Genomic DNA, 111,418 nt, shown 5'->3' on the forward strand with positions numbered 1-111,418 from the left:
GCCTATTTTCATTCAGATAGCGACGGATGGTGCGACTTGAAACTATTGTACCTTGAACTTGAAGATCAGCTTGTTTTCCTTGGTTCTTTCTCGACCATAAGAGAAATCCTTCTGTTCAACCTTGGGCCAATTTTCCTCTTGCGACCACGTCCGGAGATGTTGGCAACAGTTCCATGAGCCTTAAACTTCTTAATAATATTGGCAACAGTGGTCACAGGAACATCAAGCTCCTTGGAGATGGTCTTGTAACCTGAACATGAATTCAGTTATTTTCACAACTTTTTTTGTTTTGTTCTACTGCAAACCAAACATAGACATGCATTGATAATAAAATATATTTTAATTTCAACACTGTTCAGGGTGAATGGTGCATTATTTTAATAAAACCCAATAGTTTCGGCCACATCTGTATAAGCTTCAGATCAACCTTTAAATGCATTTTTGCTCAAAATGACTGTGTGGACACACTGTGGACTTTGGCCCCCATCACTTACATCAAGCACATTTGAAGGGAATCTTTTAATAACCAGTATGACAGGAAGAATGATTACAGCAAGGAAAACCTCTTTCACTGTTCATATGGGTACCTGACAATTGTTTTAAGACAGACTTGAAAAATTGTGAATCTGTCCTTTAATACCATAGCATTAAATGGCATTGAGCTTAGTCAGTTTAAATGAACACATTTGGAAGATGTCCGGTGGTGTTGATGACGGGGTTCAGTTTATGCTTCAGTTTATCTGATGGTGCTGTAGGGATACATCTGATTTGAAAATGATTGGGGTCGAAACCGAAAGACACAGCAAAGACCAGGAGCTAAAGTGAAAATTTGAAAGCTGAAAAACTTTACTAGGAACTGTGTTGCACCTAAAATACCACAATAGCAGCTGAGAAAAACATGGTAGAAGATATAACCAAGCCTGAAGTATGCTGCTACCTGTTGCCAGTAGGCCACCTAGTGTTCATATGTGATGAATGTAGTTATTAACTAATAAAGACCAAAAAAAAAAAAAAAAAAGAAAAATAGTGAAGACAACAGATTAATTATGAGATGCCTTTATTGTACTTTTTGGAATCCAGTGACACCGACACGAGGAAATGGTCCTATCACTCCCTCCCCCTTTACATACACAACCTGAGAAGGAGGGGCTGCAGGGTGGGATGTACCGTGATCCCGTTTGTAGTCTTAAATTAAACATAGAGATAATAGCGAAGACACATCCAGGTGCATTTCCACAGACACGCACGACATGCATTCAAAAAGGGGAATTCAGGGAACGCAGTGACTCCTGGTTCACATGTACGCTTTGTCTCAACGTAAAAGACGACAAAATTAATACCATTTAAAAAAACAGTTAGCTGTCTTTATGGCCCATGATCAGTCTATAATTCAGGCTCTGTCAATTTTCCACTTACAGGAGAAAACAAAAAAGGCAAAGACACACTATTATTCATGGTAAAACTGGTTTAAATATGGAAGTGGATGGTTCATAGCTTTCATATTTAGGTTTTTTTTTTTTTAATTTTATTGGTATACTTTAATGAGAATACAATTGTCTCACTAAAAATCAGCTCATCTAGGTAAAACTAGGCCTTCTCCACTGACTGTCTCCCTGCTGTATCTAAGTAAAATATATAAATTCCAGTCAAGTAGCTCAGTGGGCCATTGGTCCAATCAGGAGTGGTTCACTTCAATCCTCGTCGCTACCGCTGGCCGAACGCTCCTGAAACAAACACAAAGGAGTACTTAGTTACTTTTGTTAACTAAGCGGAGTACACAGGGATGATGTGTCCAAATAATATATCAAATGTAGATGTCACAATCAAATAATACAAAAGAAGGCTTAAGAACTGCTACATGATTGAGTAAATTCGTACATTATATTGACTGCACCTGCTCGGCTATTACTACTCAACAGAGAGGATTGTAAAAGCTCTATATTTACAGAGAGGGCACATGTTGGTCTTGCACGAGTGCACCAGTGTGTCTCTCACCTCTTCCTGTTCGTCCTCACTGTCATCGTCGCTCACCACAGGCTTAGCCCGGGCTCCGCGGCCCCTCCGTCGTTGGCCTTTTCCTCCGCGATCTCCTTTTTCTTTCCGGCTCAGTTTAATCTTCACCTTCACCGAACGAGCTGACAGAGATCACAGATCATGAGCACATTAATATTCATAGAGCCTCCCCTTGATGTAGCTTATGTAAAAGTTGACTTGTAATTTACTGTTTCTGATACTTACATTCAGACTCGGAGCCTTCGTCTATCTCCTCCTCCTCTTCCTCACTGTCCTCTCCTTCGCTTTCGTCCTCCTTCTCAATCTTTTGTCTCACACTGGTGAAGACGGACTGAAGCACGATGGAGTCCTCATAGATCTGGAAGGTTTACAGAATGAGAGGAAGTTAGTCTGCAGTACATAACAGCTTTCTATGAGGAAGAAAACATCTTTTTATTTGTCTGAAGCATAACAGAGATTCAAATTATCTTTAACTTTTATTCATTTCATTGTCATTTGACTCTGATGAGCATTTTCCAGAAACTAACTAATACTGAAATCTTGTAAATGCTGGTGAATTTGTTGGGTTTTTTTTTTTTTTTTTTTACAGGAACTTTTTGGCAGATGTCTAAAATACAAAAATATATCAAACATTTGTGAGTGAAGTCGGAGGCTGACACCCACCAGAGAGCCCTCCAGGTTGAAAGTCTGGGCATTCTGACACAGCAGCATCACATCCTTCTCCAGGTCGTTGAGGCTGCGGTACTTATGGCTGCGGATCCTCTCCTGATGGAAGGAGGAAGAACACAAGGCAGCGGTCAGACATGGATTGTCAGACAAAATAAATAAATAAATATAGAAATAAAAACACAAAAGAACACATGTAAAACATTTTTTTAAAATCTCACCTTGATCTTCCTGAAGTCCACTGGTTTGCGGATGAGTTCGTAGTACTCTGGCAGCTCCTTGCGAGAAGGCAACTGGATGAAGACTTCGCTCAGCTGTCGTCCATTACTGCTGAAACAAAAAAAGCAGGGATGTTAGCACCATGCTGAATCTAAAATGACAACGTTCACTTTTTCTTCAAATTTAAGACATTCATAATAATTTCTGATGCCAACAGTGATCTTCTTACCCATCCTTGTATTTGATGACAGCATCGACAATCTTCTTCATCTTCTTAGTGAGTGAGGGAGGGTTGGGAGAGAGTTTCTCAGCGGGCGGGCGGCCACGTTTCTTAGCTTTCTTCACCTCCTCGTCCTTGTCCCGTCCTCGCCCGCTGCTGGAGCTGGGTGTGGCCGGGCCACCGTCATGGTCACGGTCTCTCTTGCGCTTTCTGGTTGTCTTTTTGTGACGCACTTCCTCCTCGATGTCCTCTAGATTACCCTCTTCTATGGCCTGTGGCGAGGAGGAGTTATCAGGTCAGACTCATTTTACATTGATTCAATGAAGTCACATTTTCTTGCTCTCAATCGATACTGATACGATATGTAACATCACACCTTGAGCCACTGTTTCTCAGTGAGCGAGTCGCTGTAGTCCACCTCCTTACGTTGGCGGGACCCTCTGCCGAACATCTTCTCCTCCTCCTCTTCGCAAGTAAGCCTCTCAACCTCAGCGTCGTCTTTCAAAATCCAGGCCGGCATATCATCTTCCTCCATCAGACGAGGTTTCCTCTTAGGGTTGCGGGCCTCCTCGCGGCGTCTGTCTAGATCCATGCGCTGGAAGATTACAAAAAGAACACAGCAGTGGGTTAGTGGAGTCAGGTTATAAAACGACAAAGTAGTGCGTTTATCTAATAACTGAAATGGAACTGGGACTGACCATGAACTGTTCAAACTCCTCTTCACTTCTGGCAATCATCTGATTGACAGTCTCATCATCGGGCACTTCGTCCTCCTCCTGCAGACGGATGAGACAGAAGGAGTGAGAAAAAGCTAAAGGCATATTAATGTGGTACATCAGAGCCACGTCTCTGAGCTAATGACTTTCACTTAGCCAATGGGGAACAAAAATATTAAATGCATATTACTATTTACTTTATTTAGGCATTGAAAATATCAGTTAAGTTTGTATTACATAACTAAAGCTTTGCATATTTAAGTGACTAATCACAGGATCTACATTTGAATGTAAGGACAAAAAGAGAAAAAAAGAAGGGGGGGGGAAAGCAGCAGAAAGAAGAAAAGGAGTAATAGAAGGCATTTTATGTTAGTGCAGAATATAAAGTATCATATTAACCATCAAAGATTTGTGTAGAAGTAGAAATACATAAGGGAAGAAAGGGAGAAGTCTGGATTGATGAAAGCTCACAAATCCTGAGAAAAGAAGAAAATAAGAAAAAAGACACAAAGGAGGGGAAAAGGAGAGAATGAAGAGGTGGGGCAGCACATAGGCGGATGTGGGTGGGTGGGCGATGTGGGAAGCGGTTCAGATCACACCCACCCACGCCCCCCTAGTGCGGCAACCTCCTCGAGCCCCGACCTCGTCCTGTTCCTCGTGCTCCAGAATGGCCTGTAAAAAGGCCCGACGTTCAAAGCCTGATGACTTCTGGTCGAACATGCCGGCCTGGATGACCTTCTGGTCCACGTTCAGTTTGTACTTGGCTGCAGCCAGAATCTTCTCCTCCACGCTGTTGACAGTGCAGAGGCGGAGCACGCGCACCTCGTTCTGCTGACCGATACGATGTGCTCTGTCCTGCGCCTGCAGGTCCTGTACGAGCAAGCGCACATGTCACTGATTAGTTCAGCTGAACCAAAGGAACACATATCTATCACGATTAACAGGTTACTTTTACTCAATATATTAGTGATGTAATGGTCCCACATTTGCGTTAATTGAATTTTATTTCACTGGATTGCCAACACAAGTATTTAACTGACATCTTTGTTGATGCAAACATGTAGTATATTTGTATTTACCTGATGTGGGTTCCAGTCGCTGTCGAAGATGATGACGGTGTCAGCAGACTGCAGGTTGAGACCCAGGCCTCCTGCCCTGGTGCTGAGCAGGAACACAAAGTACTCAGAGGCTGGATCGTTGAATGTCTTCAGCAGCATGCCACGGTCCTCTGCCTTAGTGGTTCCTGTGGTGGGGGGTGATTAGAAAAAAAAGATTAATGTGAATCCCAATTGACCCATATAATCAGGTGACACTGAAGTCCCTCAAAATATATTTATGTATCATGTGTCACTCTCCTGTAGAGCTGCAACCATCAATTAGTTGATCAACAGAAAATTAAATCAGCAGCTTTTTTTTGATCAATTATTCATTTTAAGCAAAAATACAAAAAATCTCTGAGTTTCAGCGTCTCAGATGTGATGATTTAATGCCTTTCTTTGTCGTACATGGTAGTAAACTGAATATTTTGATGTTGTGGACTATTGGTCGGACAAAACAAGACATCTGAAGAAGTCACCTTTGTCTCTGGGAAATGATAACGATCATTTTTCACTATTTTATACCATTTTATAGAAGAGTTGCAGCACTACTCTACTGATTTCTCTTTTCATCTACAAAATCATCAACAAAACTGAAAATGTATCACTCAAAGTAGCCTTGTTTAATCAAGTGAGTTCTACAAAGCTAGGCTCATTTAGCCAGCTTTACAAAAACTTGCAAGGATAAATTTAGTGGTATTCTTTATTTTTTTCAATTGTTGAAAAATCCCATGAAAAGACCAAAAGCAACAATAGGTGGATTCTACTAAAAATAACTGCCTGTGTATCCGAAGCCTGATATATCTTCTGACTCTATGCCATACAACTCTGTTGTTGTCAAAAAACTATTAAAAAAACACTTAAATGAGTCACATGGTTGCACTGGGTGACATGTTCCTTTATTACAATGAACCTGGGCGCTGTGGTTTAGTTTTGAGTCAATCCCACATACACCATCCTGCTGCTGATAATACTCACTAGCACACCAGCAGCTACTGCAACTGCAGATGAAAAATAGTCCCCAACAGCCTTATCCTTTAATACTGGTCATACCACACAGGTGGTCTCATGTGGCTGATCAACAACTACGTCGACCCATTAATTTACTATTCAGCTGTGAGCACGTTTACATGAAAGAGGTGGAATTTGTAACAAATAGCTAATGGCCAAAAGTTAGCCTTGGTCACAAGCATCTCACCGTCCAGACGTAGGTACTTGAAGTTACGGTAGGCAAAGTAGTCCTCCATGATGGTCATGAGTGAAGTCATCTGACAGAAGAGCAGCACTTTATGGTTGGTGGCCCTAAGCTTGGGCAGGATACGATCCAGCAGCTCAAACTTCCCAGAGGAGCGGTACAGGTCAGGACTGGACAGACAAGAGGAAGAATGTGAGGGAAAATGAGCCAGTATGCAACGTATATCCACATACGACACACATGTGCAGTACAAACACACACACATTATTTCAAGCTTTTACCTACCCGCTCACTATTCCGCCAGAATAACCAAGATGCTCAGAGAAAGACTCCTGCGAAACAAACAAGGCAAAAATGAAAACTTTTATCTGCATTGTACATTCATATACAAGTGTTTTTAGTCTTCTATTGTACTCAGGAGAAAGACTTTCAGTGACAGCTTGATTAAGGTGGAGTGTCGTACCTCGATGTGCTGGAACATGTAGGGGTGGTTGCAAATCTTTCTCAGCTGCATGATAGTGTTCATCAGGGTCTTCGTGCCACCTTTACCCTGGAGGATGTGAAGAAAAAAAACAAAACAGAAAATACACATTTGAGTTTTCAAAATATTCTTTAAGTTTCAAAAAATAACTGCAGTATGATTTAAATGTTTTTAAAGTAACGTGTCAACTATAAAAATTCCTTACCTTCTTGTCTTTCTCTGACCCGTCTGTGAGCAAGACTCCCTTGGCCTGCATGTGTCTGTACAAAACTCTCTGTAGGGCTGACATGTCGCACTTGATCACATACTCCACCTAGAAAAACAACAAGACGCGAAAAGCTCAGGAAACTCTCCAAATTACATCAAGGATGTTTAACTTTCTGGAAAAAAAAACACAATTCCAGATCATGAAAACATATGTGGGATCAAATCTTAAAGAGAGAAACGAGCCGAACCTTCTCAGGCAGCTGGGCCTCGACTTCCTTCTTGAGTCGGCGCAGCAAGAAGGGTCGGAGCACCTTGTGTAAACGTCGAATGATGAGGATGGTCTCTTCTTCATTCAGGTCAACCTTGAAGGGGAGAAAAAGAGAAGGGAGGATGAGACATTCAAAATCAAAAAAAAAAACATGGAGGTCTTTTTGAAAATATAATCTGCTTTGCTGTGGCCTTAACAAAAGCCAAATATGACCTCGACCAATCTATACACCCTCCAGACCAAAGCTCACCTTCTCTCCGGTCATGGCAAATGGGGCGTTGAACCACTGCTCGAAGGTGCTGCAGCTCTTGAAAATGGTGGGCAGGAGGAAGTTGAGCAGGGCCCAGAGCTCAGGCAGCTTGTTCTGCAGCGGAGTGCCTGTGAGCAGGACACGCCGGGGGGCCAAGTAGTGTGTGTTCAAGACCTGGGTCAGCTTACAGTGGTGGTTCTTCATACGATGGCCCTCGTCCACAATCATGTACTTCCAACGAAGCTGTGGGAGGAAATGATGTGCAGTTATGATTTATTACCTAGATTTTTAAAAAGAGACGAGACATTTTGGTTTTGACTTGGTTTGACAATGGATTCTTACCTTTGCTAGCACTTGCTTATCTTTGATAATGTACTCATATGTGGTGAGCAGCACGTTGAATTTGCCACTGCGCAGGATGGGAACGAATGCACGACGAGCAGCTGGAGAACCCTGAAAATAAACAATCATTTTTAGTTTATTTTCAACAATAGGATTAAATCTAATCATTTAAAAATCATTTTGTGATGACTAGAGCATAGAGCATGGTATGCCTCATCCTTGAAGAACTGAAAGAATAACCAAGTATGTGCAACTGACCTTGTAGGAGACCTTCACGACAGACGGCGCCCACTTATCAAACTCATACACCCAGTTAGATAGAGTTCTGCAAAACATAAGACACAAGTTTGGTTCAGAATCTTGCTTAATCTGCCTCAATAGAAAACAATGTTTCTATAATTTATCTTCAAGGCAAATAAGTGTTGTCAACTGCTACATGACGTAAAACACAACCCATTACCGCTTTCTAATAAGCACTCATTGTTTTTAACTTCCTGTTTTAGGCAACTACATTTTGATGTGTGTGGACTCACGAGAGAGGTACAATGATGAGGAAGGGCCCGTTGAGGCGCTTGTACTCCATGAGGTAAGTGATGAGGGCGATGGTCTGGATAGTTTTTCCTAGACCCATCTCATCAGCCAGGATGCCATTCAAGTTGTTGTTGTAAAGTGACACCAGCCACTCCAGACCTTTAATCTGAGCAGAAAAGGGACACAGTTAGGATCAGTCGATATAATTCATTAAAACAATCTAGTTGGATCACACTACGTATGAGCTGAAGTTACTCTACACGTTCTCTCTGTCTTGATTGATTACCTGGTACTGTTTGAGCTGCCCGTTGACCAACAATGTGGACTGTTTGTCCACTTTCTCTGTGACAGCGTGAGCTACGGCGTAGTAGGACTGCAAGCCTCGGTTGAAAGCTGCGTTACCGTACTCATCGTCTACATCCTGCTTGGCGTGCCTGGTGGAAAGAAGCAAGGGACAAAATAGAATGAGAGAGACGTGTTTGGCTGGAAGAAAAACAGCAAATGAAGACAACGAAGATACTGAGAGACAACATCAGATAACAAAATAATGCCTTAGAGGTATCTTTGCATCACTTAATTATGACAACTGTGATTCATTATTATGTATTGTATATCATAGACTAATAAGTCCTGATGGTTTCTTACTCGATGATGTGCCGGACATCCACTTCAGATACGTCTTCACTGTCGGGGTCAGGAATCTTCTTCTTCTCCTCTGCTTGAGCTGAAGAGGAATGAGGCTGCTCTTCATCATCATCCTGACAAGACAAGACAAGACAAGACAAGGGAAGGTCAGAAACTGCTAGAAAATAACAACTGACCCTTATGCTCTGATTTAGAGTTCACTGTGTCATATACCTCCTCCTCCTCTTCCTCTTCTGAACCACTGTCTTCACTGTCTGAACGTGGCGCTACTTCATATCTGCAAAGGAATAAAATGTTTTTGGAAGGGTTAGAAACACTTACAGTTTCTTTCTGTTCTGCTAAAGGACACATGTTATCCTTGAAAACATGACGTTCACTCATACAGCGCTCAGTGATACGCATTGTAACTTGTAACCTTGATTCCAGAACATCGGCTTCCAGCGTTAATATCAGAATTTAAATAAATTGCTTCCCATGCCATCAGCGCGACAGCATCAAGCTGACTGGGGTAACAGGAGGGATTTTTTCTGGATTGAGAGTGTCACTTCCTACATCAAATGGTCTGATTTAATAGATGGAGTTAATAGACATGACACTGACCCTGGGTTCATTTCAAGCCAGGTCTCCAGCTGGCCAGCCTTAGGTGCCTCAACCCCAGTCAGGATCTTTCCGCTGTCCACATGGATGACCTTCACTGGGAGGTCACTCATTTGACTGGTCTCATCTAAAGGCTGTGAGAAGAGAGGAAATTAAATTTAAAAAAAAACAAAACATTAATTGTCATGTGAAGTATATCATCATGCTGCTCCACATTCTGCACATTAAGACTGTAAATAAAGAAATCTTATTCAAATATAGGTGATGCTTGAAAATGATTTTCATCCTCCCGACTCACCTCTCCATCAGGTCCAAGAGCAGCAGCACCGCTCTCCACAGTCTCTGGCTTCTGAAAACATTAAAAATACATTTAAAAAAATGCTATCTAAACTCAGAAGACATATTACAAACGACCAACCAATTATAAACATTCACCTTCTTTTTCTTCTTCTTTTTCTTCTCTTTGAGAGCTTGAGCGGCTTTGTGGGCTCGCACCAGCTCGGTGAGGTTGGCCACATATTCGTCTGTCTGTTGTAGCAGGTAAGCCAGACGCTTGTCTTTCTTTTGGTCGATGAGTTTACGATAGCCCTCCTCATCTTCAGCCTGGGATAAGATACAAGAGATGTCAGATGTCTTTGTTAGACGAATAAAAGTGCACAATAACCATTTCTTCCACGTGTGACTGATCCTGTCAACCTATAAGCAAATACTGACTTATTTTGGTATTTGGGCGTCATGCTGGATGCACACACACACACTTTGGTGAAGTTGTGCAGAGTATGTAAAGATTTGTCTCACCATCAGCCTCCGCATTCTCTCTTTCTCAATGCGCTCATTCTCTTTCTTCTGCTCGCGCTCAGTGTTGGCATGATAGGTGGCGACAGCTTTGGTAGCCTTCTGGATCTTCGCTGTGATGGAGCGATGGTACTCCTTAAAGTCCTTGGCGTGCTGCAGGATGCTGTTGAGGTATTCCTATAAACAAAAGGAAACACAGAGCCAAGAGTTACATTTACATATAATGTGAATGTTTAAGGACATTTTCTCCTCTAACCTCTTCACTTGTTCCTCTGTTAAGATATTTCATTACTGTTTTTTGTCTCTAATGTGTTGCTGCTGTCAACAGGTCTGTTTTATATTTGATCTCAATGGGACTAACCAGTAGAGGTCACAACAAAATAAAGGTATGTATGTGTAAAGGTCACGAAAAATAAGACGGTGGTGTTTTCCCGCAGCATACCTGGTGTTTCTGACGACGTTTACGCTCTTGTTCAATCTTCTGCTGTTTCTCAAGCTTCTCAGTGATTCGGGCCTCACGTAGAGACTGGCGTTTGCTGCGCTTGTAGGCTTTAGCGTTAAGGGCAGTTTCCAAAGCAGTGTCACGACGCATGCAGACCACCACCTCCTGACGCAGCTATAGGCACACAAAAGTCGACATATTAGATACTTTATCTATTCCACCGGGGAGAAAACATAATATGACATTAACGGTTAAGTTAGCAGAAGTCAAGCATGTCCCACTGGCTGTACTTCATACATTTCCCTCAGATAACTTCATGTGTACCTGTCTCTGGAAGTTAAGCAGCCTCAGGGCCTTCAGCTCGATGTTGGCCTTGGTGCGAAGGTCACCAGCTAGGGAGCCGGGCAGGTTCTCCAGCTCCTGGATACGGTGAGCGATACGGGCCTGTAGCCTAAAAAATAAAAAATATATGTATTAAAAAATAATAATGACCAGGGAGCCAAACCACTATTTTCTCTCCACTTCCGGCTGATCATCCACAATGAGAAGAGAAAATACTCAAATTCCTCTTTAAAAGGTTTTTATGGATCGTTTTCTGATTAGGATCTTTCCTAATTTAACTTCTGTGACAAAACTCTACCATGGTTCAAATATTCTTTGTAACCATAGACAGTGTGTTATTATTAACAATGAGAATCTTTCTAACATGTAAAACAATTCGACAGGGTTCCGTCTTTGGTCCACTTGGTCCCCCACCCTGTCTCACCTGTACTCTCTCTCCTGGAGGATCTCCACAGGGTCCAGCCCGCGAGGTTTTTGGATGGGGGTTATTCGATTCTGCTTCTGGTGAAGCATCATGGGAGGGGGCTGGGCGGGCTGTCCTGGGGACTGCGTCTGAGGGGGCATTACTGGGGAGGCAGCGGGTGGCACAGAGGGAGGAGCAGGAGAGGGTCTGCCAGTGGGCTGAGGTGGAATCAGCTTCTGAGGAGGGTTGGATGGAGCAGCAGCATTCACCATTGGTCCTACAAGATATGAATAACAAGAGATCAGTGTTGCTGCATGTGCACATAAAACACACAGTGCTGAGGTTAGTGTCCAGACTAACTTTACCTTCAGGCCATGATTTGGGGGGTCCGTTGGTAGGTGGGCCTTGCATACCTGGGGGAACTCCTGCAGGTCCTGGAGGTGGCATATTGGGACCCACCATGCCTGAAAGCATACACATCTTATGTGAATAAAAAGTAAAAATAATACGATTTTAGCTTAAAAAAAATAAAAGAACAATCATGTGTTCAGCCACCAGGGGTCTCTGTTCAGCTATCAAATATTCTTTTGCAAAGAGGCACATTACAAAAATACACTAAAGCTTCCCTGAGGCCTTCCTCAACTCACCATGTGGTCTGTTGTAGTTGGCCTGAGCTGGTCCCGGCCCAGCCCCAGGTCCACCTCCAGGGCCTGTAGTAGGTGGCATGGGCTGTTGCTGCATCCCTGGCATAGGCCTCTTTCCCTGCACGGCCATCTGCAGGTGCTCTGGTAAGGGCTGACTGCGTGCCAGCATTTTGTAGGCCATAATCTGGGCCCTGAGTTGGTGCAACTGGTTTTGGTTGAAAGGAGTGGGTCCTCCAGTGTTGGCCGGCCCACCTCCCGCACCGCCTGGACCCTGGGGACCCCCGCGGTTTGGTTGACCCATTCCCTGGTTAGGGTCTCCACTGCCCTCCATAGGTCCAGCACCAGGACCAGAGGGACCTCCAGGCATCATGGGGCCAGAGGGAGGGCCGTTGGCTGGGACAGGGCTAGGTGCGTGCTCAGAGCCTCCCAGCGGAGAGGGGTAACCTGGGGAACAGATGCACGGACATGTCAAAAAAATGATTCAGTCATTGTGTTTTAGGAAGTTCTTAACATGATAAAGATCACATACTGAATGTGAGGAAGGTTTAGAAACTTGATCACTTGAAACTAGATCAAGAGACAAACATGGATTTTACATTTTAGTCAAATGCACCTGCAGATTGTATTTATTCTTATGACATTCCAACTATTTGTACACAGATTTAAGACTGTCAAGAGCTGAATTACACAAAACAGAAGTGAACAACCAGGAAGATTTAGCCATATTGCTAATTAAAACAATGACAATAAGCTAAGAAACATCGGTTTAGTCTCTTTAATTTAGGCTACAAGTAGGACTGAACAAACAACTCTTTACCACTATGTGACATTTCCATATAATGCATGCAACCACATACAGTAACACACATGCACTATTAGTCAACTTTAATATTTTATTGCTCTATATGTGTCTCTGTGTCTTTCACTATTCACTATTCTACTCTTTTGCTTCCTGACTGTGTGGTTTTGTAGATGCAGCTGCCTTTGTTATTGTCTGAAAAGGGAAACCCCCCAAACCCGCCCTCTAGCTGTTCTAACCACTGCCGTCTGTTCATGCTGCCAAACGAGCAGCAACACAAGAAGAGAAACCGGCTGGATGGGTTCACACTCACGAACAAAAAGGAAATCCATGTAGAGAAAGTTACGCAGATAAAATTAACCATCCGTGGACATCCTCTAATTCAGTTTTCCTTCACCCATTGCATGTTGACTACGTATGCAACTTATCAGAGGATTCAAACTGCAACGTTCATGGAGCTGCTACCACACCTCAAAGATATTTACATGAGACTGTATTTGCTAATGTTTCATCTTGCTATCTTTAACTTACAGCACAGGCTACATAAAGTACAACATTGTGTTAGTGTTACCTTGGGAATGTTGGTCCATGGGGCTCGGAGGGGGTCCCATCCCACTGTGTCCCCCTGGTCTCATGCCCATGCCCTTCATCTGGGCGTAGCGAGGGTCATCAGGCATTCCCTTCTCGTGCATGCCTTCCATGGGCTGCAGGAAAGACACAATAATCAAGCATGAGACAAATTCTGAAATGAGGTTGGAACATCTATTTAACAAGTGACTCAAGAGCTACATATTTTATGTAATTTTATTTTGTAAGCTTTTACAAAATATGAACTCCAGAGGTAATGATTAGATTAAGACCGTCAATAGAAGTTATCTATTCATTAACAGGCAATTACAATATAATTAGTAAAAAGGTGAAAAGTTAGTTTTTGCTGCATTATTAGAAAAAGGTTAACATACACCAGTGTATGTAGTAATGGTGTGAATCAATTTACTAATACCACTAATATATTATTAATTAATATAATATATATTAACAAAGGAATAAGACATAAAAACTGTTTTGTACTTTGTGCATCTGGTGCATGTTGTCCTGAGGATATCCTGAGGGTCCTTGTGGAGGGTGGGGGTGTCCAGATCCAGGAGGTCCTGGGCTGGGACCCATCATGCTGTGGGCTGAACCAGGGGAAGGACCCGGGCTTGGGCCCATCATGCCTCCTGGAGATGGCCCTGGGCCTGGGGAGGGACCGGGCCGAGGTGTCCCTCCCATCGGGGGGTCAGGAGTGGACATCTTTCAGGGGACACTGGGAATGTGTGGCAGCAGCAAGTACCCCTGTGGTGAGAGACGACAACAAGGAATCAGTGACCAGACAAGTGTGATTGTAACTTAAAAATGTTCCATTCAGACAGCAGGAGAAGTTTAAGTCCAAATCATAAAATAACAAATGTAACATAATCATGTTTGATTATTTTACTAGAATAATCTCTATCCACCCTCTTATTTAAAAAGAGACAGTTCATCCAAAACAACATCTAAATAAATTTTCATCTTTCTTGAAGTGCAAATTCAGCAGGCAGGTTAGATGTGATGTGCTGTGGGCTGGAGAAACAGATCAGTATATAATGAGCTCTGGGACTTGGTGTGTGATACTCAAAAGACCAAAGTATTCCATCTGAAAAACTAAACCATTATATCTCTTCCAAGCTATGTTTAGACAGTTAATCGCAATCAAAATGTATATGACATACAGTGGTGCTTGAAGTTTGTGAACCCTTTAGAATTTGGTCTGTTTCTGCATAAATATGACCTAAAACATGACCAGTTTTTCATGCAAGTCCTAAAACTAGATAAATAGACATCAATTAAACAAATGAGGCCTGCCTTATTTAAAGAGGAGAAACCTGGTTCTTCACTATCAAAGTCTGAGCTCCACAATATGTTTGTGGAAGTGTGTCAAGGCCCGAACGAATGAGATTTATGTGAACCTTTGAAGAAGAGTTATTGATGCTCACCAAGCTGGAAAGGTTAACAAAACCATTTCTGATGAGTTTGGACTCCACCAGTCGACTGTCAGGCAGATTGTGTACAAATGGAGGACATTCAACACCATCGTTACCCTCCCCAGGTTTGGTCGACCAATTAAGACCACACTAAGAGCAAGGTGTGTAATAGTCCAGGAGGTAAAAAGGGACTCCAGGGTAATGGCTAGGAAACTTAAGGCCTCTCTTGCAGTGGCTACAGTCAATGTTCATGAGCCCACCATCAGGAGAACATTGAACATCAATAGTGTGCATGGCAGAGTTGCAAGGAGAAACTCAGTATTCTCCAAAAAGAACATTGCTGCATGTCTACAGTTTGCTCAAGACCATGTGAATAAGCCAGAAGGCTATTGGAAAAATGTTCTGTGGACGGATAAAACCAAAATCATCTTTTTGGCTTGAAATGTTATGTTTGGTGACAAGCAGACACTGCATTCCAGCATACGAACCCCATCCCATCTGTGACGACTTGCAATCACTGACGCAGCAATGAGTTCTGAGTTGCACCCGCAAATTCTACAGAAAAATGTCAAGGTATCCGTCCATGAACTGAAGCTCAACAGAAAGTGGGTCATGCAGCAAAACAACGACCCTAAACACACAAGTCGTTCTACCAAAGAATGGTTAAAGCAGAAGAAAGTTAATGTTTTGGAATGGCCGTGTCAAAGTCCTGACCTTAATCCTATAAAAATGCTGTGGAAGGACCTGAAGCATGTAGTTCATCCAAAGAAGCCCACCAACATCCTTGAGTTGAGACTGGTCTGTAAGGAGGATTGGGATAAAATTCCTCCAAGCTGATGTGCAGGGCTGATAAACAGTAACCGGAAACGTTTAGTTGAAGTTATTGCTGTAAAAGGGGGTCACACCAATTACTGAAAGCAAGGGTTCACATGCTTTTGCCTCACACAAATATGTAATATTGGATATTTTTCCTCAATATATAAATAAATAAGTTTGATGTTTACTGTCTCATTTGTTTACTTTGGTTGCCTTTATCTAGTTTTAGGACTTGTGTGAAAATCCGATCACGTTCTAGGTCATTTATGCAGAAATAGAGAAGATTGTAAAGGGTTTACAAACTTTCAGGCACCACTGTATGTAGTCAACAAAAAATTATTTTATATTATTCTGGGGTGAACTGACCCTTTAAATGTGTTTCCCACCAAACCATAATTACTTCACATTATGATAGATGATCAGTTTTTGATAGATCACAGCATATGCCAGTAAAACAACAAATCTGATACATCTGATTACATATTACAAGATCTGACTTGTAAATATAAAATAGTAACCGCGTCAACAAAAGCTTCATAAAAACAGCAGGTCGCCAAGAGTTCACCAAACCTCATAACTTCATGGGTTAAAACCTTTGTAAATAAGGGTCAACAAGATACAGCTCTAGCTGACAGAGACAAGCGTATGCTAACATTAATTGAGACAACTCCTGTTTAAAGTTAACATTTTGTATCAGCTCAGTTGATACAATGTTTACAAGTACACGAAAACAGCAGACAGATTGGCCATTATTATCATTTTTAGCTTTGCTAACGTTAGCCGGGCTTACCCGGATTTCACTGTGAACGTTACATTAGGTCGGTTCACAGACTTTAGACGTCGTTAATGCCTCGTCTGTGATCACACGAGTTTTCTGGCATTCATTCGATGACCAATTCTTCATTTAAAGTCACAATTAATCGGTGGCAAAGCTACAAAGAACAGGAGCCAGACTCGGGTTAGCCTAGCTTGTTTAAACGCCTGTATTGTTAACACAACATAAGCTGATCGATGACGGCGGTTAGCATGCTAGCGAGCTAGTTGTGCTAGCCTAGCCGGGCCATGCTCTCGCAGGCCAATTAGGCACAAAAATGTGCTGTTTTGCGAGATGTTTGTCCAGATGCGGCGGCATGTGAAAGGTTAGAGCATCCCTCATCGCTGGAGCTGATTGATCCACCGCGCCTCCCGTACCCCCGGCACACGGCTCCGCTCTAAACACATTTCCAAAAACATTTCATTCATTGCTCTCTGTCGCGCCACGGCAGCGGTGCTGTAATGTCGGTGTCGTCTTTTTCTCAAACATAAAATACCCTACAAACACACACATATAACCCGGTACAGTCGCGCAAAACACACACAAAACTCCCCTTAATCTAGTAACAAAATTATAGTTGACTTACACAAGTGGTGAAAGGTGATGTTTAAAAACCTCACCGGTTGCAACGTCTCTTGGTTTTCCTCCTAGCTAGAAACAAAGAGCGACCTACCCAGTTGGTTTTTTTCCTCCACCCCCCTCTCTCGGTAGATTGTATCGCAGGGACCGGCCTGTGCAGCTCTGCAGCGCCCCCATCCACCGCTTCGCTCACTACCCGCATGCCCAGTGAAGGCTGCTGAAGGGAGGGGTGGAGGAGTCAGAAGCTGCGTGGGGGATGGGAGAACAAATCAAACACACGGTGTTGTCGAAGAGGAGAACAAGAATAACCATTTATCTGTGTTTTTAATTAAATGTTATATCATCCAAATACTCCAAGGAAGTTCAGTGAAAACTAATCTCAATGGCAACGTTAGTAAAACTACCCAATCACACCGCGCGACAAAACATGACGGTGTCCGCGCCATAACAAAATTCTCCAGGTGCGCGACATGAAAGGAAAGTGTCGAGCAACACTTTTTTTCTGTTGAACGACACTTATCAAAAAATATCGAGGCTGTTGAGAGATAACCTTCCACTGGTTTGCCAGCCAGTTTTTGGAGTTATTGTGTGGCAAGTCTCATTCTTGTAGGTTCATTAATTGATTGCAGCTTCCAACCAGCATTAACGTCCCAGGGTACATTCACTGTACATTACTGTAACAGCCCAGCCTCCGGTTACTCTGCTCCATATGTCCCCAGATTAGCCTGTAACCGTTCTTTCTCTTTCCTCCATGCAGTGACTATATAGGAATGACAACCATGAGAAGTGTATGAGTTCCAAATGACAATTGTAATTATACATAATTTACATAATATGAATTGTTTTTCCTCATTGTGGGACCCTGAAGAGCCTGGTAATGGTCTAAGAGAGAACCCCATGAGCTTTAACTCAGGTCTTAACAGCCAGCAGTGGAGCTCCTCCTGGTTGGTTGACCCCTCTCTGTTGGAGGAGACCTTCCAGCTGGTGCTGATTGCAGAGCACTTTTAATGAGTCGCTGGTCCTCCTGGGGGTCCTGCTGAAGCTGGAGCTTCAGGAACGAACCTGTCTGTCTCATAACTCACTCTGCCCAGGATGTAACTCCGCTGGATGATTCAAGCAAAGCCATGACTTTTTCCTCCAGCTGTTCTGGGAGAAGGCAGAGCAGTATGGGCCTGAAAGCTGAGGCATCAGGAAGGGGTTCCCCATGAGGAACTGAAGGACGCAGTAAGACCCTGGCAGACTGATTCAGACCCCCTCTAGGGTTATCAGGTACAGGGAAACATGACAAAGCAGGAGCAGAGATTCTGTACGCGACTTGTACGGCCTGAACTCTAGTACCATGTCCATTTGTACTGTACAGTTCTGAGACTATAGGGTAATATATGCAAGGGACTGTACACAAATTACTAGGGGTGTCAGGGATCAGAAAAGGCTTTATTATTTGGGAGAGTATTTTAACTTTTTCTCATCACAGATTTTTTTCCCCCATTTGGTGGCTGTAATAGGCCTAACTGTTTAGCCAGCTTTTTATTCAAAATAGATAATGGCTGTATTTTCACTTTGCAATAATTATATTATTTCGAGATATTGGGTGGAAGGTATTGCAGTTTTGCAAACCCTCTACAGGGTCCAAAGGAAATATTCATAAGACAGAAGGTGTTGTTTTTTACAAATTAAAAAAAAAATGTGTTCCCCTCCCAATGATTATCATACAGTCCCTAAAACACTATGCATTGTCAAATACATATCTTTTTATGATTACAGAATTACAAACATAATTCTGTATTCAAAGAAAAAGTTCCTTTCTCGTTCTTAAACAGTTTATTCAGATAAAAAGTAGCAGAGTAAAAACAGCTCAGGAGATTGTTTTCAGTGAATTGTGTCTTTTTCCTTCAAGAGTACATTCATAACATGACTACACTTAACCAGCTACTTCTCCACTAAATTGCTCTTTCAGTGTTTCACGTGTGTGTCCCGTTCATGTTTAGAATCCAATTTTCTAATCTATTCAAAGAAAGCACATCCTGCCACATGACATCAAACAGTGAGAGGCTGTGTATCTCATAGTAACACTTACCAACAGTGTGCCTGTAGGAAAAATGTATTATTCTTTTTCTATTTTGATTCACTTGAAAAGTGAAAATATGACATTCTGGATTTGTTCTTCAACTGAATAATATTAATTTAGACATTATCCTCTAAAACAATAAATAAAAATACAAGTTTGCACAAACAGTGGTAAAATGATGAGTAATGTCATTGGCCTAAAGATACATGACTACTTCATTTAACAAGGAGTCCCTTAAGGTTACTGCTTGAGGACATTGTTCCTCTGCTCAGTAGTTGCCACACAATGTAACTGTCATATTTGCATGTAATCAATGATCACTGCACTGCATCCTCAGGGCAGATTTGATCTCCGTTCATAATAGAACAAACTCGTCCAAGCTGTTGCAAGTGTCGACTCTCTTCCGCTCATTCTTCCTCTGGATGTAGGTAAATTTGTTGGTGGGTGTATTGCTTCCCTCCTCCTCCTGACTATGTCCTTCAGCAAATATAAACATGGGGTACGTCTCTGCGGATGTGGAGACAGCCTGAGGGGAAAGGGAATGAAAAATAACTCAACCAGTCTAGGGAAAATCCAGTTTCAATCTTTCATTTTGTTAAATTACATCAGCTACCTCGTTAACAACTCTGCGCAGCGATTCAAAGTCCTTTTGGCCTTTAGCGTAGAATCCTATGGTGCAGCTGGGGTCCATGCGAGAGAAAGACATTTTCCTGGGATATTTACAGTGAAACGACTGCAAGTGGTGTGAAGAGGAAATAAAAAAAACAATGATACTAATCAGATAACGGTCTCATTAGAGTCAGAGAAAATATTGCTGATGTGGATGTTGTCGCTCAACATTTATTCTCAATGACTGAGCGTATCCGTCAGTGGAAGAAACTAAACAGAAAGCTAAAAAGGAGAAATAGTACTTCCTCATACCACCAAGGGAAAGTTCTCCTTTGTTATATCCACTGTGGGCTGACAGTAGTGAGGGTCCAAGTACAACAGATGGTCATCTTTAGCAAAGCAAGAAAAAAAAAAGTGAAAGGACTGACATCAAACAGCTGAGCACAATGACTATGAGGTACACTGTACTGTACTGTACATACCTTGGAAGCCAACGAAGAACAAAGAGTGCTTTGGTTTGCCCCCAATGATGCCAATGCAGCATTGTAACTTCAAGAGTTTCTATGGAAAAAATATGAGGAATAAGTTTTTATTCTTTGTACTTGAAACTCACTATTTTTTGGCTTGTTCTCAGCTTTAGAGAGATAATTCTGTTTTCATACAACAGAGAATGCCACAAAGGAAGTTGGTGGTTTATAACAACCACACTAAGCAGAGAGCAAAACCTACAGTTAAAAAAGCCTTATTTGTACATTCTGCACATTTGAAGTTGTACTAATTTTTTCGGGGAACTCCCCAGAAACCAAACGAAGGTCCCAATTTGAGAACCACTGATTTAAATTGCTTAGTTTACATGGAACGCACATAGGCGTGACTGCATTAAATACTGTTTGTGTGTGAAGAACAGGATCAGGATACTTTGACACAAGCGATGTAGGCAGGATTGAGATCATGTCCTCCAAGTCGCACAGGAACCAGGAGGATGATGGACTTCCAGGGCTGACTGGTTGCAGCAGAGCTCCCAGGGAGAGGCTGCTCACACAACTTCTTCACATCCTCTATGTAGACTGGACACATAAAGAAATAAAGAGACCGAGGCACACACATGAAAGACAAAAAGTCAGTGTAGTCAAATGAATCCAATTATCCCCATTTCAGTCAAACTTAAGTTCAAAGCAGCTCTACTGTGTTTCTGAGCACAGCTGCTTTGCTGTGCCCGTCAGAACAGAGGGAACAAATACACCAATGAAATAAATGACTCACTGGTGCAATCTTGTGCAACATACACAGCCAGATTGGGGAGGTCCACTGATGCTGCCACAGCTTTCCTGAAACAGAATCAAACAGTGTTAAAGTAGGATGTTATATGACTAACTGAGCTGGTGTGTAATCACTTCAAGTCTCACCGTAGGATGTGTGCCACAATCGAAGGGCCGTACCAGTCCCCAGCCTTCTTCCCTGAGCTTTTGCCCAACTCCACCAGCTGATGTATCCCAAAAGGGGCTGTGGGATGGTCTGCAAACCATGACACCACCCTTCTGTGTGTGGACTCCATGCGTCTATCCAGGAGGGAACCCAAGCTCAGTTTTCGACCCCTCTTACGGGGCCCTTCTTTTAGGTTGTGTCCATGCTCTGCACCGGCTGTGGGGCGAATCTCTGGTAGATCCATGTCATCTTTGACCACATGGTGGCTCACAGACCAAGTCCAACCTCAAAATGACATAATGAAGGTAATATTAAGTATTGTATAGTGTTAACTAAATGAAATAAAACTCAAACTAATAAAACTCTTCTTGAAATTGGACAGATTTACTTTTTTTTCTCTTCCAGGGAACATGAAAAAACAGATGGAGTACAGCTTATAATATTACTATTATTTAATTACTGGGATGAGCAATTTCTTTTAAGTTACAGACTTACATTCAGTTGTGAATCCCATCACAAAAATATTGTATTGATTCTCTTTATTAGTAAAGTTACAATCTTATTAATAATTTTGACCATGGGTAACTTCTGGCTAAGTTCAGCAAAGTAACTTCTGTAAAATATATATATATTTTTTTTCTTTTGATGCAATGACACCCCAGAAAATAATTTTGTACATGTGTGAATTGTTGTCTTTGTTCTCTGATACCCAGCTTTGGCTGAAAGTTTGCCACTTGCAACACTGGAATTAACATTTCAAAATACTTATGTCTCAACATTTACTTAAATGTTGTATGCATTTTGAAGCCTACTTGCACCTGTATTCACTGTAAACATGTTAACACAATGGCAATGGTAGTTACTTTTCAATTACAATACATTAGTTACATTGTTACCAATAATGTCCCAGAATTCTTCATTCCTGTGGGATCAGACAGTTCCTATGACAGTATTTTTCACTACTACTACTACTGTGTGTATTCACTCTCTCAGATAGACAGGCAATATTGCAGCATGCCTGTGTGTGTTGTCACCTTGTGGCATCAGGTGTAGGAGCAGGCCTTGTGCCAACAGCATCTGCCCCGTGCGTAGAACACAACCCCAGCCGCTGTCAGTGGTCAGAGAGCAGCTCCCCAGCTGAGGGAAACCCCGTCTGTACGTCAACCACATGAGAGATGCAAAGGAGCGACGGAAGCTCTCTCTCTCCCCTGACATAGTTACAGAGCCCAAGTTAAAATTATCCCCTGCTTTTAGAAATACATGAATGAGATAAATTCAGAAGCTAGGAGGGCCTACTGTTCAAATGGTCCCCCTAGCTTTGAAGCAAAGAAAAACCTCACCTTGATCCTTGAGCTCATAGGAATTTCCAAGCATGATGACAGGAGAGCTCTTGCTGAAGTGGGATTTCTGCTTCAAGGACCAGCCTGATACATGTGAAGGAAAAAGAGAAACAATTTAATCTCAGAAAAGAAGAGAGAACAGATAGATCTGCTCTTATCACACAGTAACAATAAAGACTAGCTACAATGTCAGATAAGTAAAACAGACCATATTTGACACTGTTCCATGCTGAGACCAATTTGGATTTGAGTTTGCCTCTGTCCTCTGTCTCTCGGTCCTCCCTGCTCACTTCAAGGCACTGAGGCCCAGCAGAGTCAGAGGAGAGGAAAAGCCAGTCGTCCATATGGTCATCTGCAGAGGGCTGGTCTGCACAGCAAGCTGAGGAGGTGCTGGGATTCATAACAGCTGGGGCTGACCGAGATTGAGCGTGAAAAATTGCTCCTTAGCGCCATAGCAGCCTGTGCAGACACACACAAGTAGGAACATGAAAAAAAAAACCCAATTCTCATTATACATGTGACTCAACAGATGATGGAGCCACTTTCAGTAAATGACATTATTTTGTCTTGAAACAAATACCTTGTGGCACCTAGCTGGAACTGATGTGGTTAATGTTAAGCACAGCAAAGTCAATAATTCTCCATGACAGTGAGGAAAGAAGGAAACCATGTGACTGCACCCTGTGACTCAAGGAATTTCAGAAATGCCAGTTTAGCTGCAGCAGGAGAGGTGCTGGATCCTATTCCTCCCCATGTTAGGCCTGATGTATCTAAAATATCACCTTGGAGATATGGGATGGTGGCAACAAGGGACACTCGCATATTCAAAAACACAGTGTGTGCAGTTACACGGGTATATACAATATACATCAGTAGGGTAATACGTAAAAACATATCTTGCAAATGTATAACATGTCATAATAAACCGTGTATCAAAAATGTTTCCCATTTGAAAATATAGTTTAAAACTGAATTTAAAGAATTATATATGTGCAAAAATGCTGAATTTACTGTGTAGCTCTTTTGTACACAAACATGCTTCTTTATTTTATATTACACAATAAAATCCACATTCATGTAACTTATCTAAAAACCTAAAATGACGAACTTTTTCAAAATGTTTTTAAACTGCTGGTAAAACAAAATGGTTATTTGTCCTTTTTTTTACATGATAAATTGATTGATGAACTAATGAAATATGGTAACTGTATGATATACATGACATTTATAAGACATAAGCTACTAAAACAAAACTTAGTTAGAATACAAAGCAAAACATCAACAGAGCCGCCATAAAAAAACATAAACTGTATATTTTACAACCTCTACCCTTCGTATGACTTTTCAATAACATTACATACTACCAACTAAATATAACTCAAGGTCTGCAAACATTTTGTGAGCATAAATATCACCTGTGTGCAAATTCTCTATATGTCATTCCCAGCCTTTCACGTCTGAGCATCGTACTTCAGAGCTCTTATTGAATTATTAATGCGAGACATTCTTCTTTTTACCTTCACTCGGGCATTATCATTTTTTCTCCTTTAATAAGAGAGAGACTTTGGTTGAATTTCACTGAAGAAGCCCGTCTGTTTCTCGTTTCATTGGCATCAAAGAAACTGCGCTTGATCTTCTCAGCGGAGTGGGTCAATGATTTTGTACCGTCTTCCTGTTTATACAGGTCACGTGTTGGCACCGCTGTGATTGGCCAACAGATGACCAATGATAATAGGCCCCCACACAGTCCCACTGCGCGCCTCCCAGACGCTGTTTTCACTTCTATTTTCATTACAAGTCTGTTCTAAAAAAAAAGTCAGACAAAACTCCGAGGTGTTTCTTTGCATTTTATTACATTTCTGCACTATAGGCCTTTTTGCATTGGTTTTTCACAACGGTGGCTTGTAAATATGTAGCACTGTTATGGACAACAACAGTCAGAGATTGTTGTTGTTGTTGTTGTTGTTGTTGTACAAAAACACTTGGACAAAGATGGACATGACAGCAATATCACAACTTCAGACTCATGGAATGACAGTGTCAAAACTGCACACAATGGGATAGCCACACACAGATTTGGTAGACTTCTCAGTCTAGATGTAAAATTCTTACATTTCAAAATGAACCAATTTCAGTAATAAAGCAGAAATTCACTATCTGATGACATATAAAATACATTTGAATAAATAAAAAAGTTTAATAAATAGAAAAATAACAAAGTAAATAAATAAAAGACATGTAAATAAAAAATATTTGACACCAAATAAAGTGCAATTTTCTCACATCACACACAAAACACTGGTGTTTAATGTTAAAACATCTGGCTAATGTCTGTTTAAACCACCACATCATAATGGATAAAATAAAGACTCTTTAAGCTAAGACTCAGGCTGCAAAACTCTTCTGAAATTGATCTAAATGTCTTCATCGACAAAATAAATTATGCATCAGAATTATAATGTATGAGATGGAAAGTTCCACAGACAGAAGACATCAGATTTCTAATTAAATCTAACACTAATCAGTGATTTAATTTCATGAGCTGACCTTTTTCTTGTAACTCAGGAGCTCTCTTTTGGTGTCATGTGATGTCGTCCACAAGGTGGCAGCCTACGACAAGTCTGAGCCTGATGTCCCAAAACTATCAAGATCATTTTAAGTACACACACAAGAACAAACAGGACCTCACCATCAAGATGCTCTCAACAAATCTAATCCTGGCTTCGTGTATAGCCTACTACTATATCACTGACAAGGGTGCTCAGTTTTACTGGAACTGGGCACTGTAGGTTTGCATATTATCATACATTTAACTGTAAACAAACAAAAAATCACATTATCCCTAAATAAAAACATTGGCATTTTCCTTCACACGTGACATTATACAATATACCGTACGTCTGCATAAATAGAAAAGAGTGAGTGACAGAGCATTTCTAGCCTATTCTCCATTAAGTGCTAGTTTCATTATGGTTTTTGCGCACTTTTTGTCCTCTTCACCATCTGAACACACTAATCTATTCACCTAGTAGCCAAAAATATATAATTGCACATTTCACTACGATCAATGGAGACAACTTTTAAAACAAAATGTGTTTGCTTGGCTTATTGCAACCCTTTCCTTCATCCTCTTTTCTTGTCTACAGCAAAATGTAAACTTAGTAATTGGGGACACCAAAAGTGGTATCATTAGCACATTGCATAGTGTCCCTGTGCAAGTTCATCTAATCTACCTTGATTCCACTGGGATTCAGCCCTTAAACCGATCTGAGAGAAAACCAGCCGATTCACCCTCTAACTCCATCACTGCAAGCATTTTGGTATCTTTGTCCAGTTTCCATAAGCAGTTTGTTATATTCTTCATTACATGGCAAGTCTTTCTGTGCCTAAACGCTTTTGTAACTAAACGTTGTGGCAATACAGTATGTGTTGTACTTTTACAATTTCAACTGAACTAAATGATGGCACTAGAACTGATCTGGACTGTGAGTAATGCCCGTTTATAACAGAATCCTGCCTGTTTATACGTAGATAACAGTATGCCTGCGGTCGGTTGAAAAGTTGTTCACAGTGTTCACTACCTTAAGGTCTGCTTTATATTTTCTCTTTAAATATTCTTTCATTTTCCATGTACAATGCCAAACATGCATTAAGACATATGCTTTTTTTTAATATATATACAACACATTGTGATGAACAGAACATACACGGGCCTACATTATGATACCATGTGCACACATTTTCCAACTGATGCTTCTTTGTTCTTGATCTTTTTTTTTTGTCTACATGTCACATGTCATCTATTTGGTGTTTTTTTCTTCAGGCATTTATGTTTTCACTTCATTCAAAGGTGTAAAGTCAAGTTGATTCATGATATGTCAGTATGACGCTACAGTAAAAGGCATTGCATGGGAGAGTCTGACCCTTTCTGAAGCTCCTTTATCATGAATGGTGCTTAGAGCTGCGAGCGTTTCCCTTATCTGATTGGACGGTGACAGCACTTGGTGAGGATGCTGTCTGAGCCCCCCGACGGCCACTTCCCGTCGAAGCCTCTGGTTTTCCTGCTGTGGTTCCCCGCTTCTCCTCACTTGACTTGGAGGTGTCTTTTGCCTTGGTCCCCTCTTGTGATCCCCCCCCTTTTATGGGTGCGAGTACTGTTTTGGCCACACTCGTGAGTTGAGTAACAAAGCTGGCTTTATCCCCCGGAGACACAGGGCGTGACTTGCTCGAGCAGGGTGAGGCTGCATTAGAGGAGGGTGACATGGGATTCTCTTCCAGGACCTCCAGATGTGCCCTCTCCTCTTTGGCCCCACGATAACTGCTTGACACCTTCTCCACCTTGGATCTGGGTGCAGCTGGAACATGGGCCGCAGCTTGGGTTTGAACCTGGGTCGGAACCGGGGGTGCAGGTCCTTTAACCTTAGACGTCTCAATTTTTTTATCACTACCACTGATGCCTCCTTTCTCCTCCGTCTCTGTGCCTTTACGCTGCTTGGTTTGCTCTGGAGTTGATTTCTGCATGTTACCTTTCTCTGGACCCCCAATGCCTTTTGCTTTCTCCACAGTCTTCTCCAGAGCTTTACTTGCAGAGCCACTGTCTGTCTTTGCATTCTGCTTCGCACTATCTTGTTGCTGCAGGCTCTTTGATGTGACTGGAGTAGAGCATTTCTCACTGACTTTACTCTTAGAGACTGTTGCCTCAGAACTCGGAGTGCTTGCACTTGGAGGTTTGTCCCCAGGGCTGGACTTGGTCTCTGAAGTGGACTGAGCCGGAACTGAACTAGACTTGGTCTCCACTGCAGCAGCACTTACGTTACTCTTTAAAGCCTCAGCAGTGGATAATGTTTTACTTGTGTCAACAACATTGGTCTTGGACTCAGCTTTAGGCATTTTGCTCTCAGTTTGGGACCCAGTGAGCTCAGATGCTGTTGTTTGAGTATCTTTCTCCCTCGATGTGAGCATTGTGTCACGGCTGAGTGGTGACTCCTGCCTTCCCAGCCTCCTAACAGGCTTCAGGCCTCCAATCTCGCCTCCCATGGGAGGAGAAGGGGAAGACGATGATGAAGGAGATGGCGGAGCGGGTCCATTCTCTCCCTCCATCTCAAGCAGACTTTGCAGGCTATGCTCACAGTGGAAGGATTCTCTCCTGTAGTCCCCATGTGTCACCTCCAGGCTGTGCTTGCGTAATGACACTCCACCTGTCAGAGGAGAGGGTGACGATGATGATGAAGAGGAGGAAGGCAGAATAGGTGCTCCTAGCTTCTCTGCCGACTGCACTCTTTGCAGCAGGGGAGATCTAGGGGGCTCAGCGCTCTTGGGACGAGGGCGGGCAACAGGAGGCGAGGAATGCAGCTTGGCAGGAAACATCTGTGTGGTGTTGGAGCTCCCTACAGTGTGGCCGCTGAGAGGCGGGGGAGAGGAAGTGGTTGGGGAGGGGGTGTGAGCTAGGGGGGACAAAGGGATGTTGCCGGCAGATTTGCAGCGTGCAGAGCGGTATTGGCGGTGAAGTTTGGGGGACAGGCCATGCAGAGAGCTGGGCCTCATGTGGTGAGAGGCTGCTGGGGAGTTAGGGGTGCTGGATGCCGGAGAGCTGCTCTGGGAGGAGTTGCCTGAGGAGAGAAGAGGAAATAAACTTTAAAGTTTTTGATCACAATATCTCAACATTGTATATTTGTGCAGTCAGGAATTTTTTTCTCACAGTAAAAGGCACTGATGTGTTTGAGATTATATAAGACAAATGATAGGAGCAAGACTGAAAATCAAGAATGGCTAAAAATGTTACAGACTTTAATATACTGCATTTGTCTTGTTTTTAAAATATATCATCGCAACTAAGTATTGTTTTCTTGGCCTAGCATACACGTATTCTAGGCCTTCCATACTGACCCAGGTAAGGGGATTCGAGAGTAGAGCGCAAACTCTGAGTGGGTGAGCGGGCGGAGAGGCTGTGGGTGGGGGAGCCGGGTAGACTGTCTCCAGAGGACAGAGAGCGATTTAACGAGGAGAGGCTCCGGCTGGTGTGGAGCAGGTTGGACTGCTTGGTGATTTTCCTGAACAGGGAGCTGCGCTTCTTACTGAAAGAAAGAAAAAATGATATAGTGATGATAATAAAGGCATATTAAAACATTAAATAAAAAGTCTTGTCTTGTATTATGCAGTAACGCACTCTTGTCCCTCTTTGGCTCCTGTTCTCTTGCTGCGCCGTGCCATCTTGGATTTATAGCTGGACTTGCGGGCAGGACCCACTTTTATAGAGGTGTTCTCAAAGGGAGTAGTTGTAACTGTCACCTTGTTTCCACTCTGAAGATGATATATATTTAATTGACTCATGTTATTTTATTAGCAAATTTTATCTGAAACATCTTTAAAAAAATAAATTAGATAGACAGATAAATAGATCTCACCTTCAGGATGAGCTCCACCACCTCTGTATGGACCAGACCGTGGACTGACTCCCCGTTTACATGAGTGATGAGATCACCTGCACTAAGTCCAGCCTCCTGGGCGGGGCCGCCATCCTCCACATGCTGTGAGTAGAACAAATTTAGAAACAGATTTAGCCACTTGGACAGAAAAGCTGTTTATCTGTGTGTTGAAAATCAACAAAAACTCAACAAAAACAAACAAAATGATAACTATGGCAGTAACAACAACAAGTTCCACAATCAAAAAGATGAATCACACTGTGCTTATAGTTCGAAACATGTTGCTATTTCTGGAAAGGTTGGCAAGCATGTTTCAAATACCCATTCTACCTGGTGTTCCACAGGGTTCCATACTTAGACCTCTCCTTTTTCATTCAGCCAAATTGTATAACAAAATGGTGTATAATTCATTACTAAAGCACTCTGAGCTGTACTGCATATATGAAAGGTTCTATACAAATAACTTTTATCATTATGATTAGTTAACATATTTCTTTTATAAGTTTGCAAAGTAGAGCCACTGAGAACTCTGCATACTGTAAGCTCTGCTCTCTCACCCAGACCATGTGATGTACACTGTAGACATCACCATCTCCTATGTAGACTCTGATTGCGCGGAGGGTGAAGCCATACTTCTTCCCAGAGCGGTAGATGGTGATTGGAGAATGCAGTACGTTGACCATTGGAGAGTAGTCTCGGCTGGGAGAAGAGTCACGGGAGGAGGGGTTGGACGAGAGGGAGCGAGGAGACATGGGGCTTGCTAGAGGGGAGGCTCCATGTTGCTCCACTGAGGAGAGAGGGTTGGAGTTAAGGATACGGTACAGGATTTATTTCTATGATATGTTTTTACAGTTAATTTGCTAATGCAATATGATACATGCCTTTACCTGCAGGAATGATGACAGACAAAGCAGTAGCAGAAGCAGATTTGATAACTTTGGTTCCTGGTCGTGAGCTACGTTTTTCTCCATCAGCTGAGAGCTGCTGGTGGCGAACCCTCCGCAGCACCAGGTCAGTGGTGGCCCCACGGGGCCCCTGTGTGTCTGGAAGTCCCAGAACAGTAGCACTGGCTGGTAGAGGCAACGATGCATCAGCAGGTCTCAAAAGCTTATCTGTTGCATGGTGGAGACATGAAACCCAACAGTAAATAAATTCTCCTTACATCTCTTGTGATCGAATACAGGTTTAGAGTCACAAATCAAATTGTTCAGTGACACTTCATCCCTTCTTACCTCCGGCTGTGAACCCATTGCTGTCTTTAAGGAATGTTCTCAGATCACCTTGAGAGGAGATGGCACCCATGGCTCCTTCCAGGGAAGCCCCCCTGGCCTTCACTGAAGGCTGCCTGCTGGGGACAGGCAGCTCAGAGTCGACCTCCAGAGGGGAAGCCAAGCGGTGTGTATCCATGAGGGCAGAGAAGCGTCTTCGGGCCCCCGATGGTGGGCTGGAGTCGCTCTCAGTGAAGGAGGACTCAGAGCAGGACAAGCGCTTCCTGAAAAAACACAAAGAAAAGATATGAATGGAACCCTACAGCCAGTGTGAATGTCATTTAAAAAGACAGTTAACACCAAAACACAATACAAGTACGTTTTACTTCTTACTCAGAATGCTATCCATATTTCCAATCAGATAATTTTGGATATACTGTCAGTGGCATTTTGTTTGTGGAAATCTAATCACCAAGAAATTACGTCTGAAAAGCATACACATATTTCTCCTAACAGATTTAATTTCAATTTTATTTTACATTAGACCTTCTAAAATGGCTTCTCCACTATTTTTTGTATGCTGCACTCACATTTCAGGTGATCCAGTCCTCCAGCTCTTGTCCCTGAGAGTGAGGCTACCCAGGCTTTCCCTCTTAGCCACTCGATCCTCCCTGGGGACCTTGTGCTCTCGTAGAGTCACGGTGGGAGGTTTATGCTCCAGCTGAGACAGATGCTCCATACTGCTATACACCTGCAGGTCCACACAAGGAGACAGTCACATTTTTTTTGGAAATGATTGTATTGTTATGTGGACTGCTGAGTAACCATGGCCATTTTAACACCTCAAACATTCCCTTTCTAGAAAAAAATAGAGTAAGATGCAGGTCTGACCTTGCTGAAGCGAGGGGAGCAAGATGAAAAGCGATGTATCTCCACAGGCTCGTCATCATTGGTATCGTCCTCATCATATGACTGCACATGATGGTAGCGCTCAGAGCGGGCTGATGAGGAAAGGTAACAAGATATTATTGCAATGGGCACAAATTCAGTGAGCAGTGGTATTATCTTTCTCTCTGTGGTTCTTTCTGCTGATCTCACTGCTCATACTAACACACATAAAAAGCTACAGACACTGGCCCACATTCCATGAGACAGAAGTACTCACTGTGCACTTTCAAGTTAACCTACATTCTGCAAACTCATGCTGAATTTACACTAATACCTGCCTCTCTGCATTTACAGTGCTTATCATGGTCGGCGTGAGACTTAATGAGGGTGTTGTGGTGACGACGGTGATGATTCATAAAACCCTGAGCTGTTTGGATGAATAAAAATGTCCTGAGTTTAAATGGATCTGTGGTGTGTGCCTGCAATGTAATTTTTATAGAGGATCATGGATTCCCAACAGTGGACTTACTGTCAAAATAACTAGTGTCTTCCTCTGACTCGAGGTGAGGAATAAACTCTGCCTTCTGTCTCAGCAAGCTGTTCCAGTCCACCTCTGTGAAGAAGGGGTGCTGCTTCACTTCAAAAGCACCACCTAGGGGGCACAGGAAGGGAATTAGAGAGGTGTACAATATATAAGGAGAAGGAGAGAGGTTTAAAGACAGATAGGTAATAACTAGAGCCTCGAAGGAAGTAGAGGTACTTTGACCCTGACAGAAGTTGACTTACTTGGGTAAACTGAATCTGTATGCCTACATGCAGGATAAATTATTTACATAGTCAGCTAAAAGTAATAGATAGTTGAAATGACTAGAAGTAACAGATAAACAGTAGTTAGCTAAAAGTAATAGTTGAAACAGCTAAAAGTAAAAGATGGTTGCAACATCTAGCTTCTGCTGTTAGTAGTACGAATGGACCGAACCAAAACGTCCAGTTTAAAATAAATTCAAATTAACACATTTGAAACATGATGTTGCTTAAAGGGCACTTGAGTTCATCTGACAGGCCTGTGGGGTTATGTCTGAAAAAGAAAGGTTGGGAAACACTGTCCTAGGTGACTGACCTGTGCCCAGTCGAACCAGTGGATTCGTCTGCAGGAGGGAGGAGATCAGGTGCTGGGCGTCAACAGGGAGAGCCTCATCCCCTTCAGGCCACACTATGTCATCTACAAGATACAGCAGAGTGAGGCCGAGGACATTAGGGAATACATTTTTGATGTAGAGGTGACGAAAGTGTGAGAAAGAGGGGAGGTGAAAGACAAGAGGCAAGAAAGGATGGGTACAGTTACCATTTGGTTGGTCTATTAGCAATGTACAGTGTGTATATACTGCACTATATATCCATCAAAAAATAAGGATCCCACTCAGACCCTTGATTCCTCACCTGTAATGACCTGTCCAAACAGCTCCTCTGGAGTGTCTCCAAAGAAAGGCACGCAGCCCACCAGGAACTCATACAGGATGATGCCCATAGCCCACCAGTCCACTGGCTTCCCATAACCTTGACGAAGAATAACCTCCGGAGCAATGTACTCTGGAGTTCCACACACCTAAAAGAACAACAATAACACTTTAGCTGATCAGATTTTTGAAGAAGCCATTACTTTGATTTGTTTGTATAAAGGTTTGTGAATTTTCACATTTAATTTATAGTAGGAATAACAGAGATTATGTAGAGTTCACTCAAATTCACACTAAGATTATTCTAAACCAGCTAGTAATACCAGATTACTTTCTGCCTGGTATAAAACTACAGTATAGTATAGTTGTAAGTGGTAGACAGTTGACACTGAGCGAGGGGCACTTGTGCAGGGAGCATGCACATTTTAACCTAGCCAAGTAAATCACTGCAGAAATGCCAAGACAAGATGAAAGCCCAGGTGAGCGTTTTCATGTGCAGATGGGTATGCTCTGAATGCACAACACATTTCTGGCCACAATGCACGCACAAGAAATAATGAGGCTTAGATTCAAAGCACAAACACTGAATGAAAGGCTTGAGAAAATAAACCTTGCCTACAAGAGAAATGATTATAATGATTGAGGAAATACTGGCCTATTGTTCTGCCAACTGTTAACGGTTTCATTTTTTTCATGCTTCAGATATGCCTGGCACACAATGACAGAGAATATCTTTGCATAGAAATGAAGACATCAAAGGACATTTCATATTTAATCTTTGCTTGGATCATACTGGGGTTTAACAGTCTGCACTGTAATACTGCCAAAAAGACAGCTATATTGCACATAATAATTTGATTTTATTTATATTATTTTTACCTAAAAGTCCAGGTAAATTAAAATTACTTCAATAAAAATCTATAAGGTAAAAAAAATACATTTGAATTGGGATTTGAGTATACAGTGTAGTGGCGATGTTCTAATTTGCATGTTGTCCTTGTCATACCTGTTTATCCAAAAACTCCCGAGTATCCTTCTCTATGTGTCCTTCATACAAATTGGTGGTCAGACTCATCAGACCCATCTTAGACAGGCCGAAGTCTGTCAGCTTGATGTGGCCCATTGAGGTAATCAGGAGGCTGAAAATAGAGACAGTATAATTTAAGCTCAAACTACACAAGCCTAATTTATATTATTTTGAAATAGCAATGTAATAGTAATAAAATAGATTGTGTCTAGCAATGTATTGTCACAATTTGTATGATGTTTTTGCAACAGTTTGATTAAAACCTATTTCTGTCTTACTTGTCGGGCTTGAGATCACGGTGGACAATGCCATAGTTGTGTAAGTACTCCAGTGCTAGGACAGTTTCTGCAAAGTACATGCGTGCCATCTCCACCGGCAGAGCCCCGATGTTCTTCAGCAGAGTGGCACAGTCTCCACCTGCCAGCAGAATACATTATTTGATTAGTCTTGCTGCTGACATCAGCAATTACCATGAATGTGTCCTGGTACCTCTTGTCCCAGACCATTTTCGTTTCCATTTAGGCTGATGAACAACATGCACAACAGAACCACATGCTTGAATTAATGAGGTTTTTGTGACTTAACTTCTGTGAATTATGTATGATTGTACTTAGTCATTCCTTATATATTCAATGATATCTGGCACATTAGTATATACTTCATTTTCACTGGGCAGCTGGAGTATATTCATGACACTGAATATAAAAACATATGAACAGCTTATGCAAAGGCTCAGATCATTCAAGTACCAATGACGTAGGCCTATTATAACATAGATGTACTTGTCAGTCACTAACTTTGGTCCAGACTGAAATATGTCAACAACTATTAGATGGATTGACATGACATTTTGTACAGACGTTCATGTCCCCTCCAGGATTAACTGAAGTAACTTTGATGAATCCCCTGACTTCTCATCCAGCATCACCATCAGGTCAAAATTTTTATTTGTCCCATCAGCCTCGGCTGTAGTTTGTGTTTAGTGGTAATTAGCAAATGTTAGCATGGAAATGATACATGTGACATCAGACATCTATCAAACTGCCACTGCCAACTAAACTGTGCAAAGATTTAATACTTATTTTTTGTTTTCCAAGATCTTTCTGGAACTGTTTCACTACCACCCACAATTAATTAAAACACTCTTTGATTGGCTCCTCCATTTCAATTGTGCATTGCACTGTGGGAGAATAGTGTGTGTCAACAGCACACACAAAAATCTTTTTTTTTTTTTTTTTTTAGTATTTAGATTGATTGTATGCATATGTTCTAGTTTGGTTATACCTAATGTTGGCACTTTTCCAGTTTGAATACACTACAGACTCAAAACTTGTTTAGAACTGGTATGTAGTATGGATTTATATCCATATTCTCACCTTCAACGTACTCCATGACCATGCAGAGGTGCCGACGGGTTTCAAAGGAACAGAACATGGAGACGACGAAGGGATTCTCTGCAAAGGTAAGGATGTCTCTCTCCACAAAGGCCTGTTGGATCTGGTTCCTCAGGATCAGGTTCTGTTTGTTAATCTTCTTCATGGCAAAACGCTGACGTGTCTCCAGGTGGCGGACCAGGTACACAGCGCTGGTACAAACAGAGGCACACATTATTTTCACTTTCTGGCCTCTGTGTTGCTTGTAAAGTCTATTAGTGTCCATGCCTCACTAACAGATGTAAAAATGAGTCACTTGCATGTCAACACATGGTCATTAGTGGAGTAAACAGGACGTCCTAATGCTGCACTCACCCGTATGCTCCGTTACTGATCAGCTTGATGGTCTGGAAGTCTGCTTCCCCTGGTGGTTTGATTGCTCTGATCTTACCCTATGAATCAAAGATCACAATACCGTGATTAAACATGATCAAAGACAAACAAAATTGCTTATGCATACATTAATAACTTAATCTCTTAACAGGTGCGAAACAATTCACTCTATCTTTGGTGATACACATCTCAGCAGGGAGAGGCTGTTTAGATTCAAATCGTCTGTACTGATAAGTGTAAAGCAGCTTCTGTTCTGCTCTGTACCCCCTCCCTCTCCTCTATGTTTATCTACTTAGCTTAATTTTGGAAGTTGGAGGCATGCCTAATGTTAGAAGGATGGCTCACAGATTCAAGGAGAGGGGTATCCTGTTTTTGTGCTTCAGCATATTGTAGCTAAATTAAATGGATAAAAGCATGTATGCCAAGTCATTAGCAGATGAAGCAGACATTTCCAATGAGAGCAACAAGGAGCTCATGCTGTCAAAGGAAGGAAAAGGGCGGATGAATGTAAGGAGCACTGGAGAAATGACCAGATTGCAGATGATCTTGAATCTCACCTCTGTCGAGTCATCAGTTTCAGGTGTTAGCGGTCCCTCGCTGTCATAACTATCGAGGTTTACCATCTCTGATGACAAACACATGTAAATCAGCTGAAAGTTAATTTATTTTCCAGATAGTTAAATCTGTGTGTTGCACATAGTTTCTGTCTCTCACCTTCAATAGGGTCTCTGGTCAGTCCAAGCTGGCTGATGATGTAACGAGGAATGTCAGTTTTCATCAAATGACCCTCCTTGGCGTGGTCCTCCGCTGCCTCCAGCAGATGGTAGAACTCCTCAGGGTTAAACTCCTGGAAAGCAAAGTGTCAACACATTCATCTTCAGGTGACTATATCCCTGTAGAATCACCCCGACTGACCCTAGCAGTTGTTCCAGGAATTGTTTCTGGAAGACAACGCCACTTGGGATTGAACCCGACATGTTGTATTGCAGAGGAGGGTTATATCCATCGTACCACTGATGCAATTTGGGGAGCACTGGCTGCTGAGCCAAACCTGGTAACAATGTCAAAAAAAATGTGCAATGGATAACGACACACTGTAATCCAAATGCAGTGACATGCAGAAAATGAGGGTGGAATTAGATTGATGAATCAATTCTCCGTGTCACTGTTTCAGCTGTCGGTCATAATCAAAAAAACTGCGTCAGTGTGGCATGACTCATCGAGGGGGACACAAGATTGATACACAGTTATGAAACACAGTCACACTGGGTTACCCAGACACACACACACACACACACACACACACACACACACACATACACACAAACGTAGGCATCCTCCAGCTTTAAATGACACCATGGTCACAGTCTGTCTGAGTCCGACTAGAAGGCAGCTGAGCAGCAGGGGCCCGCTGCCTGGTATTAGTAGTACTGTGGCAGAGCAAAATTTAATCTAAATGCAAATGTCTTCACCATCTAGACAGACTGGACCAGCTTTTTATACTTAAGAGTTTAGTGTTTGCTTGTTTTGATTTTCTCCCCCTGCTGTGTAATACATCGGAGTGCTTAAATGTTTATAATGGGCTAACAAATCAGTATCTGTTCTCATGTTTATTTAAAGAAAATCAATTTGTCTTAAGTCACAAGAGGGATATGAACTGTGAAATGATTTGTGATGAAAGTGGGGCTGGATGAGGATTGTGAACATCCCAGCAGAGTTTTGTTAATGATGGATAAAGACTGTTTATTTGTGTTATCTTACAAGACACTCCAGAAGCCTGGCAGGTCGAGAGATGATGATGAGGAGCTTCTTCACCAACTCTGTGACGAAGGCTACTTCAGAGCTCTCTGAACGCTCCCAGGCCTGGCAGAGAGGGACACATACATGCAGACAGAGAGGTAGAGAGATAATACATGAAGATATATGTTAACATTTATAACATATTATAAAAGCCATACAAAAGTAATACACAGACAGAGCACTACCATACTGACACATTCGGTCAGTTCAAAGAGAAACAGAAAGGCAAAGTGACAAAGGCTGAACAAGCATTCAGAAAGCTGTGAGATAAAAGAATATCTGATCACAGCAGATACAATCAAACTAAAATCAGGCTACCAAGAGAAATCACAGCGATTTCATCAAGCCGTCAAAATGGCGTTGTTGATGAAACTCCCTGATACCCGTTATCTGCTCTGGCAAATCACAAACACAATTAGCCTCAATTTACTGCAGCTGTTTCAATCTTATCTCTCACCAAAGGCATCAAACATTTGAATGAAATTAGAAGGTTTGAGCTGAATCTATCCATCAATAACCTTCCACGGCTTCATATCCAAACTAGCAGAAGATAAATGTATTTGTCTCTGTGTCTGCTTTGGTTATGATTCATTTTATAGTTGTCATCTAACACATGCTCTTTACAAATGAAATTAAAACCAAAACTATAGTGTTATGCAAATTAGGGCTGGGTATCATTACACATTTTTTCTTACTTGTGGATACCTGAGTTTCCATATCAATACCTAAATGATGCAATTTCAATACCTTACTTTGAGATATAATCATATTTTTCAAAACTTTGAAAAGAACTAAATAATAATAAAATTAGCAAAGTTTTTAATTCAAACATATTTGACTTTGACATATTTTATCATCAATCATATCATATAAATCACATACAATATATCATATATTTGAACTCTTTAGCTTTGCCAACTATGTTCAACTATGTTCACTAGCTAGTCGCTAACTTTGTCTGTCTGCTGTTTGGTGCTGGGCAGGTCGTGTAAACAGTTTTTTATCAGAGCTTTTTCGGCTGAAAACAGCTTTTTCACTCACATTATGAAGCAGCTTCTCCAGATTCTCCTGCAGCTCAAAGAAGTAGACAGACGTGATGAGGCCCTCGCAGGCTTTGGTCAGGCAGTCTCTGGCCAACTCTGCGATCTGGTGGTGGATGAAGCTGAGGACTCCGTCAGCCAGAGGAAGAACATTTTCAGGAGAGTAAGCCTGGATGAACTCAGCCAGCCTCTCCTCCATCTGTGCTGTGGCCTGATGGCATGAGATGACAGGACCAATATGTAAGGTCAAAGAGAAAAGATGTGCAGGAGAAAATGGTGAGAATAGAGTGCAGTTGCAGAGATTAGGTTTAGAAAAGATTGAATTTCTTTCAAAGACTCAGAAGTATAAGACAGAAAGTTCAGAAAGTTATTTAATTCATGACCCAGACAGTGTGGCTGTGCTGGTTTACACTTCCATTGAATGTAATTCTTTTCCATTTGACTTGTGTCAGAACAAGCCCAAAGAGCTTTTACCTCGGATGAACTCCAAAATATAGTGCCCAATTTCCTAAGGCTAGATTTTTATCACTGTAGAAGCTTTCAGCCCATTTCCTTTTGATACCAACCTCAGCCCGCCAAGAGAGTGAAAGGGAGAAAAATGAGGAAAAGAAGAAATCACTTTTGTTTCACCGTTCATAGCTGTGGCTTTTATAAATGCAGTGAATAAACGTAATATTTTCTCCGACAGGGTGAAAGGTGTCGCAGTGTCATGTAATCTTGTTTGCTATGGTTTAGCAGCTCCCATACCTATTTTAGATGCATGATATCAAACCATCATTTACACAAATCTCTGAACATATTTAATCATAAATCATTTCCCTTTTCAGATCTGACTTTATGGGATTAGCCGTAATAGTTTATGGGATTAGATTAATTTTTGTGGATTGAAAGATTGATTTAATGCTCTGTAGACTTGCATATTTTTATGACATACAACGATATCTATCATGAAGCAGCTTTGTATGTGTGTGTGTGTGTGTGTGTGTGTGTGTGTGTGTGTGTGTGTGTGTCCCACCTTTGGAAAGCGCTCCTTGTACACATGGTTCATCATGACTATCTCATTATCATAGCAGGAGGAGGAGCGTCCTGGGCTGGAAGGTAAAAGAGAAAGAAATGGAACAGTCAAAATGATTTTGGCTTTTCCACCCAAAACACTGGACTGAAATCAGTTCTATATATTAGGTTCAGTAAGGAACATGTCTGAAAATGCTTAAGATTAGATAAATGCTTAAAAAACAATACAAAATAGAAAGTTACTACTTTAAAATAAAAAGAGAATGACATAGAAAATGAAATCGAGAACATCATTAAAAGGAAATTTCAACAGGAGGTTATATAAAAGCAATAACAAGATCAACCAGGGGCAACCCCTGTAAATCTGCTTTAAAAGAGGATAGTGTTTTTGGGCAGCTGAAGCTGCTGTTTAATCTCATGGGTGCTGCTGCTGACCTGAGACTGCGGGAGCGTGGGCGCATGTGGGGAGAGCAGCGGCCCCCATCATCATCTGTGATGCTCTCAGTGCTGCCAAAGTGCTTGGATAAGAAGTGGAGCTCATCCATGGTGGGCTGAAAGGGCAGCTGGTGCAGCCGCTCCTGAGAGGAGCTTGACGACTGGTAAACGTAGCGATAGAGGAGGAAGAGGAAGAGGAGGGGAGGTGAGAGCGCAGGGTGGAGGAGGAAGAGGAAGCAGACGAGGACGGGGAGAGGAGGAGAAACAAGAATATTAGAGTGGTTGAAGTGAAAGTTGGAAGGATCAGAAAGAGAAAGTGCCAGAAAATTCATGAGAACAAAATATGACCAACTGCTTATAACAGCAACTGTCCCCCTTATTTATCTGCCTCTGACTGTAAGATGATAAGTGAAGCAACTAATATATTACATCATCTCTGAGAGTTAATTATCACAGTATTTTGTACACTACAGTTGTCATTTCTTGTGGACTTCCCCAAAATACAACACACACACACACTCTCTCTCTCTCTCTCACACACACACACACACACACACACACACACTCTCTCACACACACACACAGACACACACACACACACACTCTCTCTCTCTCTCTCACACACACACACACACACATACACACACACCAAATCTCATCACCTAATTTGCCTTCATCAAAGCAATGACACCTGGACCTCCTCACTCACTTTGCTAACTGAGAGATCGATCACTGATCCATCACAGGTGACAGACTAATTGAAAACAGTCAGACTTAAAAGGGTGGATGGAAACTCCATTTTTCCTTGTCTGTTTCATGCATGTCAAGGCTCTGCACTGTATTTAAGTTGTTCTGCCTATCAATATCTCTATCCACTTTCTTAGTAAGAAAGTGTATCAGGAAGTGCTGATCTGTTAGATGCTTTGTTAGCATATTTTTTAGTGTTTTTGCACCGTTTTTCCCTGAAAGCATCACCAGGACTGTGACATCTATTCCTTGGATTTTGGATGAGGGATTTATCTTTAAACTCATAGTTCACCTGGATTATGACAGCCGAACAGAGGACATTGTTAGGATAGATTTTAGAAATGAAAAATGAGGGTGACATGTCTCCCATGTTCACAGTATGGCCTGTGCTCAGTTTCAGAAGGTCAAGCAGAGGCGACTTTAGTGTGGTTACAACTGAAAGAATACATTTTGGGGAATACGCTTATTCACTTTTTTTTGCTGAGAGTTAAATAAGAAGATTGAGGCCAACCTCATGGTTGTACAGTACATATAAAGCTGGCAGCTGATTGGCTTAGCTTGACAAGCTAACTAATCTCATTTGTTAGAGTGTAAAAACAACACCTTACAGTTTTACAGGGGGTTATGGGTTAGCTGTGTCTTTGTGCTAAGCTAACTGTCTACTTAGCAGTCTCATATTTAGTGCACAGACTCACAGCAACAAAATGATTAATGAGGTATTAAGGCATTAAGGTAAGAATCTGTGAGATTTGTTCGCAAGTGAAGGTTTTGCTGGTAAATTCAACATACATGAAACCATGGTGTCATTCAGTGATAGAATTCGTTGTGTGAAAATGTTTTAGATTATTACTTTAAACGAAACAGGAACTTCAGGAGCAGAAAGTTATCTGTTCAGGGAGTTGAAGGAAGCACTGGGCACCACAGCTCAGCCTGATTCATAAAAGCATAAAAGTCTAAGCATTAATTTCAATGAAATATCCTGTTTCTAATGATAGTATCTGGATATATTTAGGCCATGGTGAAATTACTGTGGAACAAAGTGTGATCTATCTCATAGCAGCGTCTCCTCTTTATGCCACGTTTCTCATATCCCTCTCATCCCACTGGCCTGGCACTCATCATTTTCCCCTCCTCTACTCCTCCATCCATCCATCTAACCCTCCATCTAAAGCCAGATGGAGAGTAGGAACCAGGCCTCTGACGTTATTGTTACGCAACAAGACACACTAAAAGGCACTACAGAGAAGTGGAGACCATGGTGGAGATGGACAACGTTGAAATGTATTGTGTGTTTTAAGTGAATGATTTGAAGACTGATGATGAAGCTTTGTATGAACTCTAAACAATAAATAAATACAATTGAGTCTTAGCATGGTCAGAATCTGTCAAAAGATGCAAAAGCAGGCTCTAGAGCTTACATCTGTGCCAGTTTCAGTTATTTATGTCAGTGGTTCCTGACACCACCAGTCACCATGGAATTAATTATAACCTGTATGTTATTTAACACTATTAATTATATAAAATTAGAGGTAGTTACAAGTTTGCATTTGTACTACTACCAATTAGAGTGGCTGCCAATGGATGTTCCAACCATTTATCCATTACTTTTAGCTAACTACTTGTTATATTTTAGCTAGTTGTTGCTATCATTTAGCCATTACTTTTCACTAACTATACTTCACGTGTTCAGTCATTAACTCTCTTTAAGCTAACAATTGCAACTGTTTGTTATTTTAGTTAACTATTTCAACTTTTCCAACTGTTTATTTGTTACTTTTAGCTTATTATTGTTTAGCCGTTTACTTTTAGCTAACTATATTGTCACTCTGGGGTGCCCTGCTTGGGATTAACTGATTTAGGTGATGAGAAGGAAATTAAGTTACTTACTGTTGAGCTGGGAGTGTTAGTACCATACCCAGAAGAGGGCAAAGATGCTAAAGACCAGCGGCGCCCATCCGCTCTGCAGAGAAGAAAATATGTAACCATAATATGTTAGTATATACTATACATTCATTCATTTTCCTATAATATCCAGATCATATTAGCTTGGCTGTATTGCGTTTCTATTTTTAACATTCCACAGACTAAAAAATATTTTATTGAGCTGAAATGAATCACTATACCCCACCTATGGCTATTTTTGCTGCCTGTGAAATAATAAATGTGCCTGTAAGACAAAACCCTGACAACCTAATCTCACATGCTACTTGGACCCATCTCAATTTCAGTGGCACAAAAAAAAAAAATATATATATATATATAAAAATATTCAGAGGGTCAGTGACTTATATCACATCAGGTTTGTACCGGGAGCCTTCCTTAGTGAGGACAGCAAAGGGACTCAGATTCATTGTGCCTCTGTGTGCCTCAATCGCACAGTGACAGGCAGGCAGACAGATCTGATAAATGAGGACAGAGGATTTACAGGAGCACCAGGCTCCCAGAGCCTCCAGTCCCAGCACAGTGTCTGACTGAGAAGAGGTAAATCTAATTGGCCCTCTTCACATACATCTCTGCCTATGGAAGGCTTGAGAGCGAAGCCTCGCTCTTGTTAATACTACGACCAGACCATTCTTTTAAAGCTTACACTATTACACTCACTTTGGCTTCTCTTAAATACAATCTTTTTTAATAAAAAAAATCATAAATCATTCACATTCCAATTTTCTTTTCAAACAAGGATTTATAAGTAAGCAACAATACACAGTGTTCTGACATACACAAACATCATGGTCCATTTGTGTGCGTCCACTATTTTCTATATTGACTTGAAAATTACTCCCATTTACGAATGTATTGATCTGCTGCCATAACAGCTTCCACTCTTTTCCTTTCAGGATTTCCACTAAATTTCTGAACCCGGCAGCAGGGATTTGCTCCCATTCAGCTGCAACAACATTAGTGACCACTGATGTTGGGTGATAAGATCTGGCTCACAGTCACTGTTCCAGTTCATCTCAAAGGTGTTGGATAGGCTAGAGGCCAGGGCTCTGTACAGGCCAAGGTCTTCCGCACCAAACTGGCAACACCATTTCTTTATGGGCTTGGCTTTGTGCGCGGATGTATTGTCATTTTGAAACAGAAAACGACCTCACCCAAACTGTTGCTGTGAAGTTTGAAGTACACTATTGTACACTATTGTATGCTGCAGCATTAAGATTCCACTTAATTGGAATTGAGGGGTTTTAGCCTGAACCACAAAAAACAGGCCCTGACCAAACATACACAATAGTATGTGGACACATACTTTAATACAGTGTATGAATGCACAAACATAATTAATATATATTATATTAAACCTTCTAATATAAACTCACATGTAAAAACACATTAATGTGAACAGATTCACACATTCATGGCCATACACACACCGACACACACGACCCTCTTGCCTCCTCACTAGAGTAGCGTGAATAAACACAGTGGAACTGCCAATGTAATGGCTTGGCCCTGTCATACATGAGTCAGCCTGTTACGCTGCGAGAATCTGCGAGTGCAGCGAGAGGCTCCCTGCTCCCCAGGATGTGCGAGATCTCGCACAACAACAGATGCAAACTTCTTCTGTTCTCTGATGCTCACTTCTTCCAGCTCCTCCCCTCCCTTTGTCTCACGCTGACTTGACTTCTGACTGTGTCTTACCTCTTCTGTCTCACTTTCTGTCCCTGTCACATCTCTAGCACAGACACAAGCAAAAGTAAATATGTGTAATCACACTCAATATATGTAGTGCCATAAAGTAGTGACCTTCTGGAGGAGGCAAACGAGAAGTGTGCTGGGTTGCTGGGGGAGAAGTTTCGTGGGCTGTCCAGAGGGCTGCTTCCTGGTGGGACAATAACACAGGTACACAGAATGAGACACAAGAGAGGAAGATAGTGGTGTGACATACAGTAATAAAGCCATTTTATTCTAATTATGAGCACAGGAAAACCAAAGACAGTTTACAATTTCTTACCATGTTTTCCTCTTTTCCCTGAAAAGTGTAGCACTGAGGCCAACTCGTCTGAGTCTGTGGTTCAATAGGGCAACGTGACTATTCATAATCATTGGGTAAGGTTTGAGGGGATAAGTTCAAAGTGTGAAATTGATTTAGATTTTCTTTCCCAAATCATTAAGGCCTATCATTGATTTTTAGACTGATAAATGCGTTATAGTCTGCACTTTTCATTCATCCTGCCTTGTTCTGTGGACAATAATGTGGGTGTGAAATTTGATTTGAGGCTTCTTCATAGATGAATGAATTCAATCAGTAAATTTAAGGGAGCAGTCAAAGTAAAAAAAACTGCACAATCTACATAACCTCTTCTTCTATCAGTCTCCACAGTTTTGGGATCAGAAAGTAGGAGGCAACCCACCTATGAGCACCTTACTCAAGTCCTGGTCATTTTCAAAACCAGCTCAAAAATGAGTCAATGGAATGCCTTAGCTAAAGACACTTAAGAAAGAGCCAACTATTTGCACCAACTCTATTTTATATCCAGCAGTATTGAGTTAACTACAGTATAGGAATTGAAAATACCAAAGTGTAAAGATGACACGTTGTGATTTTACAGAGTTGACTATTTCTTGGCTGGACGCAGAAACATCCTGGAGACTACACTCATTGCTAACCCTGTAAGACCACAATAAGTCATTTTTAAACTTCATTTTTATACAGATTAAACAAACAAGATATAGTATGTTAATATGTTAACTACTAGGCAAATTTTGTTACCATTTGACAGAACCAGGCTAGCTTTTTCCCCCGTTTCCAGTCGTTATGCTAAGTTAAGCTAACCAGCTGCTTTGTTTCTTTTATTATATCTTATACTATTTTTATAGTCTTATTTCTTAAACAATTTTACTCTTGCAAAACACTTTGTATCCTTGCTCTGTGAAAGGTGCTATATTAAATCAACTTTACTTACTACTTACTCACTAAACATTACTGACTGTATCTTCAACATCATACAGACATGAGAGTGGTATCAATCTTCTTGTCTAACCCTATTGTATGTCCCAGAATATGAAACTATTTCTTTAACTGGTGAGATTTTGATTATTCAGTCCATTCCAGTAAAAATAACCTGATAAACATGTTAACATTTTAAACTGGTTGTTATTCTGAAGGAAAACAGATGGGCCAGAAAAATATACATTTGACAAAAGTCAAGAAAATGATTATTCACAATCCAATGGTTTAAAAAATATATATTGATCATTACAAGGCAACTTTAAGACACCAGATAAATGTGCTCAGGTCCCACAAGAGTTGAAACTTCTCAACTCTTTCTTTCTTTAATGCACAAGATGGGAGTCCAAGTGATTAATAATTTAACTTCCCTGGCACCAACAAATGGAAAAAGCCAAGCTCATAGCTGAGGTGTGATGTATTACTGTACGTACCGAGGTGTCCAGGGAGAGGCAGAGGGGAGTGTGGGCGTGGCAGCGTAGGAGAGGTGGTGGTCAGGATCAGACTTTTCCTGTTGCTTGTACGACAACTGTAGAGAAAAATAGAACATTGGAAAGAAGAAACCAAAGTAGATTAAAATGCTATCTGGCCCTAAAAAGAGATTATGAATTGGCAGAATATCTCTCTGCTGTCAGAGATACAAAGCAGAGACAGATTCCAACCAAGTACAGGCTCAGTGACCACAAACTGGAAATCAAAAAAGGATGACACAAAAAAATCATGGCAACCAAAAGAAAACAAAATATGTGGTACTTAAGTAGGATTTGTCATGCAGGACTTTCACTTGTAATGGAGTATTTTTAAATTGTTGTATTGGTACTTTTACTTAAGCAAAGAATTTGAATACTTCATTCACCACTGCTGTATATATACATATATAATTAATATATATCAATCTTAATGTTGTGTTAATGTTCATATTACAGTTATTGTGTATTGTCCAAATATTTGGACAAACTGTACTTTGATGCTTTAGCAACATTGTTCTTGACACCTTCATGCCAATAAAGCCCCTTTGAATTGAACTGCATTGAATTGAATTGAAATGTACACGAGAGGATATTGCAAGCAGAGTTGTGTTTGGCTACAGTATCTGTGCACAGCTGCATGTATATGTGCAAGAGAAGCAGACGTGCAAATGCACGGCTCAATGCAGGAGCACAACCGCGATAAAGAGAATTCAATTTCCTCAGTCATTCATCCCTGTCTGCCTCCTCTCAGCCAAGATAAGAAATGTGGGGAGAGTGGGGTGGAACAACAGCAAGCAAGGGAGAAAAGAAACGATAGAGATGAGAATCATAAAAAATGGATGTTGGAGCCAGAAAACAATATTGCAGAAACATTAGCTTTTCCCTGAAAACCCCTCCACTTTTCCATGACCTCAGTTAATTATGTTTGGGTTGCTTAATAGCAGTCACTACCACACTGAGTCACTTCAAATCTGCCTGTGGACTCCACACACATTCATGCTGCACATTATATCACTGTATCTAATTCACACACCATTAAGCAGTGAATTGAGCGAGCTTTTTGTATTCAAGAGACCCTTAATTTTGTTAGAATACTCACGCCACAGCAGCACAATTTAACCAGAAGGCTTTTCATTCATTCATTCAATCATTTTATTTTCAGTCACAGGTTGCACACTTAATGTTACTCTCAAAAAAAGAATGGTACATAACACAAATACTAGATGTAAACAACATCATCCTCCATCCTCATATATAACTACAATAACAATGAAATGTTAATGAACATGTGGACTTCACCCTTTGAGGATCACTTGGATCCCAGAGTTGCAAAACTTTTTAATATGATTTCAGCATAGTCCTCTCCAATAAAATCTATAACAGGGCTCCAGACAGAGAAAAACCCATTCATGTCATGAACATGTGTGAGCTTTTCCAATGGGAGAGGTTGTAGAACATTAAAGCCAACTGCAATATGGGGTGGTTTGTAATTTATGTATAATCTTAAACTGAATTTCCTGGGATTTGTAATTGATACTCTTTTGCTGTTTAACATGATTGTTTTCCATTGGTGATCAGTGATTGAATATTTAAGATCCTGTTCCCATGATTGCCTGCTGCTGAGAGTACTAATATTACTTAAAGAGAACAGTTTATGGTAAATGTAGCTATTTTTTTTTCGTCTTCTGCAGGCAGACTGGATGAATGAGTGCCTCACTCTGCTCTGGGCCATGACCTTCTTTATATTGTGGTACTGAATTTTAAAAAAATTGTAAAATCTGAAAAAGTGTAGTTCAATGATTTCATAGTTCCACCTTCATAGAAATCATTTATCACGTGGATTCAAAATGTGTTCCACTCTTTAAAACCAGGGTCAACACAAGAAGGAATAGTTGGGATTATCAACAATAAAAAGAGTATCTTCTGGTGATAGTAAATACCTTCTTTACACTATTCCATGTACTAAGAATGTTACTCACAATAAAGTTGTCCCTAATAACTGGTAATTGTTTAAGATTATTTAAAGCTGGAGTGCGGGACTTTTACATATAAATGAACATCTGTTATTCAAGACCTTGCCAAATGAGTTCACACAATGATGATTAAGTCTATCAGTCTCTCTGTTTCGCAGTATACTGGAGTTTTTAATCTGGCGTCTATGCCGACATTCTTGCACTGGCACACCGGTAATGCTGTGTTTTACGTCAACTAGTAATGATTGGTTTGCCAGAGCTGAAGGGCACCCACAGAGCATGTGTACCAGAGACCAGAGACTCCGGTTTAGTCCTCCGCCAACTTGAAAATAGAAGATACACTTGATAATGAGAGCAAGCTACATCCTTGCGATTCAAGGTCTACCCATATTGATTTAGGGTCTTGAGCCACCTATTCTGATATGTTTTTCAATTGTATTGACCAATGATAATATTAAAAGTTTGGTACTGCAAGACGTCCATTTACCACTGGTAGTTGGAGTTTCTCCAATCTCATTTTAGGAGGTCAATTTTTCCAAATAAACTTAGGCGCGATCCTATGCAGATCTTTAAAAAAGCTATTTTGGATGGTATTAGATGTCATTTGCATAGGATACAAAATTCTAGGGAGTATATTCATTTTAATAACAGCAATCTGTCCCAGGCAGGAAATTGGAAGAGACAACCATCTAAGTAAATCCAATTTAACCTTTTTAAAAAGAGGAGACAAATTCATCTTACCCAGATGGATCCTCCTTTTGGTAGGAGATATGGATCCCCAGATATTTAAAGCCATTGTTGGACAAATTAAATGGAGATGTTATGCTGTTATTTCGTTCTCTGCCACCTCCCAGTGGTAGAGCTGTAGATTTACCCACATTGATCTTATAGCCAGAGAGTAAATTCATTGATTGTTTCTAGCACAGCTGGAATTGATTGTTTAGGGTAGCAGAGAAATAGCAGTATATCATCTGGATACACGATATTATATGCTCCCTTTTCCCACTGTTAATACTGTTCACATATGGGTGTCTTCAGTGGTTCAATGGCAATGGAAAACAAAAGTGGGGACAGTGGACAACCTTGACAAGTGCCACGCCCAAGAGTGAACCAGGGTGATGTGAAACCATTAGCTATAACCATTGCTTGTGGAAAAGTACACAGTAATTTCACCCAATTTATAAATATATTGGCCAGAGGGAAACACCTCAAAACATTAAAAATGTATTTCCATTCGATTCGGTCGAACGCTTTCTCAGCATCTAAAGAGACCACCATAGAATGTAGAAGTTTGTTTTTAGCATATTGAATGACCCCCAATAAGGAATGACAACCTTGCACAAATCCTGTTTGATCAGGCCCAGTGATGGTGGGTATGATAGGGTCTAATCTCTTAGCTAAAAGCTTGGCCAATATTTTATTTTCCACACACTGCAAACTAAATCTGTATGAGGAAGGTTCCTCTGGGTTTTTATCTGGCTTTGGTATTAAGGAAATGGCAGCTGTCTGTGTTGATTCAGACAGTTTTTTGATGAGTTTTTTGATGAGTGGAGAGAGAATGTCTTTGAATACTTTGTATAGTTCTAGGGGAAAGCCATCGGGGCCAGCAGCTTTCCAAGAGGGGATGTCATCAATAGCTTCCCGTATCTCTGCAAATGTAATTGGCTTATTCAAAGCCTGTCATTGTTGCTCATATATTTGTGGTAGGTTTAAGTGTTCCAGAAGGCTTTTCAAATGTGTGCGTCACAATGTGCTCTGGTTTCCAAGGCAGTGAGAGGCATAAATAAATACAAATAAAAACAACAAAGAGCAGAGAACAAACAAAATGCAAACAACACCATCTCATCTGCACTGTCAGATGAAGAGAACGGTTAGTTTCCCCTCTCTCCCCTTTCAGCCCCAGTCACATGGGTTCACATGTGAGCGGGATGCACCACCCCTACTCACACACACACACACACACTCACACCTTCACTGACACTTGCAGTGCAAAGACGTGAGCTGACTGAGATGGGATCAACACAGTGAAGTGAAGATGCACAGAGACAGAAGGGTAGAGAAGGAGACAGCAACACGTTTATAGAAATAGACAGTGTCTACTTCATATTTGGATGAGAATAATTTATTCAGCAACTGAGGAGATTTTACGACACAAAACTACTAATAAAAATGAACAAAATTACTAATATTAGACAATAATCCTTTGTTGAAAAAACGGACCATGCTGGTTAGACAGAAGAATTTCAACTGAATTTAAAAACATTAAAAACAGATCACACTACGGCTTCACTTGTACAAATCTCTCTTCTTCAAACCCCATGCTGTTCTCACAGATGTAGATGGACACACACAGTTTATTATTATTATTATTAATCAAATAATAAAACATGATTTGTATTTGAGCCCTATCTTAAATAAAGACCAAAGTCGAAATTGAGTCTAAAACAAAAATTGTGCCAGTGTGACCGTATAGTTGGTCTGAAGTTGGTCTGAAGCTATTGACAACATTTCAAAAGCTCTCTTGGCCATTTTGCATGCACTTTGGAGATAATCCCTAACCTCAGCTTGTCACTTCTTGTCTTCTGTCAAGGTCAAGTTGTGCAAGATGCCAGGCTATCAGCCTTGTCCTGCACTGCACAACTCATCTGATGAAAACTGAAACTGAAGTTATTGAGGATCAACCTCATCAAATGTCTGAATATTGAACTTGAAACCATCTACTACTTTGTGTTTTTAATCTATGGCCTATTTGTTCATGTAAATTTTGGCAAATCTGCATCTTGAAAATGCGAGAAGTATTGTGACATTTGTGGCAATTTGTGAACGCATTATCTCTTCATATTCGAAAAATGTATTCATATTTGTCTACATTCTAAATTGTGGAGGTTTTTAAAAAATAAGGTCTTCACTGTTAACATGATCAGAGAAAAGGAAAAAGACTCAGAGCTCCCATCCCACCAGCAGACAGCTGACAGTTGATTGGCTGTTGGAATATTGCCAGCCGCCAATCCCACCTGGCTTTTTCAGTCGCCCTCCTGCCCATCTAGAGCTAATACCACCTAAATGAGCATGTGTCTCTGCTATCCAATGAAGTAATGTATACAGCACGTAGCTCCATTTCATATTCACATCTAAAATATTACCATAAGTTCACAAAACTGAGGAAGCACCATCTCATCTATATGTTTTCATTATTTTAACTGCACACAGGATGTCCTGATCGATCAAATCTATAACTAGCTTTATGGATATTGATCACATATGCCAATAGGTTGGATTTAATGCCCAAGTCAGATAACTGCTATTGTGTCATTTCACACTTTCTAAACTGGATCAATTATATCCTGGCGTTGGACTCTAACCTTAAACCTTTTTTCCCTGGGACAAACTGGTACTGACGCAGCAGTGATACCAATCATCTCAGTGAGTGTGTGTACATGTATACTCAGTGTGTGAGGTTCAACATGGTTTCACTGGCTTTCATCACTTCAATAACTGCTTCTGCAGACTAAAGGGAAAGACAGAGAGACAAAAACAAAGGCAAACCGAGCAGCAGGACTATTCTTGGTTAATGGATTCTCAGTGCTGCAGGAAATCAATGGAGCCTGGCTGTAAACACACAAAAACACTCAGTTCTTGGCCTTGAATTTTCCTGTACAGCTTGCATGTCAGTATTTAGAGCTATGTGTAAACATGTAGACACTAACTGGCGTGTATTTACTCTACAAATCCAGAAAGCCTACAATGCAATGCTGCTGATGCAGAGTCCAAATTTCAGAGCAGTTGCTTGGGGCCCATTCCTCGTTCGATGGTCATTCAAGATCAAGAGGGAGGTGGGAGGGAGAGATGCACTCCATTGCACTCAGTAAATCTGGGTTGTACTGGCTGTTGCTGAGGGCTGGAGAGAGGGATGGAGGTGCAGAGACTGCGGCAAGGAAGGAGATGTACAGAGAGATAGGAGTGTTAGCCTGTGATCACAATATGAAAGCAAGATGAGGGGAAGCAAATGTTCTTTTTTTCAGGGAGAGAAGAAGAAAGCAACTGGAAAACAAAACAAGGAAAAATGAGATGCAGGTTGAAAGCGTTCCCAGTGGTGCTCATCACCCACACAGGAGCAAGGTAAACATGACCCAGTTTTTTCACCATTACACACACACACACACACACACACACACACACACACACACACACACACACACACACACACACACATAAACAGACCACATGAGTATTGTGCGCTGGGTGTGTAAGCGTGAGCAGATGACATAGAGGCTGCCAATGCTTGAACAAAGCCAGACAAATAGGAGCCTTCATCCTCTGCATGTTCATACTCCTCCCTCTACTTAACAGCAGGAGGGACGTGGACTATTATTATTGATCAAACCAAACTGCCCCTTCATATGAGACTTCACAAATGTAGCCATGATTTACAAAGTCAAAAAGAGGTATAGGTGATATATCTGAGGCATGAAGGAGGGATTGGAGCAAAACAAAAGAATAAGAAAGTGAAAAAGCTAAAGTGCTTCAAAGAGAAAGGACGGAGAACGAAAGAGGCAGAGGGGGAAGATTGGCTTGTTTACTGCCACAGCATGCAGAGAGCAGGGAATTAATGAGATGACCAGAGATAGAAATGATAAAGGTGAATAAATCACTGCATGGGATATGTTGGGTGAAATGAAAGGGATCGTTCAGGGAGGGGGTTAAAGAGAGTGGAAGGTGGAAGAAAATAGAGGTGTTGTTGCACCACCTTAAATTAAAAAATATCAAGTATTCACAGTTTTTAATTTTATTTTTTTGTTTAAAAAAGTGGAGCGTGCATCAGCCCTGTTTTCTTTTACTGTATACATATCTAAAGTTTTGTAACAGCATGAAAAGACTTGAGCACTTTATTTCAGGAACAAAAACCTGAAGAAATTTAGTTGCCATCTACAGCCCTGGGGGGGGGAGGGGAGAGGAGGGAGTTGTGGTCATGTGATGGCTTGTTGCTACGCAGTGTGCGGCAAGGAGGCTCTGATAACGCCGACCAGGGACCACAGAGAAAGAAGAGAAATACTGCTTGTTACAGAAGTCACTCAAGTTCACTGTTTGAGGGGGGATTGAAGGGAGAGAGAAGGAGAGACAGAGAAAGAAGACAGATGCGCAATATATCCTTTTAATGGTGATGTCATGTGAAATCACCAGCGTCGGGTGAAGGAAACTAGTGATACAGTAGTGTAAAAGAACACACTGGGTCATGGACAGAGTGACATTGGTCAAAATGTCACAGGTTTCATCCCTGCAATCAGCAGTAGCCTGTATACTACCCTAAAATGACTAATATTAAAATTCCTGTGAACCTCTTAGTCACACCGTCCTCCTTCAAATCAAAGCAGGTGTTCTAAATCAATTATATTTACATTTGTATTGCAATTACTGTGATCACAGAATAGTCATCAAACAGTGAGTGCGAGGACAGAACTACAATATGAGACAGGAAAAGACAGAAATAGGTGCTTTTTTAAGTGGAGATAGCGGGTGCAGAGGCGGAGAATGAACTCACCACCAAAACAATAACTATCAAGAAAAAAAAATAGGAAAACCAGCATACAAACAAACAACTGAACCAAATGACAGGTTCTAACAAAAGATCATGCATAAGGGCAGTGAAATGGAAAGAACAACATATGTGCTTGCAGTTGTGCTTTAGGTATTAAATGTGCATTATATGCATATACAGAACAAATGTATGTGCAGATATTATAACATCTGGAAGATGTTCTCATAATATAAATATAAATGTGAGAAAAGGATGCTTTGGCTGGCTGCAACTAACAATTATTGTAATATTATTTTCTCAATTTAATGATTGTTACATGATTAATGATCATTTGGTCTATAATATGTCATATAGTAAAAAGGACCTGTCACAATTTCCAAGAGCCCAAACTGACATCTTCAGATGTCTTGTTTTGTCCAACCAACAATCTAAAACCCATTCTTGCATGGTATATATGCAGTTTACAACAATAACAGAGGCAGATTTGACTCTCATAAATATTAAACATTTTTAAAACAATAGGTCCTTGATTTCAGACAAAAGCAGCTTTCTCATTTCTAATCAGCAATTTGCTGACTAAAATGACAACTGTCACTGGCAGATTTGATCAGATTTTGGATAATTAAGCTAACGTTAGCTCCACTCATTGGTTAAAAATCCAGACTTCTGGTGACTTTTTAATTTTGTTAAGTTTGTAAAGGAAAAATTTAAAATCAGACCGGTGTTTGACCAAACACAATGAGAAGCAGGACAGAGCTGCTAATGTTACCTGAAGCTCTGCATCCAAGACCGGTTTCCTCACAGTGAGAAAATACTACACAGTGGATGTGGTAGTTGTGAGCTGGGCTTTTTTTTTAAAGTAACCTGTAACCCCACAAACTAATTTAGTTAGCTAATGATGTAGTAATGATTTAATGACACACTTTTGTCACATTTAAATAAAGGATAAGGAAGAAAAAAGATGAAGTAATTCTTTGTTACTACTGTTGGTGGTTAGATAGTTAGCTGGTAATTTGCTAATGATTGCAGCAAAAACAAATGGTTTAATCCATTCATCAAACTTTTGCTCGGCTGCTTATTTTTTGAGAGGCAAGGAAAAAAAGACACCATCTTCCAAACTCTATAAATGCCCGGTATCTTAAACCTTTACAGGCCTGCTGTGTCTTATTACAGTTGTTAAGTTGGACAATCACTGTCTGTGGGAGGTGTTTAGCAAACAGTCAATTTACAATTATATAAAACAGAGAAAAGCAGCAAATCCTCACTTTTAAGAAGGTGGGACAAGAGAATGTTTGGTATTTTTCCTTAAAAAAACAACTTTTACAATTAATCAACAATGATTAAGAGCAATTTATCATTTCAGCGCTAGAGCTGGGGTATAATATTTAAGCTAAATTTAAAACAGCACATAGAGTGGAGTGTGTAAAGTATATGGACAGTATATATTGTTTAGTGACCAGTCCAAGTCTCTAAGTAAATCTAATAATATTGTCCACTGGGTCATATGAGCAGCAGTAAAAGGCAAGGACATAAGCTAAAATGGTCACGATGAGAGCCTGAGGCAAAACACTGTCCTTACTCAGCTCCATCAGATCTTCACTCGACTGCACCGAGCATTGTGTTAAATGTCAAAATCATCGCCTGGCTTAATACACAATGGCCAGGATAAAAGGCAAACAGACACGTTGACCCTTCCTTGTGCCTCTTTCCCTCATTTTCCTCAGCTGTCTGGGGTCCCAAACATTCCTGACAGAACTTCAAAGCCTCTCAGGCGGGATGAAACACTCTATTTTCTCATTTGTTTGTTTCTTTTTAAACCTGTAATACGCTCAAATATTCAGTCTGGGGAGTTACACAGCAGCTGACAGTAGCAATATCTATCAAGCACAGGTAAATTTAGCCCTGTCAAGAAGCCCATGTCCTTAAAAGTGTTCTCCTGTTTGAGAATCCCTGAGACAGTGGAGGAGAACGAGGATCAAAGAGAATAAGAGTACCATTACTCTGAGAGGAGAGGAAAGACGGTGCCCTTTACTGAAATCAGGAACTAATGGGAGATGTAGCACCTGGTGTGTATTGAACTGTGGGTTCCTCTTGGGGAAAGCTACAGCACTTAGACGGAGAGACTCTACAGTCTGACTCAGGTGTCTTGGCCTCCCAGTGACCTCCTTTGGTTTGCACATAATTGGTTAAGTGAAGTGGAATGGCGTATTTAGTTACAGAGGAGAGTTTATGAGCAAAGGGCGAGGATATGATTGTGTGTGTTGAGAGGATGTATGTGTGTGAGAGTTGTGTGGTTGTGCGTATGTGCAGGTATTAAACTGGGTGTGATTATTGTCTAGTGTGTGTGTGTGTGTGTGTGTGCTGTCTGCCTCACAGGACCCGCACCGAAGCACTTGAGTTAACAAACACACAAAATATTTATTCTCTCCACTTATTTCATCTATATTCTAGTCACCCACTTTCCTTTAGCATCCAGCCAACCAACCAAGCTTTCCATTCTTGGATGGCACATTTCCAATTTTTTACAGTTTACAATTTTGTTGGCTGAAATTACAGAGGGATGGGTTCGAATCCCACCGCTGCCAGCAGTGTAATGCTGGTGCATGTTAGCATTAACTATTACATTGATTAAATCTGATTTTGGGTTGTGGGTAGGTAAAAGAACAGGGACAGCTTCAACAGAGAAACGTGTGTACTTTAATATTCGTTGGAAATAGTAGGACCACATCAATCAAATCATATAAAACACCCCAACAACCAATACCAAAAAAAGATCATCTACAAAACAAATCTTCACAAAAATAAATCATCAAATCATTTTACACTAGCTAGCTAACTGAGTTGATAGAAAACAGACTTTGGCTGACTTTTTAATGTTTCCAGCTGAGTCATATTAAAGGTGCAGTGTGTAGAATTTAGTGGCATCTAGCAGAACGGACTTGGCAGAAATGGAATATAATATTCACGAGTATGTTTTAATTAGTGCATAATCACCTGAAAATAAGAGTCATTGTGTTTTCGTTACCTTAGAATGAGCCCTTTATATCTACATAGGGAGCAGGTCCTCTTCTACGTAGCCCGCCATGTTGCACCGCCATGTTTCTACAGTAGCCCAGAATGGACAAACCAAACGCTGGCTCTAGAGAGGGCCTTTCGCATTTTTCATGAGTTTCACAGCCACCATAGGTTCTTCTACACGCTTGGAAGGGGCTAAAATACTGAGAGAGAAGTTGCATGTCAAAAAGTCAGCATTATTCTTGTACTGCAATGTTGAGCTAGTTAGTCTCAGCATTGTAAGTATTACAAGGAAAAATGAAAGATCAGACTGTTATTTTGTTCAAACTAGAGCTGCAACTAAAGATTATTTTCATTATTGATTAATCTGTCGATTTTTTTGGATTAATGGATTGGTCCTTAAAATGTCAGAAAATGATTAAAAAATGATGATCACTGTTTCCCAAAGCCCAAGATGCAACCTATAACATCTTGTTTTGTCCCGACCAACAGTCCACAACCCAAAGATATTCAGTTTACTATCACTGAGGACTAAAGAAACCAGAAAATATTCACATTTAAGAAGCTGCAACCAGAGAATTGTATAATTTCTCCTTAAAAAATTACTCAAAATGATTAATCAATTATAAAAATAGTTGGCAATTAAATTTCTGTCGATTGACTATACTTTGCAGCTTTAGTCCTAACGTAAACCCTGTTAGGACTATTTTCATATTTACCCTTATGCTAAACCCTTATTCTGAAGTACATAGCCTCATGATTAAGTGATGTAATGCCCAGATCTTATCTCACTTGACCGTGACATGCAGAAGACTACAGAAAGAGTGCATGAAAGAAAGGACGAGGGAAAACAGAAAATAAGTGAAAGAGAGATAGATCAAAGAAGAAAAACAGAAAGAAAGACAGAAAGAGTGAGAGCGAGGCAGTAAAAGCCAGTATGCGTGTCTTGAATGCTCACGTAACCTTAGTGAGCTAGTCCCTAATGGAAGAGCAGACACAGATATCACCCCAGGGCCCTGCGCTCCATCTCAGCCTCTCCTTCTTTCACCTCTTGCACAACCGCCCTCTTTTTCCACCTTATTCACTTTCATCCTAATCATTTCCCTGTTCTTCTGTCTTTCCAGGCTGTAATTTTCCTTCCTTGGCTTGTTGTCTTGTAGTAGCTGAGCTAAACTTTCCAGTACTTTGCAGCTACACACATTTACTGTATACATTTTTAGGCATTTAGCTTATTCTCTATACATTATTCTCTCTTCATTTCATATACATTTCAGGATTTTTAAAGCAATTCTTCTTGAGGTTGAGCAGGCATGAAACAGGGTGAGACTTCTGCGTTATTTCCATCTGTCTGCCTGTGTGTCTGGGCTCAGGTGTGCCATAGCGAGAGTCTCTGCTGTAATAGAAGCCGGTTTAATTCCCGATCAGCAGGGGAGAATGAAGTCACTCTGAGAGACTCAGCATGACATCCACTAGTGCTGCCGCTAAGGAGAAAACCCCCGGTGCGTTAATGTCAGCTCAAATTTTCTGGGTGTTGACATCAGAGTGATTAAAAGTATCAATTAAGTACAAAAGAAAATAGCGCTTATATTATTAATCTATGAAATGTGATATCGTGATTTATGATTTGTGATCATGTGATTTTATTGATCCCTACAGGAAAATTCTCTGTTCACTGGCGGTTGTTCACAGTAAAATGCAGCTATAGCTCGTAGAGATTCAATGTCTTGCACAAGAAAACTTCAGCATGTTAAAAACTTACTCCAAATAACCCACCTCATCCTTCAACAGAAAAACATTTCTCAGTATTGGTGAATCAGACTGATGTAAAACATCTGTCTGACTCATATTTGGCTCGTGTAATCATTCATTGATCACTTCAGACAGTGAATCAGTCTACTGGCAGGTCGGCTGTAACTATAAACTATGTCACTATGATGAGTCACTGATGCCCCTTTTCAATTATTTAACATTACATTCACATCAGGGTGAACAAAAGCATAACCAGAGTCAAAGATATAGTGGTAAATAAACTATGAATCTCAATCTCAAGTGTTTTACTAAACTTGTGTTGTTCAGTTGTTTATTTCTGTATATATTTACATGTTGTTGTTCGATATAATGTATGACAATAGTTCCTGTAAATGTATTAACTTTTAGCTAGATCGTGTATGCCATAAGATGAAGGTTGTCCTTCATAACAAGAAATACCACAGTATGTGAAATAAAAGTGGAATCTGCATAAAATGTGAAATCATTTGTCTCTTAGAACATACACATGTATTATTTTACAAATCAATACAAATCCCAAATTTCAACTATCACAACAGTGATACAGCCATGCTAGCACCTGTCAGGCTGCACTAAGCCACAGTGCGCTTATGTTAGCATGCTAAAGGTAACATGCTCACAATCTTAACATGGTGATATTTAGCAGGTATAATGTCTACCATGTTCACCGTCTTAGTTCAGCGTGTTATTAGCGTCATTAGTTTTTGGTCATAAATTAAAGTATTGGACAAATGCAATGGGAGTGGAAAAATCAAGAGATCACTAAAATTATTACAATTCATGCTGCGAGAAACATGAAAGGGTTTAACACTATAATGATTTGGATGAATATCACTTAAAGGACCAGTGTGTAGGATTTAGTGGCATCTAGTGATGAGGTTGCAGATTGTGACCAACTGAATACCCCCCTCACCCTCCCCTTCCAAGCATGTAGGACAACCTACGGTGGCCACAAAACTTGCGAAAAATTTAAAAGGCCTTCTCTAGTCAGTGTCAGTGTTTGGTTGTCCATTCTGAGATACTGTAGAAACATGGCGGTGCAACATGGCGGGCTCTGTGGAAGAGGACCCGCTCCCTATGTAGATATAAAGAGGTCATTCTAAGGTTACGAAAACACAACAATTCTTAGTTTCAGGTGATTATAAACTAACGAAAACATAACTATGAATATTATATTCCATTTCTGCCAATAGATCCCCCTAAATCCCACACACTGGTCCTTTAAGTAGCATACTATAAGTGCATCATCATACAACTTTTGCAAGTTTTCATGTTGCATCCTTTGCTGGAGCTGACTTGCATAACCTACCAGACCTTTAGTATGACGGTCACAGTATTCTGTAAATCAGCCTTTGAGAAGCAATGACTAAGACTCTCAACATACACACTCAGCAGAACACAGCAGAAATCTAAAACCAAGTTAGACACACATGCACACGTGCCAACAGTGACCTCACACCCTCACACTGTCAATGCCAGCCTGTTTGTATTGTATACTGCAGGCACTGTAGACTCACATACAGAAAAGATTGAGCAGCAGAGCAAATAAATGAAGGAAAAGAATTAGAAGGATGTCCTACCACACCCCACATCACAGACCGAATCATCACCACGCTGCCTCTTGTACCTTTTAGTGCGTCGGAACATGTTGCTCGTTGGGTATCTGGGTGTAGCTCTGAGCAACAGCAGCAGCAACAACAGCTGAGCGGTGAGGCAGAGCAGTCAGAAAGCAGAAGGTCTCTGGAAAAATGTCATCGCAATGCAACGCATAGCTCCCACAACCTTTGGATGTGCGCTGGTGTCTGTGTGTCTGGGCAAGTGTGGCAGAGAACCAAAGCACAGAGAGAGAGAGACAGAGAGAGAGAGAGAGAGAGGGAGAGAGAGAGAGAGAGCAACAGAGAGGGAGGGATGGAGGGAGGTAGGGTGGGTCTGTCTTTTATAGAGGAATAACAAAAGGCAGCAGGACACTGTGGGTCATTTTCTCAAGGCTAACATGCCATGGTACAGAGTGTAATTTTGTGACTTATTTGTACTTGTGTTTTGCGTTTTCCTCTTTTTTCTTCTGTGCTCTCTGTGTCTGTGCACTGAGAGAACCTGACAGGGAGTTAAAAGCTTTTACTGCAGGCTACGGACATCGTGAATGAAGGAAGAGGAGGTAAAGGGAGGTTAATTTATCTCAGCAGAGACTGAAGAAAGACGACAAGGTCATGTGGACTGTTACATAACTGTAGAAAAGATGTTGAATGGAATCAAAGATCCAAAAAAGCCAATGACGCTGTATGCTAAGCACACACACACACACACACACACACACACACTGAATGGGTATGCTGTGTTTACCCATGAATGGATGCAGTAGGCAGATTGAATGTGAGGCCAACTCCACTGAGCTCATCTATAATAAATGGTGGCTCATAGTGTCCTACAGAGGGAGACGGGATGTGATGCGAAGGAGACAGAGACAGACTGAATCCAAATGCAAAATGTCTCGAGAGGGAGAGAGAGAAAGAAAGAGAGAGAGGGAGGCGAATGATGATAAAAATGGGAAATAAAGTAAAAGACAACAGTGAGATGGATAGGAGAACACGGCCCGCACACAACCAGAGTTGGTCTGCGGCCTCATTTCATGTTTGATTACCCATGATGACTCAGGATGAGGGGGCAGTGTATAAGATGGATAGGTCAGGGAGATGGAGATGGGGACAAAAAAAGACAGTGGAGACAGAGGTAGTGGGCTGTGACCACACACACACAAACAGATTGACACTTACTCAATGGAGCAAAGAGATTATAATGAAGCATCTTAAACGCCCTATTAACGTGCTATTTGTCTGATTTAATACTACTTTACTGTCATTTTGTTCACTCTTGTTTTTTGTATGTTAAAGGAAAAATTTGACTGTAAAATTGACGTAATTGCTTTCTTGTCGAGAGTTAGATGAGAAGATCGATACCACTCTCATGTTTGTACCATAAACATGAAGCTATAGCCAGCAGCCAGTTAGCTAAGCTTAGCATAAGGACTGGTTATGTGCTGAGCGCCAATTTTTTTTTTCCTAGGAGGGCGAAGTCAAGACCCACCCTACTCTGTCTCTAATTGGCTAGTACTCGTTGCCTTTGTGTGTTGGGTTTGTTAGGTTTAGGCATGAGGAGTGAGATTGGTTAGCGTTAGGGTAAGCATATCAGGGTAAGCCAATCAGAGGCAAAGTAGGGCGGGTCAGGACTTCGTCATCCTAGGAAAACTAATATTGCGTGCTGGACTATTTCCCTCTCTGAGCAGTACTTTCCTGGAATATCTGCTGGTTGGTCTCCCTCCCCCATAAAACAGCGAATTGACGTTTTTGCACTTTGGTATTTGTACGAATAAAATAAACGAGATATAACATGTTAATTAGTGAACTTTAGAGGTGATTGTAGGCAGATTTTGTCATGTTTGGACAGAACCAGGCTAACTGTGTCCCTCTGTTTTCAGTCTTTATGCTAAGCTAAGCTAACTGGCTGCTGGCTGTAGCTTCATATTTAGCATACAGACATGAGAAAGGTATCAATCTTCTCATCTAAGTCTCCACCACAATGCGATTAAGCGTATTTCCAAAAATGTCAAATTTTACCTTTAATTTTGCTGTCTAATTTACTGTGTATTTGTGTGTGTGTGTGTGTGTGTGTGTGTGTGTGTGTTTTACTATATTTATATTTACCACTATGTGTCTGGTTCTGTAGTTTATTTTCTACTTTTGTGTTGCTTGTGACTTGGCTAAGGCAGATTGCTAATACACTAATAAATAAACTAATAACCAGACAAACTCCCAAATGTGTAAGAGGGAGATAGAGAAAAAAGCAAGAGAGGGGATTTAGAAAAGAGGGATAGCTCGAGGGGAACTGAAAGGCCGAAGGGTGGAAAAGAGAGTGGAACAGAAACAGATTAATAACTGAGCAGTAGGAGGAGAACAGGGGAGATAAAGAGCTAGAAACTGAGCAACTGCATAAGGCGGACTGGCTTTCAGGACCATGGACAGCATCCAGAGTCCCGGCTGGCCTTAATCAGACTCCGACAGACTCCCAGCATCCCTCCAGCCAGCCTCCTCCTCCTCCTTCACTACAAGGACTGCACTCCACACTCCGCACCACAAGCACCATTGAAGCATCCTCAGAGCTTTCAAACACAACGTGCAAATCATGCTCATCCGAGGAAGCCTGCCAGTCTGATTAAAACTCAGGAGGAGAGACCTTGCTGATGAATGACCAGACACATGGCAGCTACTCTTCATGTGATTGTTTTTCTTCTCGGAGGGACCCAAGGTCTCTCCCCAGAGAGGAGAGAAAAAACAGAGGGAGGGATGAACAAAGGTAACACTCACCTGCTATTCTTGCGAGGCAGTGGCAAATCCTTCTGGAAGAAACACAAAGAAAAAGAAAAGAAAGAGAGATCAGGTACAGAGAAAAATCTAATATATACTAATATGAGAGATAAAGAAAAAACATGCTATTTACATACTTGACAAAACACCTCCAGAATAACAGAAGACATTATACCAGTAGTAGTGGTAAACCACTCCTCATGACCTTTATTTAACTTTGTGTATAAAACTGGTGGAGTGCAAAGTTGCTATGAGCATTTTGAGGGCATCTTCCTTCTTAAATTTAATGTTTTTCCTGTTGAAACTGGGATCCAGTTTCAACAAAAAAAAAAAATAAAGAAAGCCCTCAATGCAATATCAGGTAGGTAGAGAGAAAGAAGCAGGTTACTTAGCGGATTAGTGGGATTGTTGATAAATCTGTGTTGGTTTTAATATTTGATTTATTTCTGCCTGCTGATAAATTATGTAATCAATAAAAATACACAGTTTATACAGGAAGTCAATGTTTTATTTAGGAAGGTTTTTTTTCTTTTGCTTTACCCCTTAGTTTTACATTCATTCAATTGAATACTGTTCGTTATCAGTCGATGTAGATGGAGACCTTGTTTTGATACAGCAAGTCAAATCTTGCATAAAGTGATAACATGGCATTCTATCATAAGCAGAGCAGACGGTCACACTGAGCCTGATAGCATCCTGCCACCAAATACAAGAGCCACAGATTCTGAACAACAAACCACATTTGCCTTCCTGCTAAAGTCTCCTTATATAACTTTACAAACATGAACACACGTCCTGCACCTTAGCTTGCCGAATGAGCTGGCAAACAAACATTCACCAGGGGTAAGTGCACCGCTAACATCAGTTAGCAGGCTAGTTAGCCAATTAGCTGCTCAGCTGCAGCTCTTTAAACAGCCTAGAAATGTACCTAAAAATGTCACTTCACTCTGGTTAGATGTTGGTGTGGTTCTTACTCTTCAATACCACTGCTAACAAAACACCGTCTGCCCATGCTACAGCACAAGTTTGTTTACTTTGTCAGTGGTTATCCACAGTGTATTGTCAGCACTCTGGCAGCCTGCCAGCTAATGTCAATCAAACAAGTCATTGATACGCCCTTCTAGCCACTGAAGCAAAAAGGAGCATTTCTGATATTTCCCAAAAGACGCTTTTTCTGTGGCATTCGCAAGTACATTATGTATTTGCGTCTGTTTGTCTTCAAACCAGTGGGTCTGTTCATTTCTGCCTCTGCTTTGATCAGCAAGGCACATCTCTCTCTCTTTTTCTCCATCCATCCATCCTCCCATCTCCTGAGTCCAGATGGACAGGGAACATTGGGCTGAAACAGCAGCAGACACTCACTGCACCAAATGAAAACAGTGTGAGCAGTGCCAGATCTCATGCCAGCACAGCCTGGCTCCTTACAAAACCCTGCACTCTGAGATAGAGAGAGAGGGAGGGGACACAGGGTGTAAACAAGGGTGGAGTAGAGGGTGAGAGAGAGAGGGGTGGGGGAGTGAGAGATCGTGCCTGGAGCCACATCCTTGAGCCTTGAGTATTCTGGCTTTCAGCTCTGTGTGTGCGTGTGTGTCTTCTGAGCCATTACACAGTATATAGTAGCAGATGTAATTAATGCATTAGCCGCTTCACACCTTCTCCTGTCACATGCAGAGTAACGTTGTTAAGGTGCTGTTAGCATCACATCGACCGCCTGGTAACCACAGTCAATGCAATTATTAGGTTAACCTTCAGATAAAGATTTTCTGTGTGTGTGTGTGTGTGTTTGTGTGAGTGAGCATGTGTGTCTGTGGACCTGCTGCTACTGATCTCCTCTACAACACAATAAGTGAATCATACTGTGGCTGCCTGAAAGCTCTGTGTTACAAGGACAAACCTCCAACACAGCAGAGTGATTTTATGTCGTCAGTCGCCTTCCACAAGGTTAAGTCTATGACACAGACAACAATTACTCGCAGAGGAGAAAACGGAGTAGAAGAGGCAACACAATACCCAACATAAAACACTCACCCGATAAAAAACAAATCACAGACTACACAGCTATTCCACTGCACCTGCATTTCCTAAGGGTTTACATGCTAACAGAGACAAATCCCTCTTTACAAGGACGACTGAATATTCAAGCTATTGATCCCTCTTCACTTTGTCCTTCATTGATCAGGCTAATTGACCCTGAGCCGTCAGAGCCGAGGACAAGATGACTTACAAGAGCAAGAGGCATCGAGAAGGGCTTCTTAGTGATGAGGGGGGTTAACTATACAAACAAACCCTGACTAGACCTGACACTCAATGCTGTTACGCAGCAGCATTTCAGTCCAGTGTAAACACAACTACATAGGACCTTGTGTTTACATTTCATGTGTACATTTAATACACACTCCCATTGTTTCACGAGAAATTATATAATGGTTTAACATCATTAATGATTTTATTAGGCTTAATTTAGCCTAATAAAGAGGACTAAACTGTACATGGGGGCAGTAAGGACTGTTCTGCACAAAAAGTACAAAAATAAAAACTAAATCTATCAGTGGAACAGAACAGATGATACCTCCTTTGTATCTGATTCCAGACCTGAGAACATCTGCTCACTGTCTGACTGATGTCTCTCTGTGGGACTCTTTAATGTTCAGGCATGTCTAGACAATAAAAAAGAACCAGTTGGCACATTAAACAAAGTGCAGCCATCTTTTGCCTGGAAGAATAAATAGGCACCATAAATATGAGGCTTCCACCTTCCCTTCCTCAAATGACTTCTCTCCCTGGTTCAAGGTTTCACAGAGTAAACAAGAAAAGTAGGAGCTAAATACAGAATTATAACTGAGTCCAGACTGTGCAGTGAATCTACAGGACTGTAGATTATATCCCTGCTGTGCTGCGGTAGCTCAATTATCAAATCCTCAAGTGACATGACCTTTATTAACCCAGTAAAAATTCCATTAAAGTAATCCTCTGTCACCCTCACTTAGATACTATATTCCTTAGTAATCGCTGTCACATAGTATCTGCCTGAATTTCCCTCATGATCCTCAATTCCACATCTTTTTATTCCACTTTAATTTGCAAAAAGGTCAAAAAGAGACAACTCATTCCCAATTCCAATCTAGACTCTGTCAGTGGTCATTGTGCCAGGAGACTGGTACACCAGTCTGCTTCTAAATCTGCTTTTGTGACTCACAGTCTCAGCATTTCCAGAGTGAATCAAGTATTCCTGTCTGACACAGTAAAGAACAAGCAGACAATATATCATTAAGGACGTATGATCTTTACTCCATATGAGCTACGACATATTCAGAGGCCTGAATTCTCTGTGACTTAATTCTCCCATGGTATAATTAGTGTGTCAAAAATGCCAAATGTGTCTCCAACGTCACAGCATGTAAATAGATTTTTAAAACATCGTCTGTGGCTGATGTGTTGCTGGGTTTAGAGCTAAATGCTCCCTAAGTCCCCCTAATGAAGTCTGGTGGTGGTGAAGGGCGACTGACAACAGATGGGAGGTTCTGTCACAATCATGACATGCCCACCGATCACAGATTAGAAAGCAATACAATTCCACACTCTATTTGCTCCCTTTCCCAACGGCAATGACTGCTCTTTTTTATCCAGGTTTAGCTGCATCCCCTGGGGGTGCGAGCTGAGGTTCGAGCTCATAAACGATCGTCTGATCCTCTTCAGTCCCAGGCTATCAGACTGACAGGAGTGCGTGTATTTATGTGTTTGTGAAAAACATGGAGCAACAGAGACAAAGAAAAGGAGGCTGTGCAAACCTCAATGAATATTCATATGCTCTCACTGGAAGATGATTGTCTTGTAATGTCTGTGGTTTATGTACAAGTATTTTGCCTTGAGATAATTTGAAGTAGACCTGCAACCATTAGTCGATTAATCGATTAGTTGCCAACTATTAAATTAAACGCCAACTACTTTGGTAATTGATTAATTGTTTTGTAAGAAAAAAAAGTCAAAATTCTTTGATTCCATCTTCTCAAATGTGAATATTCTCTGGCTTATTTGGTCTTCTTGACAGTAAACTGAATATCTTTCAGTTGTGGACTGTTGGTCAGGACAAAAGATATTTGAAGACATCATCTTGGGCTCTGGGCAACCATGATTGAAATGTTTCACCAGTTTCTGACATTTTATGGACCAAATAACTAATCCATTGAGAAAATAATCAACAGATTAATTGATAATGAAAACAATCGTTAGTTGCAGCCCTACTTTGAAGCTCTTGCAGATGAATGTTGGGCCTTTTAGTACCTAACCTCCATATGGCCTATTTCTGTCAAAGCATGTTCACTTTGACAACAAATAACCTCGTTTATGGTTGAACTGTAGCACCCATACAATTTATATGCATGTACTTTACTGTGTGTGTTTTTGTGCACACTCCTGGGGCATGTTTTTATGGTTGCTTCATGTTTTGAGTCACTGTCGTTCTCAATGAATCATTTGTTAATTCATTCAACCTTAGGCAAAAATGTGCAGAGATGAAAGGCATGTTAAAATTAGTTGTTTTCATAATCCGTATCTGCATATTTCTGATGCCTCCTTTGTCTTCTTAATTCCCTGACAAGAAACATAAATCTTAACATAGGTGAACCAGTGGTGATAATATGACTTGTCTGGGATGCTTCTCTTCAGCCATTTAACAAGATGAAGTCAGTTAGCAACCATCGCTCCATCCATCTATCTGTCCATTCAGTAAGCCATCTAAAAAGCCAGGAGGTAAACATTTTAATGCAAGCTGTAAACCATAACTGAGATTTAAAAGGCTAAGGTATTCTGTCTCCTGGTACATCTTTCCTCTGGCATATGACAAACCATAAAAGGTCCTTCGCTGTTCTGTCCTTCAAGTCATCTTGCCTGCACTAAAGAAATAAAAGTGCCCCTGTAATAATGAAATGGCATTAGCTGAGCAGCATGCCTATAAAGCACAGTGATGCTCTGTCAGGATGAGCTGGCCAGTCCAATTATTTCATGGACACACTGCAAAGAAAAATGGTTTGGAGCCGGCCTGGAGACGAACAACAGGGATCAATCAAAGGGTGTCATGCTGCCAAGAGATGGTGACCAGACCAGTCATCATCCACATTACTGACTGAGTAACTGATCTGGGTTTGACAGATAGAAAACACACACACACACACACACACACACACACACACACACACACACACACACACACACACACACACACACAATGTTGGATGACGTGGCTCACAGAAGGGCATTGTGTTGTAGACAGACTTGATGCATTCGACTCCTGTTTTGGCTAAAAAATCTGAAATAAACCAACATCTTTACTTTTTCTTAACACATATCATCTAGATGCAGTGTACTTGTTACTAGTTCAGCTGTACTAGATATTTGATATATTCAGTAGATATATCTTTTTAAGACCATATTTACAACCCTACTTTGCAAACCAGAAGAACTACAACTGTGGTGCTGATTTATGGATTTCTAGGGAATTGTAGTTTTTAAAATATATTAGTGTTTTGTCTTAAATACTGAATTGATAGTACACTGAGGAGTTTAAGGGGATGGTAAACACATTTGTGTAATCAGATTTTAAATATCTTATTGTTAAATGGGTGAAAATTAATTTTAAACATATTTTACCCGCAGTTGTTATAATAATGATAATAATAATAATAATAATAATAATAATTTATTTGTATAGCACATTTCATACAAAAAATGCAGCTCAAAGTGCTTTACAACAAAAGAAATTACATGCACCAAGTGCTTCACATGAAAAAAGACATGTAAGTGTACATAAGATGGAAAATAAAACCCACTTTATAATAATTATAAAATAAGTGAATAAATAAAATAAAATAAAGTGAAAATAAAATACATAGATTGCGTACTTCAGTGGTGGTAATTTGAGACCTAAAAAGCGAAAACTCAGAAAGTATTCCGCCATGTGTACACAATCTATAAATCGGTGCCTAGGTCTCTTAAGCCATAAGCATAACAGAACCTCCCTTTTGTTGACTATACTCACATGATATCTGAGGTCAAGAGCTCTCTATCACAGTTGGCGCCATGTCTGAAGCCCCTTTTGTTGCTGAATTATAAGCCTTCAAACATGCACCAAGGTCAAGGTTCAAAGGTCAGTATTTCAAAGCAGAAGCCATGTAGATTCTTCATACTGACATATGTTACTCTCCAGGTCGAGACCTTTCCAACAATCTGTTTGGTTTAGCTCTACGACAAAGTTTTAATTTTCTCATTTCATGGACACAACTAGGCCTGGGATGGCTTTGAAGCACTTTGAAGGCCCAGTATATAAAATGAAGCTTTTTGTTTGTTTGATTGAATGATAATCCCTGTACTCCCTAAAAGTTGCTGTGCTTTATTGGATGATGTGGCTCAATATTAATTGAGGAAGACTATGTTTTAAGAAATATGATTTCATGGTAAATAACCTCAGCCACATATTATTGGGAATATAAAGTTAAATGAGCATCTTCACATTTTACAATCATATGCTATAAAACGCCTTTTCTTAACAACCCAAAACAGTAGGAGTAGGAAACCAAGTCTGCCCACAACAAAATGCTCTTCAGTAATCTTCTGCTATCAAAAACTGTCAAAAAAAAATGGATTTCTCAGAATTGAAGGAGAAATAATAAAAACTGATGGCCTTAACATTAACCTATCATACTGTTGATGATTTTGTGATTTTGTTCATGTTTTTGTGTTGAGAATGTTGAAGATATCATTAAGAGAAAACCTTAAAGATGCAGTATGTAGAATTTAATGGCATCTAGTGGAACAGACTTGGCAGAAATGGAATATAATATTCATAAGTATGTTTTAAGTAGTTTATAATCACATGAAAATGAGAGCCGTTGGGTTTTCATTACCTTAGAATGAGCCCTTTCTATTTACATAGGGAGTGGGTCTTCTTCCATGGAGCCCGCCATGTTGTACCACCATGTTTCTACAGTAGCCCAGAATGGACAAACGAAACACTGGCTCTAGACTGGGCCTTTCGCATTTTTTGTGAGTTTCACGGCCACCGTAAATTCTCCTACACGCTTGGAAGAGGAAGGGGAGGGGGAGGGATATTCAGTTGATTGCAGTCTGCAACCGCTAGATGCCACTAAATCCTACACACTGGTCCTTTAACACAGTGACAGTGAGGAAAATACTTCCGGGCAGCGGGTCCTTCGGTCCGCCCACCAGACTGATGCGGACTGATAAAATTAAAATAAAGAAATAAAAACAAGGATAAAATCTCGTAATTAAATGTTTAGTAATGTAGCAGTTATAGTTCAAAAAAAAGAGTAACAAATGAGAAAAAACAATAGAGCTTCTGTGCTCCCGAGTCCCGACTGACAGAAAAAAAAAACGTGGTGCAGGCACAGAAGATATTCCAGTTGAAATACATTAGTTTCAAAGTTGTGCTGAGTGTCATTAAAAAATCGGAAAATTTATGTGTATACACAAATCTATAAATTAAATTTCGTGACTATTTCATGAACTGCCATGAGACTGGGTTGGTATAATCTGGAACGAACACAGCTCTGAGTGAACAGGAGCTGCCACTGACTCAGCAGGTGATGAAATAAAACTAACAGCTTGTGGGAATCAGTGCTGATGCTAGCACACTAGGCTAACTAGCTTCCCCTCTCACAGAGGAGGTTTCATGTCGAAATTTCAAAAAGGTTCATACACACCATGAGGTCTTAGTGACAGCTGTGTAGGATCAAAAACTCTTGCCCGGAAAGAAAACCAAGAATCCTGCACACTGTCCTTTCTTTCCAGAGAGGAGGCTCCACTTGGTGGGAGCTAGTTAGCCTGGCTTGCAGGCTTCTACTGTCCAAGTGAAAAACAAACTAAATGGCACGATGGGTTCTCAGAAATAGTGAATATTGTAAATAGACAGGCCTAAATTGCGAACAGTTGATAATTAACAATGTGGGGTTGTTGCAAAAGGGAAAAACATCTTGTATCAACACTCATAAGCTATACAACACTATGACGTGCTCCAGTCCATAGTGCACCAGAGAAGCTGACAGCACATTTCTAGTTTATATTTCCTTCCAAAAATAGTAATTTAATTATATAGCTGGTATATTTGATACTACTTCATGCACATCTAATTAATTTATTATTTCTAATTTTATTTATATTTATTAACATTTGCTGTGTATTCTTTTCATTATAGTTCATATATGTGTGTCTGCAAGCCAACCGCAGTGTCACCGAGCGCAGCAGGCACAAAGATGTTCATTTCATGTTAGTCATTTTGAAGCAATGCATCATGGGTGTGACCCTTGACCCCAACTGCAGGGGAGTGGGGTGTGTCACCATATGGTGCTGAAAGAAAGACTGTGTGTGTGTGTGTGTGTGTGTGTGTGTGTGTGTGTGTGTGTGTGTGTTTGTGTGTGTGTGTGTGTGAGACAGAGAAAGAGAGAGAGAGAGTGACGGTTGGGATGATGAGACCCAGGGGAGTGACAAGGCAGTTGAATAGGACAAGCAGAGCCAATCACATGTCAACACACAATGTTATATACACATTTGCACACACATAGTGATAAAACATGGGCATAAAACTCCATGTAGATAAGCTAAATGCACACATCCCTTAAACCATAAGTCTACACACACACACACTCTCACTCCAACACACACACACACACAGGCATACACTAAATCATCCAGCTGGCCTGTCTATATCTATAAAATGCCAGCGACTTTGTGAGTCTGACTCTATAATGATTAATTCCCTTGCAGCTCCTGTCATACATCATGGCAGCAGAGCAGTGAGCTGAGTGGTGGGGATGATGAGACATGAAACCATCAGCACACCTCACAACTAATCCTCCCTTGATTCCTTTCTATATCCTCCTCTCTCTCTTTTTCCCTTTTCTTGCAGTAAGAGGGGTCAGTTTGCCAGTAAGCAGCTCAGATGTGCAATTTTTAGCAAATATAAACCACCATTATAATAAAGACAAAGTGTATGAATCAATTGAAATAAATACACACACACATACACACACTGGCATGCACACAAGCCCACAGGAGGCTGCACTCTGCCCGGCCTGCAGGCTGCTCATCTCTGCTCAGTTCACTTGACTGAATCACACAAAGATGGAGGGGGGGTGTATGACCCGTGGTTAAGCAGGCTGCTTCATAATGGATGAACACAGTGAGTTGAACACATCATATCAGTATGCATGAGTGACAATTCATTACCAACGTTTCGTTAAAGAGACTGTATAGCCTACATAAGCTCATTACAAAATGAACACATTAATGATCCTAAAGGGAGCTTTACAGTGGTGAAAGGTGAATATCACAGCAGGGCTACGAGTCTAAATATTACATGTATGGGACATGTATTTATTAAAAATACCTTAAAGCACAATATTGTCACTTTCTTGCAATACGTTAGCCACCTGAGACACACTGTGAGACCCCATGAGGAAGCATACAGTAAGAATGCCCTTTTGTTGGGGGCTTAAAGCCTCATAATGAGATCACAGACTGAGCTATTCTCTTACACGAATCCTGCAATTAGTCGAACAATCGATTAGTCAGCTGACATAAAATGAATTGGCTCCAGTCTTTATAATCAATTAATCGCTAAGTCAATTTTCAAGCATAAATGCCAAACATTTGATGCTTCCAGTTTCTCCAATGTGGGCTTTGCCACTTTTCTAAATCTCAATATCTTTGGGTTTTGGGCTGTTGTTTGGAAAAGATGACCTCACCTTGGGCTCTGGGAAAATTTGATGTTAATTTTTCACTATTTTCTGATGTTTTACAAACCAAAGAACTCATCAATTATTTGAGAAAATAGTCTGTAAATTAATCGATAATGATCATAATCATTAGCTGCAGCCCAATGCAATATAGGATTGTGTATATAGGCTACAGTATGAAAGCAAAGTGTAATATTTCTATATTCTATAGTTAGTTGGTTCCATTATTTTTAAGTTACAGTGTTGGAGCTAATAGATACAATGAAGTAAGCCATACAATAAGGTAATATTAACTGGAGAGTCTGTATTAAAACATTATAATGATATTACTACAGTGAGGGCTTTGTATTAGAATTCCTGTGGTGATGCTGAAGCAATAGAATTCAAACCGAAAATCACAGTAACTTATCATAATACACGCATGAATTAGCCCGAGGACACTACTGTGTGGCCTGGAAATGTAAACAATGAGAAAGATTTTTTAGTAGAGCTAGGATCACATCACAGGATGATGATGTCCAACATGAGGAAGGAAACCAGCCTGCTGTACGGCCAAACCAGCTCACCTGCAGCCTCCGGCGCCGTATTATCCCCGAGTCATCCATGTCGTAATGAAGAGCGGTGGGGCTCCTGGCGGGGATTTCCCCTCACTAAAACAATCTCTTGACCCTTCGCTAATCTGTGTTTTGACCCAGCAGGGCTGCGGCATCCAGTTCACACCCGAACTGCACAGCAGCAGCCGCGTCCAGGCGCACTCGGAGCCAAAGAGGCGCACACACAGAGAGGAAAGGGAGTCCCGTGTCACGTCGAGGAAGCCCACGAAAATACACAAATGTCACTCGGCTCCATTCTGTGTGATGAATATAAATGTCTCTTTAAAAAAAACAAGATGGTTCTCTCAGACCCACTTCTGATCTGAGTCCTGTATCTGAGTGTTCACAGTCATGCTGCTGCCTCTGCGGTGTGCGCTCCCTCTCGGAGCATCCTTGACATTTTGCCAGAGGTTTGTGCACTTTGATGCTGTCCAGCCGAACGACTGGAGGCCTGAACAATCCCTGTAATCACAATATCCACGTAGGAGCAGCCGACCCGATCCTGAACCCAACTTCTCCTGTTCTGTCACAACAATCTCCCGCAGAAACGTGAGCGTGTCCCCCACGTTCGGCTACAAAAGAATAACGTGTTCACAGCTCAGCGCAGGCGAAAACAACCAGGCGAGAGGTAGTTGAGCAGCGCTGTTCTGAGACGCGCTTCATCCTTCAGCTCCTCGGTCGGGCTGACATTGCCGCTGATTCGCCGCGGAGGAGCCTGTCCGGTCCCGTAAACATCACCGGGAGTGAGGAGAGCACGTCCTGCCCTCTCGTCCCTCTTCGACAATAACACAGAAAGTTTGAACTCCTGTCATTCATTCATTCGTTGCTATTCTACCCTCACTTCCTATCAAACTAGAGACTGGACGGGGCGACAGCAGCAACGCGATATTTGTAACCCCTTCCTGGGATTCCCTATCGCCCCTCCTCCCACACTCACAACGGAGTCTCCTCAGATGAATGGAGCGACATCCATCCCAGAAGATACAACCCATACTGTAACACAGGCCTACACATTAGTCAACCCAGAGTGTTTTTTCCAGTGCTGTACTGTGTCGCTTTTATATCCTGAACATGGGTTTGATAATTCAAGTATTTCAGCCGACAGCATGGATGTGTAAGGTGTGTAAAAAGGCCAGTTAAAGCCAAATTCAGCACCACAGACAGCGGCAAAGGACCACAGTAAAATAATGTGGAGAAAGTTGCTTTACATCACTGTAAAATGTGATTAATTATCTCACCTTACAGCAAAACTAACCAGGCTGGCTTTACAGTCATTCTTACATTATAATTTACTCAATTTGCAAACAGCTTAAAGGCTATTATTTGAACTGCAATACCAGATAGGCTAGATGTATTGTTGAATGTATCAGCAAACGGAAAGATAATGGCATAACACCATTAATATATACGAATTACAACAAATAGTCTAGAGGATGTACAGTCCACATGTAGAGTCAAGAGTCTACACTGAGGAAAACGGCTAAATAATTTGTGGGGGGGTCATCTTCCCTACAGTGAGAGACGTTACAGTGTCTGTACAGGGTAGTAGCTACTACTTTATTTCAGTTTGACTTGATAATAAATAATATTGAAATCAAGGACACATTTACACACACCTCATCTTTATCTGTTCATACAAAAGGCCAATTTATGCTTTCCGCCTTCGCGGACAGCTGTGGTCGTGCGGACGTGCGCGTGGTTCCATTCATAATTTTTTCGGAGGTCCGCGGACACACGTGTGCCGCTGCAGCGTGATAACTTTCCAGAGTTGTGAAAACCAGTCTGTGAGTATTACACACCGATGTGCTGTGTTTTTCTGATCAACCTACAAATGCTGTCAAATCTGTTAGGCTACTCCAACTGGGCTTGCTGGATTGTATTTCATTGTCTCACTTTTAAACAACACCAACAAAGCCCCTTGTTTTGTTTTACACAGGACTGTTTTCAGATGCAGTCCGAACAGCGAGAAAAAGTCGTAAAAAGTAAAGCGACAGCTTAATAAGAACAGGAATACAGTGCATACATGTGTACACGAGACAGGCATTCCTTTTTGCTTTTCTAGCACATGCGCAGTTTAAGCATTTGCTGTGCGTACAGTCCGCGCGGTCACAAATTTGTATGAGATGCCAAACCGGACAAAAGCCGAGCGAAAATTGCGAGAGGAAACGGTGATACACGCGCGAGAAATGGCGAGTTTCGTGCAAGCGGCAACCTCTGGGGCTGTAAAATGAGGCCAATGCGGAAGTGCCGAAAACTGCAGTTCCTTGAATGGCCACTCGAGGCTGGCTCCAAAAGAGAGTCATTCCCTATAGGCCCCCATGTTAAAATGCCCAACTTTACAGCAGAAATAAACATGTTTACAGCCTGGTACTTTTTGTAACTCACCCATTTCAATTTTATTAAGCCATAAAGTTATGCATAATGAAGGACATGGCTGTTTTGAGTGACAGGTCTGCCAGCCGCTAAGTGGCTTGTTTCAGCCATTCGGCCCGCCTCTTTGCCTATTTTTGATTGGCTGAAAGTTAGGCAGCGTCACACACTGCCAAGATGGCAACGGCCGGAGCAGCTTGCCTTGAGCTTCAAAACCGCTCTTCAGAAACCAACGGGTGACATCATGGTAACTACGTCCATATTTTTATACAGTCTATGGTTTCGTGAGAGAGGTTGAATTGCCGTTTAGTGCGCGAGAAAGACCGAGCTACTGCTACTAGTACTTTTACTATACTGTTAGTAAATTCTTGGTCACACAAATTGGACACATTAAATATCAAAATCAAATTCAGTCCTGGTCTGTTTTTTTCATTTCCTATTTTTGACTTGAACATAAAATCAAAGTACAAAAAACAAGCCAATTTTTTTTTATTGGATTCATAAATGAATAACAAAATAACTAATTGTTTTTTCATTTTCCAGTTTTGGATTCCCAGTTGAATGTGAAGAGAATAAATGATACATGGATTAACAAAGGAGTGGGTTAGATCTTTTTCCTTCTCCAATACAGGTGGTTCAAATGACAAGCCTGTTATGAAGAAGCCTTTACCTTACCTGATTCTGCAGCAGGTGGTCAAGAATTTTTGACAGCATTTCAATGTGTTGCTCAAGATCATTATAACTGCGTGTTTGCGCTCTCTTCAGCAAACAGAACACAGATTTTAATTTCAATGAAATACTGCTGCAAATCATTGTATTGTGTCATTTGAACCAGAATTACAAAGAGTAAACAGAAGCACTTCATGGCTATGGTTCAGCTGTTCCACCCTTCACAAGAACTAAATGGTCCTTCAACCTCTGTCACGCAGAACTCATTCTCTCTCACGCACCCTATCATACTCGATCCTTCTCGCCTGGTGGAACTCATCTTCTCTCGCACACAATAATAATTCGTTTTCTCTCGCGCACCTTAACAGTTCTTCAACATCTCTTGCATAAATCTGTTTCCTCTCACAACTTTTACTTGGCTTTTGTCCAGTTTGGGGCCTCATAATTTTGGGCTGCACACAGACATCTGCAGATGGTCCGCACGGACCCTCACAGACATGGGCAGATGATGACATTTACATCATTCGGACTAATGCGGACCCTGGCTGCCATGCAGACGCGGGAAATATAAATTGGCCTTAACACCCTTTTAATTGGGCAACTGCCTCAGGGCTCTAGACCCCCAGGGGCCCAAAAAGTCCCAGTTTCACTGCATGTCAGTTGTTTTTGGTGATTAGTTTGGTCAGTTATTGCAAATTTGTTAGGAATTTGCACAACTGAAGCACAATATGATTTAAAGCAATAGTTTCTGTTTATTTGCTGTTTTGCCAAGAATTAGATGAGAAGACTGATCACTATCATGTAAGTACAGAAACATGAAGCAACAGTCAGCAGACAGTTAGCTTAGCTTAGCATAAAGACTAGAAACAGGGGGAAACAGCTAGCCTGGCTCTGTCCAAAGGTAAAAAATCTGCTTACCAGCACCTCTATACCTGACTAACTAATAATAACTAACAAGATACCAGATCTTCTTGAGAAAAAAAAACAGGAAAAATTTCACAGATAGATTCAAGATTTGTGACTTGCAAAGACAGATCCACCCACACAACATTCAACCGGAGGCCAGAAAAACAAAGAAAAGAATCAGGTTGGGTCACACTGAGAAACATGATGTTTCCACCCGTGATATTACTTCCATGATTGACAGTCGGGTGGCCCTTTGGCAAAGTCATTGCATAATGCCTTGCTGAGGATTAGGGCTTTCACACAGTTTTTATGTACCATATGGTCAGAACTGCCCACACAGCTATGACCTCATCAGTGCCAGACGCAGCAAGAGATCTGCAACGCAGCTTCCAAACTCAGCCCACGCTGACCCATTCAAAAGGGAATGGACAGGAAGACTGCGCACAAGACTGACACACAGTCTTTGTAGATAAAAGACTGTCTGCAAAGGAATAGTAGCTTGACTTAAAAACAAAATGGTTTATCTACCCTTTACCTTAACAGGTAAACCAACTGCCCATCATTTTAGCTATGGTAGCAGCATGGCTCTATGGTTGACAATGTTGGTATGTCAGCTGGTCTGTTGGTTTGTACAGACATTGATGGTCTCCAGAGGATGAATCCTACTGATTTGGTATGCACCTCTGACATTATTCTAGCACCACCAGCAGGCTGACATTTTTGGCTTTTAGTGAAATGTTTCAACAACTATTGGATGGATTGCTATAAAATTTGGTACAGATATTCATGGTGTCGGGAGGATGTCCCCTAATTACTTTGGTGATCCCCTGACTTTTCCTCTATCACCACCAGCAGGTCAACATTTTCACTTATCCTGTGAAATATCTCAACATCTACTGGATGAATTGGCAAAAAATTTGGTACAGATATATATGGTGCCCAGACAATGAATCCTAATGTCTTTGGAGATCCCCTGACTTTTCCTCTAGTGTCATCTGGTTCATATTTGAGGTTTTGAGTGAGATGTCTCAACAGCTATTGGTTTGATTGCCATGAACAGATTCATGTCGCCCAATTAAATTTAATCACTTTTGTAATATTTCGTTTAGTGCAATCATCAGGCCAAAATTTTTATTAGTTAATTTTTTGGTTTATGGCTAAATGTGGTGCTAATTAGCAATTGTTAGCCTGCTATCATGCTAAACTAAGACACTGAATATGGCAAACATTACATCTGCTTAACATCAGCTTGTTAGCATTGTCATTGTGAGCATGTTAGCATGCTGACGTTAGCTTTTACAGCCTAACCGAGCTGTTAGCATGGCTGTAGTTTTGTTAATAGATACAAAACTGAAAAACAATCAAAGATAAACACAAAGGTTGCAGACAGACCACAAACAATAGTAGACATATGATTACATAAAAATAGGCATATATGGAAATTTGTCAACAAAAGGTTGTGACAAGACAGTGATCCAACAGCAGAGCAGCAGAATTACTGGACAAGCAGATACATGTCTTAGTGAAACAAATTTGTAGCATAGTTGTTTTTCCTTGTGGATAAAGGATTGAAAATCTCATTACCAAATAAAAAAGCAATGCATGAGTAGATGTTTAAAAATGCCCAGATTTCTCTCTCTGCCTAGATGTGTTTAGAGACCCACAAATCTAGTCAGAAAAAAGCTCCAGTAAGCAGGCTGTTATTTGTTAGATTAAATGGAGCTGTCAGGGCCGTCTGGCTGGCAGTCAGAGAGCCAGATCGTCTCAATACTGCTGGCAGTGCTTTGTTCTGTAAGTCTATGCGTTAGCTGTGTAAACCCTGCCACACAGACAAAACTCTCACAGCACTCTCAACTTCCTCTCCAGAATACAAATCTTTGTTGCCTTTCAAAGTCTATACGTTGCCTGTGCCGCAGTGGAGCTGTAGTGGACAAACAGCAGGCAGGAGAGGTTATTGATTTCTGCTCTGGCTTAAAAAGCCGAGCGCAGGTGGAAGTCTGGTCGGGCAGACACACCTCATTGAGTTTCATAATGTCGTCATTATAGACACTGTAGGATGAACTGCCAGTGCTCAGTAACTGCTGAACACAGAAACGATGCTGCTTTAATATCCTCTTACATAATGATGGTGGTAATCCATTTGAGTTTGGAGAGTAACAGCTGTTCAGTTTTGTTTTGTTTTCTATTCATCACTGTAAAACTCAAGGACAAGCCACCCTAATTAACCTAGTAGTTATATTAAAGAGAAATGCTAACACCTATTTTTTTTTTAACTTTGTTGCTATTAACACAGATTACAGACAATTGACATTACAAAACAAAACCCATCCAGTCTCTAAATCCTTGACAACCCAGGTCACCAATGCTTGGAGCTGGGCTGCCCAGTAGTAAAGTTTTAGGTTGGGTAAACCTACACCTCCTTTCTCTTTTGTTGACATCAATATTTTCAACCAGACTCCTGGTCTCCTGTTTTACCAGATAAATTTTGATGTTCGCTTTTCTAACAACTTAAATGTGGATTATGGTTCTAGGACAGGAAGGGATTGAAATAAGAAAAGTAGTCTCAGTAGAATATTTATCCTCACTGACTCTATCCTGCCAAAAGGTGACAGGGGCAGCACATCCCATCTGTTTACATTGTCAGTTTGCTGTCAGTTATTAATAAAACCTGTCTGGCTTTAAAGTTTATTGATATGGTTTTATATTCTATCTGCTAAAGAGGAGGTCAAGATTTTAAGGTCTACACAGAGGAGGCTGATTTGGCAGTAAACATGCATTGAGTCAGGTCTTATTGCCCTTGAATTACACTTATTACTGTGTATGACCGTGACCCAGGCAGATTCCCCACTGCTAGGACATAATTATAGACCCTGCATAAAACTTGGGTTACCTCATTTACAAATAAGCCCTCTACCCCTGACATTTCTTATTTTTCAGTTTTGGGAATATTTTCTTTAGTTTCTTCTTTTAGAAATAAGAATATCAGCATCATGTGCTGTTAATCTAGTCAGATTAATTGAATTGAAAAAGAATTTGATCTTTTCTTTTTTATGAGGCGCATCTTCCTCTTTATACAATTTTCTGTAATAAGTAGCAAATGCATCTGCAATATTTTTTGGTTGGGTTAACATCTGGTCACTCACACCTATCTTTAAAGCTGTCTAGCATTAACTTACAGATCTTGGATGTCTATTGAATGTCTAAAAACTTGCACCTCCTCCTCCTCATTTTCAGCAACAAGCTGAGGATTAGTGCTCAGACACACTTCCATTACACGTCCATGTCCCATTACACAACTGAAACACCCACGCACTAAACACCACACATTCACACTAATACCCAACTTGTCTTAAAACAGAAGATTGGACAGAAGTCCCTCCCCCCCATTTTTTCAAGCACATCACTGAGAGACTATGTGGTCTTTGGGATGATTAAACCCTTTTTAAAACCCATCAGATGAACAAAAAGTTCATCATCGCCAAGTTGGAAAATGAAAGTAAAAATTCATTCTGGTAAAAATGACATGGTGGAGATACCAGGTTGTCACTTAGCAACAATGATAAGTTTGTGGCAGTTGTATTGAGTATGTTGATTATGACCAGTCCCGTGGCTCTGAAGAAAAAGACGAAGAAGTAACACACATGGTGTTGGTACGTATGTTCCACCATTGGGCACACACACACAGCATGTTAGCACAAAACATCAAACTACCTATATGTGTTATGTCTTTTACAAGTTCATACAGCAAATTTATGTATTAGAGTCAAGAAAACACTCGGTGGAACTCTATCATTGCTGGAGCACCAAAGTAATAGTATAGTTGAGGTTTCACCACATTCCTAAATCAACCAACTTGATATATTCCTACAGTAAATAGCAATATTTTAAAGCTCACAGTGTTTTTCTGAGACCATCAGAGGTTTTTCATTTTCTGTAGTGATCATTTTAGAGGCCCTATAGTTTGCAGTGCAGAAAACAAATATATATAATATAAAAGTGTTATATATAAACATATAACACTTTATAACAAGGTTACAAAACATGTATCTAAGTAATGCATAACTAGTGCATGATTTAATTCATTAATGAATGCAAACATCTTCATGTTGCTACATGACCCGACATTCAAAAGAAACAATCTTTAATAAAGCTGACAAGTGACAGTCAGATCCCTGACACAAAATTAATACAGAAATTTTCTTTCTCATCCTCCCCTGATTTGTCAACTGGCACTTACAAGATGTATTTGGTTTTATTACACCATTCTCTCAAAGACGGCCATGCATCAACATGTAGATGTTTAGATCTGACTAGCAGTTTGATAGAAACAGCTTTATATTTCAAGGTAGATACTGTTTGCCTTCCGGATCTAGTATTAGATCATCATGACTCATGTATTACTGAAGCATTACTAATTGTTTTGTGCTCTTATAGTGAGTCGTTGTCTGTTACAGTAACTATGGGTGAGGTTTTTCTCGTCACTCTTTGCCAGTGCGGCTCCTGTGTCTGTCATTCTCATCGTCCTCATTTTTAGGACCTCTATTAAATCATTGTGAAGTGTTCGGGATTGAAGTTTGAAAAATATGTGACTTCATCAGGCAGGAAGGGTCTAATGAAAGATGCAATCACTTGTATTATGGGAAGTGTAGGATCCAGAGTTTTGGGAGTTTCACTTGAAGTCAGAATATCTTTCTTTTATTTTTTTTTTTTTTATCTGTCTCTCACAAGTCCCTCAACTTTATAGAAATCCAATACTTAATTGCTGGAGTACTCCTTTAAAAAATAACATAAAATACTATTGCTAAAGCTGAAAGACACTATCACTTGTTATTCAACCTAATATGGCCTAGCAGTGTAGATGCTCAGAGACATAATAACCCTTAAGTTAACCCTAAGTCCCCCTCCACTCAAAAATGTGTTTTGCCTCTTGTTACTTCACTTGAATGTTTGAGCTTCACTGTGCAGAATGATGTGTGTGCAGAGTTTAATACTAGATGAATCCATCTGCTGAAGGGGGAATAGCAAAATCACGTCAATATTAATGTGAAATATTAAAATAACATATTAAATATAAACAGGAATGTTCCTCAAACATTAGAGTCATGTAGGAAGTTGAACATCAATTGATTTGCCTTTTAAAGCCTCTGTTTGTTCATTGAGGCCCTCTTGAAAGGGGAATGTGAAAGAGAAAATATTCCAAGGCTTCTGTCTCTATAGTTTTACAGTATCAATAACACCAACTGAGTCACACCAAACACATGGCACAAACAAGCCTCTGTATTTTACTAAATGCTCTATGCACATCATAAGGTTGCACATGTTTATGTGTGTGTGTGTATGTGTGTGTGTGCGTGGACTGGGTTCACATGTGAACACACAGATGCAAACAAGATGCTTGCGTTGAGAGAGACCTCTAGAGGATCACCATTACCAGGAAACATGCACAGCTCTCTGGAGCAAACAGGGCACCTGATGACTTACAAGGAGTCAGGAGAATCATGTGAGAGTGTGTCAGTACTGTGGCTTTTAAGGTGACTTCAGTGAAACTAAAGAAAGCCTCTCATTAATAATGTGAAGCTCTATAATTTCCTGACAGTAACTTCTCATCTCAGCTCACAATAATAGATCACCACTGTGACTCCCTGTGGTAAGAGATGGCAGTGCAACAGAGCCTTTGTATGACCGCTGCACAGTATTGTGCATTGTTTTGTTTGCCTGTAAAGGCAAGGTGGATTGTAATGTCATGTCATTTATTCTAGCCTCAAAGTTTTCAATCTCTTTCCTGTTGAATTGTACAAGTGCATTATCTGGAATTACAAATCTGTTTAGGGATATTTTACCTCCTGGTTGATTAAATGTATGCTTGATTGATCTCATAGGAGAATATTCCCATCTGAGTTGAGATGCTAGGAGAATGTCAGAGCAATATTTTGGTCTATTTCCACTCTCATTCAAAAGTACATGCCAATCTCTGCATCAGTTCAATTACAGTTCCACTGGAAGCACTACTTAATCTGTAAGACGATCACAAGGTCACGATAAAGCCAGAATTAAAAACACACACATACCCTACCAGGACATAATTAAAGTCAAGGCATAGATATAAAATACTAGATGCGACGTGTTATAATGACATGCCATTCTGAGATGGAACAATATGACAGCCATCTTACCTGGGTCCAGTTTTAAGCTTGCTGTAATTATACCTATACCTATAGTGAAAGAGGCTTTTGTTGTCTTTATAATCCTTATATTTTTCTACCAATACACCAATACTGTTTTTTATTCACAGTAATGAGCATAAGACACCTGTGTCTGTCTAGAATAAACCAAAAAAAAAAAGATTCAAGTAGAATTTTGATTATTATAGCTCCAAGAGAACAAATCATGCTTTCAATCATGAATATAATCTCATAATTGTGTATTTATATTGCAGTGATTTTATTTTTCAGTTTTTCCTGAACTTATATATAAGAACTGTGTTTTTAGTGTTTGTATTGTTATTCCAGTCTAGACAGAGTCGACTAAATAAATAATAAATAAGGAAAATCCATTTCATTCTCTCTTTCCTCTCTGTATTATTCTTTCCCCCGTCTTTGTGCTTCAATCTGTAATTACACACACCCACGGACTGACGTCACCAATTAGGAAGGCGAGACAGCAGCAGTGGGCATTGTGGGTAATCCTGATGGCCACCGAGTCTCATTCTGAATCAGGAGGTGCCTCTCCTGCTGGCAGCCCAGAGGCCTGGCCCAGCAGGAGATCCCTAAACCCTCCTCAGCACTGCATGACAGACTGCTGCTCCTGACGAATGGACACCATAAGAGGATTGTTCCATTCACACTGGGTAAAACACACAAAAGAACAAATGCACATCAACACACACGCACATGCACACACATGCACACACACACACACGCCACAATCACAAACCCATTCACCCAAGGTCATCCATACATGTAATGAGCAAATATTCTCCCTCCATTTAGAAAAACGGCAATCTGTGCTGGTAAACCACATCTGGGAATAGGCCACATCTGGGACTAGGAAAGGGAAATGTATTTATATATCCCATACATACATATATTCAGTTTAAACTTTAAAAGGAACTGGAAACTAACTTTAAAAGAATTATTAAAACAAAGTGTGAGCATGTATACACATTTGAAGGAAACACTGATATAAAAAATGAAAATAAGACACAAAAACTAAATAGAAGCAACAGAGAATAACAGGGTTTTACTCTGAGTCTGCTTTAAATGTGGTCAGAATTGGGGCACACCTTATAGCAGATCATCTGGTAATTTGTTCCACAAGTGTGGTAAGCCAATGTTTTGCAGAGGATCTAAGAGGTCTGGCTGTTTCATATTGTAGGAGTCATTGTAGTCAGTCATTTAGTGATTTATATGTAAGCAGTAAGGTTTTGAATTCAACTCTATGACAAACTGGAGGCCAGTGTAAGTCTTGTCTTTGTCTGGATCCTGTATTCTGAAAAAAATACAGTTTTTACAGATTTTGAGGGGTAAACCAGGAAACGGACCACAGTCTATCACTATGCCCACATTCCTGACTTGATATGAGATTTGAATTGACAGGGAGGTAAGGTAAACACTAATCTCTTACCTATGTTGTAGAGTACCCCTTCCCCCCAAAAAATTTAGAAAAATTCAGTTTTGTTCGAGATGAAGGAAATTCTGTGACTTCCAGTTATTAATCTGCACAATGCACTGAATATATATTTATTGTCCACATAATCATGATGGGAAACGTTGCTACTGTGAATAATATGGCCATTTTGAAGCATGTTATGATGAAATGAAATAGGACCAAGAATTGAACCCTGAGGAACTCCGTATAAAGTCCTGTATTGTTTAGACCTCCCTTGCTCCAACAGAGACAAAAAGTTACTGTTCTGTAAATATGATTTAAACCAGTTTAGGACAGGTCCCCTTAGACCCAATTTTTGAGTCAATCCAATATTTTGTGATCCACTTCAACGAATGTAGAACTGAGGTAAAAGAAGAAAAAAAAAGCCAGAAGTCTTGCCTGCATCTAAGCATATGCAAAGATCATTTAAAACTTTAATAAGAGCTGTCTCAGTACTGTGTTTCTAACTCCAGAATTTATACAGAAGGAAAACTATTTTTTCAACAGTTTAGGAGACTTTATTTCATATGAATAGGCTGTGCAACCTCCATTTGCAGTTTGATTTGTGAATGTTTTTCAAGTGGGTCTTCTTGATTCAGGGCAATGTAAACAACACTGACGCTGAGAGAGCTTTCGCTGTCTCCTTTGTACAGTATCGGTTGATCTTCGGAGGAACAGAAAGATAAAGAAGAAAGGAGACAGAAGAAATGATAGGAACTCTGTTGTATTATTCATTAATACTTTGCTAAAGCAACAGGGAGACAGAGGACTCAACTAAGAGACAGAGAGAACAAAGGCAGATGTTATCGGAGTAAAGCACTTTTAGGGATGAACTGATTGAAGTCAAGACACTTTCTTTCATATATATGTGAGTTTGTATGTATGTGTGTTTGTTTTAGTGGTATTTGGTATGAATGGTAATTGGTGGAGCATCAGAGCAGAATTGGCAAGGCCCATCCAGTGTTTTTAGTCCCTCAGACAGTTGATGAAAAGACTTACCTACACACACACACGCACACACACACACACACACACACACACACACACACACACACACACACACACACACACACACACACACACAACTAAGCCTATTACGATGACGCAGTCCTGCAAGAGTACACAACAACATCCCAAAAGTAGCACACAGCTGTGGCTTTGTGCTCAGACTGATGCAACGCCCACTGACCTCTTACATGTGGACAAAAATGCTCATGTGGTTTGTTAAATTTGAGTCTTTAAAAACTGCCAAACCTACATAATTGTAGGTGCTGAATATGCCAACCAGTCTCGTTTGATTTTGAATAAATACTGGGTGTAGGTTTGGAATATGAATCATTTAAAAGCATGATGTGGAGGCTGCAGAAAGACCTGAGAACAGGAGTGTTGCAGAGAAAGTGAGAGGGAAAGCGAGGTTTGTCTTGCGTATCGATCAGAAGTAGAGTTATGGGACAAACACAGCTGTTTGTCTGAACGTTCCTCTGCCATCCATCTCCAGCTGCAGAGTCTGTGCTTGTAATACAAACATGAATCTGTCTGGGTGTCTGCCATCAGATATATCTCCCCAAAGGTGCACCCACACAGCTCAGGCATTAAGAAATGTCTCTTGTGTGTCTCTCTATCCTCTCCTTAAAGTCAAAATTCAGTCTGACCATGGCTCAGAGATTCTCCCTTTATATATAGTATTTCATTTTCCTAGCTAGTGATTTCCTTCTTATGTGAGCAGTGGAAATGAGATACGATAAACAACAGGCTCCCCCACAGAAAGCAATAATCTGGATATCAGAGAGATGATGAGGAAGACAACAATGTACAGAAGCAGGTGCTGTGAAATCGGTTTTCTCTTACTGATTTTCACCTGAACACCTTCCGTTGAACTGGAAGGTGGTTAAGTAGACATTTAAGAGAGGAGGCTTTAACTATTGTAATTTACTAGGGAAAGTAAATCCTATTGCATTTTAATTTGAAATTGAAAAATCAATCAACAGATCATAATCGACTCTTTAATGGTTACACCCATAAAAATGTATTATCTTTGTATTTCTTAGTTGAACACTAGTTTTTAAATTATGAGCCTCTGCAAAACAGTAGAGATTTACAGTAAAAGTACACTTGTAACAATCTGCATATAATAGATATTAGATAAGATTATTTATTTATTATTTAAGTGCAGTGAGACAGGAAACTGGGGTATGACATCCAACAAAAGTCTGAAGTTATGCAATATGCATCTTAGGCTACGAGGCGCCCCAGCATAGATTTTTTTTCAAGTGAGAAAACAGGCATTTTAATTACACATCCATTTTAATGGACAAGAGCAAAAATCCAGTAAATAAAACATTATACATGTAAATACCCATGAAACCTTTTTTAAAAATGAATAAATAGAATTGAAACAAAGAGTCATATAATATGCAGTGCAATCTTCATAAAAATAGATCAGAGTTGCTCTGTGGGGTGATGCAACAGCTTGAAAGTTTTTGGGGGCAAAAGCATCTTCTTCTTGTGATTTTCTACAGATCATTGCTGACATGTATTCAAACACAAGAAAACACACTTTGGCAAAATTTGGAAAAATGTCAAATTTGACCTGATGGTGGCGCTAGGGGAAAAGTCAGGATCCCACAGTCAGATTCATTATTTGTGCACCATGGATATCGTTACCAAATGTTAAAATTTTATCTGAATCTTTTCCATAGTTGTTGAGATATTTCAGCACTACTTTAGCAATGCTTGCTGGTGCTAGAGATGGCTCAGTCAAGATGAGTGCCACTAATTTTCTAGAGCTGCAATGATTAGTCGATTAATATTATCAACAGAAAATTAATCAGCAACTATTTTAATAGTCAATTAATCATTTTGAGTCTTTTTTTTTTAAATGCCCAAATTCTTTGATTCTAGCTTCTCAAATGTGAATACTTTCTGGCTTCTTTAGTCTTCTATGATACTAAACTGAGTATTGTTGGGTTGTGGACTGTTGGCCGGGACAAAAGGAGACATTTGAGAATGTCACCTTGGGCTTTAGGAAACAATGAACATTTTTTTACCATCTTCTGACATTTTATAGACCAAACAACTAATCAATTAATCAAGAAAATAATTGTCAGATTAATCGATAATGAAAATAATTGTCAGTAGCAGCCCTATAATCTTCAACAAGATTTTTTCAAATGTGCTGTATAAGATAACATTAAAGGGTTAAACACAATAGGGTGCTTTTTTGTGACTTTGTGATACTTAGCAGACAGGTGGTAGGATTAGGTGGTGATTTGCTGATAGTTTGTATTCAGAACTGTATTACTGGTGCTGACCTTGGTCCTGAAATAGGTCTAAAGGAAGGTCAGACTTAATGACATCTGTTGGTTCTATTATTGAGTCCTGTCTGGACAGTTTGTGTTGTAGTACATTCTCTTCTGCCAGGAGACCTTGTTCATTCTGTCAATCTCTTGCAGGTGTTGTTGACGTATCTTGGCACCCAGCTGAGCCTGAGGATTTGACGTGTGCAAAGAAGGCCGACTACATAAAGAAACATGTTTGGGAAAGGCAACCAAGTGCTCTGAGCTTCGACAAGAGGGACACAGTCCACCCTGAGAGACAGAGAGAAGCACTGACTTTTGAATTCACCAACACCTCCAGGATATTAAAGGAGCAGGTATGGAGCCCATTGCTCAGACAGTGGAGGCAGCAGACGCTTACTTACAAAGACGTGGCTGGCGGTTTGTGGGGAAGCGGGGAGCCTCGTCACAGTTTGTGGGGAGCACCATCATGATCTTGTCCACTTATGCGGTCGCTACCCTGACCATGAACACTGGAAAGAAAATCCAGGAACGGAGATTAAGATCAAACACCAACTAGGAACGATGTCCTCATCAAAGATCTGGACTCAGCCTCCTCTCTCTAACAATGCTACAAATGACAGAGAGAGTTGAACTGAACCGAGATGCTTCTCCTCAAATTAAATGGGTCACTTCAACTGAATTCATCTCAGCTTTATGCTGTGAAGATGTGGAAACAATCAAAAATCAACTTAAGTCAGTCAGGGCTCCTACAGATATTAAGTTTTACCAAGAAGACATGGTATGGTTTCAAAGTAAGTGTTTCACAATGGTCCTGGCCATAGATGAGTAATAACATATGGGCACTAATACTTTGAATGCAGTGCTGCCATGTGACCACAGGGTGGAGAACTTGGACTACTTCACTACTTCTATGATTTCCAACAACAACAAAGCACAAGCTCACTGGATATTGGATGTGTTTGTCATGTCAACATATAACGACCCAGGACAGTGACATTTTTAAACACAAATCTTTCAATGCATGAAACAGAATGGAAATGCTCAATGGCTAAACAACTAGAATCTTAGAAGGGTTTTCTCTGTGTATTTGATGTTTTTTTTTTATCTTTGTCATAAAGTTGCCTTGTTTTAAATGCCTGTGTGACTGTATGACAGTGAGTTAGTTGTTTATTTTTTACACATAATGTCACATTGCTCATGTTGATTATATGTTTTATGTAACTACATTGTGAGGTTGTGGGCCCACACTGATGCTTGTTCAGTGTAAGCTGATTATACAGAAAATGACTTTCAAAATAATCCATGTTGCTGTCTTTGAATAAATGGTGAAATATTTTCTAGTGTGCTGATTTCTTCTCTGATTTACACCTGCAATGGATGCGCAAACATCCAGACAAAAAGGTCACAGCCATATGTTTTAGAAGATACAAAATAAAGATTTTTAGAGAGAGTGTAGTCCAATCCAGGTCGACTACTGTACATTAGCATCTAACTTTAGGTCTAAGTTATTCAATGAAGCATTTAGTAGAAAAACATCTAGTCAGTTGTCATTTTTGTGCATATTTATCAAATTGCAAATCTCAGATTCCCAGTGACATTTGAAAAACTTTGTCTTAGCAAAAACCTCAATTAGCAACACCAACAATTTGGTATTTGACCAGTGACCTTTCTGTCAACAGAAAGGTCACTGAATTTGACCTTTCTTTGAGAGTAGCTTCTATACTCACATTAGTGTCTCTCTTTACTATTAAATGTTACAAAGTAATATAAACTCCAGCTGGCTGAGATAAAATGCAGGATCATTTTCAAAATGACCAGATAGCATTCGGTTAGCTTAAGGAGTTTCCCATATTTTATTGTATAAGATCATCTTAAACATCCTCTGCATTGAATTTCCTCATGCTGAGGAGATAGATGCAGACCCTGAAGTCTCCCTGACTTTCCATGAGAGAAAATGTTCAACATGCAGTGAACCAGTATCTGATGTATCCCCACAGCAATATGAGCTCATCTGCGCCACCCATTGTGTTCCAAGTGTGGTCTCATTAAGGGATTATAAACTGGTTGTTATTGAACACAATTAATTATATAAAAGTGGATTTTGTTAAAGTATATTTTTCATACAGTTGAACTGTCAATGTTTAGGTTTCTTAGTAAATGTGGATATATTCTTAAATCAAAGTTGAGTTGATTTAATTTGTTGAGCTTTCCACATAGTTACCCCCTGGCAACTGCAGAAGTACCCCATGGGGTATGTGCACCCCTGCTTGGGATTCACTGCAGTACACAACCCATCTTGTATTCCTGCTGTCATAAAGAGTTTTCAGACAGGTTCTCCACTTCTCACCTTTTATTTTCATGCAGATGTACTGCTGTTTAAAGTGTCTGAAATAGGTCAATGGAGCAAATCAAAGAAACTCTAAATGAATGTCTATCAGTTAGTGAGTCGACAAGGATGGGTGACACTGTTTGCCAGCTGAGGGCCAGCCTAAGGCTCAAATGCAAGCAGTGACCCAACCCTGTTAAATGAGAACGACAACAAGGGTACACAGAGAGCCATGATGGCCTGCTTTGTCCTCCCTCTCTCTGTTCCCTGAATAGCTCTCGCACAAAGGATATCGTTATTCCTCCTCTAATTACCAGATGGAGAGCTGTTTGTCTGCCTCTCGCTCCTCTGCTCTCACCCCTAGAAATAAAGTGCTCAGTGGTGACGACCCTCTGCAGTTATGAAACAGTCTGGTGGACAACGGGGCCCAAGTGAGACCTCATTTCCTCCTCATACACTGTGAATCTGAGTTGAGCATGTACGGCGCTTCTCCATCGAGACCATTTCATCTGCACTCAATCTGTGTGTTTATTTGATGGCCGATCTGTCTGGTCTCATGTCCCTGCACAGTTTTTGTTGCCAAAACCAATCATGTGTAAGGCATGTCACCAATTTCACAGTCTTGGTTTTAGGCAGACGTATCTAGGCCACAAGACACTCTCCATCTGCTCTTCTGTGGCCAAAAGCCTTGGGAAGGGCACTCAGAGAGAGAGAGAGATAGAGAGAGAGAGAGAGAGGGAGATAGAGAGAGAGAGAGAGAGAGAGAGAGAGAGAGAGAGAGAGAGAGAGAGATGCACCCAGCCAGGGATTAGGTTGGCAGGTCCAAGGGGAGGTGAGATTAAAAGCCAGGAGCAATAATGCACACATGGTGGAAAAACAGACTTGCTGGCCATTGTCATGTGTACATATATCCCTGTTCAAACCCCACATGTGAATGTTTAAATGGTCTGTCAACAAAAAGGAAAGAATTAATAAACTGCTTTCAGGGATTACACCTCTTGGTATAGCATTGCTGGCAACATTTCCAGCTCCTACTTTGCACACAGATGACCCACATGTATCCACTGACATGTCCTCAGACACAGGTGGCAAAAAAATAACCACAACCAGAAAAATAGGCTGAACTCTGTTAATGATAACAGGAAGGGTTTTGCAATGTGCAGCAGCTTGCCGCTGAGTTTGTGGTGTTTTGTTCCGCAGAGATTTGTGTTCCCTGTCCTCAGCATATCGTACATACAGTATTAAATCTCAGCTATACCCTCCTCTAACCCTGTCATCTGGAAAAAGCCCTGACCTCAGTGTGTGTGTGGATAGAGAGAGCTGGTGGTTGGGAGGACAGGTGTGACTCAGCACCACCTGTGAATGATCCTCTCAACATCAAGGGCAACACATCCCTGATAGGTTCGGCTTTGCCTTTAAATCAATTTGAGAAATCTAATTTCGGTGTTTCCGTCTTCGACGCTGCTTGGACAGACTAGTGTGGAAGGAAGGCTGTCAACAAGGAGGATTTGGTAAACGTCTCATTGGGAGATTAACAAGGAAGGGAGCCCAGTCTTTTCTGTGTGTGTGTGTGTGTGTGTGTGTAGGTGTGTGTGTGTGCAAGAGGGGGAGGGAGGGGGGGGAAGAAGGAGAGAGAGACAGAGACAGAGAGAGAGAGAGAGAGAGAGAGAGGGCTTCCCAGCATGGGGCAGAGGGAGGGGGTGAGTTGCCTGGTGGAAGAAATGTCCTTCATATAAACCGGTGACAAAGTGGCGAGCAGCGGCCCCCGGGCAGCAGAGATCACAGCACAGAGGGAGACAGAGAGAGGAGGAGACCGGAGCACCGAGCACCGCGTACAGACGCTGCATCCACAGCAACACACCGGGGAGCCACCGAGAAAACACACGCACAGCAACAGCAAAGCATTCACCGCTTGTTTTGTTTTTTAAAAAAACAAACAGAAGGAACTAATCCGAACGAAGCATCTTTTATCCCACCGACAGGTAAAAAAAAAAAAAAATGCATGTCAATCCAAACTGTTTACAAGAGAGATTTAGCAACACTTGATACGACAGGTCGTCGTAATTTTAAAGTAAAATTCAGAGGGATGTGATACTATTATAGCACAAAACTACAGGTTCATATGGGGACGTTTATTGTGCCAAAGCTGCTACAACAGATGAAAGAACATCATAAAGTGCCTTGAGTTCACTGTTAACTCAGCAATAAGCACTAAAATACATCATAGGAAAAAAATGTATTTTTTTCGTAAAAATTTTTTTTTACGAAGGTTTGGACAACTGCGTCCCTTTTATCTGTTAAAGTTGCAGCCTTTGGTTAAGATGTTCTTCATATGTTGCAGATTATAAAAGCTACTGTCTGAGCTTCACTTTCAATATGTTTTGTACAGCCCAAAGCTAGTGTTCATGGATACATTTTCATGATAATAAGTATCATGTGTCATAAGTAATTGATTTTTTTTCTTTTCAAGGTTAACTGATTCACATTTATTTGTAGGATATTTTTGAATAACGGCATAAATTATTGAGTGTGCATCCAACGGCCATATCGATTTTTCAATAATTCACTATAGCAGATATCTTAAAACTGGAAGTTATGTAGAGTAGTGCCAAATCTCTCCATATTTACCGTTTATCTCTGTGTAAAATCAGAGCCACACCGTTCCTGTCCAGGGGCCATGCGGTCATGTCCGACAGATTTGTTTAATTCGTGTTATGTAGGCTACACATCGGCCAGCCGCTTGTCAGATTAAACAACTACGCATGTCATCCATCTCAGCACGATGTCTCAATCCCACCTAATTAGGCTCACCCTGTCTACTAGGTCACCACACGCAGAGCGCACACGGAGCTAAACAGCCTGTGCTGGATGTCTCACTCACACGCCATAACTCACTATGTGCCATAATGAATGAAGCAGGTAAACTAGGGGGCGTGAAAACTACTTTGTGTATCATGTATCAACAAGCTGTTGAATTATTTCATGAAGGTAATTTATATTTATATTGGAAATTGATATAAACAGCCACAATAGGATTTGTGATAGCCAGAGACATTGATCGCATTCACTGATACATATGCAATGGACAATAGAACCATATGTTAAATGTAATTTAACATTATTTTATATAAAAGCTCGACAAAAGTTCAACATTAGCTTCACAAACATAGCATTTAGCGCAGGTTTGTCGATTGGCATTAGATTGTGTGTGCATTATCTTTATATTTTGCTGGTGATTCAGGTAATGAGTATATAGCCTATATATAGGCTATATATATATGTATATACTGTGTTTATGTGTGTGTATATATATATATACTTTCACACTTTCTTCTTCTTTCCATTACTTCACCTATATAACATGTAGCCTAAATATATACATATAGCTACATCTACCAGAACCATTACTACTTCTACAACTTCTACAACCTTGTCTAAGTATTGTTATGTATAGACTGAATTCCATTTACTTGACTTTTCATTTTGTTGTGTTTATGACTCTTAGTTCTTATCTCTTAACTTGTTTCTGTACTGCTGTAACATGCTGTAACATTTTTATCTTATCCTGTACCTGCCGCTGTCCAATGTGCTGAACTCTTTTCCGCAGACCTGTTTGTGGCTGTAGAGATGGGTGTCACCTCTCGCTCTCTGCTATTGGTTTGCGCATGTTTGGCGGCTGCGCTGATTGGTGGAGCACGCCCGGAGGGGGTGTGTCTTCGGGACGGAAAGCACAAGGCCACGCCCAGCCCTGAGCCACACCTGAGGGAGTGCGCGCTGTACGCCGACAGTGAGTGATTGTGTGCTTACCTGGGTGGAAACACTATATATTTAATGGTTTAATAAAAATATCAAACTACATCTGAGCTCCTGGCTGACATGTTCTCCTGTCGTTGCTGTTGACAGATAGCTGCTGCACAGAAGAAGACATCGAAGACATCTCCCATGTTCCCTCTGTTATCAACAAGAATGAACCCTGGGACAAGTGTGGGCCTCTCAGCCCTGTGTAAGTCTCACTCAGTAGCCATCTTTGTAGTCCAGTGCAAGTCCAGTCCAAATGATGGATGTGTAAATAAGCAACTATTTGCGAACAAGTTCCCAGAATCAATTTAAGGGGATTATGTTGTGTTTACAGCTTGTTTCTGTTGCCCCCAAGTGACCAAAATACAGGCACTGCAGGTTTCATTAGTAGTTCTTTACTTGTTTATTCCAAGGCTTCAATGAATATTGTATTGAGTGAAGTATTCAAACCCAAAATTGAAAATAACCTTGATATCTTCTGTTGGTCTGTGGAGTGAACACACTTACCTTTATTCAACCAAGACAGTCTTTATTACATTAATCCCTGTCAAGTGGCAAAAGGCACCTTGGTGGTGAATTTGGGAAAAGTGTGCAGAGACAAGAAAACGAGGCTACTACTAATACAATAATGGAAGTCAGCTTGAAAGTAGTATAAACATCATAACAATACCAATATCTACTACTAGGTTATCACATCTTTTTGTTTTGATCCCCCTCGTGACCTCTTATGCTGAGTCAGTCTTCCCAGGGCAAATAAATGTTTAAATCCAGGCGTCACTATACATCATGTTTGTGCCAACTGCTTCCCTCTCTCTCTCTCTTATCAGGTGTGAAGGCTTCCTGAAGCGCGTGTCGTGTTTTTACCGCTGCTCCCCTGATGCCGCGCGCTGGCCTCATCCCCACCGCCGCTCATACATCCAGGCTGTGCCGCTCTGCCACAGCTTCTGCCGTGATTGGTGAGGCTGCCAGACACATTACCAAGCAAGCCTAAATCAAAATCAGTATCTGTCCCTCTTCACCTATAAGGCTGTCAGGAGAGAAATTACCAGCCAGTGTAACAACAGCATGTCTATCCGTACTAAGACAGAGAGCCCCGTGAACAGCATAGACCTGTATGACACAGGTGAGACCAATTATACATGAAGACACCCAGGAGATCCCAACACAGTGAGAAACAGCTTCATGTCATGACTGCTTTGTTAAAAAGATGTGACAAAACCGGAAAAAAATAGTAGAAAGACTGATAGAGACAGATGCACTATATACTAAACACATAAAATAGGCATATTGTCTTGTCTTATCAGTGATTGTTGTCATGAAAAACATTAATAAAAATTGCCTTGTATACTTTTAAGTAATTAAATTTAAGGTTTATGTATTTATTCTTACTGTATCATGTGTCAATTTAAAGAAATAATTTGACGTTTTGGAAAAATTTGCTTATGTTTATTTCAAAAGTTATATAAGAAGATCGATATCGCTCTTATATATGTCTTTTAAATACGTAACAGAAGCCAGTGGCTGGTTACCTTAGCTTAGCATAAAGAAGGAAACAGCTTTGTCCAGATGAAATCTTGTTTGTTTAATCCATACAAAAGCCAATGAGTATAGTTGTGGTTTTATTGGGAGTCACCTTGACTCTCGCCAAGGAATAGACCCCCCATGAAACCACAACATGTTGTTTTCACACTCTGGTGTTTGTACAGATTAAACAAATGAGATAAACTGTGTTCATTAGTGAGCTTTAGAGGTGCTGGTAGGTGGATTTTTGTTACCTGTGGACAGAGCCAGGCTGCCTGTTTCCCTCTTTGCCCAGTCTTTACGCTGAGCTTAGCTAACCAGCAGCTGCAGAGCTGTAGCTTCATATTACCTGTACAGACATAAGAATGTTAAACATCGTCTCTTCTAATTTTCAGTAAGAAAGAGAATAATAGTATTTCCCAAAATGTCTAACAATTACTTTAAAGATATGGGGTACCTCAGTTGAAAAAGTGACACCTCAGTTCTCTGGTGCACAACATGAATCTGGGCTGATAGTATTCAAATGAGATAATTACAGTTTAATGTTTCAGATGTTTTATTTAGAGAATTTACATATCTGTCTTCAGGTTTGATGCATGCAGGATGGACTTGACGTGTGCTCGTAACTGGGCTAGAGACCCCAGAGGACAGAACTGCACTGGAACCTGTGTTCAGTATCAGCAGGTAGGCTGTGATCTGGCATATCTGTGATTGACTGTTTTCATGACCTGGGACTTGTGTTTTTTTCAGTATAAAATATTACATTTTCATTTTTTCTACCCATTGTAAAACACCTCAAATTCCAATATAGAGGCTGTTGCGTTAAACTGTAACCAGATATTTTAGTATTTGCACGAATATAAACTGATGTCAGCAGAGTACAGTCATGCATTAACAAAGATTTTCCTGCCAAAAGAACTCAGCATAGGAAGAGGGGTCAGAGGTTTGACTCCCATTGATTGACCTCAAGCTTGTCATTTGAGCGTGGTGTCGCAGGTGGAAAGTCAGGTACTGTGTCACAGTAGAGTCAGCACGTTGGTGGTCGAGAGCGGTAAGCGAGGGGTTAACAGCGCAGTGGCTGAAGCATGAAAAGGTTCGGTGCTGCTTCAGTGGGCAGAGACCAGCTGGGTGATTTAAAAAGAGGCAGAGTGACCGAAGGGGCTGGTGTGCAGCTGGGACCGACAGCAAACGAAGTGTCACACACAAAATGCCAGGGCACCATCTATCTATCTATCTATCTATCTATCTATCTATCTATCTATCTATCTATCTATCTATCTATGCAAGTTTGTGTCCCTTTCTTTCTCCTTTTCCCCTTTTTCTGTCCCCCTTTATCTCTTTCTTTTTATCTCTCTCCTCTCTCTCTCTCTCTCTCTCACACACACACACACACACACACACACACAGGGAGAGAGAGGGACACACCAGCAAATGAACACACACCCCCAGGCACCAGACCTATTAAGTCTCTCTGGTGGCTATTAAATGATTGCTAGAAATGACAGATTTGTATTAAGTGAGGAAATGCAAAAAGAGAATGTCTGAGTGTTTTAGTGCGTGTAGTGTGCGCCTCTGTGCCTGTTTATTTTTGTGCTTTTTGTGCTTGTATTGGCCCATTTTCATGTAGGACACGACTAATGGCACAAAATAGGTTCCAATAAATTTAAGTAGCTCTCAAAATTGAGTGTTTTAAACAGGTCCTGAATACAAAGAAATGAGTCACAGCACTCAGCGCTTTCAACAACAAATCGTCCCTCTCAGAGAGACCGCAAACAAGTGCCTGCCTCTCTCAACATTTTTGGAGGTCACAGCAGTGAAGCTTCATTTTGTTTTCTTTTCAGCCAGCAGAGATGGCAGATTTGAGCTCACAGCACTTTAGTGCACCTCATGGCCGAGATTTGCTGCAGGGTTTTAGCGAAGTTGCAAACGTGTACAGATACATCCGTCCCTGTCTGTCCATGAAAATATCAACAAAATCTGTGAGATTTTCAAGCTTCCCTTTCAACTTCCATTATGACCTCCTGCAGGACAACAAGCACTCATGAAACCTTTTAAAACCCCCTTAGTGATCACAAATCAGTGTTTCTCCCAGCTCCTGAAAAGTTCACTTGACAGACACAAAATGTAGGAGTGTGTGTGTGTGTAGAATAAATATACACAGATACAGACAGGATTAGTAAATGCTGACTGCAGTAGGTGTCAATTTGCATAGAAACAAGCTAATACATTTACATAAAGGCACACAGTTACACACGCACACACACACACACACACACATCCATTGCATGCAAAAATCCCTCTGGCACACTCACTCTCACTCTCTCTCAGTCTTTGTACTCATTGGTAACATTATTTGCCAGCCAAAGTCTGATTTAGCTCAGCATTAGCTACTCTTTCTGCCCCTGGTTTTGTGGGAATGAGGTTACATCTGCAAAGAGTGAACGTGTGTGTGTGCTGGATGTTGGCACGAAACACATCTAGAGCAGCATCTGTGGATCAGATATGGTGAATTAATGGTCTGATATATATTCTCAAATCAGGATCGTTTCTATTTTGTCACGTAAGGAATGAAATTTACCTTTTCCTAAATCTGATTTTGACCAACAACCAAGAGAATCATTGCAATAGATGACTGCTATAGAGAAAATGCACCTTTTGTCACCACCACCCGGTTTACTGATTCTGTTTTCTGTTTCCTGTTTTCACACAAGGTGTAATGTCATAGATTTAGGCCAGAGAAGGGCAGAATTGAATAAGATAAGGATTGAAGGGACAGGATAGAGCCTCAGGAAATTTCTGTATCTCACTTATTCGATCACACCATGTCGTCTAAAACTACTTGCGCTTGTACTGAATTAGCTTTGGCAGCAAACCACGTCTGCCTGGGGATGGGACAGAATGCGTGTGTGTGCGTGCGCCTCTATGTGTATTACAGGGTCACTGCGATAAGACCTAAGTGTCAGACCGAGAGTATATGTCGCGGAGAGAAATAGCCGTCATCCTCTTTGTCCTTCGAACACGGTAAATATATTACAGCTTTTTCTTCTCCGAGCACCCTGTGTGACTCAGTCTTAATCCCCCAACAGACAGGAGGATGAAAGGAAGCAGACGTTAGGGTGGGGGTGCGCAACAGAGAAACACACGGAGAATAGGAGAGATATACAAACAGCAAGGGCAGCAATCAGCAAGAGAAGAAAGAAATGCATTGGAGAGATATGGTGGAAGTTATGTGAAGAGTAGATAGGGGACAGGATGAGGTATAGTAGGAGAAACAGACGGTGACTTGGCAGCACATCTGAATGACTGGTTATGAGGTAGAGAATGGGAGCTTAAACAGTGTGTGTGTCACTGAAACTTCACTAATTAGCTTTCCCAACTATTTCTGAGAGTATAGTCCTATGCCATTTACAGTACCCTATGAAGGTTTTAAACAGCTCAAATGTTAAATTATGATTTGTTTTTTCGCACTGTTATGCAATATCCTTTTAATCCGCATTTGTGTCTTATTAGAGAAGAGTATAATTTTTCATGCTCCAGAAACCACAAAGCTAATGTCAGCAGTAATTGGAATTTTTCCTCAAAGTATAACTTTGTAAAGACTGAGCACTGTAATGACTTTTCTGTCAGATAGCAGCACAAAAGGTGCTGGAAGTGACCTTAATGATTAGTTTAGATCTGTCCGTCTACTCCGTGAGGCTTGACAGGATCGTCGCTCTACCGTAAAGACGGAGCAGAGATGAAGTCTTTCAGATACCGGTGTGAACTTTTCAAGGTCATGTCTTATAATTTGCTCTCAAGGCTGCTGGAGACAAGGTGAGGCGAGCGAGCGAGGCAGACAAAAGCCGGCTGTAAGAGCAGCTGCCAGGTGCCTGCAGCCCCCTCTAACACCTGGCAGAGGGTATTTTGCTTTCAAGGCTGGTGCAGCCCTGAAAGGGCAAAATCAATTATTGTGATGGATGTTTACAAGCAAAGAAAGGCTATACTATGAGAATGTTGCGAAAAGCCACACAAATAGAGTGCATTCACTCAAAAATGCAACGTCAGTGTGGAAATGTACCTGTTACTTGAGAGCTCTCCTAACTCTAATACTTAGTGGTGGAAAGGAGCTAAGTACATCTGGTCAAGTAATGTTTTCAGGCTCTTCAGGGGATACAATTGCATTCTTTTACTTCATTAGATTTATTAAACAGCTGTAGTTACTAGTTATTACAGATTTTACACTCAAAACATTAGATCAACTCATAAAATATGAAGCATTATTATGCTCTTCATACTCACACAGGTGTTTTCAGTTTTGTGGTGTTAAAGTTAAAAAAACAACTATGCAGGGATTTGTGTTACCATGTACTAATAGGGATGATAAAGTTGTAACCTGTCTTGCAACAAAACTAACAACCGAGCCCTGAAGCCCTGAAAAAAGCTTTTTTTAATCTTGTTGCATGAGATAAATTAACTTGTGCACACAAATGATTATCTTGTTCACATAAGATAAAAAACTGTAATCTTTCGACCGTGGGGGCTTCATAATTTAACACTCTGACAAGGGTCCATTTGCATAATGAGCACTTTTACTTTAGATTTTTTATTTTGACTTAAAGTACATTTTGCTGCCCCAATTTTTACTTAAGTTAAGTACTTTTTTCACCACTGGGTATCACCTGTAGTGGAGCCATCATCATCAGCAGAGGGTTTTCAAACAGTAGGTATGTCTTTGCTTCCTAAAAATATTTTGTGTGTGTGTGTGTGTGTGTATGTTGTATGTAGATGTACCAGCATGGCCGGGATCTTTGCGAGAGCCTGTGGGGTGACGCCTTCATGACAGTGGAGGATGAGCCAGAGGAGGTGGGAGAGCCTGGAGAAGCTGGTGACGGCGGTCACCCCTGCGGCTGCCTGACCCTCAGTCCCTCAGACAAGGATGTGATCGCTGCCCTCAGGGCCCAGCAGGATGACCCGGAGGAACTGGATACCACCAAGACTGGCCTGCCTCAGTACCGCGCCCCTTGCCAGACCAAGCTGCCCCTGCAGGCCAGGAGCGGCAGGAAGGGGAACTCTGTGCTGCGTAAGCGTTCGGTCATTGTGGACGACGGGGAGGGGAGCGGGAGCGGCTTGTAGAGAGGAATGATAGATCAAAATATATTTAGAGGTAATTGTCTAGATCCTAAATTTATCTTTTGAAATTGAGTTGTAACCTTGCTCCTCTAACTAACCTTACAACACAAACCTAAGCTCTCATTATCAGTATCATCACATTTCACATATAATCTCTATGGTTTTAAATGTATCTGGTTTAAGGTGTCACCTGGTCAGTTATTTGTTTGAACAACTTAAACAGCCAGGATTTTAAAAAATAATTACTATTTAAGACGCCACAGCTGAACTGGCATTTAAAGACAAAACCCTGAATTCTGTAAAGGCACTGACTTCAATAAAACTCCTAATATATTGCTAATATCCCATAATGGCTGCACTAATGTTTTGCTGCCAGCCAACAAGATGAAGATTTATTTGCTTTGTATGGCTCAGTAAAACACATCATTCCACATTTTCCGGAGTGTTAAGTCTTGCACATGGGAGATGTTAAGTCCTGTTTGTGCTTATGCATGAATTAAACATGTCATCATTAACCAGAGGACTATTCATGTCAGTATTGTAAACATGATATACCTGCACCAGTACTTCACTACCCTGCTTCTCTTTTCAATCATCTAGGTGACTTTAATCTGTGCATTAGTCCATTATAGTTACATGCAGAACTTGCTGTTGTGATGCTGTACCGTGCAGTCTGCTTGTCATGAGGTGTATGATAGTGGAGAAGGTCACGCCAAGTAATGATAAATAATGAATGTAACTTAGGCTTTCTAACAGAGACTACTAAAGCATCTGGTATGATAATAAGACTGGAGGAGTATGCCTAATACCTGAGGGAAGGTTTAATATTCAGAAACTAAATCTGCCTACCAGCCAGAGTAAATCCGCCGAGGCAGCATTCATACCAGATAAGGCTGTTCTGGTAGTTTGATCACCAATGTACTGTGGGTGTTTCTTTTATAATTACATCATGTATGTCTAGAGGGAGGCACTGTTAGATGTAAATGTTTTATAAAAAGGGAAACTGACTCGTCTGATTTATGGTAGGCTTGCTGAAATGGGTGTTGCTGTGCTTTTCTTTACGTTCTCAATAAAGAAAACATTTCTAAATGTCATCCTGAGCCCTGTCATAGTTCTTCTGACTGCACTTTGTCATCCAGCCCTTTTTTTATCCAAAAAACAATGAAAGATGATTCATCATACTAGATTTACCCTCATGTTTCTAGGTAGACATAGAGGAGTGTGTAAAACACTGGAAACGCTTTATTTTTCTTAGAAAAGTTTGGAAATGTATGCAAACTTTTTGTGCACTCAGGAGATTTCTGCATTTTTTTTCTTTTATCAAAGAGAGTAGATTTTACAAAGGGGGTAGCCTTGTTTGGAAATGCTATTGTACACTCCTTTCTTCAAATACTAAAACCCCTTCTAAGCAGAGCTACTTGCAGAGTTTCTCTGCACCATGCATCAGAAACCTCAAAGCTCTGGAAATAGAAACAACACACAGCAGATAATCGCGCTTCCTCCATGTTCTCTCCACTTGATACAACACTGATGGCTGCACTGAAATGTAATACTCTTGCATATCACATACTGTCAACCAGTTAATTGTAACTGAATGTTTGGAAAAGGGGGGTTGTATTTAAGATATGGTTGTCATTTGGTTTCACTCTTATCTTTGTGATAAAGGTTTCACTGTTGAAATTGGGAGAATCTCATCCACGCCTTCCTCCCTTATCTGTGGTGTCCCCCAAGGCTCAATTTTAGGTCCTTTCTTACTTTTTTTTAAGCCTGTTTTGGTTTTCTTTTTGATAAGCTACTCATTTTTTAATGTTTAATTTTGTGTTCCCCTTTTGAATTCTTCCAATCATCTAATTATTTTAGCAATTTTATGGTTTACTCTTTTTCTTTTACTGTTAAGCACTTTATAACTCTGTTTAAGAAAGTGTTATATAAAGTTATAGAGAAAAGAATTACTTCTCCAACATGTCTATTTTCCATAATTTAAGAAAAGCATCACTTTAGTCTAAAGATTAAATATTCTTTGAAAATTCATGAGATCAGATCATTTTCATAACCCTACAGAGTAGCTTGTGTACTCCTTTTAGTTCAAAACTAATTAAATCAAACCCAGCAACCCTATACATCAATCTATGGCCTAACATTGCATATTGACATGCTGAGAAACACTTGACTGATGTGCTGGTGTCTCAAAACATGGCCTCCACCTCTGATTATGGGAGCAGCTAGTGTCTTTGCAGTGTCTTCTCACCACAGTCAGCCCCCAATTTACTGATACATCATGACAAGTGTGTTTACCCTCCCGTCCAGACAGCTGTCACTCAGTCTCACCCTCTCCTAACCATTGCTTCAAGGGAAGAATTCAAATGGTCTTATGTTTAAATAAGTATCGGTACAATTTATTTTAACACTGTCAAAGTCTGATTTTATTATACTGCCTATGTTTAAAATGAATGCCTTTTAGGCTTTGAATGATTTAAGTCCTTTCAGTGATTCAGCTTTGCAGCAATTGAACTGACAGCAAGACTGCATCTTGTCTATGTTGCATATCTCTCTTGAAAGGAATCTCATTAAAAGTGACTAATACATGGATTTTACCCATAAATCATCCATAAGATGTGTTTCTCAGTAGAACAGTGTGTGCCCTCTGCAGGTGAAAATGCAGTGAACACAAGCTGTGCATGTTGATAATGCCACACACTACTTGACATTTTTCTGTTAAAAGGACAGACAATGAGGCATGCAGTGTGTGTGTGTGTGTGTGTGTGTGTGTGTGTGTGTGTGTGTGTGTGTGTGTTTGAATCCATCACAGCTATTTTTGTAGTGAACTGGTACTACTTGATGATGTTAGCTAATTACGTGTCCTCTGTGAAAGTCATCATCACAGCAAATGACAGAGCTGGACGGAGAGGGTTGCAAATGAGTGTCACACACACACACACACACACACACACACACATTTAAACTGATGACTGCCAGTATGTGAGCGCTTCAGTGATAGGACATATTATAACGCAGACGAGGTTATCTTTTTAATTTGTTACGGCATCAATCCAGACTTTGTACAAGGCCAACATCTTAAACAAGTTGCAACATAAATGAGATGAGATTATCTTTTTAATTTGTTTCAGCAAGGCCAGGATCTGACCTTCAAAGTCCAAAAACACACAGTCTTGTTTTTTTCTTCCTCTCCATTTCACTCTCTCTTTCTCTCTCACACAGACACACTAGTACATCTGAGAGGTGACTAATGGCTGCTCTGTCTGTCTGTGTCAGGTTTCATTCTGTGGTTTACCTTCACATCAAAGAGAAATCACTCCCATGGTACAATACTATATATACATATACAATATGGAGAAAAAAAATATTATAATACAGAGCTGCTTAAATACATTATCCCATCTCTACACAGTAAACACAAACCTAAATCCTGCATAGTGTTATTCCTAGTTAAAGAGGAAGATGATGTTTAATATTCAAGCAATAGGAGAAACATTTTGAACTCCATCTAACTACAGTAACAATAACACAGTTATACAACTGCTGCAGACCAAAACTTGGACTGAGTTATTCATTCAAATGTGAGGTTGTATGTGAAAAATAAATTATTTAAATTGTCCTGCAAGGCCAATGTCAAGTCAGAGGTTTGACCTCAGGTGGGAATAAGTTATGGAATTCATTATATATCTCTGCTGGGAGAGTCTTCGTCTGGTAACCAAAAGTTCCCTTTACTAACTGATAATTTATCTCTTAAAACTGATAATTATTAAATTTGTGCATGTGTGTGTTTTTGTTATCTGAGAATAAAAGAGCAAAGAAAGTAGGGCAGCTGTAATTGTCACGTTTTAGATGCTGTTTCAGCTTCTTCCACTAGATGGCGATGTGCGCCAACGAGTTAACTAGTTGACTGACTAGACCTACGTTTTAGGCCACTGCTCTGCTTTAGTGTCATCAATACACCAACACACATTGTGATGTGGCCACGCTTCAATAAATGCTGTCTAAATGCCAACACTTCCTGTACATTCAGTCACAATGTTATCTGTCTCATCTCACAGCCAAACAAATGGCCTCCTCTGTGATGTCCTGTTACATTACTGTCACTAGCGGATTATGATAGGAACAGTAATACATGACTATGAAATTGTGTTAAATTAATGGGACAGCAGATTCATTAATTTTTGCCACGTTTAATATACAAGAAACCAGAATTAACATCCTAAGGAACATTTGAAATGGACTAAAGCACCATTCACTTCATTATATAGCAAAATGAATTCTTATACTGTGGATAATCTCACATAGTATGCGGTGCAAAAGAGTTTTTTTATGACTGCAGCAAACTTTCCTAAAACTGGGTCTCATGAAAAAAACATCCATTTCTCAACCTATTAGTGTAGTCTAAAACTAGTGATGCAACTTGTGATCCAACTTCTGTAAGAACCTCAGATGATCCCCCAGAAGGTGGGAGGAATATTCATGGTTCTCGAGAAGATAACAGAAGATTGGGGAGAGGGAGAGAATGAGTGAGAGAGCCAAGCCTGCATATGAGTCTGTGGGAGGGGAAGGGGGCTCGAGAGGAAAATCAAACCCACCCAGAGCTCTTCATACGTCACCGTTCACATCACAGATGTTCCCACAGACACTCGGTGTGGGTTGTGGGCTGAGGCGTGTGGAGAGCCAGTATGGCTTCACTTGGCTTGTTTTGGAGTGTACATTATAATATGTAGGCCTGTTGTGTGAAGAGTAAATGGAGACTTGACACTGCAGTGGTATTTAAAAGTATTCATTTTTTAGTAGGAGCTGTGTGAATATTCTTTCGTCCTTTGGCAATTCTCATACATTCATGAATATTTTATAGAAAATTAAAAGAAAAAAATTGAGCATCTGTACTCTTTTTATAACATCATATTGATTCTTGGGGTGAGTATGTAGGTAAGGCTATTTGATGTTGCTGAATAAAGCAAAAAGAGACAGTGAGCTCAAAAGTGTGTATTTCCCCAGAAATACTGGTTTCTTGATAATAAAAAAACAAAGTCATAGAAAAAAGGAGAACTTGTGTGGGCGTGCCCGGTTCTGTTTCCACATCCATGGCAAAAAATAGGGGAGTTGTTATTGATGGAAAGAGGCTATTTAAATACGTGTCAGATGAAAAAAGGTTAAAAACCTTCCTCTCCAAAACAACTTGAGGTGAGAATGTGCTCAAACCGCACTTCACTCCTAGACTCGTTTGAAGTGGTTTTCGTGAGTACTGAGAGACAGAGACAGACACACAGAGAGAGATTTTCAGTCCAAACCGACTGTCTTGTTTACTTGTACGTCACAGACTGCAATAAAGGACAGAAATCCCCCTCCAGTTTTCCTGAGACCAGCTTGTGAACAACTTCTCTCTCGGCCAACGGTCGCAAAAACACTTTTTTGGCGTCACAGTTTCTCCCCTGAAAAGCTCAAAATGACCCCCTTAATCAGCAGCGCGAGCAGTTCTCTCCCCACCTCATATGATCACTGTCGTCTTTGTTTTGCGCGTCTGGGCTGTTGTGCGCCCCATGAAAACGTTTAGTGACCCTTGGCTAATGGCGCGAGTGCTTAATGACTCATTCGCGTTGACTTAACGCGGGACTTTCCCCCCAATATCCATCTTTTGAGCCCCTGGTGCCACACATTTTTGGCCTCTGACGCGTCCCACCAGAATGTTGTCTTTGGCAGCGCACGCATCTCCATCCATCCACACAGATGCTCCTGCGCGCTGCGGACGCCCACTCTCGCCTACTGCTCTGCCAAGCGGTATGGCATCTTGAGGACGCCCCCGACATTCCTGAAGCCACTGTCACTTCCCCTCCTGTACAGTCTTTCAATTATACTGACACCTCAAATATGCCTTAACGACTTTGACACGTGAGTGGCACCGACAGGTTGTTGAAAGAGGGCAATGTGGATTAATTTATAATGACTCTCATGTTACAGGTCGTGGTTTACTAAAAAGCTGAGGGTTTTTATCTGCTTCCTGTTTTCATTTAGCAAATTATACCAACTCGTATCCATCTACCTGATAACAAGGTTGCACTTTGCTCCGTTTGTATGTGACAGGTTAGTCTAAAGTGGCATAAGAGAAGGAAATTCCACCACCCTCGTGTGTATTGCCGACTTTATCGATACAATAGAGGGAGGGATTGAGATGAAACCAGTTTGCGTTACCTGGGCGGGGGTTCCCAGAAATCCTCCCCTGTGACGAAGTATTCACCAACATGCCCATATATGGACAAGCCCCGTGCGTAATTAGGAAAGGCCTACATACGCAGGCCACGCTCTGTGCGTAAAAACAGTGAAACCAGAATATGCTTGCCTTGCAGGGTTCATCACTGGTTCAAATATAACTGTTATGATTACAATAAGGTAGGAAAGAAACCTTGCTTGTGCTACTCCCCACTCTTTCCTACTGTTTCTATGTGTTTTATGTTTTCGATTGTGAGTCTTGTGAAATATATGACAATTTTAAACAAACACTCGAGATCACCATGTCAACTTCATTTTTTAAGACACTTTACTTAAATACACATCACAAATAAAAAAAGACATTGTAAACATTGGACATCATTAGTTTGTCTGGATCAACCAGACAAACAAAATAATTTACACAATGAATAAATGCAGCATTGCATGACAATATAATTGCTTGCAAAAGTACAAAGAAATACAATAATCGTTCCCATTTTCTACCATTAGTAAACCAGACTTGTGGGCCTGTGCCCGCTGTGTTTCTCAGTGTCTGCTCAGTCTGGATGCTGCCCTGGTTTATAGGGTTGAATGGTCCTTTGAGCGGTGTCCAGCATCCGGAAGTACCATTTCAATCAGTCTTTTCACCCTAAATAGCCTAAAGAGTTGTCTACACATAGCCCTCGGCCCTGTGCTGCTGTCAGTGTTGTCAACACATCAGCCGGTATTCCAGTGCTGCGCATGCAGAACATGGCTCCAGTGTTATTACCTACTTTTCAGTCAATTAGTAGTCTCTCTTGTTTAAAATGCTTCCATCTTGCTTGTAAGCATCAGCTGACAGCCGCTGCTCACATGTGTCAGGACTTTCTGTTTGAGCTGGGCCACTTGATCCCGGAGCACCGATGCTGTGTTGGAGAGCCCCGCGTTGTCGCTCTTCAAGACTTTCACCTTCTCCTCCAGCCGCGCGATGCGCTCCAGTTTGCGCTTCCGGCATTTGGTCGCCGCTAGCCGGTTTCTCAGCCTCTTGCGCTCCGCCTTGATCCTCTCCTGGGACTCCAAGTCGATCGGGGACATTGGAGGCGAGCCCTCGCTGCTGAGGAGATCAGGCACGGTCTGAGGTTCCTCCTTCAGAGCGACAAGCCGCTGCGGATGGAGTCCGGAGCCGGGGTGCTGGAAAGGGTGAGTGCCGTGCGTCGAGTTCTGCGGGTGGCTCTGCTGGTGTGGCGGCAGGTAGCTGATAGTGGCTGTCGGGTAGCTGGAAGCGGAAGAGAGGTTTGTGTTCGGGCAGTAGGCGTTCAGTGTCGTGTAGATAGGAGGTTCAGGCTGCAAGGCGGAGCCGAAGACACTAGAGGCCGCCGGCGAACACGTCGTAACTCCACCGGCTCCGATGGACACGTTAGGAGGGGGCATCTGGTTCATCTTATGCAGCTCGTCCAGGGCTTTCACAAACCCCTCAGCGAACCCCTCCTGCTCATCGGTGATGCCCCGGTTGTAGAAGTACTGGCCCGGGGTGGGAGTGGTGATGACACCGTTACTGTTTTGGATGATGAGCCTCTCAAGCTCTGGAGATGCGAGCTTCAGGGACCCCACGTCTTGCTGCGCCCCTTGGTATGGGTCTGTCTCGGCTCTCAGCTGGGATTTCGGGTGGCGATAGGGCTCTGTCAAGTTCAAATTCATATTCTGCTTTAGCAGTTTGTAGTCGTGCATTGCTGCATCTGAGTGGCCGTAAGCCGACAGAAAAGAGTCGTCATGATAAAAAGGCTGTTCCATCTTTGTAGACATAAAGTCGTAGGAAAAGTAAGCTTACCAGCTGCTTATAGAAACACAGTCTCTGGATAATCAACAAATGTCAGTGTCAGCAGAGCGCATGCATCAATTCAGGCACCCGCCGGCTCTCTCAACAGTGTCCCAAGATCAAAACTGAATAAAAATCACTCCAAAAAAATCAAGAGTGAAAGTCCAAGGTCCAACAAAAGCTGTGTTTAGCTCAATGTCAGCAGGTAAGAGTCTTGTCCAGTGTCCGATTGCTATTTGCTTCTCAATCCTGTGAAGGAAAAGTCATAAGTCGCAATTCCTGTAAGATGATGTGTTTGTCTTGGTGCTTGTTGAGGTGTGTTCAGGCGGGTCAATACGTGCCGTTTTATATAGGCATAGACACACGCTTGCTGAAGAGCAGCGTTGTTATTGGCCAGGCAACTCCGTCTCCACGCCCCGTCAGAGCCACGTCAAGTGACGCTAATGCCGGGAAGAGGCGACTGTAAACAAGCCTGTAGGCAAGAGAGCACCGAGGAGGGATCGCAGCAGAGACCGGTGTCAGAAATAGAAAAGCCCACTTTATTTCTGCTGCCGTTTGCGCGTTTGTAGGTTGAATAATGTGATTGTTGGATAAGCGAGGAGGCGAGATTACTATGTTAGGTTAGATTAGTGCTCTTAATTCATTCATGTGTTGTAACATTGTAACAAATGCGCCTCTGGATTTAAAGCAGTTTAATTGAATAGCCCATAACCAGGGTTACATCAGATAGGATATGGATCTATTCATCTTCAGCCTGATATTAGGTTGATTAGATATGAATTAGACCTATAAACAAAATGCTGATCTGTTGTGGTGTTTATTGTGATCCATCCTGTAAAGGAAGTCCTAAGGCCTTATATGGGCATGATGACGTACCAGTTCCTTTCCGGGACAACCGGGAAGCCACGCCCACCTGGGCCTCATTCCAGCAGCATTCCTGCTCCTGTATAAACCCCGTCCATGTGCTAGTGAGTTGGGCACTTTCTGTCTGGGCAGGGAGATATGAGCCTAGACATCTCAGACACATCTGTGTTTACTGATCAGAATGGACCCGTGTTAGCTGGTATCCTTTACATGATCTTTTTGTCATTGCCAAATGACAAAATCTGTATCATTATAGGTATTGGCATTAAAATATGATTAAATTAAGCATAGCGCTGGTGTTTAATGAGTCCCCAAAACACACTTTTGTGACACACACCACTGAAACAGTCACAGAACACAGTATCCTGACAGGTTTGTGAGGTACTGCTGATGTAGGGCATGTTGCCTAAAGTAGAACTGCATGCTTTGATTATAAGTGGCAGACTGTGTCCAACATGGACCAACAACAACAAGCCCTGTCAATTATCTCAAGCAGGAAACTTGGTGATCAGTAATTTATCCTTTTGATCTCTATGGCCTGTTTCACAAAAATTACATTTGGTTTTGCTCAGCAGGTAGAAGAATTGTGTTTAGCTTTCTATGAGCGCAGTGCGCAGAGAAAGGAAATGGGATTTCTCAACTGTGCACCTGTTTTAGTTGTTGAGAAGGGAACCTTTGTCTCCTGTTTGTAATTCTTCCAGCGCCCACACAAACACAGACAGACAAAATGCCTCCACAGATGTATCCCATATCCCTGCGCAGACAAAACAAGTCAGGTAGGATGCTTCGCTTCGGCAGGCGCTAAATCCCCTGGCTGAACCTGAGGGATGAATCTCTGATCTTGTTCAACACTCAGTTATTCCAGGAAACACATCCATAACAAATCACTTGTCTACAGATGTCCAGTGGAGACAAAGCCAGGATAGATTGCATATTATTACTGAACAATAAAATACAGAAATTCACCTGCAAACGCTGTCAGATCATCTGCACTATACCCAACATGTTCCAGATATGCTGTTATGAATGGATTGTTATTTAACACCATTAATTATAAAAAAAATAACATACAGTAAATATGAAACACAACAAACTGCCAAATTAATCAAGCATATTGTCATATTTGAATATTCTAAAACAAATGCGGTCCCCCCTTTGTTTATGTAACCTTTGTCACTCTAATCCATAAAATGTTGGTGTGTATGCAACCTGTGCAGGAGAAGGGGGCTGGATCGAGCTTTCAACAGGTTTTCCCTTTGGCAGTGAACAGTCACAACTACCCTGTAACAACACGTACATGTTGTAAAATGCACACAGAGATATTTGCTCAGACAGACCCTGTTATCATGTTTAGGCCTAAAGGGAACAGGACGTAGGTTACTCAACATGCTTTAAAACTGTCACAGATAGGAGAATACAACATGCTGACGAGACACGGAAAGTTGGCTGAAATCTAACATCATTACCTTTAGGGTCTCCATTCCTGATAATAATTATCTCATCTCAGGTAATTCTCTGGTATTCAGAACGACTATTTTAATTCTATGCCTTTTTGTCAGTATCCATGGGAATATGGATAAACAGAGGAAAACAACAGTTCCTGGCAGTGTTATGCCTCCACTTTGCCACCTCCCTTATAAATTCTATTCTCTGTGCAGCTGCCTGTTTCTGCTGTTGCCCTGCTCTGCTTTGCTCTGCTTCTCATGGGTTTAGGTTTTATTCAGCGTTGCGGTAGAGGTTGACCACAGTCTCAGTGACATTCTGGCAGAGCACAACAGGGTCCAGAGTGGTGAGTGTTTACGGGAACACTCGTGAGGTGGCACCGTGCCATTCTGCCAAATGTTAGTCAAAACACTCTTATTACCCAACCGGTAGAAGAGACAAATGTGTGAACATTGAGGCAGATGTACAGTGTGATAAAGATTAATGTGTGATATTGTTTTTTCTAGAACAATCTTTATTAATCAACCCATCGGCTATAGACAGTGGTGTTGCAAATTCAGCTCTAAACAATGACATGTGGTGATTAGTTGAACACTTTGGTTATCAGGTTTTAGCTTTTGCAAAAGCAGAAAAAAAATGTGGCTGACATCTTAGTCACATCTTGATTAGTCACATCTCTGTTTAGTCTGTTTAGATTTAGA

At 40.9% G+C, this 111,418-nt stretch overlaps 5 protein-coding genes and 1 long non-coding RNA gene across 15 annotated transcripts; 2 read left to right on the forward strand and 4 right to left on the reverse strand.

The window, feature by feature from the left end:
* Positions 1 to 1,040: 1,040 nt before the first annotated feature.
* smarca4a (SWI/SNF related, matrix associated, actin dependent regulator of chromatin, subfamily a, member 4a) lies at positions 1,041 to 17,932 on the reverse strand. Of its 8 annotated transcripts, none has more exons than XM_067571262.1 (34): positions 17,914 to 17,932; positions 13,944 to 14,207; positions 13,444 to 13,576; positions 12,077 to 12,517; positions 11,795 to 11,893; positions 11,451 to 11,706; positions 11,009 to 11,135; positions 10,685 to 10,858; positions 10,246 to 10,419; positions 9,883 to 10,050; positions 9,746 to 9,796; positions 9,451 to 9,581; positions 9,064 to 9,127; positions 8,851 to 8,963; positions 8,492 to 8,639; positions 8,208 to 8,371; positions 7,933 to 7,999; positions 7,675 to 7,785; positions 7,333 to 7,575; positions 7,063 to 7,176; positions 6,813 to 6,920; positions 6,590 to 6,676; positions 6,412 to 6,458; positions 6,130 to 6,296; positions 4,914 to 5,077; positions 4,438 to 4,704; positions 3,817 to 3,894; positions 3,495 to 3,713; positions 3,128 to 3,390; positions 2,901 to 3,009; positions 2,677 to 2,778; positions 2,239 to 2,371; positions 1,996 to 2,135; positions 1,041 to 1,724 (listed from the first exon to the last, which is right to left on the reverse strand). In XM_067571262.1, exons 2-34 carry the CDS (start codon positions 14,163 to 14,165, stop codon positions 1,692 to 1,694), a joined length of 4,917 nt encoding a protein of 1,638 aa, XP_067427363.1. In that variant the 5' UTR covers positions 14,166 to 14,207; positions 17,914 to 17,932; the 3' UTR covers positions 1,041 to 1,691. The 8 variants fall into 8 exon arrangements, with proteins under 8 accessions (XP_067427363.1, XP_067427362.1, XP_067427364.1 ...); XM_067571261.1 differs by lacking the exon at positions 17,914 to 17,932 and adding an exon at positions 17,179 to 17,426; XM_067571263.1 differs by lacking the exon at positions 17,914 to 17,932 and adding an exon at positions 17,092 to 17,426 and having other exon boundaries at positions 2,901 to 3,006.
* Positions 17,933 to 18,983: 1,051 nt separating this feature from the next.
* On the reverse strand, positions 18,984 to 24,193 carry LOC137168595 (cysteine protease atg4da-like). 3 transcript variants are annotated; one of them, XM_067571268.1, is made up of 12 exons: positions 24,044 to 24,193; positions 23,107 to 23,126; positions 22,735 to 22,985; positions 22,527 to 22,610; positions 22,221 to 22,394; positions 21,168 to 21,471; positions 21,025 to 21,089; positions 20,680 to 20,828; positions 20,244 to 20,322; positions 20,074 to 20,150; positions 19,766 to 19,885; positions 18,984 to 19,678 (listed from the first exon to the last, which is right to left on the reverse strand). In XM_067571268.1, exons 3-12 carry the CDS (start codon positions 22,925 to 22,927, stop codon positions 19,508 to 19,510), a joined length of 1,416 nt encoding a protein of 471 aa, XP_067427369.1. In that variant the 5' UTR covers positions 22,928 to 22,985; positions 23,107 to 23,126; positions 24,044 to 24,193; the 3' UTR covers positions 18,984 to 19,507. The 3 variants fall into 3 exon arrangements, with proteins under 3 accessions (XP_067427369.1, XP_067427367.1, XP_067427368.1); XM_067571266.1 differs by lacking the exon at positions 23,107 to 23,126; XM_067571267.1 differs by lacking the exon at positions 23,107 to 23,126 and having other exon boundaries at positions 22,221 to 22,389; positions 22,522 to 22,610.
* Positions 24,194 to 24,360: 167 nt separating this feature from the next.
* Positions 24,361 to 73,832, reverse strand: LOC137167908 (microtubule-associated serine/threonine-protein kinase 1-like). Its single transcript, XM_067570253.1, has 27 exons — positions 72,734 to 73,832; positions 62,422 to 62,450; positions 45,716 to 45,810; positions 44,078 to 44,153; positions 42,221 to 42,293; positions 39,587 to 39,747; positions 39,153 to 39,228; positions 38,139 to 38,348; positions 37,059 to 37,160; positions 36,012 to 36,144; positions 35,855 to 35,922; positions 35,280 to 35,356; positions 34,908 to 35,116; positions 33,810 to 33,948; positions 33,511 to 33,643; positions 32,488 to 32,653; positions 32,168 to 32,269; positions 31,577 to 31,699; positions 31,051 to 31,160; positions 30,750 to 30,910; positions 30,184 to 30,443; positions 29,839 to 30,063; positions 29,509 to 29,738; positions 28,931 to 29,053; positions 28,693 to 28,826; positions 28,413 to 28,600; positions 24,361 to 28,135 (listed from the first exon to the last, which is right to left on the reverse strand). Exons 1-27 carry the CDS (start codon positions 72,770 to 72,772, stop codon positions 26,469 to 26,471), a joined length of 5,109 nt encoding a protein of 1,702 aa, XP_067426354.1. The 5' UTR covers positions 72,773 to 73,832; the 3' UTR covers positions 24,361 to 26,468.
* Positions 73,833 to 83,328: 9,496 nt separating this feature from the next.
* Positions 83,329 to 88,986, forward strand: LOC137201413 (uncharacterized). The gene is made up of 2 exons (XR_010932170.1): positions 83,329 to 83,552; positions 87,805 to 88,986. It is a non-coding gene; the product is annotated as an uncharacterized lncRNA (long non-coding RNA).
* Positions 88,987 to 91,695: 2,709 nt separating this feature from the next.
* rtbdn (retbindin) lies at positions 91,696 to 101,499 on the forward strand. The gene is made up of 6 exons (XM_067570149.1): positions 91,696 to 91,959; positions 93,585 to 93,764; positions 93,881 to 93,980; positions 94,603 to 94,731; positions 95,884 to 95,980; positions 100,061 to 101,499. Exons 2-6 carry the CDS (start codon positions 93,605 to 93,607, stop codon positions 100,406 to 100,408), a joined length of 834 nt encoding a protein of 277 aa, XP_067426250.1. The 5' UTR covers positions 91,696 to 91,959; positions 93,585 to 93,604; the 3' UTR covers positions 100,409 to 101,499.
* Positions 101,500 to 106,925: 5,426 nt separating this feature from the next.
* Positions 106,926 to 108,745, reverse strand: junbb (JunB proto-oncogene, AP-1 transcription factor subunit b). The gene has a single exon (XM_067616256.1). It carries the CDS (start codon positions 108,395 to 108,397, stop codon positions 107,417 to 107,419), a length of 981 nt encoding a protein of 326 aa, XP_067472357.1. The 5' UTR covers positions 108,398 to 108,745; the 3' UTR covers positions 106,926 to 107,416.
* Positions 108,746 to 111,418: the final 2,673 nt, after the last annotated feature.

This window comes from Thunnus thynnus, chromosome 17 (assembly GCF_963924715.1).
Source record: "Thunnus thynnus chromosome 17, fThuThy2.1, whole genome shotgun sequence".
Classification (NCBI taxonomy): domain Eukaryota; kingdom Metazoa; phylum Chordata; class Actinopteri; order Scombriformes; family Scombridae; genus Thunnus; species Thunnus thynnus.

Coding starts and splice junctions, on each gene's coding strand:
- junbb (XM_067616256.1), bottom strand. CDS start 108,397: ATGTCTACAAAGATGGAACAGCCTTTTTATCATGACGACTCTTTTCTG.
- rtbdn (XM_067570149.1), top strand. CDS start 93,605: ATGGGTGTCACCTCTCGCTCTCTGCTATTGGTTTGCGCATGTTTGGCG. Junction 94,732..95,883: donor CACAGCTTCTGCCGTGATTG/GTGAGGCTGCCA, acceptor ATCTGTCTTCAG/GTTTGATGCATGCAGGATGG. Junction 95,981..100,060: donor CCTGTGTTCAGTATCAGCAG/GTAGGCTGTGAT, acceptor TGTTGTATGTAG/ATGTACCAGCATGGCCGGGA.
- smarca4a (XM_067571262.1), bottom strand. CDS start 14,165: ATGTCCACTCCTGACCCCCCGATGGGAGGGACACCTCGGCCCGGTCCC. Junction 6,459..6,589: donor ACATGTTCCAGCACATCGAG/GTACGACACTCC, acceptor TTTGTTTCGCAG/GAGTCTTTCTCTGAGCATCT. Junction 4,705..4,913: donor GCGACTGGAACCCACATCAG/GTAAATACAAAT, acceptor TTGCTCGTACAG/GACCTGCAGGCGCAGGACAG.
- LOC137168595 (XM_067571266.1), bottom strand. CDS start 22,927: ATGAATCCCAGCACCTCCTCAGCTTGCTGTGCAGACCAGCCCTCTGCA. Junction 22,395..22,526: donor CTATGAGCTCAAGGATCAAG/GTGAGGTTTTTC, acceptor TAACTATGTCAG/GGGAGAGAGAGAGCTTCCGT. Junction 21,090..21,167: donor ATTGTGGCACACATCCTACG/GTGAGACTTGAA, acceptor ATTCTGTTTCAG/GAAAGCTGTGGCAGCATCAG.
- LOC137167908 (XM_067570253.1), bottom strand. CDS start 72,772: ATGGATGACTCGGGGATAATACGGCGCCGGAGGCTGCAG. Junction 39,229..39,586: donor CCACGCTCCCGCAGTCTCAG/GTCAGCAGCAGC, acceptor TTTACCTTCCAG/CCCAGGACGCTCCTCCTCCT. Junction 31,700..32,167: donor ACTGGTTCGACTGGGCACAG/GTCAGTCACCTA, acceptor TGTGCCCCCTAG/GTGGTGCTTTTGAAGTGAAG.